The sequence below is a fragment of the Impatiens glandulifera genome, chromosome 9 (assembly GCF_907164915.1).
Source record: "Impatiens glandulifera chromosome 9, dImpGla2.1, whole genome shotgun sequence".
NCBI classification, from domain to species: domain Eukaryota; kingdom Viridiplantae; phylum Streptophyta; class Magnoliopsida; order Ericales; family Balsaminaceae; genus Impatiens; species Impatiens glandulifera.
In genome coordinates this window covers 23,270,031-23,413,426 of record NC_061870.1, presented here as the reverse complement: position 1 = coordinate 23,413,426, position 143,396 = coordinate 23,270,031, and the positions used below count along the sequence as shown (strand labels likewise).

Here is a 143,396-nt window from a genome sequence, read left to right as displayed (position 1 = left end):
ACGACGATGCACCGCCGGATAAATTAACCACCCTCTCCCCCTTCCTTGACGTTAAATGCATAACGGAAACGACAGATATGTACACGAAGTAGATGGAAACGAAACCAATCGCTCCCCAGATGTTGATTTTCCCAATAATAATGATGAACAATAGAGAAGAGAGAGTAAACAGGAAGAAGATGATATCCCTAATAAAGCTCGGCTTGTCAACTGTAATCTCGTGAGAATTGATCAGCAAACATATAATTCCAACGACTACACTCGATATGAAGAATGCACCGCCCAAGACAGAATTCAGCCCGACATCACCCTCGCCGGAACGCGTAAACGATACTATGCTGGCTAGCACGTCCGGTGCACCGTTTCCCAACGGAAGAAGAGTTGTTCCGGTAATGGCCGGCGAGAGCTTCAAGATTCTCGACAACCCTTCAATTGAAGTGCAGAAATATTCTGAGGCAGTATTTCCAAGTAGATAGAAGAGTACAACGAGCCACATGATTAAAATAGCGTAACCCATAAACGGTGCTCGCCCACAAAAGCAATAAAAGATCTGAAGATAATTGATGTAGCCTTTAGGCCTACAACTTGGTTCTGTTTTTATGTAATTGCATTTCGAAGTGTAATCAGAGAATTGATGGGTTTTGGTGCATGAACCAGTTGTGTTAGTATCTCTGCGAATTCCAGTGAGATCATTGAAGAAATGGGATGAAAGTGAGGAGGAGATTAGGAGGAAGAGAAAGGAAGTGTTGAGGAAGAGAGAGAGTTTCTTGGAAGCCATTCAAGAATGATGGAAGAAGGTATGGAGAAATGAAGGTTTTGAAATGGTGGCCATTGCTTGTGGGGTAAGCTTTTCTGGATGAGAAATAGGGGAATTGGTATTATCTCTTTCTCCTTGAGACTGTCTTCTTATGGGGAAAGAGGGAATTGATGTTAATTGTTTGGAAGCCAAACTGAAATTACTATTGTTGAAGAAAGTGATAAAAAAAAAAAGGTGTGTTTGATCAATTATTTATTAGAGAAATGAAATCAAAATCAATGGCACACATATCAATATGTCTTTTCTAAGACATGCTTGGTTGGATATAGGATTTTTCCTTTTGGTTGGTTGGAAATATTGAGAAGGAGATAATATCCATATCTCCATTAGGGTTTTGATTCAATCCCAATAGTTTTTATTAATGATAATGGAACATAATGACTTCACATCTAAGTTACTTAAAGAGTTAACATAATCTAAGTTTGAGATGTTGAGGTGCAAGTTTTATTATTAGTTAAAACACTTTTGAATTTGGGTTATTTAAATAACTTATTTGAAAATACTTTATAAAAGCATCACTTATCACTTATCCATAACTTGATCTTGTGACAAATGAATGGTATACATGGCTACATGCATGGCCAACAACTATTCAACTATATGCACCTACCAAGATGGAATTGATATTGGCACATGTCATTTTATATATTAAAAAAAGAATTTACTATTAGATAAGAAAAAATTAAAAAGAAGAAGCTTATCACAAAGCCACATTAGTACATAAATAAAAAATATCAAGGATTGTTTGTGATAATGTTTTCAAAATTTAAACTACTTTTTCTACTCTAATAATCAACAAATACAAATCAAAAATAAAGAAAAATCATTAATGAAAATCCAGCAAAATTATTAGTTTAGAAAGGAATAAAGCCATATTGCCATCTTCCTGAAATTTGTCCATACATGCTTGACAGTAAAGAACAAAATCATGGGAAATTTCCACCAAACAGTATATCCCTGGCAGATTAAGGATATTCTGGGACATTAGATGTCATTATAAGGACGAATAGAGTTTTTTTTTTTAAGATTTACAATAATCATGTTGCAATCCACATAAAAACTAGTATTGTCTCTGCAAAGGCAATTGCAGAAAGATTCATTCCCGTGAAAGTTAGCAAAATCTTTCCAAGGATATTGAAATTGTAAGTAATCTTACTATTGTTTGAATTGAATTGAATGGATTCTCAAAGTTAATGTTCTTGTAGTGGATTCAATCAGTCAATCAAGAATATCCGACCATATACTTCGTCTGTAAGCTCCAGTATTGTTTCGATTGCTTAACTATCTCTGCACGTTCAGCTGCTACTCTCTCTCGCCAACACTTCTTGTTCTTCAACCTACAATTTCAGTTTTGACATAGCAATCGATTATTCATCAACTAAAATACTCTTCCTTTACTAAACTATTAATCATTTAAGTCAAATAATACACTTTTTAATCTCACCTCTTCCTCAAGAGCATCTCCAACTCCACCATTTGTATTGACTTAGCAAATACTCCAGCCTCTCGACAAACAGGACACTTAGACTGGGGAGTTGCAGAGTCAAGACCTTCAAAAATCATAACTGATGCAGATGAACAAGCACATGATTTGCAGAAAAGATGTCCACAACTCAAAGCATATGGATTGAACAGAAGATCCTGATTATACCCATACCATGCAAACTATCAGTTATATAACAAAAAAAGGATAAAAAAATGATAAATTTTGTTTTATGTTCTTACCAAACAGATAGGACAAGTGAGAGTGTAATCCAACTTGACAGAAGAATCAGGAAGAATCATGGAAATTACAGGCTCATCAGAATCAAGATCAATCGATAAAGGACCACGGTAGTTTAAGCATGTTCCGTTAACTTCTTTGTTGCAGTTAATAAGGAATGCTCCTAATTCTATCAACCAAGGCGAGTGAAGAAGCTCAATGTGTTTGGTCTGCATCATTGACATGAATTTCCCGCTGTATACAGATCCATGTACCTGAAACAAAGTATAATCAAAGTGTTGGGCTTGTCTGAAGAGGAAACATGTAAGTAATTTGAAGAACTTATATATTATTTTTTTTACCTTGTCATACTTCTTAAGGATCTTGCGCATAGCAGTAGTGTTCATTGTGACATATTCAATCAATGACTGACCCATGTGAACTATGTTTTTCTGGTCACTTCTAAAGCAGACGTGATGCGATAAGTATCTGAATACCCCTTGACCCGTATGAAGAGCATGCAGGTGTTTAACGCTCAGGCTAAAGAAACTTGCTATATCCGAAGCTTCCTTCATCAGTTCAGAAACAAACTTCTGCTCGCACACTGCAAAAAAAAAACACAGAAACATTGTTGAGATTGCAATATTTACCTTAAAATAGAAGTGTCTAGGTCTAGGCTAAACCAGATACTGTGGTTTTGTTCAAATTGGGTTGCAGATGGATTGCTAGATAGTTAAGTAATTCAGTCCAAGTAATTTTGTTGCGACAATTCCTTGCCTAAATCGAGCCACATCAATTCCTAAAAACTATTAACACCTTCCTACATAAATCTTACAATCACGGCCCAAGAAAATCCAACTAATCCAAGAAAAACAATGCAGCAAACCTTTTCCTCAATTTGTTAAACCTAGTTTATTGTTCCAAATAGAAACACCAATGTAACTGGTAAATGATTATAGCTCTTAACCACGGAGAGCTAGAGAAAGGAACTTTGATCCTGCTATATGAACATAAATTCTATAACTATCCAAGAATACAAGAAAATTAACAACATACAACTCAAATAGTCAGTGAAATGTCAAGATTCCATCTTTTTTCAGATGAACCAGCAAAAAGAGGTAAAATATATGGAATGATATGATTACAGACCTGGGCAAGCTTCACATTTACAAATCTCAGATGAAATTTGTCCATCTTCAGCTTCATCTGCAGAATTAGAGCAACCATCCTTCAAAGCCCTACAACCTTTGAGAACCTTTTTAAGCCTTTTGTATTCAACGTGAGAGGAATTGTTAAGAAACCCTTCTTTCTCATCATTGAGATACTGCATAAACACCTCCCCAAACTTCATATTGCCTCAGCCCTCAATCTCAAGTAGTCGTGAATCAATCCCCAAGTAGATCCTGATCAAAAAAATCGAACCCAAATCAATAGGATCTTTAAGAAAGAGAATGAAAAAAGAAAAAAAGACGATCAATCTTCGATCCCTATTTCCTCCTGCATACATGCAGAGGAGGCGCGCGATCGGTCGAGTTGTAAACCTGGGAAGAACGAAAGAAGCTTCGTACCTCTCCTCCTCCTCCTCCTCGTAACTGAAGATGCGGCAGAACAATAACAACAACAAACAACGATTGATTCGTTCATGCACTTATATTTAAACCTGGAAGGAAAATGTAAGTTGCGTACAGCAAATGTATGTATTGTCAGATTTGCCTTCTTATTTTGTACATTCTTCTTATTTTCTTATTTTGTACCTTTTCTGATTAAAAGAATATAAGAAGATATAACATTCTCTTAACAAAATATATAATTAATTATTTTTTTTCTTCTTTTAAATTAGTATTTTATTATAATTAATTTTAAAAATGATTAAAATAATTTTTTAAACTATTAAATAAATAAAATGTGAATTTGGTTTCATTTGTATTTATATAAAAGTTGTAAATAAAAATAGGACTGAGTTTGTGAATACGTCATGGATTCAATACTTAATTCGTTCTCCTATTTTAATTCTAAAAAAAGTTGTGATTAAAACAAATAATTTGGAAATACATGGTAAAGGTAAATTATTTATTAAACTTATAAAAAAATTTAATAAAGTTTAAACTAATAATTAACTCAATAATAAAATATATATATTTTTAACTTTAACTCAAATGTAACCTCTTAAAATATACATATCATTTATTTTACAGGTCATAAATTAATTAAATATTTTTTAAAATTAATTATTATTAATGATTTTTTCCTTCATCTTTTATTTAATATTTAATAATAATATGAATATTATTTTTTATATAATAATATCATAAATTAAAATAATAAAAAATTATAAACTATTTATAATATATTATTTAAAAAAATTATTTTATATTATATTAAAGTTTTTCCTCAATAATAATTTAACTTTTTTATTATCATTAAAGTATTTTATGATAAAAATTTAATGTGTAAAATAAGATGTTAAACTAATTATTTAATAAATATTAAAATAAAAAACTAAAAACTAATATATTTATTATTATTTTTTTGTATTGACATTTTAAAACTATTGACCATTCTTATATATTTAGTGAATCTATAAAATAATATAAATACATAATAAATATATTATAATATTATAATAATTTTTTTTATTTATTTACTATATTTTAAATATTTCATAAATATTTCATAAATATTTATTATTTTAATTTGTAATATTAATGCATAATAAAAAAATGTTTATATTATTTAAAAATATATATTATTAATTAAATATTTAATAAAAAAATTGGAAAACAAAATATAAAATAATTAAATTAAACAATATATTAAAATATATTTAACATTTATTAATTTTTAAAGTTGGTAAAAAATATATTTTAGACTTATTTAATATATAATGAGCAATATCAATATATATTACAAAAATAAAAATAAAACAGTCAAAGTTTTATAAAATATATATCACTTTTATTAAAAAAAATTATTATATTATTTAAAAAATATATATTATTAATAAAATATGAAATAAAATAATAATAATTTTTAAAAGTTAAAAATAAAATAATAATAAATATTTAAATTATAATATATATATATATATTTAACTAAATACTTTAATTTTAAAAAAAAAATTAAATAATAATCTATTTAATATAATATTAAGCAAAATAAGAATTCAGAAAGAAAAATAACTATTGATAAAACTTTTCTAATAGATGAAAAATTCAAAAATTAAACTTGTATATAATTTTTGAATGAAATCAATTAAAGTTTCAATTTGTATCCTCTTAGTTTTTTGTTTAATCATCTCAAGCTTATGCCATTTTGGTTTGCACCCTTCTAACCCTAAATTTTATAATTAATTTATATTGGCCCATCTAATATTTATCAAAGTCCTCAAACCTCTCTAGAGGCCTTTAATATTTTTTTTTTACCAAGTACTATCAATAAAATTGACATAAGAAATGCATTTGATTCATTTTAATTATCAAACTTCCCTCCAAATTTTATTTACTGGATTCCTCAATGTGTCATCACTAATCATATTGTGAAAATTTATGGAAATCAAGTGCTGTCATTAAAGGTAAACAAGGATTTAGACAAGAACATCTCATATTCCTATATCCTTTTGTATGTATTAGGGAGATTTTTACTTATGATCTATTTATACTTGCAAAAGTGGATGCTCACTCCTTTAGAAGTATTAATCTTTTTGCAAATTTAAATGGTCTGATGAGTAAATAAGTCTAATTTCTCACCACCCTTTATCTAAAACATATGTGAAGAATTAACTAAAATCTTTCAGATTAAACATGTTATGGGCTTTATCTAAAAAAAAAAACAAGATTGTTTATTGGTTCACTCATTTTCTTTTATTAAGAGCAATTTCTGGCTTTCGAATTTTGAAAAAGAAATGCTGTTTGTTCTTTAGAAAAGATATTTACTTTAAGAAATATATGCTGGCATTTAGTAATGTTTAAATGTTGGAAATGATAAAGAGTACCTCTTTGTGAAAAGATCCTTGGAAGGAGAATGATCTTATTCTAAATCCAAATCTATTTTTGGAAAGTTTTGGTGATGATTTAAAAAATGCAAAGCATTGCAGATATTTGGTCCGAGAAATGGAAGTGTTATTTGAATTCTTCACAAGATGCTAAGGATATGTTATTAATATCCTTTTTGAAAGTGACCAAGTGATAATATTTGGAATTTCACTATTGAGAGTAATAGATAATTTTAACACTTTCTAATACAAAAATTAATTGGTTTAAAACCTATTAATTTACTAATGTGTGCCTAGGCATGCACTAGTTTTTCTTTTGACTTGTTGTTTTAGGTAAACTTTGGACAAAGAATATAATCGAACAATTTAAAATGTTGAATAATAATTTGTGTTTATGAAGAAAAATCATTAAACCACCTCTTTTTTTAGTGTTCATTTATTAACATTTTTAGACTAAATTAAAAAAAATTACAATGTAGTGGTGGGAAACTACATAAGAAATAATAAAGTTTCTTTCATAGTCACCAAAAGAGGCACTTATGAAGCAATGAGAGGAAAAGGGATTGGAGAAAATTTCAGTGAATGTACATGATTTATACTTTCTGAAATTTAAGAAGGGATCAAATCTAGATGAAATTCTAGAAAATTGGCATACATATATTGAATCAAACTGTATGAAGTTGGAAAGATGGTCTGAAGATTTGAACATATTAAGCAAGTCTAAAGAAACAGCTCAGATATGGTTCAAACTTTGGAATATCTTTGCATACATGTATAATGGAGAAGCTTTTTGTCATTTTGCAGGTTTATTGGGTATGCCATTATACATGGACCCAATTACTGAAAGAGGAGAGCATCTATCATTTGCTAGAATTAGCATTAAGGTGCATCCTAGAAGCACACTACCGAATAGTATGACAGTAATAGATAGAAAAGGAAAACCTACTGTCATGGAAATCACTTATGAGTTGAGACCATACAGATGCAATTTCTGCAATATTGTCCAACATGCAAACCCAAATTGTGATTTGGCTAAGGAAGAAGATCAAAAAATTCATAAAGGTCAAAAAGTAAAGATGCGGGAAAATGAAACAGATGTGCCTATTATCAAAGAGAAAAATGTGGTTAAAGATTAGAAAACATAAGATAAAGAAAATTATGTACAAGACGAAAGCAGTACAATGAAAGAGGTGGAACCTCAACCTAATCATATTGAATAGATAGTTGAGGATTCTCAATTCAATCAAGTTGAAGTGATTGTTGATTAAAACATAGAGGAAAATATTCAGGCTAATCAAGAGGAAGAAGAGAATTATAAGGTTGATATAGAGGAATCCAAAGTTGCTGAGGATTCTGAAGAAAATAAAGACAATGATTTTGAAATTAAAGTTGAGAACAACAAAGTGAAGAACTCAGAATTTCTGAAGAATAATTCATTTTATCAAATTAGATTGGGTTCATATAAAGGAAAAAATCAAAATGAGAATAGACAGTGTTCATCATCATCTTCAGTTTACCCTCTTTCATTACAAGAGGTAGGGGAGGGGAAGATGAAAGACAAGAGGAAGAGGAAGACAACCTGTTGAAACATCAGGTTGGTATAGAAATAAAAAAAAATACTGATTGTGATAATTATGATTTGATACAATTTGTAATTTTTTATTGTAATCTCTGTTTTTCGTATGTTTGATGGCTACTAATCAGTTTTTTTAGGGTTGTTTGATTATCATCTTTTAATCATAGTTTGGGTTTGTCTAACTTTGATTTTTGACCTTCCCACTTTTGAGATTTTAATAAAATGGTTTTAACCGTTTTTCCAAAATAATAAATTCTACGATGATAGATAATTCTCCACGTGGTTGGAATCTGATTAAGTATTGGATAGTGATTCATACGTGGAAGAAAAGTTTCGACACAACTTTGTTTATTAATTGTGTGTATTACATATGGAAACTCAGTAAACTTGTTGGAAAAATACAAGACATGTGCATGATATTTGGAGAGATCCTACAACAAAATATATTTTTTTAAATGATCAAAATATGAAAAATTAAACTTATGACAATCAAAGGTCTTACCTTTAATATGAGTTCCCACAAAACAAGTTATCACAAAGACAAGTTAGCACAAAAACAAGTTATCATTCAATGTGTTAAATGGAATAAAATGTCAACACTAATGAAAATTGGTTTCCTTGTAAGCAACTAGGGTTGGATTATGAATTCTTTTTTTAGCATTTCTTAGATTACATGGCTTGTTTGTTAGGTTTTTAGTCTATTTTGTTTTCATCTTATGATGATTCAACTTAAGTTGGGATTTTACCACAATTAAGTAGTTTCATATTTTTTGAATTGCTTAAGTATTGGCTCAACCATTTTCAGTAATTTGGGTTTTCTATTTTTAAAATAAAAGGATTCAACATTTTTCTCAAAAATAAAAACATAAGTGATATAACCTTAGCATTTGACATTATTGTTCTAATAAATTACACAACATTATGCATCATAATCATAAGTCATATCTAAAAATAATATTTGAAGATGAAAAAATTGTGATATTTTTGAGATTAAGGGATCATAATATATAAGATTAAATTCTTAAATTGAAAAATAATTCACTAGTGCAGAATAAGCTTTCCATTTAATACCATTTAATCTAGAATAATATTAGCCAATTTATTGTAGATTTTTCCATTCAATTGCACCTTTAATTTATTTTCATAACCTGCAAATTGGTTACAAAAAGCTAAATTAAGAGAAACCCATTACATGGTCAAATTCCAAAAACTGTAATGATTACTGATTTATAGTAAATTATGAAATCAAAACGGTAACAACAACAATACTGATTAATAATAACAACTGGTTACTTTTTGATGATTCATTGTAATACCCAACCAAGATCATAAACAGCAACAACACTAATAAAAGAAAAAAACAGAGTACTCTGTCTTGAACAACTAACAACCAGAAATTCTTTAAACATAACATTGTCTGAAAATATAAAAATACTCATAACATTTGGAACAAGATGGTGCTAACAAGGCCCACACACTTAACTTAGTCATCAATAGTAGATTTGTGGGGTGTGATCATTTATACTTGTACTAGTACTCGCACCTGGACCTATTCCTTTAAAAACATTCAGAGCAGCCAAGTTTACCGAATAAGGAAGTACCGTCGGAGAAAGAAAAACATCACAAGGCATCATGAACGTGCAACAATGGTTCTTCAATGCACCAGTTTTAAGATTAAAAGAGAACAAATCCCAATCTATTTCCATAAAAATAACATCTTCATCGAAAGCTAGTGGCAGAACCGTAGTATTAGCCTCTGTCTCTTCATTCTCCATTTGTTCTTGCAAAAGTGAAAATAATTGAGGGAATTGACTCAAATGTTGTCCACAAAATTGAATCAAGTTTATTCTGTTAGCCAAAACCCACTCTGGTATTTCATAACTTATAAGAACCCAAATTCTGATTTCTGAAGGATTAACAACTATATAGTTGAGATGTCCTTCAGAGCTTCCAAGGCACATCCCTTCGTGCCCTTCTCCATTCATTTCAGGTCCAGGGAGCTTAATGATTCCAGATTCTTCGTCTTTTATTTGAAATGTGATAAGATGGTGATTCAAGGTAAGCCAATGGAACCGACCGCTAACAAATACTTGCTTGTTCATGTGGACTGTAGTGTTCCAATTACAGATCTCTTCTGAGATTCTCCAGCTCCATGTGTCTGATGAAAAGATTGAGAAAGTAAAGTAACCAGACGAACACGAATCCTGATGACAATCGATGATTACAAGCTGAAAACTGTTATCAATGAGATCAAAAGTTAATCCAATGCTTACACCAAGGTCTTCTTCAGGAGGGTTTATTGTAATAAACTCTTTACTTGTTGGGTTACATACGTAAAGTTTTGGATCAATTTTACCCCATCGAAATCCTTCGGAAATTCCACCTGGTATGCTACTTATATTTGTATTAACAAAGCTCCGACAGCAAAGTAGTCCATTGTTTGAAGACATTATAGAAACTCTTTCAGGAAGAAAGTTTAGAAGATTCTCCTGAATTTGACCGCATTCCAATTCAACAGGAACATGAACGATCGATTTTCTCAAAAAATTAGAAAGTCCTTCGTGCTGCTGTAAAAACAGTCCAGAAATACCCGTCGACTTTGAAGCATAACGGCATACGAATGAAAAATCAGACATGATTATTTGCCATTTTTTGGAAACGCACTTGCTTAGTGCTATATCTTTCACTGACAACAAAGAGAAAATTTCCTCCAATGTATCATTGTTCAATCGATTTATATTCGTTCTTCTTTCCATGAAGTAGCTGATGTAACAACTTTGTAATACTTTTTCCTGTATAAGGCAGAAAATCATAACTATAAACCATTAGAATACAATTATATTTTGCTTCATATAGTAAAACTTTTGAGTGAGTAAGAACTCAAAATACAAAATCTATGACAATGTAACCTAAGTCATTAAGTTATTAGAGCAATAAAAAAGAATACAACATCTCAAATGAAAAAGACATAAGAAGGGACCAAATTCCCTAAAGCTGACTAAAATTCATCTAAATATATTCTTTCAATTGAGTAGCTTCAACAGTTGAATGATCTATCTAAAGAGAAGCTTACAAAACATGACATAAACAACAAACAATAAGAGGTTTTAATGGGGGAATGGCACAATAAAACTTCAAACAGCTAAAGAGAACTGAAACACTAGTACCTCACGGAATGACTATGGCTTGTGAACTCACCTTGCAAATTGAGAAATGGTACTTAATTCCTAATTTTGTTTCGACATCCCATCCTGCTGCTCTCCAAGGTTTATATAGAAAATTATTTAGTTTATGATCACGGGTCTCACGTTTCCATTAACTTTTTTTCCGTATATTGCGGACATAAAGTGTAATCTTTCTTTGGTTGTTGAGCAAGGATTACAACAATCCTTGCTTTCCAACAACACATTAAATGAATCCTTATCATTTCGTATTGACAAAGGGATATGTGCAGTTACAATCACAATGGTTACATATATTTATTATTAGATATATTTACACATCAATACTATAATTATTGTAATTGTTTTACCTAGCTTATTCTCTGCATGATAAACATGCTAATACTGAAGTTCTTCCGCCTTTGTGAGAGGTCTAATGCAATAGTAACCAACATAAAGATGGTTTTAAATGGCAACCTAAAATCCAACTACATTTCTTTTACTAAATGAAAATGTATTTGTTTCTTATAAATGGGATCACATGAATATATTTGTTATCACATTTTCTTATAAATAATTTGGATCATGATCCAAAAAATAATTTGTATACCCACATAAGCAAAATTACACTACAATCTTAGTCATATTTCAGAAAATAATTTGTGTACCATATAATCTCAATCATGTTCCAAAAAATAATTTGTATACCACACGAAACCAAAAATCTCAATAATTTGGATCATGATGTAAAAACAATATTGTACTAAACAAAAATAAAATTATTCCCAATTTAACTTTTGACAATTTTTCAATGTTATCGTGATTGTGAGTGAGATTTTGGAACGAAAATAACAATTTCTAAAAAGGTTCAATCTAGTTATCATTCATTTATTAGTAATATAACTAGGTCACATTTTGTTTAGGAAAAGATGTATTGATTGAAACTACAATTTTGGTTATTTTGATTGAGATAAGATCCAACCAATCTTTTTAAAAATCAATTTCCAAATGAGGCCAATGATATATTAGTAATAGTAATAATGGTAGAATTGTAATTAGTATTAGATTAAACTTATAAATAGAATAAAACTCTTGCAGTAGGTATGCAAAATTCAATAATTTAAATTGTAATTAATTATTGAATGAAAGCAATTAAAGTTTTGATTTTTATCATCTAGTTCTCTATGTTTTCTCGTCTTAGGCTTAGTCCTTTCGATTTTCACCCTCAATCCACATTTTAACCCTAATTTTTTAGTTAATTTGCAACGATGCATCTCATATTTTCCTAGGACCTCAAACCTCATCGTTTGATAAGAAAGCATAATTACCTAGGGCAGCCATTAAGATTGACATAAGTAAGGCATTTGATACAGTCTTTTGGGAGGAGTCTGTTTTTTCTTTTACTTATCAAACTTCACTTCAAATTTTATTACATAGATTTCTCAATATATTGTGAAAATTTATGGAATTCAATGAGGTTTCTTTAAAGGTAAATAAGGAATTAGAGAAGGTGATTCCATTTCCCCAAATTTTTTATGTAATATGGATATACTTATATTCTAATGATCTATTTATACTTGTAAGAGTTGATGCTCACTCCTTTAGAACTACTAAAGACTCTTGATCTTTTTGCAATTATAACTAGTGTGGAAATGAATGAAAAAAAAATGTTTTGTTTACTTTGTTGGGGTTTCAACAACTAATCTGAGTTTAATAATTAATATAAAAGAGGATAATGGTATAATTGTAAATAGCATTAGATTAAATATATAAATAGAATAAAACTTTTGCAGTAGATATGGAAAATTCAATAATTTAAATTATAATTGAATATTAAATGAAAGCAACTAAAGTTTTGATTTCTATCGTCTAGTTTTGATTCTCATCTTAAGCTTAGTCCTTTCAATTTTCACCCTCAATTCACATTTTAACACTAATTTTTGAATTAATTTGTATCGATGCATCTCATATTTTACTACGACCTAAACCTCCTCATCCTTTGATAAGAAAACATAATCACCTAGGGCAGCAATTAAGATTGACATGAGTAGGCATTTGATAGAGTCTTTGGGGAGGCGTCTGATTTTTTTTACTTATTAAACTTCATTCCAAAGTTTGTTACATGGATTTGTCAATATGGTCCTCATTATATCATGGAAATTTATGGAATTCAATGAGGTTTCTTTAAAGGTAAATAAGTAATTAGACAAGGTGATTCCATTTTCCCAAAATATTTATGTATTATGGATATTTTTTACTTCAAGCTAACTCCCTTAGAACTATTAAAGACTCTTGATCTTTTTGCAATTATAACTAGTGTGGAAATGAATGAAGAAAAATGTTTTTGTCTACTTTGTTGGGGTTTCAACAACTAATCTGAGTTTAATTATTAATATAAAAGAGGGTACTTTGCCAATCAATTATCTTGAAATCCCTCTCCTTTCTAGAAAACTCTTTAACTGAAATTTTTATCCATATTCAAGTAACTTAAATTGGCTACAACTATACTATGTGTTGTTCAAAACTTTTTGTTGATCATCTAGATTTTCATCCCTATGCAAGTAAAGCTTAAATTGGCTACAACAATAACCCATTTTTCTTCCAAAGAAAGTTAACAATCAAATTAATCAAATCATAAGAAACTTTATTTGAAAAAAAAAAGAGAAATATAGAAATAGTGTAAAATGAGAGCATACGTGTAGGACTAAGGATGAGGGTGGTTTGAAAATTAGATCTTGTGAAGTATGAAATAGACTCATTCAAAACATGTGTAGACTTTATCTACAAAACAAGATTCTTTATGGGTTAAATGAGTTCACTCAATTTTTAATAATTCCAGAATTTTCAAATTTTGAAAAGGAAATGTTGCTTGTTCTTTACGAAAATATATTTGCGTTAAAAGTTGGAATTTAGTGAAGCTTAATGTTAGAAATGGTTAATATACCCCCTTTTCTGGAAATATCCTTAAAAGGGGAATGGTTCGCTTATTCTTAATCTAAGCCTATTTCTGGAAAGCTTTGGTGATGATTTAAAAGAATGCAAATATTGTCCTATATGGTGCTAAGGATATCTTATTACCCATAATATCTATTTCCAAAGGTAACCCAGATGATGATAATTGGAATTGAACTCTTAGTGTAATGGAAGATTTAATACTTTTAAAGTTTGGGATATGCTTCGAAGTTGAAATACAAAAGTTAATTGTTTTAAAACATGTTAATCATAACATGTAATATAACTGAAGATATAAAAGTAAATAGTGAGATGAAACGCAAAGCTGCAACTTGGCTGTTTACATCATGAGTAAACACCAAAGAAAAATACCAATGTAACTCGTAAATGGTTATGATCATTAACCAAGGAGCTAGAAAATTGTTGTATCTTTGGACCAAATTAGTGGAATTTTGATCTTCTTCTATATGAGCATAAATTATTTTCTACTCAAACTTTATAATATAATTTATATATTGTGTCAGATAGAGATAAAGACCACTGTAGATTAAATCCAAGGATGTAAGAAAACCAGTTGCATATAAACTAGATATAATAGAACTAGCAAAAAAAATCAAATATATGGGCTGATACCAACCTGAGCAAGCTTCACATCTACAAATCTTAGATGAAAATTTTCCCTCTTCAGCTTTATCAACAAAACTAAAGTAACCCTTCATGGCCCTACACAACCTTTGAGAACTTTCTTAAGCTTGTTGTATTCAACATGAGAGGAATTCTAAGGAAAATCTCCCTTCTCATCATTGAGGCACTGCATAAACACCTCCCTCCCTGATCCTTCATTCTTCAACCTCAAGTACTCGTCGTCATTCAAACCCATGTAGATCCTAATAAAAAAATATCAAACCCTATCAATAGTCTTTTGAAAGAGAAGGGAATTCCTATAAAAAAGAATAACAGTCAATTTTAATTCCCTATTAATGTAAATATCATGTTTACGTTTGTAAGTAAGAGATTTCTATTATTGTACCTTTAGCATTAAACAAGTGTGCGTTTAAAAGATGATAAATAGCCATTTCCCTGTTTCCATTCGTAGGTGGTTGGTTATGTTTCAAAGTGGACAGGTAACTCCAGACTGTTCTTCCGATAACATAAACAGATTTCTGATTTTCTGAAAAAACGATTGTTCATCTTTCTATTGAATTGAATGCTTTCAAATGCAAACAACAAACTTCTTTCAAATGCAAGCAACAAACTACTTTCAAATGCTTTCTAAACTTCAATCCCGAAAAGGTTTCTATAGTGTCTTTAAACAATAGACTTTCTTTGTTGTTGGAACTTCGCCAATACACATGTAGCCATATTCGAAGGAATTCGAACTTGTAAGTTCCGAGCTTCCAAGGCACATCTGTTGATGACCTATTCCGCACATTACAGTTCCAGACAACATATAGTTTACTAGAGTTTCGATTTTTATTTGAAAGGCGATAAGATGGTAATTGAAAATAAGACAATGAAAATGATCACAAACAAATATCTGTATGGTATTATGGATCATACTCATACTGTCTAAATTGCAAACATATTTGAATTCTCCAATTCCATGTTTTTTGGTAAAATGTTTGAGAATGTAAATAAACAAGATAAGCCAATTTTATAGCAATTGAATACTCGTAAAACTACTGTCAACAGATAAAAGGCAATTCATTCATTGTTTATAACAAGACTTTTATCTGTCGGGTCTTGTAATAATTTAAACAAGACCCGACAGATGAAGGTCTTGTTATAAACAATGGATTGCATTTTGATCCGTTGACAGTAATTTTCAGCTGACGAGTATTCAATTGCCATAAAATTGGTTCCATCTTGTTTCTTTACATCCTCAATCTTTTTACCAAAAACATGGAGTTGGAGAATTCAAATATGTTTACAATTTGGACAGTATGAGTATGGTCCATAATAACAAACAGATATTTGTTTGTGATTATTTTCATTGTCTTACTTTCAATTATCATCTTATCACCTTTCAAATAAAAATCGAAGCTACAGTAAACTATTTGTTGTCTGGAACTGTAATGTGCGGAATAGGTCATCAACAGACGTGCCTTGGAAGCTCAGAAGGATATCTCATTTATATAGTTGTTAACCATTCCGAAATCTGAATTTTGAGATCTGAAAAATTACGAAAAAAACGGAGTGAGTTTTGGTGAACAAGATAAATCTGTTTTAGTGAATAAGATAGATTTGCTTCAGATTTATAGACAACATGTGAATCAATTCAGTCCTATAATAAATCTTCTTTTGATCTATAATGACTTGTAATTCAAGTGTGCTTTTCTTTTCAGATAAACCTACATCAAACAAGCTCAAAGTCTCTCACCTCTCCTTGAAGAGTATCTCCAACTCCACCATTTCAATTGACTTAGCAAATTCTCCAGCGTTTGGACAAACCGAACTCTTAGGCTGGGGAGTTGCAAAGTCAAAACCTTCAAAGATCATAACCGATGTTGACGAACAAACACATAATTTGCTGAAATGATGCCCAAAACTCAAAGCATATGGATTGAATAGAAGTTCCTGATTATATCCACATCATGCAACTATCAGTTATATAATAAAAAAGGAGATGAGAGAAAAATAATTGGTTGATATGCTTGCCTAACTGGATCGGACAAGTGAGATTGTAATCCAACTTGACAGAATCAGGTAGAATCATAGAAATTAGAGACTCATCAGAATCACACGAGAAAGGACCAAAGAAATTTAAGCACATTCCGTTAACTTCTTTGTTGCAATTAATAATGGATGCTCCTAATCTATCAATCAAATCGAGTGAGGAATCACAATATGTTAGGTCTGCGTACATTTCCTGCTGTAAACCGATCCAATTATCTGAACAACAGTTACAAAGTGTTAAGGAAATGGGTAAGTAATTGAAGAACTTTTATATTTTTTCTTACCTTATCATATTTCTTAAGGATTTTATGTATTGCAGTAGTGTTAATTGTGACATTCAATCAATGACTGACCCATGTAAACTGTCTTTCTAGCCATTTCTAAAACACACCTGATGCGATAATTATCTGAGTACCCCTTGACTTGTATGAAGATCGTGTAGGTGTCCAACGCTAACGCTAAAGCTAAAAAACCTTCCTATTCTGAAGCTTCCTTCAACAGTTCGTAAACCAACTTTTGCTCGCACACTGCAGAAGAATCACAGAAACTTGTTGAGTTATAGTTTACCTTAAAATAGATGTAGCTAAATCAGATATTGTGGTTTTGCTCAAATTGGGTTTGCAGCTGTACCTATTCTATTGTTCCCAAGAAAAGTACCAATGTAACTGGTTACAGATCTTAACCAAGGAACAAGAGAAAGGAAAATTGTTGGGCACAAATTCTATGAACCCAAGCTTCATAATATTATTTTAATATTGTGCCAGCTAAAGACAAAGGCCGCAAAAACTTATAATTGAAATCCAAGAATACAAGAAAATCAAATAGCCGGTCAGATGTTATGATGATTCCAGCTTTTCCAGATGAACTTAGAATACTACTAACCACATTTAAATGGTTCTTTTAAATCCAATTACTTAACCATAATAAGTCAAAAGAATCACTAACTAATGCTCCATTTGCTAAGTGTCCTTAGCTTCATAACTCACAGTGATGATTTACTGTTTATAAATTTGGAATGATAGAACTAACAAACAAATGGGATGATACCAACCTGGGAAAGCTTCATAATTTCATTAGAGCAGAAATAGATGAACGATCCTTCAGAGCCCTACAACCTTTAAGAACCTTCTTAAGCCTTCTGTATTTAGCATGAGAGAGGAATTGTAAATCAATCGCAAGTGGATCCTGATCATAAAAATCGAATCCAGTCCATAAGATCAGAGAAGGGAATTCCTGTGAAAAAATAATAACACGATCAATCTTCAATCCCTAACTGAAGATGAGGCCGCGACCAATCACAAGGGGAAATTTGAGGAAATGACCTAAAGAGGGTCAAATTATGTTTGTTGCGCGACCCATGTTTTTTTATAGCGCCGGTGACCCCTAAACTTTTTTCTGCCAAAAATGGCCCCATTGCGTCACGCATCCTCCAGTTGTGTGAAGCACCCGAGGACATTGTGAAAAGTCCACGATGCCCTTACTATATAATTAAAAAAAAATCTAGTTTTCCATTTTTTTCTTCTTCTCTTTCTTCACTTCCCTTTCTCCTCCTTCTCTCTAAAAAGGACAACCACCGACGAAGGAATCCCAACGAAGACGGCGGAATCCCAACGAAGGAGATGTCTCTTTCTGCTACTGGTATTCTTCCTCCTTCCTTCATTTCTCTCTTTTCACGCTTTGTTTGTTAAGGTTTAGTGATTAGGGAATGAGTAAGTGAATGTCACCGTTGCGGCGGAATTCGGGTGCGTCATCCAGTTGCGTAACGCAGTTGCGTCACGTAGTTGCGTCACGTAGTTGCGTTACACATCTGCGTAACGCACCCCAGACCATTTATAGCTATTACTTGCATTTCATTGTTACGGTGTCTCTCGATTGATACTATCATTTTTTTCAATTGCAGCTGAAGCATTTGCTGACGTATTTGTTGTGTACAATGGAGAGTGGCAAATTGCAGCCAATGGTACCAGGTCTTTCTCTGCACAATCATGCAAAACTATGGATATACCCCAATGTACTACATTTGCTGAATTAGTTGATATAATCTATGAGACGATTAACGTTCAAAAGTCTGCATATGATTTAGTGATTAAAGTCATGTATGATCCTTCTACAAAACTTCCCCCTGTTGTTATTGAGGGAGATAAAGATATGGGCATGTATTTATCACGGTTGATATCGGATCGAAGTTCGTCATCTTCGTCACCACTTTGCGTCTCATTAGTAGATAAGTACCCAAGTCAAGATAGTACACTACCAATCATTACTCAAAAAACTATACCCGGCGTTGTTTCTCGAGTTGTTTCTCAACAGATTTTATTTGAAAGTGAAAATGAAGGAGGAGGAGAAGGAGATGATCGGGCTCATCATGAACGGGTTATTGACTTTAATTATGAACGGCTTAGTGACTTCCAAGCTACTACTAGTCCTGCATCAGCAATTGCACGCACGCCGCACCGGTCAATACCTACACCAATGGGTACACCATCTAGTGCAAGAGCGTCAATGGGTACACCATCTAGTGCAAGAGCGTCAATGGGTACACCATCTAGTGCAAGACCATCAATGGGTACACCATCGACAGACCCTTCATTTGCATTGGCGTTAACTAGTGAAACCGTATTGGAAGTCGGTACGTTATTTGATACTAAAAAAGAACTTCAACTGACGCTATACAAATATGCGATGACTTATCATTTTGAATTCAAAGTGAAAAAGTCTCGAAAACATCTTTGGTATGTGAAATGTATGGATGAGACATGCAAGTGGAGCTTACGTGCTGTGAAAGGTAAGTTTTCCGAGATGTTTGAGATTCGGAAATTCAATCGACAACACTCATGCTCAGTTTTGTCGAGGCCGGAGAAAAAAATGCAAACACCGGCATGGGTTATTGGGCAGTGCATAAAGGGTAAGTACATGGACCATCACCATAACCACTTGCCTAAGAAAATAATTGAAGACATACAGTCAGCTTATGGGATGTTTTTAACTTATAATAAGGCTTGGAGGGCAATGGAAACGGCTTTAACGGCGGTGCGAGGAACGGTAGAGGATTCCTATGGAAAATTGTCTTCATACCTATACATGTTGGAGAAGAATAATCCGGGTACCATAACAGATATTCAGACAGACGAGCACGGCCACTTCAAGTATATGTTCATGTCTCTAGGCTTCTCAATAAGGGGTTTCAAAGCCTTCTATCGTCCTGTATTGTGTGTTGATGCAAGTTTTCTCAAGCACAAGGTGGGAGGTCAACTATTGGTGGTTGTTGCATTGGATGCCAATGAGCAACTGTATCCTGTTGCATTCGGCATTGTTGATTCAGAGAATAATAACTCGTGGACTTATTTTATGCAAAAACTTAAAGAAGCAATTGGATTAGTTGATGATCTCGTCTTCGTATCCGATAGACACCCCAAGCATCGCCAATGCCTTGTGTGCTGTTTTTACAGAAGCAGACCACGGTGCGTGCACATATCACATAAAGATGAATATTAATGTCAAATTCAAAACTGATAATTGTCATGTCGATTTTGATTTGGCTTCTCGTGCGTACACTATCCCCCAATTTAATCGTTTTTTTGACAAGATCAGGGTTAAAGATCATAGGATCGCTGCCTATTTGGAAGAAATTGGGTTTCAAAGATGGAGTAGAGCATATTTCCCCGGTAAACGATACAATCAACTCACAAGCAATTATGCAGAGAGTTTGAATAGTCAGTGTAGGGAAGCCAGAAAGTATCCAATTTCAGCAATGCTTGAGTCTTTAATAACAACATTACAAGGGTTGTTTAATGATAGAAGAGAAAAAGCGTCCAACCACCAATAATTTTTATCTACAACGTATGAAAAGTTATTATGTGATGGTTTTGAGAAAGCAAGATTCTATACCGTATCATCCCTTAACCGATTTGAGTTGTATGTGCATGATAATGAAGCACATTTTAAAGTCAATTTGAAGGACAAGGACTGCACTTGTAGGGTATTTGAAGTCTCCGGTCTTCCTTGTACACATGCACTGACTGCTGCCCGTCACAGGAATGTGGTTCCTTACGACTTATGCTCAAGGTATTTAATCGTTTTGAACCTATTTATTTAACCTATTTTTAATCGTTTTATTTTCCTTCTCATAGGTATTATACAACTGTATCTTGGTTGAATGCATATGCGGAGACATGTTATCCGGTTGGTGATGAAGAGAATTGAGATCTTCCCGATATTATCAAACAACGCGTGTGTCTAAAACCACCTGTGAAGGTTAAGAAAGGTCGGCCACAAACTAAACGTAGGACATCCCAAGGTGAGGTCCGTAAGGTCCCGAGACGATGCAGTTCATGTGCAAGTTTAGGACATAATAGAGCAACATGCAAAGCAGTGATGCCTGCACCGTCTACTGCAAGAGCAAGAGCATCATCTCAGCAGCATGAGCCCTCATCATCTCAGCAGCATGTGCCCCCTCATCATCTCAGCAGAATGAGCCATCATCATCTCAACTGTACGAGCCCTCATCATCTTAGCTCTACGAGCCATCATCTCAACTGTACGAGCCATCATCTCAATCTTACGAGCCATTAGCTTAGAATGAACTTGTTAGTGTTGTGTTGTGGTGTTAATGTTGTTTTTGTAGACTTATTACCAAGTCAAGTCTTGTGTTGAGGTGTTAATGTTGTTTTTTGTAGACTTATTACCAAGTAAAGTGTATTGTATCAAGGATTCAGTCAATGTTGTCTTTGCATTCAGTGAATGTTGTTTTCTGGTGTTTTTGTAGACTCATTTTCTGGTGTTAGCTGGCTGATGTAATACAGGGACAGGGTGCATTCAGATAACTGCTAAAGGTTTTCACTGCGTCACGCAACTGCGTGACGCAACTGCTTGACGAAACTGTGTAACTTAAGGCATTAAAATAATTGTGTAACATGGTTTACATTAGTGCAGAACCTATTACATTAGACATAGACATGGTTTGTATAACTGTGTACTTAAGGCATTAAAATAATTGGTGCACAACCTATTACAATAACATATATAACATCAACAACGTTTGATATCATTAAATCAACCATATTACAAAGGTTTGGGATTAACATTACAAAAATTTGATATCAGTACAAAAGTTTCATAAATAACCTATGGATCTACAAGTCCATGAAATAACCTCACTGCCCACTTTTCTCCCCAAGCTTTCATCTCATTTGAGGTCACTTCTGCTAGATTCGGGTTTGCAGTCAAGTACTCAATATACATTAGTACAAAGACACCACAATCTCCACTCTTAGTTGCTTTGGGGACTTCTGACTCTGGAAGTCTTGTGTATGGCAAAACGGAATCAGGGTTAAGCAGAGGAAATCTTTGTTTATCTTCAAGAGGCAATGCCTTGTCAAATATAACCGGAATCATTTCGCACATCGGTAGCACAAATTTATCAAGATTAGCATAACATCCAGGATCGCAGTCATATACGTCTACGCGTCATTGCTGTAGACGGACAACACAAAGTATCCAGTGGACGTCTTTGATGTTCAGAGGAATATATATATGATTGCATACTTTCCAACTATTCATAAAGTTGTTTTCATTGCCCAAGAAGTATTCGAAAAGTTTTCAATGTCATACTCAATACGACTTTTCTTAAATTCAGGGTAACCAGCAGTGAACCTAGTGTGGAGCCAACAATCTCCAATAAAGAAGTTCTTCTTATATGTCTTTGGATATAGTCAAGATCTTCTTCTCAAAATGAAGCAGCCTGCATCGATTTCCTACACGAGAGAAAAAACATTTAAAATAAAATCTGCAAATGTGAAATTATTCTAACATGAATATTACTTACATCATCTTGCAGCCAGGTGAACCTTTTTAGCAATCGGCGAAATAATGCCTTATCACCTAACGTAGTTTGGAGCTCAATTTTTGTGTCATCAGTTTTTGGATCTTTAAGCCATGTTTGCAATTGATGAAGAAGTTGATCGTCATATTTTAGAAGTGGATTGACGGTGATAGGATCTTTTAACTTGGGCTGTTTCAGATTAGGGTCGGTGAAATCTGGATCATTCTTCGGCCTCCTATTCCTTCTCGTGACCAATATGTCTTTCTTAGGAAGAGGAGGAGTAGTATTGCATATTTTCAGTTCATCTTCATCATTTTCCTCTTTCTTCTTCCCCACCTTCTTCTGAAAAGTCTTTTGTATAGGCTTCTCTTCACTGGCTTCTCCCCTTCTTCTTTCTTCTCCCCTTCTTCTTTGTTCTCCACTTCTTCTTTCTTCTCCCCTTCTTCTTTGTTCTCTACTTCTTCTTTCTTCTCCCCTTCTTCTTTGTTCTCCCCTTCAATAGGATCTTCAACAAGGTTGTCATTCGGATCCTCAACAACCTTTTCATTCTCAACAACTGCCTCTTGAAGAATGTTCTCTATCGGCGGATCCTCAACAACCTTCTCATTCTCGACAACTGCCTTATGAAGATTGTTCTCTATCGGAGGATCATTCTCATTCTCAATCTTCTTCTGCTCCAATTCAACATTGTCCTGCAAAATGGCTCCATTATTAACCTTCTCATTCTCCTTTTGCTCCTCTTCTTCATCGAGAATGTCATTCAGACCAATGGCATTCTCCTTTTCTTCCTCTTCTTCGTCACGAATTTCATTCTCCTTTTCTTCCTCTTCTTCGTCACGAATGTCATTCTCCTTTTCTTCCTCTTCTTCGTCACAAATGTCATTCAGACCGATGTCATTCTCCTTTTGCTCCTGCTACAAAATTGAAAAGAATTTATATTCAGGATGCGTCAAGCAACTGCGTCACGCAGGATGCGTCAAGCAGCAACAAAACAGAACCAAACAATAACCAAGATGCGTCAGACATAAAGTAGTAAAAAACAGAAAGCTCAAACAGAATTACCTGGTTGGTGACATGGCTGGCGAACTGGTTGCTTAGACTGAGAATCATCTTTTCAAACCGAATAAAGTGGTTTTGTTGATTCAATTTGATGTCTCTTATGTCTCTCTTCATCTCTTCGACATCTTTCTTTATCTCTTCGACATCCTTCTTTATCACTTCGGCATCCTTTATCTGAACAGGAGATGCCGATGCCGGTTCACGTGCAGGTGCCGGTGATGATGGAGGTGTTGAAGTTGCGGATGGGGGACTCATGTTACGCAGGCTACGACGCTTGGTGGCTGCTTTGCTGGGGGGATATATCATCATATTCAACCTTCCTCTTCCTCTTGGAAGGTTGGACAGTAGTAGGTTCTTCATCAACATCTTGATCTTGATCTTCATCAGCCTTTCTCTTTTTTCCCCAATCAATAACTCCCTCAAACAAATCATCGAATGAATTGTCAATTTGTTCAAAATCCTCCCCACTGTACAAACTCGTCTCCGTGGAGGACTCTTCCATCTTAGAAAACACAGCGCTATTAAAGGCAGATTGTACCTCCTGAAATGTATTATTCCTTTTGGATTGATACAACAGTATCCTTGGGCGAAAAGGGCCATCAACATCTTTCCTTGTGGTGAATTTAGGGACAAAGTTTTGAATGATCTCATAGCTCCACACTTGTAGTGCTAGTACAAACCCATAAACGTTATAAGCAAAAGAATTAGTAACTCCACTCCCTTTCCTGGACATATATACGGACCTGTGGTGTTTCATGTCCTGGTCAAGACCCCTCATGGTAAATCTAAAGGACACATTTCCCCATGGAAATCGGAGGAAATCTTCAACATCTTCAGCCATATGGATGATTTTGAGATTTAAAATCCATTTTGGGTCATATGAGAAGAGATATTGGTTAATCAAGCAGATCAGCCCGATCTTCCATGCGTCTTCCTTATCGGTGCATTTCATAAAAATAGATTCCAACTCCTGCATTCGAATTGACGTATTCCTTTTGAAATATTTAATCAGCAATGGTGGACAACCTCGGCATTCATCTTTGTATATAGGCAATCTGTCGAAGTTGAGGCCTGTAATCAATGCGTACTCTTTCATACCAAAAGTATATTCTTCCCCATTCAAGTTGAAGATCATCCTATTCAAATTGGCCTTAACCTTCCGAAGCAGCAACTGGTGTAAAATTGTCCCTGAGAACAACAAGTCTGAGACTCCTTTCAATAAATACTGAAATTGGGAATTTAGAGCCCTCTTCATAAGACCTAGCGCTTCAAACCTATCAGATACTTTTTTCAGAGCTAGGACAGATTTCAATGAAATCCTACCAGGAAAATCATAAACCGTGAAGTCTACCATCTACAAAAGGGAAAACAAAAACAACAATGTTTGTGAAAACCTTTCACAACAAATATAAACAAACGAGAAGAAAAACAACCGTCAAAATAGCTAGAAACAATTGTCAACTGCGTTACGCAGCCTGCGCGACGCAACTGCGTGACGAAACTGAGTGACGCAGCCCAACCCATAAACCATGCATGAACCATTTGAAAGCAAGAAGCATCCTACCCTAAACCCTAACATAAAACATGCATGAACCATTTGAAAGCAGGAAGCAACCTACCCTAAAACCCTAACATAAAATATGCATGAACCATTTAAAAGCAAGAAGCAACCCTAAAACCCTAACATAAAACATGCATGAACCATTTTCAAGCATGAAGCAACCCTGAACCCTAACATAAACCATGAATGAACCATTTGCAAACAAGAAGAAACCAACCATAAAACCTAACATGAACATAAATCAATGAATGAACGAACCATAACATAAGCCAACATAACTAAAACTAACCTGATGAAGTCAATGAATGAACGAGAATACGAAGACGAAGACGAGCAGGAAGAGACATCGAGGCAGGTGCGCCGTCGAGGCAGGTGCGTCGTCGGGTGCGAGAGAGAGAGAGAGCATGAATAGTGGTCGAGGCTTATTTGGGTTTTTATATAAAATAAAAATAAATGTGACGCATCGTATCCTACTTGACGCATCCGAGTTGACGCATCCGAGTTGACGCATCCATCTTGACGCATCCGAGTTGACGCATCCTACGTGACGCATCCTACCAAACAAACAACCTGCATTCAACGAATTAGCGAATCAATGAGGAACGTTCTGTAAAGGAAATCTACACGAACTGTATAGGAAATCGAAACAAACAATCACGAAATAAACACAAAATATAAACGAATATAGTGGAATGGTCGAATGAAATGTCAATTTGTTCAAAATCCTCTGCGCTGTGCAAACTCGTCTCCGTTGGAAGTTCTTCGCAGCTATAGGCCATTGAATATGGTGGAATGGTCGACGGTGCTTCTTCAATTGGTTCTTCGGCGATGAAAAAGAAGAGAAAGTCTTCTCCGCCACCATTAGAGTTCACGGCGGAGCGGAGAAGATGGGGAAGAAAGGGGGTGGATGAGAGAGAAAATGAATCGAAAATGAAAAAAAATTATGACTTTATAGGGTTTAGGGTGCGTCACGCATCTGGAGAGTGCGTGACGCAGGGATATAATGGTCATTAAAAAGTTTTGGGGTCACCAGCGCTATAAAAAACATGGGCCCGCACCATCGACTATTTGACCCCTCTTTAGAGTCATTTCCTCAAATTCATGTATTTTTATTTAAATCCTACAGGAAATAATGTATGTCAGATTTTCCTGGATTTTATAACATATTTAAAAAGGTTATTAGGGTTTAAACTATATTTATTTTATTTTAATTTAAAAATTTTAAATTTCTAAGTTATTACATATATTATATATTTTTTAAGTTATATAAAGTTTAAGTTTCAAAAATCAAATTATGCATCATTTAAGTTAACTATTATTACATTAAAAATATATTTTTACAACGTTTCACGTTCATCAAATTTGGTGTTAAATCTAAAATATAAATTATTATTAGCCTATTTGTTTAAAGAGTTGTATTTGTTTTGTTAGGTTGCGAGTTCGAAACATACCTATAGCATTTTTTGTTTTTTTTAACCGTTTTAAATTTATGGGCGGGTCAACCCAGAATCCGATCCAAGTATCCATTTACTCTCACGTATATATCCAAATTAACCAACTCTCAACTCGGCAATCCGGACACTTTCAAAATTAAGCATCATTATATATATTGATTAGTTATGTAAAAATATTTCACGTTCATCAAATTTGCTGTTGAATTTAAAATATAAAGTGTTATTAGTTTAGTTGTTTAAAGAGTTGTACTTGTTTCTTTAGGTTGTGAATTCGAAATATACCTATAGCATTTTTTATTTTATTTTTAACCGTTTTAAGTTTATGGGCGAGTCAACCCAGAATCCAACCAAAGTATTCATTTACTCTCACATATATATATATCCAAATTAATCATGGTTCTCGACCTAAAAATCCGAACACTTCCAAAATTAAGCATCATTTTATATTTATATATATATAGATATATATATATATATATATATATATATATATAACTAGTGAAAATAATATTCACATTAGTAGAGATCTTATAATAAATAATTAATTTTAATGAAAAAAAAACTAAAACTCGATATAATTTAATAATTCACTTGTGATCAAATTGATTATGCAATATTTCACTATTAAAACGGATGGTAATGATGATATAATGTCATAACGGATGGTAATGAATATAGAATGTCAGCTTCATTTTTCTTAATTATGCAATATTCAAATGATTGTTGATAGTATTTTTCATACACTAAAATAACAAATAATGAAAAACAAATATTATAAGTACTGTTTTTAATTCCATTACTCACATTATAACTAGTTAATTTATTTATCATTCATATAGTTTGCGTCTCATATCATAAATCATAAAATATATAAAGAAAAGATGAAAGTTCATATATATATATATATATATATATATATATATATATATAATATATATATCATATTAATTTTGTAAAATAACCTAATCAATATCTAAAAAAATGTTAATAATCAATATCTAAAAAATTAAATGTAACATTTTAAATTTTTGTAATGTTGCGAATAAGGAGGGTAATAGAACTGATCGGGTGAGGAATGCATTTACATTTTCTTCCCTATTCTATTTTCAAAGTTTTTTTTACTATTATCCTCGTTTTGTTCGGTTTCGGTGAATCTTCTCGAGGCACCGTTTTATACCATTTTGGTGAGATACCATTTTTTAAAAAAATTAACACGATTATGTATTGCAATGGTACATTACCCGCTAGGTAGTGAAGTATCCAACCTTGAATTCGATTTTCATTTTACGACCCCAACCCCAACAAATATCTTTATTTATATCTTTATCCCCGATTCCCAACCGATACCTCATTACCTGATTAATTACTTAGAAAACTGTAGAGGTTGAAGCAGAAGAAAGTCATCAAGTTGGAGACGGAGCTTAGTCATCTTTTTCTGCTTGTGCGCTTGCAAAGACGGACTCATGATTCGGAGGTGGGGTGGGCTTGAAAAAAGTTTATGGATAAATTACGATAAAATTTTGGATAAAACGAGTGAATAAATGTAAGTTTTACTATTTTTTAATAATTAGATTAAAAAAAAAACAGTGAATTATATTGAATTTTTATTTAAAAATAGAAGGTATTGTCACATTCTTATCGTTAAATTTTATTTTTTTTTATTTTCGGAATGGGTTGAGCCCCTACATAAATTTTCCAGTGCGCTTGATTATCGGGATCATAGACCACACCGACATAACTTTAATAAATAATTATAAAATTAGTAATATTAAAATGTTAAAAAAACAAATAAAAATATGATTTACATACCTAACCTAAGATGTTGAATAAAATAATAACTTTGTTATTATTAAAAATTAAAGAAAAATATTTTAAAAAATGTTGAAATGATAAGAAAAAAATAACTTGTTATTAAAAAAATTTGAAGATAAAAAAGTAATGAAGAAAACATCCATTTATTTACAAATTATTAAAAAATAAGTTTGAGTGAAGTGTAAATAAAAATAAATAAATAATTTATTTGTGATGATATTTGAATGAGGAGACATTTAAAAAGATTACATTAAATTTTAATAAAAATATGTAAATGAGATAATGAGTTTAAATAATCATGATAACTGTTTATAACATTTAATAAATTTAAATAATTATGATAAAGTATATTAGTAAGAGATAAGATAGAAAACTGAAAAAATATTTATAGGAAAAGTGTATGAAATGATTTTGGATGAATGGACTGATTTTTAAATTTTTAATCAACTTAATTATCAACTCATTTCCTACTCTTTTCTTATCAATATTTTTCTTATTTCCTATTATTTCTTTCTTATTTCTTTATTAGTAAATAGTATTAATCCTATAATTGTAATCAGTATTAGATTACTGTAATATTGGTTAATTAGTATTAGATTATTGTAATATTGGATAATTAGTATCAGATTATTGTAATATTGGTTATTGTGTTATTATTATTAAATAAAAATAATAATTAATATTATTGTATATAAAAATGTAATTATATTGTTTAAAAAAATATTATTAATAATAAATAAATTAATATAATAATAATACTTTTAAAAAGTTGAAAAATAAAATATTAAAAATATTTGAATATAAAATCTATATTTAACTAAAGATGTTAACTTTTAAAAGTACTAAATAATAATATATTTTTTTCCAAAAAATAATAATAATATATTTTAATTGACTATCTTATTTTATAGTATTCATTGTTAATATCGAAAAATAAAAAATAATAATAATTTTTTATTGTAGAAATTTGACATAATCTTTAAATTTCTTAATTTTTTAAATTTAATTAATTATTTAAATAAATAAAAAAAAGTGCAAAATTCAGTTTTATACATAACTTTTTCTTTACTTTTTTAAATCCACATAAAAAAAAATTCAAATTCACCCCTAATTTTAATTTGTGAATCATACTAAATTGAATTTTGCTAGGATGATAGATAATTATCCATGTGGTTGGAATTTAATTAAGTATTGAATTGTGATTCATATGTGGAAGAAAAGTTTCAAACATGATTGTTCACAACTTTATTTTTTTAATTGAAAACTCAATAAACTTGTAGGAAAGATAAGACATGTGGATGGTATTTTGAGATCCTGAAACAAAATATCGTACAAAAATTAAATGATGAAAATGTAAAGATTTAAGCTTATGATAATCTAAGTTCTTACCATCCAACACTCAGTTATTAAGTTCCCACAAAACAAGTTATTATTCAATGTGGTACATGGAATAAAATGTCACACATTAATGAAAATTGGTTTCTTTGTAAGCAATGGAGGTTAGATTATGAAAATTGTTTATCATTTCTTAGATTGTTTATATGTTTTAGTTGGAGGATAAGTGACCCATTAGTTGGCTTGTTTGTTAGTTTTTTAGTCTACTTTGTTTTCATCTTATAATGATTCAACTTAAGATGGGATTTTACCACAATTAAGTAGTTTTATATTTATTTATTTTTTTGCATGACTTAGGTCTTGTTCAACCATTTTCAGTAAAATTTTAAACAAAAGGACATATTCATATGGGATTCTAAGTGTAACAAATTAGACAACATTATGCATCATAAGTCATATCTAAATACAATACTTGAAGATGAAAAAATTGTGATATTTTTTAGGTTAAGAGATCATAATATATAAGATTAAACTCATAAATTGCCAAATAATTCACCAGTACAGAATAAGCTTTCCACTTACTGCCATTTAATCTAGAATAATATTAGCCAATTTATTGTATATTTTTCCATCAATTGCACCTTTAATTTATTTTCATAATCTTCCAAATGGTTACAAAAAACTAAATTAAGAGAAACACATTACATAGTCAATTCCAAAAACTGTAATGATTACTGATTTATAGTAAATTATGAAATCATTACTGTAACAGCAACAATAATGATTAACAATAGCAAATGGTTACTTTTGGTTGATTCATTGTAATACCCAACCAAGATCATAAACAACAACAACACTAATAAAAGAAAAAACAGAGTACTATGTCTTGAACAACTAACAATCAGAAATTCTTAAACATAACATTGTCTGAAAATATAAAAATACTCATAACAGATGGAACAAGATGGTGCTAACAAGGCCCTTACACTTAGCTCGGTCATCATTATAAATCAATAGAAGATTTGTGGGGTGGGATCTCTTATACTTGTACTAGTACTCGCACCTGGACCTATTCCTTCAAAAACATTCAGAGCAGCCAAGTTAACCGAATAAGGAAGTACCGTTGCAGAGAGAAAAACATCACATGGCATCATGAACGTGCTACGATGGTTCTTCAAGGCACCGGTTTTAAGGTTAAAAGAGAACAAATCCCAATCTATTTCCATAAAAATAACATCCTCATCCAAAGCTAGTGGCACAACCGAAGTATTAGCCTCTGTCTCGTCATTCTCCATTTGTTCTTGCAAATGTGGAAATAAGTGAGGGAATTGACTCAAATGTTGTCCACAAAACTGAATCAAGTTTATTCTGTTCGCCAAAACCCACTCTGGTATTTCACAACTTATAAGAACCCAAATTCTGATTTCTGAAGGATTAACAACTATATAGTTGAGATGTCCTTCAGAGCTTCCAAGGCACATCCCTTCGTGCCCTTCTCCATTCATTTCAGGTCCAGGGAGCTTAATGATTCCAGATTCTTCGTCTTTTATTTGAAATGTGATAAGATGGTGATTCAAGGTAAGCCAATGGAACCGACCGCTAACAAATACTTGCTTGTTCATGTGGACCGTAGTGTTCCAATTACAAACCTCTTTTGAGATTCTCCAGCTCCATGTGTCTGATGAAAAGATTGAGAAAGTAAAGAAACCAGACGAACACGAATTCTGATGACAATCAATGCTTACAAGCTGAAAACTGTTATCAATTATATCAAAAGTTAATCCAATGCTTACACCAAGGCCTTCTTCAGGAGGGTTTATTGTAATAAACTCTTTACTTGTTGGGTTACATACGTAAAGTTTTGGATCACTTTTACCCCAACGAAATCCTTCGGCAATTCCACGTGGTAGGCTACTTATATTCGTATTAACGAAGCTCCGACAGCAAAGCAGTCCATTGTTTGAAGACATCAAAGTAACTCTTTCAGGAAGGAAGTTTAGAAGATTCTCCTCCATTTCAAGGCATTCCAATTCAATTGGAATATAAATGATTGGTTTACTCAAAAAATCAGAAAGTGCTTCGTACTGCTGGAAGAACAGTCCAGAAGTACCTGTCGACTTTAAACCATGACGGCGTATGAATGAAAATTCAGACATGATTATTTTCCATTTTTTGGATACACACTTGGTAATTGCTATATCTTTCACTGACAACCGAGAGAAAATTTCCTCCAATGTATCATCGTTCAATCGATTTATATTCGTTCTTCTTTCCATGAAGTAGCTGATGTAACAACTTTGTAATACTTTTTCCTGTGTAAGGCAGAAAATCATAACATTAAAATACAATTAGATTTTGCTTCATATAGTAAAACATCTGAGTGAGTAAGAACTCAAAATACAAAATCTATGACAATGTAGCCTACTTCATTTAGTTATTAGAGCAATCGAAAAGAATACAACATCTCAAATGAAAAAGAGATAAGGGACCAAATTGCCTAAAGCTGACTAAAAATTCATCTAAATATACTTTCAATTGAGTAGCTTCAACAGCTGAATGATCCATCTAAAGAGAAGCTTGAAAAACATGACATAAACAACAAACAGTAAGAGGTTTTAATGGGGAATGGCACAATAAAATTTCAAACGGCTAAAGAGAACTGGAACACTAGTACCTCACGAGATGACTATGGCTTGTGAGCTGACCTTGCAAATTGAGAAAATGGTACTTAATTCCTAATTTTGTTTCGACATCCCATCCTGCTGCCCTCCAAGGTTTATATAGAAAATCATTTAGTTTACGATCACGGGTCTCACATTTCCATTAACTTTTTTTCCGTATATTGCAGGCATAAAGTGTAATCTTTTTTTGGTTGTTGAGCAAGGATTATAACAATCCTTGCTTTCCAACAATACATTAAATGAATCCTTATCATTTCGCATTGACAACTGGATATGTGCAGTTACAATCACAATAGTTACATATATTTATTATTAGATATATTTACACATCAATACTATATAATTGTTGTAATTGTTTTACCTATCTTATTCTCTGTATGGTAAACATGCTAATATTGAAGTTCCGCCTTCACGAGAGTTCTAATGCAATATTAACTAACATAAAGATGGGCTTAATGTCATATATTGGTAATGGCAACCTAAAATCCAACAACATTTCTTTTACTAAATGAACATGTATTTGTTTATTTAAATGGGATCATATGAACATATTTGTTATCACATTTTTTTATTTGAACGTTGATCCCGAAAAATTTACATTTGTTATCATTGTAAAAAATCTAAGTGATCTAAAAAAATAATCTGGATCATGATCCAAAAAACAATTTGTATACCACATTAAGCCAAAAATTCCACTGTAATCTCAGTCATATCTCAGAAAATAATATGTTAACCATATGAAGCCAAAATATAATCTCAATCATGTTCCAACAAACAATTTGTATACCACATGAAACCAAAAATCATACTAATTTGGATCATGATGTAAAAACAATAGTGTACTAAACAAAAATAAAATTATTTCCAATTTTAACTTTTTGACAATTTTTCAATGTTATCGTCATTGTGAGTGAGATTTTGGAACAAAAATAATAATTTATAAATAGGCTCAATCTAGTCATCATTCATTCAGTAGTAATGTAACTAGGTCACATTTTGTTTAGGAAAAGATGTATTGGTTGAAACTACAATTTTGGTTATTTTGATTGAGATAAAGATACAACCAATATTTTTTAATAAAACCAATTTCCAAATGAGGCCATTATATTAGTAATAGTAATGATGATAGAATTGTAATTAGTATTAGATTAAACATATAAAAAGAATAAAACTCTTGCAGTAGATATGGAAAATTCAATAATTTAAATTGCAATTGATTATTGAATGAAAGCAAATAAAGTTTCGATTTTTATCATCTAGTTCTCTGTGTTTTCTCGTCTTAGTCTTAGTCTTAGGCTTAGGCTGTTTGGTTTTCACCCTCAATCCACATTTTAACCTTAATTTTTGGAATTAATTTGTATCGATGCATCTCATTTTTCCCTAGGACTTCAAACCTCCTCATCCTTTGATAAAAAAAAACATAATCACCTAGGGCAACCATTAAGATTGACATAAGGAAGGCATTTGATAGTCTTTTGGGAAGCTGTCTGTTTTTTACTTATCAGACTTCACTCCAAAATTTATTAATTATATTTCTCAATGTGGTCCTCAATATATTGTGAAAAATTATGGAATTCAACGAGGTTCATCTTGTATCATTATTCAATATCATTCTCCAAAGGTTCATTTCAACTTTTTCTTATCACATCTTGTATCATTATAATTCTTTATTCAGCTATATGAACAAAAAGTTAGGCTAAACAACAAAAACTTTCAAAATCACATATATGCTTTACTGGCAACATATAATACAATTGAAGATATAAAAGAAAATATAGAGATGAAACGCACACACACAGCTGCAACTTGATTGTTTACACCATGAGTATACACCAAAGAAAAAATCAATGTAACTCGTAAATGGTTATAATCCTTAACCAAGGAGCTACAAAATTGTTATATCTTTTGACCAAATTAGTGGAACTTAGATTTCTTCTATATGAGCATAAAATATTTTCTACCTAAGCTTCATAATATTATTTACATGTTATGCCAACTAAAGATAAAGGCAGAAAAAACTTTAAGATTAAATCCAAAGAACTTACAGCATACAAGTCAAATGTTAAAATAATTACAGCTTTCCAGATGAACTTAGATGCTATTAACCACCTTTAAAATGGGTCTTTTAATTAATATCTAAACTAATGCCCAATTTTCTAAAGGTTTCTATCTTCATAACTCATTTATAAGGTTTACATAGTAATCAAAATAGACAAATCAGTTGCATATAATCAAGGTATAATAGGGCTAGCAAATAAATCAAATATATGGGATGATACTGATTACTGACCTGAGCAAGCTTCACATTTACAAATCTCAGATGAAAATTTTCCCTCTTCAGCTCTATCAACAAAAATAGAGCAACCTTTGAGAACTTTCATAAGCTTGTTGTATTCAACATGAGAGGAATTCTAAGGAAAATCTCCCTCCTTCTCATCATTGAGGTACTGTATAAACACCTCCTCAAACTTAATATTGCCTCCTCCCTCCCTGATGATTCTTCAACTTCAAGTAGTCATCAATCAATCCCATGTAAATCCTAATAAAAAAATATCAAACATGGTCAATAGGATCTTTTGAAAAGAAAGAGAAGGGAATTCATATAATTAAGAATAACACAATCAATTTTAATTCCCTATTCATGTTTATGTCTGTACATGTGAGATTTCTATTATTGTACCTTTAGCATTAAACAAGTGCTTGTTTAAAAGATGACAAATAGTCATTTCTCTGTTGTTATGTTTCAAAGTGGGCGGACATGTAACTCCAGACTGTTCTTCCAATAACAAGAACAGTTTTATGATTTTCTGAAAAAATCGATCGTTCATATTACTATTGAATTTGAATGCCTTCAAATGCAAGATAGGGTTCTAAACTTCAATCCCAAAAGAGTTTCTAGGGTATCTTTAAACAACAGACTTCTTTGTTGTCGGAGCTTCGTCAATACGCATGTAGTGCCTATCAGACAGAATATTCGAAGGAATTCGAACTTTTAAGGATCCAAAAATTTGCTTCTACAACCCTCCAATTAAGGGGATTATTACAAAACCTGACCGATGAATGTCTTGTTATAAACAATGGATTGCCTTTTGATCCCGTTGACAGTAGTTTCAGCTGGCGAGCACTCAATTACTATAAAATCGGCTCCATCTTGTTTCTTTATATTCTCAATCTTTTACCAAAAACATGGAATTGGAGAATTCGAACATGTTTGCAATTGGTACTGTATGGTCCATAAGAACAAGCAGATATTTGTGTGGTCATTTTCAATGTCTTACTTTCAATTACCATCTTATCACCTTCCAAATAAAATTCGAAGCCCCATGAATCTATATGTTGTATGGACTTTAATGAGCAGGGTCATCAACGGATGTGCCTTGGAAGCTTGGAAGGATATCTCATCTAGATAGTTGTTCATCCTTCAGAAATCCGAATTTGGGATCTGAAAAGTTACAGAAAAAACGGAGTGAGTTTTGATGAACAAGATAAAAAAATTGTTTTGGTGAATAAGATAAATCTGCTTCAGATTTATATAAGACATGTGAATCAATTCAGTTTTATAATAAATCTTCTTTTGATCTATAATGACTAAGTAATTTAAGTGTCTGCTTTTCTTTTCAAATAAACCTACATTAAACAAGTTCAAAGTCTCTCACCTCTTCTTGAGGAGTAACTCCAACTCCACCATTTCTATTGACTTAGCAAATACACCGGCCTTTGGACAAACCCGACTCTTAGACTGGGGAGTGGAAGAGTCAAGACCTTCAAAGATTATAACTGATGTTGACGAATAAACACATAATTTGCAGAAAAGATGCCCCAAACTCAAAGCATATGGATTGAATAGAAGTTCCTGATTATATCCACACCATGCAACTATCAGTTATATAATTAAAAAAGGAGATGAGAGAAAAAAAATATTGTTTGATATGCTTACCAAACAGATAGGAAAAGTGAGATTGTAATCCAACTTGATAGAATCTGGTAAAATCATGGAAATTAGAGGCTCAACAGAATCAAGATCACACGAGAAAGGACAGAAGAAGTTTTAGCACATTCTGTTAACTTTTTTGTTGCAGTTAATAATGAATACTCCTAACTCTATCAACCAAATATGTTTGGTCTGCATCAGTTGCGTAAATTTCCTGCTGTAATCCGATCCAATTACCTGGACAGCAGTTATCAAAGTGTTAAGGAAATGGGTAAATAATTTGAAAAAACTTTTATATTTTTGCTTACCTTATCATACTTCTTAAGGATTTTATGCATAGCAGTAGTGTTCATTGTGAAATATTCAATCAATGACTGACCCATGTGAACTATATCTTTCTGGCCATTTCTAAAGCACACCTGATGCAATAATTATCTGAATACATCTTGACTTGTATGAAGAACGTGTAGGTGTCCAACGCAAACGCTAAAAAACCTTGTTATTCTGAAGCTTCCTTCAACCATTTGTAAACCAACTTCTGCTCGCACACTGCAAAAGAATCGCAGAAACTTGTTGAGTTATAGTTTACCTTAAAATATATGTGGCTAAATCAGATATTGTGGCTTTACTCAAATTGGTTTTGCAGCTGGATTGCTAGATAGTTAAGTAATTCAGTAAAATTATTTTTGTAGCAGCAATCCCTTGCCTAAATTGAGCTACATCAATTCCTATAAAATATTGTAACCTTGCTACATAAATCTTAATAATCACGAGCCAAGAAAATCCAACTAATCCAAGAAAAACAATGCAACAAAACCTTTACTCAATTTGTTAAACCAATTTTACTGTACCAATGTAACTGGTAAATGGTTACAGATCTTAACCAAGAAACCAGAGAAAGGAAAATTGTTGGGCCAAATTAGTGGCACTTTGATCTGCTATATGAACACAAATTCTATGACTACCCAAGTTTCATAATATTATTTACATACTGTGTCAGCTAAAGACAAAGGCCACAAAAACTTGTAATTTAAATCCAAGAATACAAGAAAATCAACAACTCAAATAGCCAGTGAAATGTTATAATGATTCCAGCTTTTCCAGATGAACTAGGAATACTACTAACCACATTTAAATGTTTCTTTTAAATCCAATTACTTAACCATAATAAGTCAAAAGAATCACTAAACTATTATGCTCCATTTGTTTCATAACTCACAGAGATGATTTACTGTTTACAAATTATAAAAATAGGCAAACAAGTAACCAGTTTCATATAATTTAGGAATAATAGAACTAGAAAATACATGGGATGATACCCACCTGGGAAAGCTTCACAATTACAACTCTCAGATGAAATTTGTCCATTTCAGCTTCATCAGAGCAGAAGAAATAGATCAACGATCCTCCAAAGCCATACAACCTTTAAGAACCTTCTTAAGCCTTGATCATAAAAATCGAACCCAATCCATAGGATCTTTTGAAAGAGAATAACACGATGATGAATCTTCAATCCCTATTTCCTAACTGAACTGAAGATGCGGCGACCTATAGGCTATAACGAGTTCATTCATGTTTTATATTTAAACGTAAAATAAATAAACAATTTTTAAAAAATAATCACAATAATTTAGTTATTTAAATGTGGTTAAAAATGCTAGAATAGAATATGCAATATTGTTCATGTTTGATTTTTTTTTTTATATACTTGAAAAATATATACTTTGTATTTTTTAAATTAAAATAGAACTAATTAGCTTATAATTCATATATCTTGCCTTTATATCATAAATCATAAAATATATAAAGAAAAATGAAAATTATGATAAAACAAAGGAGTTCAAAGTGGAAAAATATATATATATATATATGCACTGTATTGCAATTATACAATATTAAGATAATATTTTGTGAAACAAAATTAAAATACTTAGGCCTTGTTCGGTTGTGGGTTTTTTAAAAAACTAAGAGAGAGAGAAATTGGATGATAGATGATGATTTTGAGAAAATAATGATTATTTTGGATAAAAAGACTTAAAGAGTATTGATATTTATAAATAATATAAAAAATAATAATTTAAAATAGAAGATATTTTTGTATTTTGGTTAATGATATGAGTGATGTGATTGGTGAGAAGTGATTGATTAGAAAATAGATTTTGTATGGGTTTTTTAAATAACCCAAAAAGAACAAGGCCTTAGGTAAAAATTGTTAAAAAAAAATAACTATATCATTCAACCTACAGTTGAAAATTCTCATGTAAAAAAATATCATGGAGAATGAATGTTTATCAATTGAAAACTATTATTAGCGATTATCCAATGTTTATACCGATACTATTATGAGTCGAATTTATGATAATAAACTCTTTACTAGTAAGGTTTCAAACATAAGGAAAATGATATTCTCAACGAATATATAGCGAAAGTAAGGCCACGAATCTACGTGGCCTTGTCAGCTAGGAGAGAGAAAAAGCAAAAAAAAAAAAGAAAAAAAAAAGAAAAAAAAAGAAAAACGTTTCAGTTTCCTCTTTCTTCTTTCCTCTTTTTCTTCTTTTCATTTACCACTTTCGGCGATTTTTCTCAGGCGATTTTTCTCTCCAGCGGCATCCCCGACTTCTTCAACTTTATTCATCTTCTTTCTTTCGATCGAAAATGGTAGGTCTTCTCCTTCGGCTATTTCCGTTCACTTCACTGTCTGCATTCGTGAATATCATTTCTCTTTTTCAGGCTGGTGGTCCAGGTACATCTCCATGCAAGACTCCAAAATCTCCAAGGACAAGGTAAATAACATCTTCTCCTTTAGAATCCTAGAACATTTTGATGATTTGAAGACCATTTAGGTTTTTGCGGTTAGGGTTAGGGTTATGGATTTTTATGATTCTGCTGATTCTAATGATTTTAACGATAGAAATTGTTGATTATTTTGTGTGTATTTGCTTCTATGTGATGATTTATGTGATTTTTGATGTGTTTGGCTGTTATGGGTCTCGAAAGTGTTGTTTCGGGGACACGAAAGTATGATTATATAGTCCAGAAATTTGATTTTGATATGTTTTTTGAATGAAGGGTCCCGAAAGTGTGGTTTTGGGACCCGAAATGTGTTGTTTCGGGACCCGAAAGTGTTGTTTCGGGACCCAAAAGTGTTGTTTCAGGACCTGAAATGGGGTGTTTCGGGACCCAAAAATTGAATTTTGATATGTTTGGCAGTTATGGGTCCCGAAAGTGTGGTTTCGGGACCCGAAATGGGTGGTTTCGGGACCCGAAAATTGGATTTTGTAATGTTTGGCTGTTATGGGTCCCGAAAGTGTGGTTTTGGGACCCGAAAATGAGATTTTAATTTGATTGGCTGTTATGGGTCCCGAAAGTGTGGTTTCGGGACCCAAAATAGGTGGTTTCGGGACCCGAAAATGGGATTTTGATTTAATTGGCTGTTATGGGTCCCAAAATGTGTGGTTTCGGGACCCGAAATTGGGTGTTTCAGGACCCGAAATGGTGTTTCGGGACCCGAAATAGGGTGTTTCAGGACCCGAAATAGGGTGTTTCGGGACCCGAAATGAGTAGATATTTGATTTTAAATGTTTATCTTTATCTGATTATCTGCTTCATGATTTTTAAATATTTATCTTTTGTTTTGTAGGGCAAATAAACGTAAAAGGAATGCCCAAGAAGCAGCAGCTCCCAAAGCAGTTCCCAAATCCCCCAAAACTCCCAAATTAGTTCCGAAATCCCCTAGAGCAGTAGCTCCCAAAGCAGCCCCCCACAACCTTTTTTTAACTAGGACATCTTCTTTTGGGCTTTTCAATCTTCTGCAACTACTGTCTAATGATCAAAAGGAGGCTGTGAAGTCAATAGACTTTGGCCATCTACTTTCATTATCGCTTTCAAAATGCCCCGGGGAGATCTCTCGTTATCTAGTCAGGCAGTTTGACTGTGATAAATGTTCTTTCACTCTAGAGAATGGCGAGGAAGTAAAAATCGAAGAAGAAGATGTTGAAATGATATTGGGTCTCCCCAGAGGGGAGTTGGACATTGTAGAATATCATAATAACGAGACTGATGACAAACTGAAGGCATTTAGGACTTGATGGGGTAACCCTCTTAATGACGCTCATTTAGTGACTGCTATGTCGACGAAAATGATTGAGAACAAAGCTGTTGACAACAATTTCAAGATAGACTTCGTATTATTTGTTGTCAGCTGCTTTCTCTGGTGTGATCACCTAGGTCAACTATCCAGGTATATCTCATTTCTGTTATTTCATTTGCATGACAACTTATATGACATGTTAATCAATCCTCAAATATGTTTTTTTCACTTGCAAGTATAGAATTCTGAAATCTATTTCAGATGTTCATAATATCAAGAAGTTCAATTTGTGCAAATTTGTACTTGAAGGATTAATTCAATCATGCGCAAAAGTGAAGGAGAATGAAAAACGACATTTCCAAGGACCACAGACGTTCCTTATTGTAAGTTATCACTAATTAATTTCTCTGTTTACAAAAATAATTGGTTTTAATTAACATATGTTTGTTTTCAGCTGTGCTACGTGTATAGGGTGAGCAACCCTCAACTGGGAGGAGTTAATGACCGTCGATTTCCAATACTGTCGTGTTGGAATGACACGACGTTGAAGTTTAGGCTGGATACGGAGTTGGAAAATGGAGGATTCGGACGCGGAAGCGTTGTGGGACGAATTCCACTACCGGGGATGTGGGGGGAGAACGATGAGGAGGATAATGATGTGGCGGAGAACGAGGAGGAGGATATGAATGAGGGGGTGTCTGAGACCCCAAAGGCGGCGGCGGCAGCAGCAGCAGAACCTAGGAATAGGTCACCACCTCGGAAGAGGTCACCATCTAGGAAGTCAGAACCAAGGAAATCAACACCTATGAATCAAGGCCTACCACTTATGAATGTAACACCTCTGAACATGGCAGCTCCGGACGTTGATAAACTGAGTTTTACAGAGAATTTGGCGTGAATTGCTAAATGTACGTTGTTTATTGAAAAAGCCACGAGAAGACTGGAATCTTTAACTTCAGGCTGGGATGCAATGCCATTGTATGACAACGCCATCCACATCATTTATAGATCAATGGACAGGAATAAACCTTTTAGGGATGTCGTGCACAGATACTTCAAAGATCGAACACCCACTGAAGATGATGGGGTAAACGATCAGGGGGCTCAGACTGAGGGGGGTCCCGAAAATGTACATTTCAATGTGTCAAAATGTCCCGAAATGGGTGGTTTCGGGACAAGGAATGGTCCTTTCTTGTCCCGAAATAGGGTGGTTTCAGGACAAGAAAGGGTCCTTCCTTGTCCCGAAATGGGTGGTTTCGGGACAAGAAATGGTCAAAGAATGACCCTTTCTTGTCCCGAAACCACCATTTCGGGACAAAGAAGGACCCTTTCTTGTCCCGAAACCACTCATTTCGGGACAAGAAAGGACCCTTCCTTGTCTCGAAACCACCCATTTCGGGACAAGAAAAGACCCTTCCTTGTCCCGAAACCACCCATTTCGGGACAAGGAAGGACCCTTTTTTATCCCGAAACTACCAATTTCGGGACAAGAAAGGGTCCTTTCTTGTCCCGAAACCACCCATTTCGGGACATTTTGACACATTGAAATGTACATTTTTTATACCAATCGGGTACCTTTCGGGTTCTACAAGGGTGAATCTGTTCAAGTTATGTTCTTCATCTACTGGGTTGTTCAAGTTCGGTGCTTCGGTTTCCTGAAAGTTCAAACAGTTCTGAAATAAATACATCTGTAAAATGTAAACCCTAAATCTGTAAAATCTAAACCCTAGATCTATAAAAAATATAATAAAGATCCTTAAAAAGGATACCATGGAGAAGTAAATGCAGCCGGAGAAAAGCAATAAATGCAGTCGGAGAAAGAAATAAATACAGCCGGAGAAGACAAATAAATGATGCGTTTCAGAGAGAGAAAGAAATGCAGAAATATGAAACCCTATTGGTGAAAGAGGATATGCAGAAATGTAGAATTTTTTTTTTTGCTTTTTCTCTCTCCTAGATGGCAAGGCCACGTAGGATTCGTGGCATTGCTTTCGCTAAAGAGTCGTTGGGTTTATCATTCCTCCAAACATAAATATTTGAATCTTTCTCATTGACTCAAACTCTTTCTAGTCATCTATTAATAAAGTTTGTTGTCGGGAGACACAATAGATACTTTATGGGAAGTAAAATTTAGACTTCTCTCTTGCTCTAGAAGACATTACATTTCAACAAAAACGTGAATGATTGTTTTTTTTAGAAAATCATATAGTTGTTTGTCAAGTTGAAAGAACAATATAGAGATATTCATTCATCTTGAAACATAATGATTTTACAAATGAGAACAATACATTACCATTTTGTCATCTTTTGGACAAGCACTTAACTTGTTTAATGTTAGTGAAAAAAATTTAATCTAAATAAAAATTTAATTTAAATAAAAATTTAATCCAAATCAAATTCACACTAATTCAAATGTGAATTAATAGTGATCATTTCTTCTAGTCTAGCGGCAACAAGAACTGGATATCCCTAACCTCGTTGAGGTCCTGAGTTCGAGTCTGTCAGACGATAAGTTCTGTATGAGATTAAATTATTAAGTATGTTTGCGGATTATACTTAATCCGTGGGGATAATCACACTCCAAAGTAGAAGCGGAACCTAGAGTTCTAAAACCATATTGATGAATGATTTTAAGGTTTAATTTTTAGCTATATATCTATTCCCTCTAATTTCTTTCACCACATCATCTTATAATTTCTCACTCAATACTCCTAAAAGTTTTTGTTTTCTTTTTCTTTGTAAGTGTTTTTCGAGTTTTTGACTCGACTATTTCTGTTGAAACTCGGTGACTAGATTCATGTATTTTTGTCATCTTCGATGCGTAGTGATTGCAGTGTAGTATCACTACTAGATTCGTCGTACTCTAGGAGACAGTCATTTATGATAAGCTCCAACACATACGGGAGACGATGAAATTGTATTAAGGGAAATGAAAAATGTGTCTAACACATGAATTAAATCAACATCTCAAATCGGTGATTTCGTTTTTTTGTATATATTTTATTTTATTTCATTTTTGTAACATTGTATTTTTTATATATTTCTGTAATTTAAAGACATGAATACTAAAAATCTTTAAAATGTTCTCTATGCTAAGTTATTTAAGAGTTTATGCCATCGCGAATTTTTAATCATTCAAAAAGAGTGGTCAATGGTTATTGGGTTCATTTTCTCTTTCGGGTGCAACTAATTTCATCTCAGTGAGTCACATAGTCTGCAAACACAATTAACCAATTAATAATACGATTAAAACTTAACATTTGACGAACTTGAATCTAAGACTTTGAACGAGGTTGAGGATATCAACCTCTTATTTCCCTTAGGATAGAAGATGGGAGGTATACTTTACATTTACAAGGTATTAAACATTTTAAAAAAAAAGACAGTATATAATGAGTCATATAATTGTAAAATGATTGGTCAATTTATAAAAAAAAAATTAAGAGAAATAAGATGAAACGAAATAAACAATATTTTTTAGGATAATTAATATTTTCCCTTCACTTTTTTCCCCTTAAAATATATTATATTTAATTTTGCTACATTTACTATTAATAAATTTAAAATATATCTCTTAATAATTTTAAAAATTAACATTGTTATTTAAAATTATTTTTTGTTTTATTTTTTAGCTTTTAATTATTATTTAATAAATTATATTAATTCAATATTTTTTTAAAATATATACATAATATTTTTTATTAAACAAAACAATTATAAATTAAAAAAATAAATAGTGGTTAACTATATAAAATATGCTATGATATCATGAATTCATTTTTAAAATTACTTTATATCGTACTTTATTTAACAAATTTTTTATTATTTTTGTGTGCATGTAACATTAATATTATTTTTTTATAAAATTGTAAGGGTAAAATTTAATATATCTCAATTATAATAATATTTTGAATTTTTTAATTCAAAATAATCAAAGTAAAAGTTAAAAGTAAATTATGATGAATTATTGTGATAATTAAACTCTAATTAGAAGAAAAAAAATCAAAATCAACAAATAATTTTGAATCAAAATAATATAGTTATTTTACCCAAATTAAAACCAAAAGGAGGTGGAAATAATTTAATTATGATTTCAAACATAAATTATGTATAATTTATGGTTTAAAACAATTAAATTAATACCCAAAAATATTCAAAAATACAATAAATGGACATCATTTTTATTATGTTGTCAAAATATTTTTGTGTATTAATTTGATGAAGAAAAACAAAGGGTTAAAAATTCGATTTCAAATAACTCTTATATTAAAAATAAAAATTGTTGATCTAGTGTGGCCAAAAATAAAGGATTTCATTACAGTTGGAATTATATTCATCAACGCCATGCATTCCAGTTGTAGCCAAGCACGCGCGCCCCCGGATCCATACCAGATTAGTGAACGAGACGTTACCCTATTAGCCCAGACCTCTAGCGACCAACGGAATGCCAACGAAGCGTTCATTTAAACAAAATGACGTTATTTTGTTCGTCTTCTTCGCGAGGTCGGAGAAACGCGCTGGACGCCGGCGACCTTCCAGATGCTCTATCTTCTCCATTTCTCAACTTTATTCCTCCATGTTTTTTTACCAATTTGCACGTCTCTCCCTCGCCTTCAATTCCCTTAGGATCAGAAGTCAAAACCTACCCTAGAACTAGGTTGTCGAGGACAAATTAAAAATCAAATGATAAGATTTCAAAAGCCAAATTTGATATGAATTTGACTTCAATAACCGACCTAGATCGAGTATAAATACTCCCTAGGTGTTCTTATTCCAATCCATCGAATATAATCCACTAATTACAATCTGATTGAAGATCTGCAAAGAAACTCTGACAACTGGTTTTTGAAGAAATTGCTTCAGCTATTTAAGCTTCGATCTAGGGTTTGGAAAAGCTTCCTACATATCATTGGAGTGTTCTTCAATCACTAGTAAGATTCCAGACCTACTGTAATTCAAATTGTGATTCAAAATTGGATTTTCCAAGTTCGATCAGGTTTATCTTATTTAGGGCTCAATTTTGTTTTTTCTATAGTCGAAATAAATCCTTAGATGATTTCTAAGCTTTCTGATGAAAAATATTTAATCAATTCAACCACAATCAAAAAAACCTAAATTTGATTTGAAGATCTAGAAAATTTAAATTCATGTTCTTGAGCTTTTGAGTTTGAATTTTGATTCAAATAGTTGCATAACATTTTTGTGAACGTGTTATAGGATGATTTTCAAATCATAAAACAAACATTCCGATCATGTTTGATTGAACTGAAATTAAAAAAAAAAATGAGTTTGAATTTCAGTTTGTAAAGTTGTTACAAAGCTCACTTAATGTTCTTGTTTAGATCGTGTTTGATTGTAAACATCATTTTGAAACTATTAGAACAAGAATCAGTTCATAAGATGGAATAAATTAAAAAAGTTCCCAAATTTTTCCCTATAAACCATTTTGAAAAATCAATCATTGTAGAGCTCGATTGATTGGGTTTAGGGTTAATGGTTATGATCCATACATCCATATGAGTTGTTAGAAACTTACATATCATGTTTTCATGATCTGTATCAAAAGTTACAAACCTTAAACTTTTGAACCAAATGAAGAAAACTCAATCCCCTTGGACCGAGAGTTCTCGGTTCTGACCAAGACCAAGGACCGTGAAAATTGACCTAGGACCGAGACTTATGACCGGTATTCTTGAGTTAGTACTGAACCCTAAGATCGGTATTCTTGATCAAGGATCAAGAAATCCGACTAAGGATTCTCACATAGGACCGAAAATCCCAAGACCCATGACCGAGAACTCTAAATCTAGGACCGAGACTCCTAGACTTAAGGACCGAACAATCCGAGTTCAGGACCGAGCCTCCCGAATCTTAGGATCAAACTCTCTAGTCCTTCAATCGAGTGTCCCGACTCCCGAGCCCTGATCGAAAGCACCATCGGTCTAGACCGAGCCCATCCGGTCCCAAACCGGTAAAACGGACTAAAGCCCTAGGACTTCAGTCCTAAGGCTTGTTTGGTTCCATTTTCCAAAATCCAAAATTATTTTTGTAATTTTGGAACCCCAATCCATTTTCAAATAATCGAGAGGTCACAAAATGATTTTAAAATATTTTCGGGATATTTCCTAAACAAATATTTTGACTAAGGTCCCATTTGAAATTTATTTTAAATTCTAATACTTTTTTAATATTTTTAGGTCTTGTAGTTAATCTTAAATAACCGCAATAGTAGGTAAGCACTTTTAAATAATTTTGTACAATTATCTATATAATCTAAACTTCTCCTTATTTAGAACCCTGGAGGGTCCGAACTAATAATTAAAGGAAATAAATGTTACAAATAATTTTTTTGATAGTCAGACATTTATATAAAATAAAACTATTTTCAACTGGCACAGAGGACATAGCGCAGAATCGTTTTTCCGAGCGTAATTAAATAATGAACTCCTTATAGAAACTCTAGTATAAAGTACGTTTATATACCTACATTTTACTGATTTTCTAAAATTATTTGGCAATTCTGTTTTTAAATAAATAATCTTTTCTTAAAAGTAATTATATTTAATTAATTTAAAAATTGGATTTCTAAGTCAAATTATCATTTGATTACCACAAATCAATAAATTATTAAAATTTAAATAAAATTAATTATTTTTACATAGTTAATTTTAAAGTCTTAAAATTTTTAAAAAACAAAAATATTTATCTAAAAAAAGATGTCTGATACACAAATAAATGTTGAAACGCATCTAATCACGAACCACCCCAGACTTCATGTATTGTCACGCGTCATCCGACACGTGCTAAGTGCTAAGCTACGGGATCAAAATAATTTTTTATGTATTACAAAAAAAATTAAAAAATATTTTATAATAAAATTTTAATATATACAATGACATTTTAAATTAATAGTTATATATATGTGATTTATATAAAATTAATTAATAAAAATAGTAAAGAGAAATTATTTATTCTTTTGGCTTCATATAGTTAGTGAAGAGAATATTTTTATATATATAAATAAATAAGGTTAAAGATTTTTTAAATAAGGGTAATAGATATAAATTTTTTATTTTATATATATATATATATAAATTAATAATAAAAAATAATATATATATATTATATTTTACCATTGATTATATATATATATATATATATATATATATATATATATATATATATATATATATATAATCAATGGTAAAATATAATATATATATATATTATCTTTTATTATTAATTTATATATATATAAATTAATAATAAAAAATAATATATAATTATTTTATGAAAAATATATATTATACATAAATAATATTTATGAAAGAAAAAATATAAAAGTTTATTTATAAATGAATGAAGATTGAAAATTACTTTATCTTAGCTTCTTGTAGAGGGGAGGGTGCATCAATCTATAAATATAGATATAAAATTAGATTATTAGTTTATTCATAATTAAATTATATTATAAGTTTATTTTTTTTTTTATTTATATATTAACATGTGTAAACGAAAATATTCTAATATTTATACTAATATTTAATTATTTTCATACAACATTTAATCTTAAAGAATATTTTTTTCATTCCAGAATATATATCACTACAATTTCAGGTTCCGATGACCAATAATTCGATATTTTGGGAACTTACCTAAAATATGCATAAATTTGTATCAGTAGCAATATAATATATCAATTTATAAAAAAACAATGATGAGAAATAAAATGAGATGAAAAAAAACAATATTTTTAGGATAATTAATATTTGCCCTTAAAATTTTATTGATTATTATATTTTTCTTCAAAGTATATTATATTTGATTTTGCTACATTTATTATTAATAAATTTAAAATATTTTTTAATATTTTTAAAAATTAACATTGTTATTTAAAAATGTTTTTATTGTTTTATTTTTTAGCTTTTGATTTTAATTATTATTTAAAAAAAAGTTAATTCAATATTTTTTATCAAAAGAAAACATTATATATTAAAAAATATATATTTTTATTCACTATATAAAATATGTTAAAATATCATGAATTCATTTTTTAATTTACTTTATATCATACTTTATTTTAAAAAAAAAATTATGTAACCATTATTAAATATTATTTTTATAAAACTATAAGATATTTTACAATAAAATTTAATATATAAAATGAGATTTTAAATTAATTATTTAATAAATATTTAGAATATTTAAATATATAAAAATAATAATATATTTAATACAATATATTTTTTATATAATTATTAATATTTTAAAATGATTAATAATATAATATATACATTAATATCTAATAAATAAGTAATATATATATATATATATATATAAAGTAAAAAAAATATTTAAACTAAATAAAATAATTAAAAATAAAAATAAGATTTAATATTATTGTTTTAAATAGTTGATAAATATTTATTATTTTAATTTATAATATTATTATAGATAAATATTTGTTATATAAAATATTATATTATTATTAAATAAAAATAAGATTTAATGTTATTGTTTAAAAAAGTAAATATTATATTCTTTGTAAAAGAATATTATTGATTAAAAAGACTAAAATAAAATAAAATAAAAAAGTTTAACAAAATTAATTTAAAAAGTAAAAAGTAACAAAATAAAATTTTAAAAAATATTTAAACTAAATAAAATAATTAAAAATACATTTAACTAAACTTTTATAAATTTTAAAGTTATTAAGTAATATATATATATATTACTCAATAACTTTAAAATTTATAAAAGTTTAGTTAAATATATATATTACTCAATAACTTTAAAATTTATAAAAGTTTAGTTAAATGTATTTTTAATTATTTTATTTAGTTTAAATATTTTAAAATTAATATATATATATATATATTAATTTTAAAATTAAAGGAAAATATCAATTACAACAATTTTTTTATTTTTTATTTTTTTATTTATATATATTATTTTAAATATTTTTTAACATTTGTCCAACTTTTATTTTAATAGGATTAATTTTATTGACTTATTTTTCACTTATAAGATGACACATCATTTTATAATTTATTTTCTAATTTTTAATGTGTATTATTAGTCATTAAATTTTCATCTTAGGATTCAATTTAAGTTGGAATTTTATCACAATTAAGTAATTTAATCATTTAATAATTTGGATTTTTATTTTTAAAATAAAAGAATTCAACATTTTTCTCAAAAATAAAACATAATCACTTATGTGAGTCTAAGTCGTATAACCTTCTCATTTGACATTATTGTTCAAATAAATAACACAACATTATAAATCACAAGTCATATCTTAAAACCAATATTGGAAGATAAAAAATTTGTAAAATTTTTTAGAACGAGGAATCATAACGTATCAAGCGGTTACAAAAATAAATTAAGGTCATCTCCAACTCAAATAACTATTTTCAAACCTAAAATGAAGTAAACATCTCATCAAAACAGTAATTCATCTCCAACCCAAAACCTTCAAACTCAAAAGAATATTCTCAGAATATTCCTTTTTATAATAATTTTTATTTTTTTCAATATTATCTATATATTTATCTAAAATTACAAATTGAACCCATAACTTTACAACAACTTATTAATTACTTTTAAATTCTCATTCAATTAAAGAAAATTTTGATAAAATTAATTATAAATCAATTATTTATACAACTGCATAAAATAAATTAATCATTATTAAATAAACACAAATTACATTTCACAAACAAAAAAAATACAACAAAACAAACTTTATTAAAACATACTTTCCAAAAATAAAATAGACATTTATCAATTCTCGAAATTGGTGTATTCCTCCCACAAATGATCAATTAATATAAATATAAACAAATTTAAAAATAAGTTAATCATATAAACAAATTAAAATTATCATGAATTAAATATATAAATAAATTATATAAATAAAATATGTAAACAAATTAAAATATAAATTAATTAAAAACAAACTAAAATGATTGAAATGAAAGTTTTGAAAACTTTTTGAGTATGTAAACAGTGTCCCTGTATATTTGAGTTTGGATGAGAGATATTTTGCAGAAAAACTCAAAATGCAGTTGAATTTATAGATGGGTTGAAAAGTTAAAACCTATAATGGAGTTGAGTTTGCAAGTGGGTTGAAGATGATCTAAGAGAAAACCATTAGATAATCAAATTCAAAAAACTTTAAATGATTACTGATTTATAGTAAATTATGAAATCATTACCATAACAACAACAATGATTAATAATAACAACTGGTTACTTATTGCTGATTCATTGTAAAATCCAACCACATAGAACAACAATAACAAAAGAAAAAGGAGTACCCTGTCTTGAACTACTAACAATCGGAAATTCTGTAAACTTAACAATGTCTCAAAACAATAAAAATATTCATAACATACGGAACAAGATGGTGCTAACAACTCAACTTAGTCATCCTTATATATCAAAAGAAGATTTGACGGGTGCGATCTCTTATACTTGTACTAGTACTCGCACCTGCACCCATTCCTTTAAAAGCATTCAGAGCAGCCAAGTTTACCGAGTAAGGAAGTACCGTCGGAGAAAGAAAAACATCACACGGCATCATGTACGTGCAACAATGTTTCTTCAAGGCACTGGTCTTAAGGTTAAAAGAGAACAAAGACCAATGTATATCCATAAAAATAACATCCTCATTGAAAGCTAGTGGTACAACCGAAGTATTAGCCTCTGTCTCGTCATTCTCCAATTGTTCTTGCAAAAATGGTAATAATTGAGGACTGAATTGACTCAAATAAAGTCCACAAAATTCAATCAAATTTATTCTCTTCGCCAAACCCCACTCTGGTTTTTCATAACTTCTAAGAGCCCAAATTCTGATTTCTGAAGGATGAACAACCATATAGTTGAGAAATCCTTTTGAGCTTCCAAGGCACATCCCTCGATAACCTTCTCCATTCATTTCAGGTCCAGGGAGCTTAATGATTCCAGATTCTTCGTTTTTTATTTGAAAGGTGATAAGATGGTGATTCAAGGTAAGCCAATGGAACCGACCGCTAACAAATACTTGCTTGTTCCTATGGACTGTACTGTTCCAATTACAAACCTTTTTTGAGATTGTTCTCCAGCTCCATGTGTCTGATGAAAAGATTGAGAAAGTAAACAAACCAGACGAACTCGAATTCTGATGACAATTGATGTTTACAAGCTGAAAACTGCGATCATTGGTATCAAAACTTAATCCAATGCTTACACCAAAGTCTTCTTCAGGGGGGTTTATCGTAATAAATTCTTTACTTGTTGGGTTACATACGTAAAGTTTTGGATCACTTTTACCCCATCGAAATCCTTCGGCAACTCCACCTGGTATGCTACTTATATGTGTATTAAGGAAGCTCCGACAACAAAGTAGTCCATTGTTTGAAGACACCACTGAAACTCTTTCGGGAAGAAAGTTCAGAACATTCTCCTGCACTTGAAGGCATTCCATTTCAACGGGAATATGAACGATCGATTTTCTCAAGAAATCAGAAAGTTCTTCGTGGTGCTGGAAAAACAGTCCAGAAATACCCGTCGACTTTGAAGCATAACGACTTATGAAAGAAAATTCAGACATGATTATTTGCCATTTTTTAGACACGCACTTGCTGAAGCAAATATCTTTCACTGACAACCGAGAGAAAATTTCCTCCAATGTATCATCACTCAGTCGATTTATATTCATTTTTCTTTCCATTGAGTAACTGATATAATAACTTTGTAAGACTTTTTCCTGTAAGACAGAAAATCATAACTATAGACCATGAGAATACAATTAGATTTTGCTTCATATAATTAAACTTTTGAGTGAGTAAGAACTCAAAATACAAAAGCTATGACAATGTAACAACGTCATTAAGGTTATTAGAGCAATCAAAAAGAATACAGCATCTCAAATGAAAAAAGACATAAGAAATGACAAATTCCCTAAAGGGACAAAAAATTCATCACAGTAGCTTCAGCAGCAGAAGGATCTATCTAAAGAGAAGCTTAAAACAATGTCATAAAAAACAATAAAGAGGTTTTAATAGGAAATGGCACAATAAAATTCCAAATGGCTAAAGAGAATTGGAACACTAGTACCTCGCGGGATGACTATGGCTTGTGAGCTCACCTTGCAATCAAAAAGAATACAACATCTCAAATGAAAAAGACATAAGAATTGACCAAATTCCCTAAAGGGGCTAAAAATTCATCATAGTAGCTTCAGCAGCAGAAGGATCTATCTAAAGAGAAGCTTAAAAAAATGTCATAAAAAAACAATAAGAGGTTTTAATGGGAAATGGCACAATAAAACTCCAAATGACTAAAGAGAATTAGAACACTAGTACCTCGCGGGATGACTATGGCTTGTGAGCTCACCTTGCAAATTGAGAAAATGGTACTTAATTCCTAATTTGGTTTCGACAACCTGCTGCGCTCCAAGGTTTATATAGAAAATCATTTGGTATACGATCACACGGGTCTCACGTTTCTATTAACTTTTTTCCGTATATTGCGGGGCATAAAGAGAATATTTTTGGTGGTTGAACCAGGATTGCAACAATCCTCGCTTTCCAACAACACACATTAAATGAATCTTTATCATTTAGAATTGACAAATGGATACATATATTTATTATTAGATATAATTACACATTATACTGTAATTGCTGTAGTTGTTTTACCTAGCTTATTATTTATGATAAACATGTTAATACTGAAGTTCTTCCACCTTCACGAGAGTTCAAAATGCAATAGTAACCAACATAAATATGGTTTTAATGAAATGTTTTGGTAATGGCAACCTAAAATCCAACTACATTTCTGTTAACAAAATGAATAAGTATTTTTTTTTTAAATGGGATCATATGAACATATTTGTTATCACATTTTTTTATTTGAACGTTGATTCGGAAAAAATACATTTGCTATGATTGTAAAAAATCTAAGTGATCTAAAAAGTAATCTAGATTATGATCTAAAAAATAATTTGTATACCACATAAACCAAAAATTACACTCTAATATCAGTCATATTTCAGAAAATAATATGTATAACATAAGAAGCCAAAATATAGTCTCAATCATGTTCCAAAAAATAATTTGTATACCACATAAAACCAAAAATCACACTAATTTGGATCATGATGTAAAAACAATCTTATACTAAACAAAATGAAAATTATTTCCAATTTTAACTTTTGACAATTTTTCAATGTTATCGTGATTGCGAGTGAGATTTGGGAACAAAAATACCAATTTCTATATAAACTCAATCAAGTCATCATTCATCTAGTAGTAATATAACTAGGTCACATTTTGTTTAGGAAAAGATGTATTGATTGAAACTACAATTGTGGTTAATTTTGAGAGAGATAGATCAACCAATATTTTTTTTTAATAAAAATCAATTTCCAAATGAGGCCAATGATATAATACTAAAAGTAATAATGGTATAATCGTAATTAGCATTAGATCAAACATATAAATAGAATAAAACTCTTGCAGTAGGTATGCAAAATTCAATAATTTAAATTGAAATTGATTATTTTGAATGAAAGCAATTAAAGTTTTGATTTTTATCGTCTAGTTCTCTATGTTTTCTCATCTTAGGCTTAGTCCTTTCGATTTTCACTCTCAATCCACATTTTAATCCTAATTTTTTAGTTAATTTGAAACGATGCATCTCATATTTTCCTAGGACCTCAAACCTCCTCATCGTTTGATAAGAAAACATAATCACCTAGGGCAGCCATTAAGATTGGCATAAGTAAGGCATCACCTTCTTTTGGGAGGCCTCTGTTTTTTCTTTACTTATCAAACTTCACTTCAAAGTTTATTACATAGATTTCTCAATATATTGTCAAAATTTATGGAATTCAATGAGGTTTCTTTAAAGGTAAATAAGGAATTAGAGAAGGTGATTCCATTTCCCCAAATATTTTATGTATTATGGATATATTTACTTATATTCTAATGATCTATTTATACTTGTAAGAGTTGATGCTCACTCCTTTAGAACTATTAAAGACTCTTGATCTTTTTGCAACTATAACTACTGTGGAAAAGAATGAAGAAAAATGTGTTTACTTTGTTGGGGTTTCAACAGCTAATCTGAGTTTAATTATTAATATAAAAGATGATAATCTGCCAATCAATTATCTTGAAATCTCTCTCCCTTCTAGAAAACTCTAAAATTCTAGTTGTCACACTTTAACTGAAAAAGTTAAAAACTACACTATGCTGTATTCAAAATATTTTGCTGGTCATCTAGAATTTTATCCCTATCCAAGTAACTTAAATTGGCTACAACTATACTATGTATTATTCATAACTTTTTGTTGATCATCAAGATTTTTAACTCAATGCAAGTAAAGCTTAAATTGGCTACAAGAATAACACCTTTTTCTTCCAAAGAAAGTTAACCATCAAATCATAAGAAACTTTATTGGGGGGAAAATGAGAAATGTAGAAATAATGTTAAATGAGAGCATATATGTAGGCCTAAGGATGAGGGTGGTTTGGAAATTAGATCTTGTGAAATATGAAATAGAATCATTCAAAATATGTGTGGACTTTATCTACAAAAACAAGATTCTTCATCGTTTAAATGAGTTCACTCAATTTTTGTTAATTCCAAAATTTCAAATTTTGAAAAAGAAATGTTGCTTGGTCTCTACGAAAAGATACTTACGTTGAACAAAATAAAAAGTTGAAATTTGGTGAAGTTTAATGTTAGAAATGGTTAATATACCCTCTTTCTGGAAAGATCCTTAGAAGGAGAATGGTTCTCTTATTCTTAATCTAAGCCTATTTCTAGAAAGCTTGGATGATAGATTTAAAAAATGCAAATATTGTCTATATTTGAACTCTTCTCAAGGTGCTAAGGATATTTTATTACCCATAATATCCCTTTCCAAAGGTGACCCAAGTAATGTTAATTGGAATTGGACTGTTGAGTGTAATGGAAGATTTAACACTTTTAAAGTTTGGGATATGCTTCGAAGTTGAAATACAAAAGTTAATGTTTTAGAACCTGATAGTCACAGCATATAATACAACTGAAGATATAAAAGTAAAAAGAGAGATGAAACGCACAGTTGCGACTTGGTTGTTTACACCATGAGTATACACCAAAGAAAAATACCAATGTAACTCGAAAAAGGTTATAATCCTTAACCAAGGAGCTAGAAAATTGTTGTATCATTAGACCAAATTAGTGGAACTTTGATCTTTTTCTACATGAGCATAAATTATTTTCTACTCAAGCTTTATAATATTGTTTATATATTGTGTCAGCTAGAGATAAAGACCCCTGTAGATTAAATCCAAGGATGTAAGAAAATCAACAACATACAAGTCAAATGTCACAATGATTTCAGCTTTTCCAGATAAACTTAGATGCTACAAACCACCTTTAAAATGGATCATTTAATTAATATCTAAACTAATGCTCCATTTTCTAAAGGTTTTTTATCTTCATAACTCGTAGATAAGGTTTACATTGTAATCAAAATAGACAAACCAGTTGCATATAATCTTGGTACAATAGAGCTAGCAAATAAATCAAATATATGGGATGATACCGACCTGAGCAAGCATCACATCTACAAACTTGAGATGAAAATTTTCCCTCTTCAGCTTTATCAATAAAATTAGAGCAACGACTCTTCATGGCTCTACACAACCATTGAGAACTTTCTTAAGCTTGTTGTATTCAACTTGAGAGGAATTCTAAGGAAAATCTCCCTCCTTCTCATCATTGAGGTGCATAAACACCTCCCAAAACTTAATATTGCGTCCTCCTCCCTGATCCTTGATTCTTCAACCTTAAGTAGTCATCAATCAATCCCATGTAGATCCTAATATTAAAAATATCAAACCCGGTCAATAGGATATCTTGAAAGAGAAGGGAAATCATATAAAAAAGAATAACACGAACAATTTCAATTCCCTCTTCATGTATATATCATGTTTAAGTTTGTAAATGTGAGATTTCTATTATTATACCTTTAGCATTAAACAAGTGCGTGCTTAAAAGATGATAAATAGCCATTTCTCTGTTTCCATTCGTAGGTGGTTGGTTATGTTTCAAAGTGGACAGGTAACTCCAGACTGTTCTTCCAATAACACAAACAGATTTCTGATTTTCTGAAAAAACGATCGTTCATATTCCTATTGAATTGAATGCCTTCAAATGCAAGCAACAGACCGTTTTCAAATGCTTTCTAAACCTCAATCCCGAAAATGTTTCTATAGTGTCTTTAAACAATTGACTTCTTTGTTGTCGAAGCTTCATCAATACGCATGTAGTAGCCATATTCGAAGGAATTCGAACTTGTAAGAAGGATCCAAAATTTTGCATCTACAACCCTACAAGTAAGGGGATTATTACAAAACCCAACAGATGAAGGTCTTGTTATAAACAATGGATTGTCTTTTGATCCCGTTGACAGTAGTTTTCAGCTGACGAGTACTCAATTACCATAAAATCGGTTCCATCTTGTTTCTTTATATTCTCAATCTTTTTACCAAAATCATGGAGTTGGAGAATTCAAACATGTTTGCAATTGGGACAGTATGATCCATAAGAACAAGCAGATATTTGTTTATGATCATTTTCATTGTCTTACTTTCAATTACCATCTTATCACCTTTCAAATAAAAATCAAAGCTTCAATAAACTATATGTTGTCTGGAACTGTAATGTGCGGAATAGGTCATCAACGGATGTGCCTTGGAAGCTCGGAAGGATATCTCATTTATATAGTTGTTAATCCTTCCGAAATCTGAAAAGTTACGAAAAAACAGAGTGAGTTTTGGTGAACAAGATAAATCTGTTTTGGTGAACATATAAATCAATTAGTCCTATAATAAATCATCTTTTGATCTATAATGACTTGTAATTTAAGTGTCTGCTTTTCTATTCAGATAAACCTACATCAAACAAGCTCAAAGTCTCTCACCTCTTCTTGAAGAGTATCTCCAACTCCACCATTTCTATTGACTTAGCAAATACTCTGGCTTTTGGACAAACCGAACTCTTAGACTGAGGAGTTGCAAAGTCAAGACCTTCAAAGATCATAACTGATGTTGACGAACAAACACATAATTTGCAGAAAAGATGCCCAAAACTCAAAGCATGTGGATTGAATAGAAATTCCTGATTATATCCACATCATGCAACTATCAGTTATATAGTTAAAAAAGGAGATGAGAGAAAAATAATTGGTTGATATGCTTACCTAACGGATGGGACAAGAGAGATTGTAATCCAACTTGACAGAATCAGGTAGAATCATAGAAATTAGAGACTCATCATTATCACACGAGAAAGGACCAAAGAAATTTAAGCACATTCTGTTAACTTCTTTGTTTCAATTAATAATGAATGCTCCTAATCTATCAACCAAATCATGTGAGGAAGCACAATATGTTTGGTCTGCATCATCTGCGTACATTTCCTGCTGTAAACCGATCCAATTACCTGAACAACAGTTATCAAAGTGTTAAAGAAACGGGTAAGTAATTTGAAAACTTTTATATATTTGTTTACCTTATCATACTTCTTAAGGATTTTATGCATTGCAGTAGTGTTCATTGTGACATATTCAATCAATGACTAACGCATGTGAATTATGTCTTTCTGGCCATTTCTAAAGCACAGCTGATGCGATAATTATCTTAATACCCCTTAACTTGTATGAAGATCGTGTATGTGTCCAACGCTAACGCTAAAAAAACCTTCCTTTTCTGAAGCTTCCTTCAACAATTCGTAAACTAACTTATGCTCGCACACTGCAAAAGAATCACAGAAACTTGTTGAGTTATAGTTTACTCTAAAATAGATGTAGCTAAATCAGATATTGTGGTTTTGCTCAAATTGGGTTTGCAGCTGGATTGCTAGATAGTTAAGTAATTCAGTAAAATTATTTTTGTAGCAACAATCCCTTTCCTAAATCGAGCTACGTTAATTCCTAGAAAATTCATGAGCAAAGAAAATCCAACTAATCCAAGAAAAACAATGCAACAAAACCTTTACTCAATTCGTTAAACCAATTTTATTGTACCAATGTAACCGGTAAATGGTTACAGATCTTAACCAAGAAACTAGAGAAAGGAAAATTGTTGGGCCAAATTAGTGGCACTTTGATCCTGCTATATGAACACAAATTCTATGAACCCAAGCTTCATAATATGATTTAAATATTGTTTCAGCTGAAGATAAAGGCCGCAAAAACTTGCAATTTAAACCATAGAATACAAGAAAATCAACATCTCAAATAGCCAGTCAAATGTTATGATGATTCCAGCTTTTCCAGATGAACATAGAATACTAGTATCCAAATTTAAATGGTTCTTTTAAATCCAATTACTTAACCATAATAAGTCAAAAGAATCACTAACTAATGCGCCATTTGCTAAGTGTCCTTAGCTTCATAACTCACAGTGATGATTTACTGTTTATAATTTTGGAATGATAGAACTAACAAACAAATGGGATGATACCAACCTGGGAAAGCTTCATAATTTCATTAGAGCAGAAATAGATGAACGATCCTTCAGAGCCCTACAACCTTTAAGAACCTTCTTAAGCCTTGTGTATTTAGCATGTGAGAGGAATTATAAATCAATCAAGTGGACCCTAATCATAAAAATAGAATCTTCAATCCATAGGTCGAGTATTCCTAACTGAAGATGCGGCGGTGATCAATAACGAGTTCATTCATGTATTTTTAAATAAACCCGACAGGAAATAATGTTGTCAAATTTGTCTAGAACATAATTATAAAAAGGTTATTAGGGTTTAAACTATATTTATTTTATTTTAAATTAATAATTGAAATTTTCTAAGTTATTACCCTCTTTGGTTGTGTTTAAACTTTTAAATATCAAATTATGCATCATTAAACTCAACTCCCGCCACATTAATAACTAATTAAAATATATTCTAAATATATTAGAATATAGTCGTAAGTCGTCACATTAATAACTAATCAAAATATATTAGAATATAGTCGTAAGTGAAAATAAGGGTTAATTCGATGCTACATGTAAATGCACTCATGAAGTGACACCTATACACAAAAGTAAAACGTCAACTCTCTCCTTTGTTAATTTTTTTCTCTTTATACATGTGTCATTATCTTAAGTATCGAACTAAGAAAAAAATAAGAGTAAATAATCTTGAAGTTAATAAAAAGGCTTATAATAAATAACTAATTAAAAAAAAAACTAAAACTTTATATAATTTAATAATTTACATGTTACAATTACAATTGCTAAAATAAAATATGCAATATTCAAATGATATTGTTCATTATTTTTTGATATACACTATACATAAACAAATAAATAATTTTAAAGAAAAAAAAAATTGAAACTCTATATAATTTAATAATTTACAATTGGTTACAATTACTTAAATAGAATATGCAATATTCAAATGATAACTTATATCCCAAATCATATAATATATAAAAACGAGAATGAGTTAGATTCAATAGACTTGTTTCTTCAGAAAAAAAATAACTAAAATAAAAAATTGAATATAAAGACAAATAAAAAAAATTAAAAATATTTCATGAATTTTGTTCTAGATATCTTCATAATTAATTTAACGATTACTCCTATATATTAGTTAATTATGAAGTTAAACTTGGTTAAAAATGTCTTGTATTTATCAAATTTGGTGTTAAATTTAAAATGTAAAGTTTTATTTGTTTAGTTGATTAAAGTGTTGCACTTGTTTTTGTTAGATTAAGTTCAAAACATACTTATATCATTTTTTATTTTAATTTTAACCGTTTTAAGTTTACGAGCGAGTCAATCCACAATCCACAATCCGAATCCGACTCAAATATCAATTTACAATCACATATATATCAAAATTAACCACATTTCGACTCGACAATTCGACACATTAAAATTAAGCATCATTATATATAACAAATTAACTATAAACATACCTAATTATAAGAACCACGAGTCAAAATAAACAAGATATAACATAATGCATATCAATAATACATCCACTGTAAAAATAAGTTTATAATATTTTTCTATTTTTTAATAATAAAAAATCTCAAAATTATTTAAAGTTAAATAAAATTTTATTTTAAATATTATCTTATTCTGTATTATAAAAATATTTTAAAGATTAAATTAGTTTACTTATTATTTAAAAACTAAACCATTATAACTCACTAAGACAGTTGTTCTTAATAAATAAAAAAACATGTCATCACAGTAAGAGTTGTGCTTCCATATTCCAAATAAAAAATTAATACGACTCTAGCATATTCCAATTAAAAAATTAATAATTATATATAATTATATATATATATATATATATATATATATATATATATATATATATATATATATATATATTGGATCAACAATTAAATATAAAAATAGAGATGGGTAAGTCTATATATGTATATATTTAAAATTTATAAAATGATAAATATATATTTTTAAATTATATAATTTCACATTATAATATTTTTTTAACTAATTATTAAAAACTAAACAATTACTTATATAATTAAAAAACTGAATAATAAGAAAATAGAAAAAAGTTAGTTAATAAAAAAAAATTAAAAACTACCAAATAAGAAAACATAAAATAAATTTAAAATTTAATATATTTATTTTTTTGATTTAATTTAAATTATGATGAATTGTTATTTAAATAAAAAAATAATGTTCATAATTTAATAAAATATTTTATAATATTAAATTAAATAATATTTTAAATTTAAATATTTTATAAATATATAATTAAATATTTTTTATATTAAAAATTATAAAAAGAACAGAGAAGCTTGAAAAGATGAAAGAGGAGAGATAGGCATTCTAATTAAGTTTTAAAAAAACCTTAACCATAAGGTTAAAAATGTCTAATTTTTCATGATCATATGGAGCCATCATTGAATATAGCCTCAACAAAAAAACATTAAAAAAATGCATAGTTTTAAACATTCCTTCAAAGAATATCAAACTGATTTTCAATGAAAAACTCAATCTGTTTATTTCTTAAAAAATAATTTTCAGTTGCAACATGCAAACAAAACTCCACGTTCATATATTGTTCACAATCCTCAATCAAAAATATTTGCCAATTCAGCAAAGGGCATCAATAGGTGAAAAATGAAACTGCAATTCTTATGATTGTTTTTCGGCTTCAGATGAACTTACAATAATTCACACTGGCCTTGAATGACACTGATCGGTTTTGATAATTAATCTTCTTCACATGAAATCGTCCTCCAACTCCTGCAAGGACTTGTTTGCTTGTGCTATATCCTTGTTTGATGTCATCTTCTCCGCCACCATCAAATTTTTGTAGCTCCTCAAATCAGCTTGTTTATCTTTTTCCAGTCTATCAAGATCCTCTCGTCGTTTCTGTTGTATTATATATCCATCAAGACAAACATACATCAATAATGCTTGATACAAATCATATGTTCCATGAAATCTACTCCAAAACTTTTTTAACATGGTGCAGAAGAACTCACTTTTTCTCTCAAAAACTGCTTCCTTACTGCTCTTTCTTCTGCAATAATTGCTTCACGTTCGCCTGAATAGCCAAAAAAAACAAAATTGAAATAAATGAAAAACATGATAACATCCTTTCTTAAATGTATATATTGTATTAAAGTGAAATAAATGATAAGTCTCTTTGTCCTTCAAAATTCTGAATTAGTTTCTTCGGCGGGAAAGACAATCTTAATAGATTAACCTTTTTATTCATTCATTCACATCAAGGTGTTTAAAGTGAAAATCAAACATGAAACCATAGCCTCTGAGTTCAAGACTTTAACCATTTAAGCTACACGAAAGTTGGTACCACAAGACTTTTAACCATTTAACCTTTAGTATAACTGTACATGTGAGGTAAATCAGATTAGAAGTTAAATGAATGGTGACTCTAAATAAGGTGATTTTATATGCCACTTCATTTCATTTGCAAGACCTTTATTGAAAAGGTAATTCTTCTTTCACCACTTAATCTATAAAGTTGTGGTTAACTTATAATCACGGTTGCTATTTGTACTGAAAAGTCATGACCATTTGATGTGAGAAACATCAGAAAAGTAATTATATATATAGGAGTAAACAAGGACAAGAATAAAATGGTTCAATCAACAAGATCATATGTGGTGGAGAGTTTGAACAGAAAAAAAAAATAATGTTAAAAGCTACCTCTCAAAATTTGACAAATATTTTGAGAGCTTATTTATGGGTTTAATCTACATATATCATGTAAAGTAAGTCCATTTAAACTAATTAACATAAGATTTTTAAAATTTAAGCTGCAATATCTTATTCAATATTCAGTCCATCTAAATCACATGTTGAATCAGAATACTAATACCTTTCAGGTCAGGCTTCCGCTCCACTTTTGTTCTGTTCAATCTATTAACAATCTCATTAATTCGCTTCTCCACTCGAACAGTGCGAACCTAAATTTAGCAACAAGATCAGCAATCTACAACTAAAAACAGCAAGTTATATGCATAAATTTGTATCAAAAGCAACAAGTTAGACTGACCATCTTTGGGTTATGAAAGCCAACTTGTCCTACATCCATGGACGCTGTCTTTTTCAGATTTTGCCAGGGTGTATAAACAATGTCAACATTATTCACCTTGTTCCCTGTCAATTAAGATAGTGTACAAAACAATACTGGTCTGTGCTAAACTGAAAATATATTATATAAAATGAATAATAGTCTATGTACTAAAAGTAAGAACAATTGATCAAATTTTGGCTCAAAAAATAATGTAACATCTGGATTGTAGATCAATTTCCACCTCAGATCAAGATCACTTGGCAGTTCGAAGATAGTAAGCATTGTAAGTAAAGAAAACAAAACAAAAGGTAGCTAAGCATGCCAAGAAAAATTCTAACTATTTATCCTTCTGCACCATTCCTCCACCTCTATGTAAATGGAATACCATAAGAAATTCACTATACAATCTATGTGCATACTGACCAAAGAAAACAAGGAAAAGAGAAGTTGATAGAGCAAGATGTTGCATTCCCTCTTTAAAAATATCTCATTTTCTTTTAAAGAAGGTCAACTTTACATTAATAAATATATGAGTAACAAAAAAAAATATGTATTGAATATTCTTGACTTATGATTAAAGGAAAACCAGTTCAAGAATATTCTTAAGGAGTAAAGAGCAAGTTAAGAAGCATTTGCCTTGAATCGAATTAGCTTTAACAAGTTGTGCACAATCTTCCAGCAGTGTTTCGGATATGTTATCCATTGTCTGACCCTTTTGCATTCTGAGATAAACATGGGCTGAAGACATTTTATCAACATGAAACCTGCAGATAACAAATCATAAAACTCAAGAAATTGCAACATCAAGGAAAAGTCTAAATATACACTGTCCTTGTAAACACCTAATGAATATATGATTATTGAGCATATTGCAACACAACCATAACTTGGACTCACATTCAGGATGCTATAGATCTGAGTCAAGTGTTTCATATATGTATGTATGTCCAGGCACATCATAAACTAACTGACAAATGTTAAATACATGAGCAACCTAAAATTATGAGACAGAAAGAAACTAAGACGGAAAAAGGAAGGATATGACAAAAAAACTTCTAATGAGAACAGAAATATTGTAAGCTTAGATCAAAAATTCAAATGAGAGTGACCCGCCTCTTTATTGCAAATGAAAGCAAAATATCCCAATGACAATCTTGACTTTGCTTGAGATGACATTTGTAAGACATTATTTTTATTACATTTGCTCAAACTGCAATATTAATAGTTCCTCTTTTAAGATTCTTCCATATGTTCCCCATATGACACTAGTAATCGATGATGGAAGTGCCCCCTTACAATCTATTATACTGATACTAAACTTAGATAGTAAATGCTACAGAAAAGCAAATCCTCAATCAAACCATGGGATCCATTCAATAGAATGGGGAAAAATATAAATTTACTATCAGAGGTTACAATTCATGGAAATGCACCAAAGGTTTAATACTCAAATATAACACCCCCATCTTTCCAATGTGTTGCAGAGAAGCAATAAACCAATTTAGGGAACTTCTGATACGAGTAGACAAAGTGTTCGAAAAAAGTAGGACACATATCATTTGGAAAGAGACTAGAGTCCAAAAAAATACCAATATATACCTAAATAAATAAACTGTAGAATAACTACAAATCCCTAGCAAAAGGAGCAGTGGGGGTCGGGAGAGGAAGAGGTAACCGGCTATGTTTGATAGCTATATCCATGACTAAATCTGAACAGGTTCAACACCCATGAAACAGGCACATGTACAAACACCAAGACTTAAGAACCAATGTAAAGGGAACTACTGAGAATAATGCAGGATATAGCATTTCATGAATGCTCTTGTATGCTACGTGAATTATTATCTGCAACTAAAAGAGCAATGAGCACAAAATTATTCTGAAAATGTGTTTATTTTGGATAGAAATGATCTTGACTGCATATAGACCACCTCTTCTAGTGTATCTAAGTAACACAATGCATTGATATACTTAGCATATCCATGGTTATTCAGCTAAGTTCTAGATTTTACTACGTATTGAACTTGAAGCCATGTGAATTTCGTATCACTTTTATCATCCATTCTAAGCCTCTCATATCTAAACCTAAACTTTACCATGCCCTCCATCATGCTACAAAATACTGTATATTCTATAAGATGCAGGCAATAAGAATTGAGAAGCAAACCCCAATAAGTTAGATTTCTTATGAGATGTCACCTTTAATTGATAATCATCAGATAAATAACACGAAATCAATCAATAAATCAAATCACAAGTATATAAGCATACTGGAAAACTAGAAAAAATGAAATCCAAATGAACCCAAGTGCAAAAGGCAGAAATTTGAAAGCGGGGTAATCAATGATTATGTTTGTAAATAACACAATTTGATAAAGAAGAAAGAAAGAGTTACCAAATGTCTTCGACGAAGCCATATTTGATAAGCTCTTCGTTCTCATGTTTGTCAATTCCCATGAAGATCGTGTAATCTCCAACCTCAGGTCGAGCTTTGAAGTAGAAAACCATCTTTTCTCTTATGCCTCCCTTCGCCCTAGGGTGGTCAACCTCAGGTCTCTTTTGGAAAAACTAGGGTTGGCTGATAATGGATTTTCTTCTCAATGTCTCAAATAGAACTGGATTTTCGTATTCCGGTAATCCGGTTACATTTCTTTTTTCAATTTCACCATTCACAATTTTTTATTTTTTTATATTAATAAATTATTTTTAATAAAAATTAAAAAAAATATATATATTTAATAATAAATAAAAACAAATTGTAGCAGGTGTAGCTAATCCCCTTTCTAGATGATTGATCACAAATTTGTATTTTTATTTTTATTTTTATGTTTGTGACTTTTTCTTTTCTTTTTTATATGTTTTAAATTAACTTTCATCCATTTTCATTACTATTTTTTAAATGATAAAAATATATATTATTTTAAAGATTTTAAAATAAAGTGACTTTGGTAAAAGAGAGTAAAGACATTTTTTTATTATATTTTTAATATATATATACCAAATCTAACCAATTTAATTAATTATAAAAATTATTTTAATATTTTAATATAAATATTTATAATAAATCTAATCAACTTACTTTTTATTTATTATTAAGTTATAAAATATAAGTATATATAAATAAAAATATAATTAAATAAATAATAATTGATAGTAATTATTTTTTAATTTTAACTAATATTATTTAAAAAAATATGTATTTATTTTTAAAAAATTAATTTTTATATATAATAAAATAACTGAGGTGTCATGCTATTTTTTAGCTTTAAAAAAATTATAATAAATTAAAAACATGTATTGAATGAGTCTCAATTGGGTGCTAGTGAGGTTTTGATTTAATAATTGAACATTTCACCGACAATTAACAAATTGGAATAGAGAACAAATTAGAAAAGTCACTCAAATCAAATTATTTTTCTAAAACATAACTGATTTACCAGCGTTAATTAAACCTGAATTGTTTTTTATACGTGTGATACTCTCTAATTTATAATTTACTCTAAACTTTATATTATAAATATATATTATAACAATTAATAGGATATGAAATATAGCATATATGTTTTTAATTAATTTGAATAAAAAAAATCTTTATAAATAGAGGTTAAAAACTTTTTTTTTCTTCATAAATTTATTATTTTTCTTACATAGAAGTTTGTTTATAAACACTAAATTATGATTAATTAATGTGTTAATTAATCAAATTAATTATAAGTTAAGGTTCAAAATAATTTTAAAAAAATTAAATGACAAAAATAAATAATTTTAATGAATTGATGTATCATCTCATCTAAAGAGAATTATTTATTTAAATCCTAAAAATAAAAATAAAAAATTAAAAAAATATTTGTCATACTTATTTTAATATTTTGTGTGTTTAAAAAGATCAAAATTAAAGCTAAAAGGTGAAAGAAAATTCAATTTTAATAAAACCTTTAAGGTTTTAATAAAAAATAAATTTATAATCGGGTGTAACGAAAACAGATTAATATGTTGCAGTAGGAGTCGCGTCCATCCGATGAACGTTGGGTCCTCATCCGACGCTTCAGGCGTTTCCACACAATCGGTTAGCCAAGCAAGAGCGCGCACGCGAAGCAGCAAACGTCTGTCTCCCCGAGCACTGATGAAACGCTAGGAACTGAAGGAACACCAACAGAACGCTGGAAAGCGCTCAAAACAACGTCGTTTTGAGCGTCACCTTCGTTTCCAATGCGACCGCCGTCTAGATAAGCTTGAAAAGTCGTGGATGATTTTTCCTTTTTGGAACTTTCTCCACAGTCCACCATTTCGGCTCATTTAAAGCCTAAAATGATCACCCTACGATGGTAATCATTTCTCCATATCAAAATAGTGATGAATCACCCTATTCCGGCGAGGACTTGTCAAGAACAGACAAAAGCCATTAATGATTTTGGGTTGATTCAAGACACTATGAGCTTCAATCGACCTTGGGATAGTATAAATACCTCCTCTAAGGTCATTCCGAAGACAACCTACCAACACAGAAGTCTCAAATAAAAAAAATCAAAATCTACCATTAAAGTTTTGGATTTTTCGAGATTTTTCTGTAAGGCTCTCAAACTTGGATCTGTGCATCCAGAAAGCTTCCATAAGGATTAATGAGTGTTCTCTAATCATTGGTAAGGTTATAATTATCCTCAAAACTTGTATGTTTGTTGTTTATGTGATTTTTATGATTGAATATTGATTCTATGATCATTTAGAAAATATCTAGCCAGGATAGAATCGATGAATCGATCTAACAAACAAAAACTCAAATTTGAATTTTCAAAATAAAAAACGACTTTGTTATTCTTGGGTTAATTTGATCGAATCACAGCCCAGAAAGCTTTCCAACATGATTGTAATGTTGTTGGCCAACCATTTGGATTATGTTTGATCCATCCTGATAATGTTTGATCAAAATCAAAATTTTCAAAATAAAATGAAAATTTTGATTTCTTGAATTGGTCAAAACAAATATCCAGTGCTCTTATTTTAGTACCAATCAAGTGTAAGGAAGCTATTGGACAACTTCTTTCACTTCAAAACAACATTAAAATCAAAAATCCATTTTTTTTATTAAAAACTGTTTTGAACAAATTGATCATCATCCAGGTCGATCCATACCTTGAGATGATGATCATTGTGAAGCCACCCAAGCTCTTGGATCAAAGAATTAGAGTTAAAAAAAACTAATTTAAAAAAATAAATTATTGTGTTCTTGAGGACCAAGACCTGTGAGTTTAGGACTGAGAGATTCGATCGAGGATCTTCGATCCAAACTGAGACCAAGGACCAAGAAAATCGATCTATGACCGAGATCAATGACCAATGTTCTTGAGTTAAGATCAAGACATATAACCGATGTTCTTGAGTTAGGACCAATATTTTTGAGCTAGGACCGAGACCTATGACCGGTGTTCTTGAGCTAGGACCGAGGATTCTCACATAGGAGCGAGAGGTCTGACTTGGGATCGAGAGCTCCTAGGTCCATGACCGAGAAACTTTGCCCTAGGCTAGTCCTTATAGGTTTTTACACCTAGATCGGTAACATCAGCTAAGGACCAAACATCCTTAGCACCTCGACCGAGAGACTCCGGTACTCAAACCGAGAGCTCTTGAGCCCAGGCCGAGGGTCTTCGGACCCCGTTCAATAAATCAGACCCGAACCTTAGGACTTTGGTCCTAAGGCTTGTTTGGTTCCACTTTTCAAAATCTAAAATTATTTTTGTAATTTCGGGACTCCAAATTATTTTCTAAAAATCTTGAAAAATTAGAAAATGCATTTTAAATATTTACAAAAATATTTCAACAATGACTTGTTTGGTGTTTATTTCTAAATCCTAATGTCTTTAAAAATAACTAATATTCTTCGGGTATTTCCACCTTAGTTGTCATCCGCATCAGGTACCAACATTTAAATATTGATGTTTCAATACTTTAAATAACGCTAAGTCTAGAATCATGACTAGGACAAGAAGAATAATTGGTTAAAACTCAAACGTTATACAACCAATTTTTAAAAGCCAACTTTATAAGTAAAGACCGTTTTCGGACGGGTACAGAGAATGAAGCGCGAAAGCCTTTTCTCGAATAACACCAAACTTCAAACCAAAAAACGAAACCCTGGTGCAAAATACATTTATATACGTACACATTTTTATTGATTTTTCTAAAATCAATTTACAACTTTGTCTTCAAATAAATAATCTTTATTAAATTAATGATGTTTAATTAATTTAAACTATATTTCAAATCAAATCGTCATTTGATTGTAACAAATCCCCAAATTATTAAAATTTGAATAAAATTAATTATTTTTACATAATTAATTTTAAAAAGCTGTCACATACTATCAAAATCTTTTTAAAAAAATGTTTTATTTTAAAAGATGTCCAGCACGCAAACTAAAGTTGAAACCATCAAACCTCGAGCCACCTTGGGTCTCCCCGTATTGTCACATGTCCTCCAAATACGTGCTAAGCTATGAAAGGGATTTCCCGGGAGTTACAAAGTTGAAACATTGTATCTTGTTCAATGTCACATCTTATTTTGTCGGATCATATTTTTTATCCTGAATTTGTATAGTCCAGATAATATTTTCAGCGGTTGGTGGGCGTTTGTGTTTTATACTATCTGATTGTCTTGGTGATCATTTCTCGAGTTAGTATTCGTCACATTCTTAGCAGTAAAGAGATGAAGTTACCAGATCTGAAGTTGTTTTTAATTTTTCCAATAAAGAGTCACTAAAACAGATTTTACAGTTGAAAACATTTTATAGGTATCATCTCATTATTTATATGGATTCAGTTATCACTTGACATAATTTTTTTAGCGTTGTTTATCAACATTTAGTTAAGGACAATTTTATTGTCGATTAGAATATTTGATAGAGATTCTTCCGATACCGTTTGATGGGTCTTTTCGACTTACTATACTCCATTACTTATCGTTATGAATATTTGAAGTCACCCTCAAGAATTACAAGATTGTTATATCTTCTTTTTAGAATTTTAATTATTACAAATATGTCGTGTTATTTAACATATAGATTTTTATTTAATTATTTTAATTTTGTTGACATTATTTTACCATTTAATTTTATATGTGTAACTCGTTATTTGAATTAATGGTAATTAATTTTTTTCAAAAAGAAATATTGTATATATCTTTATCTTACATGAAAAAAAAAAATTTAGTATAATGAACAATACTCTAAGTTTAAATTTGTAATTGTTTTTCTAGTATATGTTGTTCAAATTTTGAAGAGAATATCATACCAAAAAGATTTTTTAACCAACTATTTTACATCCATCATATATATATATATATATAGGTACAAATTTTAAATGTTATTATATATTAAAAAGATTGATTGAAACCTAAGATAAATATAAAGATTCCAAAAGTATGATTAGTAATAGCTAAAGCATAATAGCAAAGGACAGAAAGCAATAATTGAAGTGTTGGGAAAATATAGTATACAATTTCTAAACCACCCAACACAATATGATCAAGCCACCACAATCTATTCAAAGACCAAATCTGAACATGACTAGCAAAAAAAAAACATCATTTTATTACAAACCCAAAAGGAAAAAACAACATTTGAGTTATAGGAAAACATCAATTTGCTCTAATGAATTCATAAGCAGCAAAATGAAATGAAATAAAGAATCCAAACAAGCATTCAACACAAATGAAATGAAACAAAACCACTCTCTCGGTTTAATGGAAATAGATTTGGTTTGTATCACACTAAGGCATCATCATTCCAAACACACAAGAAGGTTGTAATCATCTCCAACAAAATTCATCTAACTCACTTTTTAAAATCTTTTGAAGTTGTCTCAATTATATATATATAAAGTCCAAAACATGAAAATAAGAAAAGAATACAAATATGTTACACAACAGATTTATCGAGCTCGTAGATTTTAAAAGAACGAATTAACTCCCCGATCAGCTCTATCAACTTTTTAGAACGAATATCAGAAAACGTCATTATGAATCATTCAATCATTGAATGTTCGATGATTTTTTTTTAACTAGATAGTTCACCAGAAAATAATCGAGATGATAACACAAATATGTATTCTTGTCATATCAGTCACCTCAATCTAAATTTCACATTAAGATGCAAAAATGAGTGAATTTCCAATTTCATATTTTTATGACCACGGCTTATCAAAATGAAACTTTTTTTCATAAAAGTACAAGAATCCAATTAGACACTCATATAAAATCAAGAGTCTTTCAACCACACAACCGTCCATTACGTAGATCTCATACAATATACTAATCAATCTTTCAAATTTTATTTTCACTAAAGCAATATATGACACAACCAAGGTTCTCAACAGTGACTTAATGACTTCTATCTAAACACCATCATTAATTACATAAAATATTTTAAGCTAATTATTTTTTCAATTATGGATGAAATCTAATCAAAATAATCATTTCTCTGTTTCGAGACACGTTTTCGAAGTTGTATACCTATTGAGATATTTAATAATATTTTTCATTGTAAACCTAATTCACTCAAAGATATGTGTTTTAAAAAAATAAGCCAATATATTAACAATTATGTTTAGATGACTTAATTATTTAGTGAAATTCAATTACAAGTCAAAACCACTCACCAAAAAGAAAAACTTATTGCTTCCACATTAACATAACTTATCCTTTTGTTTTATTAAAAGTTATATAGCTAAATTCATTTAATACAGACATTAACATAGAAATGGTTGGTAGTTAAGTGATAATGATAATCTATTTTCCCTATAGTTTATATCCTTCTAGTATTGACAAATGGAATAAGAATGTCAACTAAATGATACGACTTTAATGCAATTAATTAAGATTGAGATCTGAGACTAAATAATTCTAAATGCTAATGAACGCCGGTGATTGATATCTCATTTATTTATCTATTTAAAAAATCATTATAACATAAATAAATCACTTAAACAAAATCAAATAGCAAGCACCAATACCATCTGATTTTTCTCCAAGTGGAATTAATTTGTATGAGAATATAAAATAATCAAACTCATTCGGATATGGCTTAAGTCCCAAACTTGAGCCTGAAATCCAAAAGAAATTGTGAAAATCATAACGATAAACAACACGAAAAGCAAAGACAAATGAACTCGAGACTTTCCGTTTAATCAGTTCAAGCCCCCGACAATTGTTATTTGAGCCACCCTAATAGATTTCTCAAAAAATCTCTTTGATGGTTAGTTAAAAAAAATTAATGAAAACATTTCACGTTTTGTTATCGAGAGAAAATTTGATATTAAAGTTGATGAGATTAAAAAAATTACTTTAGAGAGATTAACACTACAATCACTTCATTTTAATTGTAAATCAAATCAAATTTAATCTCTAAGTTTGATAAACCCTTAATACAAGTTTTGTTATAGCTTAACCAATTGTGTTGTGATTAATTATTAAAATTGATTATCACATATTTTAATATACACCTCTTATAACTCCATAAGCAATTATATATTATATTATTTTGGTTACAAATTTAATTTTGTTATATAACTAATAATCTATTAAGTCATTTATTAAGCATTTTATATTCAAAATCAACTTCTCAATCCCTACCAAACAAACCAAACTAATTAAATTCTTCCAAATTTAACAAATAGTAAAAATACGTGTAAATCTATCATATCACAAACTTATAAAGAAAAAAAAATAATTATTTTTATATTAATTAAAAACCCAAGATTTTTTTTACTAGTAACTGTCCCATATTTCTTCACGGATTCTTATGATTTTTGTTCGGATTCTAAAGTTTATACTTGATTGGTCTTCAAGTACTTATTTATGTGATTGTAAAATTTTAAAGAGAAAAGAAAAAAGAAAAAAGAAAATTCCTCATAGTTTTACAGCTGTAATATGTACGATTGCATTATATCTTATAAAGTAATAAAAAAACAATAAATAAATTTCCCTTTATAATATTATATTTGTTAATTAAATTATTATATATAGTAAAATATTTATGACTTTTTATTAGGACACTATTTATTATTATTATTTTTCAAATATAGTAAAATAGATAGCGGTAAAAAAAAAAAATTACTTTGTGAAGATGAAATCTTGACCGTCCTTTTTAACGCGCTTTTATTTAATTAACGCGTAAACACGTCTGTAGGTCTTCTTTCATTATATAATCTCTTCCCGGTTGCCCTTTCTTCTCCGGCAGGTGCAGACGAAACAATCCCCTTTTTCCCTGCAATCTGCATTTGTCTTCTCTCTCTACAATAATTTTCCGATCACCGGCCGGCGATCTCTATTCTCTACCGAATACATCCATCCATCAATTCAATCTGTCGATTCAAAGGAAGGAGAGCGTTTCAGGAAGAATGCCGTCATTAGAGGACGAATTGTTTCCATCGACGCCAGGAAAGTTCAAAATCGACCGGCCATCGCAAAGTATATGCCGTCAATTTCACCGATGTTTCGCCTCAACAGGTACGATGTTCCTATGGGCGTTATTTCTCATAGCCCTAACCGCATCATATTTAAGTTTCCAAAGCTTTATCGATTCCGGTAGTCGGTATTTCACCGCTTCATGGGGTGGAATTCAATGGGAGAAACAAGTTCGAACTTCCGCCCAAATCCATCGATCTGGTGGCTTATCCGTACTCGTAACCGGCGCTGCCGGTTTTGTCGGGTCTCACGTTTCAATCGCGTTAAAGAAACGGGGAGATGGAGTCGTGGGGATCGATAATTTCAACAACTATTACGACCCGTCTTTGAAAAGAGCCCGTAAATCTCTCATGAATTCCCGTAATATCTTCATCGTAGAGGGTGATATTAACGATGCGCGCATGTTAGCAAAGCTATTCGAGATCGTCTCCTTTACTCACGTAATGCATTTGGCTGCGCAGGCGGGTGTACGTTACGCAATGGAAAACCCCGGTTCGTATGTTCATAGCAACATCGCCGGTTTAGTAACGCTTCTAGAAGCTTGTAAAACTGCCGATCCACAACCTAGTATAGTTTGGGCATCATCAAGTTCAGTTTACGGGTTAAACGATAAAGTACCATTTTCCGAATCGGATCTAACAGATCGACCCGCTTCTCTATACGCCGCCACAAAGAAAGCCGGCGAGGAAATAACACATACATATAACCACATCTATGGGTTATCTATAACGGGTCTTCGTTTCTTCACGGTTTACGGTCCATGGGGAAGACCCGACATGGCTTATTTCTCATTCACTAGAAACATACTTCAAGGGAAACCGATTACGGTTTACCGGGGTAAGAATCAGGTGGATCTAGCTCGGGATTTCACTTACATAGATGATATTGTGAAGGGTTGTATCGGGTCGTTGGATACATCAGGGAAGAGTACTGGTTCGGGTGGGAAGAAGAATGGGCCGGCGCCTTATCGGATCTATAATCTGGGTAATACGTCGCCGGTGAGTGTGCCGACGATGGTGAATATATTAGAGAAGTATTTGAAAGTGAAGGCGAGGAAGAATATGGTGGATATGCCTGGAAATGGAGATGTTGCGTTTACACATGCGAATATAAGTTTGGCTAGAAGGGAACTTGGGTATAAACCGACTACGGATTTGCAAACTGGGTTGAAGAAATTTGTTCGATGGTATCTTTCTTATTATGGGTATAATCACGGGAAGCCTGTTGTAAATTGATTGATGATGATGATAGTTTACTTTTATTATTATGATTATGATTATCTGCTGGAGATTTTTTAATTCCTTTTTATGGGACGACCCGACCCGGTGGATATGTGAAAGGAAAATCCATTGATGATTCTTTTCTTGGGAGGAAGAGGATGAGGAGGAATCACTACGAAGAAGAAGATGCTTTTGACCTTTTTCTTTCTCTTTCTCTTTGATTGAACAGTCTGTTTTTTGTTTTTACTATGGGTTTGTCACTCTGTAAAATGAAGGAGTTGCTGACTTTGTTACTTTTTTTTTTTTTAATTATATATAAATAATTTCATATTTCTTATTCTTATTGGTTTTCATTATATATTATATGTTAATGTAATTATATTTCAAAATTTAAATGACAAATCAATCATTTAATCCACTTACAGTCATTTTTATTTATTAATGACAATGCCATTTTGTTTTTAATTTTTTTTTTATTTATTAGCAACCTTGTTGTCCTCTATTATTGAGTTATCGAGTATTATTATAACTCTAAATTGTGACAAGATAGAAATATAATGTTCTATTTGAATCACCTATCTCCGCCGTATAATCGAAATGAATGAGCTGATCAAGGAAAGTATCATATTTACTGGTTGTCACAGCGTCATCGGATTGAGTGTCTTCATTTTTATTCTTAATTTTTATCCGATTAATGTTAGAGAGTTTTGGCAGAAAATTCACCATTGCCTCTCCGAAAATAAATAATTTTATTTTTTTATTCATTGATATTAAGATATTATAGTTTTATGTTTTTGAAGTAAAAATTACCCCTAAATTGAAAGTAAAATTATATTATGCTAAAGTAATAGTTAATATTTAAATTGCTGATTTAATTTGAACAAAAAATATATTAGTTATATAGTCTGCAATGTCTTGATTGAGTGAGTATAATTAACGTAAACTGTTCAATTGAGAGTTTATTCAAATAACTTATAGTCAATTCGACATAAATTCGTAATATATTAGTTAACTTATAATTTTTAAAAATATATATCAACTTAATTTTATAGTGTTTTTGTTTAATAAGAGGAATTGTTTGAATTTGTTACTGTATTGATATTTTTATATTTAATTTTGTTTAATTAATTGTTTTAAATTAATTTAAAATAATAGGTTGAATATGAATTATTATATATATACTATATAGGATTGTATATTTAAACAATTGATAAAATTATTAAAAATAAATCTATATTTAATAAACATTTCAACTCAAAACGACGTCGCATAGATCCGGATCCATTATAGAAAGAAGCATCGAGGCTCCAATATCGAATAATGAAATCATTCGTCGTGGAGCGAAGAGGTTTCTGGAAGACTCGAAATTCGACTTTCTAGCTATAGCATCTGATTTCTTTCTCCTTCTCGACTTCCAAAATCTTTAATCTGATTCAGCTAGTTTAGTTAAGAAAGAGATGGTCCTGATCGAGCCAGTACCGATTGAAGAACAACAAGATGCCGTCAATGTTGTATCCAAACCGAAATCGAAGCCGCCAACATCATCTTCGTCGGAAGTTACAGACTCTAACGTAGCAGAAACCGCCGCCGGAGACGTATCGGATGGATTCGAAACGGCAAGCGAGAAGGACTTGAGCGATGAAGACGATGAAGTAGTTAAAGAAATGGAGCAGCAGCAGCAGGAGGATCAACAAGAACACGAAGCTTCTCTTACAGTAACCAATGATTCAGATAAACCTTCTATTAATGAGAATGAATCTAAAGAGGTTAGGGTAAACTGTCGTTAGTTTTTCATTACAAAGGCTTCAGTAATTTTAAGGTCATTAGCATATTTATATGTTCTGATTGATTACTCATGTGATGATTGAAAGGAACTCAATTTGGCTTCTGATTAACTAGTTTTTATGGATTGTGGAATGAATTTTTACAATTGTTAATACTTTCCATTGGAAAACAGTTTCCTGTTAAGATGTAAGAGTTGAGATCAATCAAGCTTTCTCCTCTGATTTGATCTTCTTTTTGCAGAAAGCGTTGGCTGATACAAATGATGCAAAATTGGAAGGCAACAGATTGTTTAAGAGCGGATTATATGAAGAGGCATTAGTACAATATGATCTTGCTCTGCAAATTGCACCAGATATGCCTTCATCTGTCGAAATACGATCAAACTGCCATGCTAATCGTGCATTATGCTTCTCGAAACTAGTAAGTCTATAATTAGTATTCTTGTTAATGCTTTGCTGATATAGCTGTTGCTAAGTTCTTTGCCTCGTAATAACCCATCCAGGGGAAAAATGAGGAAACTGTTAAAGAATGCACAAAAGCATTAGAGCTCAATCCTAGTTATGTAAAGGTGCTGATTAGACGAGCAGAGGCTCATGAGAAGCTTGAACACTTTGAAGAAGCCATTGCTGGTATTTTATCTAACGATAATACTAAGTTCATTCTATTCTTATTTTAATTATAATTCTAATTCTCGTTCTTTACCCTCTTGCTTTTATGGTGTTTTCTCCACAGATTTGAAGAAAGTTTTGGAATTAGATGAATCAGATGGGATAGACAAGATGCAAGCTAGTAGAACAATTCAAAGATTGGAGCCATTGGCTGCTGTAAAGCGTGAAAAAATGAAAGAAGAAATGATTGGTGGGTAAAATCTATCATTGCCGTCTTATATAACACTAGTACTGTTCTATTGATGATTAAATATGTGTTTTCTTGACTTGTTGGATAAACAGGAAAACTTAAGGAAATGGGGAATTCAGTTCTAGGGCGATTTGGTATGAGTGTTGACAACTTCAAAGCCATCAAGGACCCGAATACTGGTTCATACTCCATTTCATTCCAACGCTAGTAAATTATTATTAAGATTGTTTTACGTTTGATTGGTAATGTTTGAACATATATTATATGAAGCAGAAGGATGAAACATTACTTATTTTTTTTCTTTCAGATGGTTTTGGATGAGTTGTCTGTAATGTACTTTTTCTGTACTGGAATTGGGAAATAAACTCTATATAATTGATTATTCACTTGTTAAGTTGGTGTTTTTAATGTTCTTGCTGGAATTGAAGTTCTTTTCAGTAGATTATTGAAATAGGAAAGTGATGAATATGTGAAAGTTTGATGATATTTGTATTTATAAAATAGTAAATAAAGTGATAAAATAAAATATTTAGATAATCAATGTTACTTGATTATTGATATTCAATGTCAGATTCTATAGATCATGAAAGAATTCTGACCAAACAATTAGACTTTTTTTTATTTAGAAGGGTTGAAAAGAGTGATTTTTTAATAAATGTTTAGATCATAAAAAAAACTTTTTTAGGTAAAAGTGGATGAAAAATATCAATTTTTTATTAGATTATCTAAACTAAAATTGTTATTATTTATTAAGAAAAGCTTACATTTGATATATTTATATATATTTTTGGTGTGGGAGTTAAATGATTAATGAATTTTGCTGTTAAGAAAAGTAATTATAGTATGAAATTTGGGTTGTAAGTGCAGATTGATTTCTCCTCTTTCTCTATTGATTCTCTGCTGCCTGCTTCTCGAGCTTCTTCAGAAGGTTGAAGATGGCGAATCAAGGTGCGAAGAAGAGAAAAGAGGAGAACACTCGGCACATGAGGAATCTTCTTCGTTTCATCATCCTCTGCAATGTACAGCGTTTTCAGTTTCTATTTTCTTTGTGATTTATCAATCAATTGCCTTTATCTCTTTCTCTGATTGATTATCCAGTTGGATTTTGTGTTGTTTCTGATTTGATAGATTGATTCTGACTTTATTAGAACAGTCAACATATTACCTTTGTTATCAATTTTTCTTGAGCTATGCTGAATGCTCTTCTGTTTGAGGAAATGTTGCTAGGTGAATTGGAATCATTGGATTTATAGCAGTTAGTATTATGCCTTTGTTGCTTGCTTAATGTTTGAACAACTCTTCTGTGAGTCATGGTCAATTGGTCATGGTCATGGTGATTTGAACTATTGGTCTTACTGTTCTTGTCTAGGTTATTTATCTCTTGTTAAGAGCAGGCGTATTCCATGCAACATTCACTTGGAAGCACTGGATAGGCCTTATTTTGACGTCATTTGCCTATTTCATTCCTTATCGACAACTTGCCTCAATGTCAAAGCCTTCTTATGGTGATGATGGTGAACTCTTCGATGGTGGTTATGATATGAGTACTACTGGTGTTTGTGGGTATGTATGCCTTGTCTTTTTCTTCAAATTGAGATGTATTATGCATCCTTTCTTCTTTTATGTTTTAAAACTTTTTTGTTTGCGATGGTCTTCTAAATCAATATGAGATATAAAAACCTAGGTTGTGTTTTTCGGAAATAGTCTGTAGATGGGTCACTTGTGGTTCAACCTATAAATCCAGGTACAGTTTTTTACCAAACAAAATTGTACCTGATTCTTGAAAAAATGGGATCATAATGGAACTTTTCATTTGTCCAACAAAGCTTTGATTTCACCCAACCATTTCTTTTATCAAATGAAAGAATATTAAGGACTACTACCAAGTCTCACCACCAGGAAAAGAAGTCAATTCTTACAGTCTCAATGTTGCAAGTTGCAACCTGTGTCTTGTTTGATCTGGGGTTATTGAATAACCATGTAATTATTTTCAATGTAAGAAGTGAGTTATTTGGATAAAATTATCAAAACGTGTCCTCTTATTGTTTAATAGTTTACTATTTTGTAAAAAAGTAATTTGATTGTTGGTAGATTGGATAGTGGGTCTCCAAATAACCCACATCCAACAGGTCCCTTCATTTGGAAGCTTCTTTATATCTACTTTCGAGTTCTACATATAGTTCAAGGTGTAGAAAACTGTTTTCAGTTACACAATGAGCCAGCATTTTCTCTAATAATTTTGTTGTCCTGACTCGATTCTAATGAGATAGAAACAAATCATTTTCGTTTGGTGAAACAAAGTGTGCCTCTCATAATAGTTTCATTAATGAATTGGTGGCCACAGTTGTGGCTGGATCGCAAGGAGAAACCAAACATATACATTTTAGGCTGGATGAACTGTTACTCTATTTTCATTCAAGTGGTTTTTATTCGAAACAATGACTACTGTGCCTTTTAGATTTGCTTGAATAGTTGTTGCCTTTTCAGGTCTCATGTCATCTGGTTAACACCCATTACAGGTACTTACATGATGTGATTTACATTACTGGATTTGTGCAGCTTGGATCTATAATTTCAGACAAGTTTTGGTACATTTATCTAGTGGTAAGTAAAATCTATTTTTGCCATGAAAAAGAGTTTTATTGGCCTCGTCTGTAATCATTTGAATTTCCAACCCCTTTTCAGATACCTGGATTTGCAATCTACAAATTAATTGATTTTGCCAAAGGGTTCCTACCGAATGGTTCAGAGGTATTGTTTTTAATTTTGGAAGCTAGCACGACCCCACAATTATGCCCCACTTACCCGACAAATATTTTGGCTAAAATCCTGAGATAATAATGTGTAGGGAGGTGAAGAAGATGAATTGACGAAGAAGAAAAGAGAAAAAATGGAGAGGAAAGCTTCTAGAGGAAAATTTGTTAAGACAAGAACCAGATAATAGCCTCTCCCATAACCATTTAACTTGGGCTTTTTTCTTTCAAAATACACTGAATTCATGATTTTGATAGTAAATTACTAATTAAGTCTCAATTTATTTTCTTTAATAAATAATACATTTGCATATTGAGAGCATTATTTTAAATCCACATTATGCAGAGTCTTGTACATGTATCTTAATTATTATTTTTGCCATCTTAACACTCTTTATAAAACTTTTTTCACTTTGAGTATTCTCAAAGAGAGTGTATTTCTCAAGATGTGTGAGGTTGCTTGTTTTTATATTAATACAGATTAATCTAAGCATATATTGACCAAAAGGATCATATTTATAAAATTCCTAGTAGGTATGAGATTGTGAGGAGGATGAGCTACGATGGTAAACCATTTTATTTTGAGAATTTTTTATTACCATTCCGTCTGGTTCTGTTTCGGGATTTTCCGCGATGAGTCAATTATACAATTTTTTTTAAAAAGTTTAAGTTTTTTACATAATAAAATTATATAAAAGGTTTTTCTAATATAATATATTGAAAACTTATAATATTATAAAAAAATAAATTTAAATCTTTTATAAAATGTTGTTTTTACCATGTTTGAGGTAAGATGGAAGTCCCCGATTCCAATTTAAAATATCTGAACCAATCATCGGGTAAGATCGGGAGTCTTTAACTCCGATTTAAAATACCTGAATCTGACCATCGATACCTATAAAATGTTGTGTCTCTAATGTTTGAGGTAAGATCGGGAGTCTTCTCCCCAATTCCGATTTAAAATACCCGAATCCGACTATCGGATACTCACACCTACAGATATCAGACATATGAGTACCCATTGTCATCCTATTCGAAAGTGTGAACACAAATATCATTTTCGCATGATTACCATCCTATATTTGAGACTATGGACACAAATACCATTTTCGCTCCATTACAAAAGAAAAAAATAGGTTTATAAACTAAAAAAGAATAAAAAAAAATAGAAGTATTTAGTGAATTGAAGAAGACGGAAAGGGTTTAGTTTTGTTTGAAGAAGACGGCAGTAGGGAACTATAAAGATGGAATACTATTGACGATAACCAGTAGTATCATCAATCTCTCTCTTTCTCTCATTTCCCGCGTTGAAGATGGGTGATTCTAGCAATGGTGATTTCTTTCATTACTGTATCTTTGTTCGATTTCCTTTTATCTGTTCATTGAATAGTATTTGAGTTCTTAACTAGTTTTGCTTTGTCTACAGGAGATTCTTTTACAGTAGACAAATCCGCGAAGATCTTCGTCGCTGGCCACCGCGGTCTGGTAGGATCCGCAATTGTGAGTAAACTCCGTGAAATCGGCTTCACAAATCTCATCCTCCGTTCTCATTCCGATCTCGATCTCACTCGTCAATCTGACGTCGAATCCTTTTTCGCCACCGAAAAGCCTAATTTCGTCATCCTCGCCGCCGCAAAAGTCGGTGGTATCCACGCCAACAACACCTATCCAGCTGAATTCATTGCAATTAATCTCCAGATTCAAACAAATGTAATCGATTCATCTTATCGTCACGGCGTGAAGAAACTCCTATTCCTCGGATCTTCCTGCATTTACCCTAAATTCGCCCCTCAACCAATCCCCGAAGACGCTCTCCTCACCGGTCCTCTTGAACCTACGAATGAATGGTACGCAGTCGCTAAGATCGCCGGAATCAAGATGTGCCAAGGCTATCGTATTCAATACAAATGGGACGCAATTTCCGCAATGCCGACAAATCTGTACGGTCCAAACGATAACTTTCATCCTGAAAACTCACACGTTCTCCCCGCACTGATGCGTCGTTTTCACCAGGCGAAAGTGACCAATGCGAAGGAAGTTGTTGTTTGGGGGTCAGGTTCACCATTGAGAGAGTTCCTTCATGTTGACGATCTGGCTGATGCGGTGGTGTTCTTGATGAAGAATTACAGTGGAGTAAGCCATGTGAATGTTGGGAGTGGTAGTGAGGTAACCATTAAGGAATTGGCTGAGCTGGTGAAGGAGGTGGTTGGATTTGAAGGAGAACTGGTTTGGGATTCTTCGAAACCTGATGGAACACCAAGGAAGCTTATGGATAACTCCATGATTGCTGGTTTGGGATGGAAGCCAAAAGTTTCTCTTAGAGATGGGCTGGTTGATACCTATAATTGGTATTTGGAGAACTTGAAGCAGTGAAAATTGCAGGTGCAAGATCAATACTTTATATATTGCTGCTTTCTTCTTCAATGATTACTGTCTTCTTGTTGTATCATCTGATATTTATATATTTTAATACTACTATGAAACTCTTTCTTAATTAAATCGAATAATATTTGATGTTTTGGAACAATGAGTTGATGATTAGTCATGGAAAATAGGTATCTTGTATGAGGTTTTATGACAAGGTCGCCTGTTCTTGATGTAATTCATACCCAAGAAATCAGATGTACCAAAATTGAAATAGCACAATAATATAAATAATATAATATACGTGATTTGGTCAAAATCGACCTACCTTTCAATGGAAGGGATAAGTTTTACTAAATTAAAGAAATGTCAATAGTAAAAATTTACGTACCCTATCTCTCAAATGAAAGAGTGATTATCCTAAGAATAATTGAGATACTACGCTCTTAATCAGCTAAAGAACAAGAAGGCACAAAAATGTATTTATACCCGGACATATTTTCATAATAGAAAATTTTGACCCGTTTACTTACCTACAAGTCCCGACCGCAATAGCAAAGAATATCTCAGCGATAACATTATAGAATTTCGATCATATTACATAGGTCTTTAGGCCGTTTTCAAGATGGACAGACGATTAAACAGAAAAGGAAGAGGACATCGTCGATGTCTCCGAACTTCCTAACATTGACGACAGCCGCCAGCCATGTCTTGGTTCGGTTTTGAAAATTTAATCTGATACTCTTTTCGAAAAACGCCCGTTTCACTTTTAAGGATGTGAATTTTTTTTTTGAATTTTTTTTTTTATAGTTTTAGGGCTCCTAGCCTAGTTCGCCTAATTCCTAGCTGGTTGGCTCATCCACAATTAGCTAAGCTTGTTTGAAAAATCTTCAATAATTAGATAGCTTGTTTGAAAAATCTTCAATAATTAGCAAGATAGCTTGTATGAAAAATCTTCAAAAGTTGTTTGCTAAAATGCTGTAGAGTGTTAGTAATAATTAAATATTATATTATTGAAGAAGAATTCCATTATTGCAATTATCATTATATAAATAACAAAAATATATTATTACAAAGATAGTGACTTAGAAATAGTCATAACATAAAAAAGAGGACACTGAACTAAAATTGTAAGTCCAACTCCAACATGACAAAAATGTTAACAAAATATGTAGAAAGCTTAAAAAGAAATCAAGGTTAAAAAAAATGTTACATAAGATTTAGACTTACCTAAAATAAATGTTATCATTTATTGATTCTTAAGATACAACATGCTTTTTTTTCTTTGAAACTTGTTTTGTGTTGGAAATATATATATATATTTTAAATAGTCCATTTATTTTGAAAATGATAGAAATCATTTAATCACACAACATCAAAGTATGACACATTGAATAAAACATTTTTTATTAATGTAAAATTTAAATTTATTTTAAAAAATGTTTTTATGATCGCTCAAAAACATTATTAATGTAAAATTAAAATTTATTTAACAATGATAGTATCCACTTATAATTTATGTTCACCTTTTTTTTTATAAGGATTCTATATATATTATATATATATTTTTAAAATGTCTGGATTGCCAAGTCGAAAGTTGTGGTTAATTTGGATATATGTGAGTAAATCGATACTTGGGTCGGATTGTGGGTTGACCCGCCCATAAACTTAAAACGGTTAAAAATACTATAGGTATGGTTCGAACTTGCAACCTAACAAAATAAATACAATCTTTTAACCAACTAGGCTAATAACACTTTATATTTTAAATTCAACCCAAAATTTGATAAACGCGTGACATTTTAACAATATAAGTTCAACTTTTTAACTAACTAATCTATATATATATATAATGTTGCTTAATTTTTAAAGTGTCCGGATTGCCGGGTCGAGAGCTGTGGTTAATTTGGATATATATGAGAGTAAATTGATACTTGAGTCGGATTGTGGGTTGACCCGCCCATAAACTTAAAACGGTTAAAAATAAAATAAAAAATGCTATAGGTATGGTTCAAACTTGCAACCTAACAAAATAAGTACAACCTTTTAACCAACTAAGCTAATAACACTTTATATTTTAAATTCAACCCAAAATTTGATAAACGCGTGACATTTTATCAATATAAGTTCAACTTTTGACTAACTAATATATATATATATATATAATGATGCTTAATTTTTAAAATGTCCGGATTGCCGGGTCGAAAACTGTGGTTAATTTAGATATATATGAGAGTAAATGGATAATTGGGTCGGATTGTAGGTTGACCCGCCCATAAAAATTTGACCGTAATATTTTTCACGGTTTTTTATATTATTATTCGTGCAAATGTACGAGATACATGCTAGTTTAATAAATGATTCATTCTACGGTAGGGATGACAACGGCTAGTTTGTCATCTAGTTAAATATTTATCCTTGAATCCGATTTTCATTTCACCACCAGATCTCGACCCCAAACTTGACGGGTATCTCTACTTCTATTTCCATCCCCGATTCGTCGGGTACCCAATCCCCGACGGATACCCATTACCCGATTAAAGATTATAAATATTAAAAAAAAAACACAACTTTAATAAATAATTATAAAATGAGTAATATAGAAATGTTAAAAATATTACTTACTACCTACTAATTTTTGTAAATCTTGAAAAGGATAAACTAGAATCGAGAAAAATAAAATAAAAATAAAAAAAAAATTAAAAATTGAGCCGAAAAATTATGAGAGAAATAATATTTTGTTATTAAAATAAAATTGAAGTTGAATATAAAAAAATATTATTTTTAGAACATAAGAAATTTTAAATTAGAGTATATTGTATTTATGACAATGTGGATAAAATCAAATTAGATGATATATTTATGATATAATCGTAATGATGAAGTATTTGAAAAATACACATTAAACTTTAATAAAAAAATAATTTTAATATTAATATAATTGAGTATCGGGTTTTGGTTTCGCACATTCCTCATCCCTGACCCGTATCCGACCGGGTATATTCTCACCCTCCCCATGCTCGACTCCAAACCCTATTTAAAATATCTGAACCTGACTATGGGTACCCAGTATCGAGGCACACGGTTCCTATTACCATCCTTATGTCCGTATTCATGTATCGGTTATTCGGACCCGAGACGCTCATGTAATGACGTTGAACCGGGTTCACTGTTAAGTTCTCTTTTCTTCTTCTTTCTTCGTCCTCTTAAAAAAAACTTAAAACCCTTTCCCGACTACAACTCTGCAAAACCCTAACAATGGCTCCAAATGGCGCAGCACAGAGTCTCCAAATCCACAGGCTTCCACAACCAAAATACATCGATGCAGTACGTTGGGTACCTCCTCTCTCCGCCTTCGATCGCTTCATCGTACTCGCCGTCTTCGACTCCGATACCGATGAACCCGCCGTCGAAATCCACGCCCTCAATCATTCAGATTCACCTTCTCTCTCCCTCCAATCTTCCTTCTCACCTCCCTCTCGGATTTCCGCTCTCAGAACCAGTCAATTCCTTCACAAACCTTTTATCGCCGCTTCTACCTTAGCCGGCTCGCTACACATTCTCCTTGCCGATCCCATAAACGCGTCATTCGAATCGGAGGTCTCCATTTCTGGTAAATCGCTACACGATGGACCTATTTCAGACATTGATGTTCAAGAAAATGCATCGGATTGTGTCACTGTAGGGGAAGATGGGAGGGTGAATTTAGTTACTTTTTCCAATTCCCGGCTGAATCATCGCCGGATATTTGACAGCAATGGGTTGGTTTCTTATACTGCTGCGAAATGGGCGTCCCCATTTGAGTTTGCAACTGGTGGACTTGGTCATAGTGTTCAATGGTGGGATCATCGTAAACCAGGAGCACCTGCAACTCAATTCAAGGGCAGCTGGTAAAAAGATAACCCTTCTCTTCTCTATAGACACTTTCTCATTTATGATTGGTTTCTAATTGTAACAACAGGGATCGTGGAACAACCTCTGGAATTGTGCATTCCATTGATATTCATCCTTCAAGAAAATACACTTGTCTTGTAAGAACCCCCTCTTGCCTCATTATGTACATGAAGTTTGAATGCCAAGAACCAACATTTCATATTTCCATCTTCAAATTATCTTAGTTAAATGAGTTTTCCCATTTGCACCAGATTTTACTTTCATTTTCATAGATGAAAGAAAGTAACACTTATGTGAATTTCATATAAAATGTGAAGGTAGGAGGTTCATCGGGTAGCGTATTTGCTTGGGACATTCGATGGTCCCAACAACCGGTAATGTTGTCTGGATATGCAGCAGGCGGTGAATCGTCATTTTCAGCAGCGTCTGAAAGTGAAGTATGGCAGGTCCAGTATGACAATTATAGTCGTTCTTCTTCAAACATTAGCAATGTATCATCATCGTCGCAGATCTTACCTGCTATGATATGCTCAGAGGATGGAATACTGGCTGTAGTTCAACAAGGTAAGACTTTTAGAATGAACAAAGAAATGTCTATTAGAAACAACGAAACATCTCTTAGTTGAATGTTACGTGTTTTGTTGTTTCAGGGGAGCAACCTATTGAACTGTTGGCTGAACCATGTGCTATTAACAGCTTTGATATTGATAGACAGAATCCATCTGTGAGTCTCAAACAAATTATTCGTCTTGGTTGATTAGAACACAATAATGTTTCCATTTTCTTCATTCTTTTCTTTCTGTTTTTACCATGAATGCAGAGTGTAATATGTAGCTTGGAGTGGGAATCTGTAGCAGTTCTGGAAAGGCCATAAAATCTTGCTCACTTATTGGAAGCTTTTGTAAGAATATTAATACTGTTGGTTTACGATTGATCGTTTAACCACTTTGTAGGTCAGAAGATCAATTGTCTTCTTCGTGTTCTTTTAGACGCAATTGCATATTAATATGAGATGGAGATGGACTAAGTTTATATGTAATCTGTTATCAATCAAATTCTCATTTAGATTCACACTCATGTGGAAAAGCCTTGATAAAAATATGTTTTCAAATGATAGTTTAAACAATCTATCATTTTTTTTATGTTGCTTGGCCTGTGGTAGCAGAAGGGCTCCCTTCTGCAATATTTGATGTGAATTTAATTCAAATAAGTTACCATTCCATCATTATTTATTAAACCGTTATTCAAATAATGGATTAAATGTCATTATTTTGGTTTTTCTTTAATGAAGTTTATTTTATTTAAAATTGACAAAAAAGAGTTATACCTGTAAAAACATTCAGGGAATTAATCACTTTGAACAAGGCTGAATTATTCTTGATAATTATTTTGGTATTTATCCATGTTAATTATTATAACTTTACTTAAGTAAACAAAAAAATTTACTTCATCAAACAATGTTTCTCTTGAAAGAAATTTGTTTGTTCAGAAAAAACACTATATCAAACAAGGCGCAAGGCCTTTTTAAAGTTTTTTTTTTAATTTTTTTATTTTTTAAAGTAAAAGTTGTATTGTTTTATTTTTGTGTATAGATAAATATTTATAAAAGTATGATTTGATGGATAATTATGACTTGTTTTAAATAAGTTATTCTGAAATAATATTTTTTCATCCTTTATAAAATATATATAAAAAAAAAACATTTATCTAAATAATTTACATTTATATTCAATAATTATTTTTCTAAGTAATCTAAATATTATTCAAATAAGCAAATGAAATTTGGGCAAATAGAAAAAAGACCAAAATTTTGATAGGAAGAGAGAGAATTCTAAAATCAAACAAATAATTTTTTTTTTTATAAAGAATTAATTTTATTAAATCAAATTAGAAGTTATAAGTAGAAAATAAAAAGTAACATCTAAAAATTCAAATCTAAACGTAACGTTACATAAAATAAATTTGTAAAGATAAAATTCTAATGAACTAATATATCAATCATGCGATTTCTTCGGGTAACTCTAAGTACAAACTTATTTGAATTCAATAACAATAAGTGATGAAATAGAGCAAACCGAACAAACCTATTAAGCGACGTTGGAAGAATCTTTACCCAGAATTCTGAGCGGTAATAAAATTTATCTTTGTCCGAAAGTTGATAACCAACCAAAAAAAGTTATGCCAAATAATAAATGACCATATACAAATATGATTAAAATAACGAGAAATCCATCAAAATTATTAGAAGATACGTATGAAATAGCCTTAGATGAAATATTAATTCCAAAAACTCCTTAAAAATAAATAAAGAGAACTCTAGATTCGATAGAATCATCTCATTTACTGCAAAGAAGAAAATAAATACGGACTTGAGAAATGGTCACCAACACGATTGAAAGGTATTAGCAGCAGACGACTTACATCAATTTAGATTTGAGTGATAAAAAGAGAAAAAAAAAAATATTCACTGTTACTAAGGAGAAACAAATTGGAATTCTTACTTTTTTTTTTTAAATCTCAATATAATTTAAATATCAACAAACAATTTAAATAATACTTAAAAATAGATAGTTGGGTAACTTTAATTAAATATTATTTTATTATTCACTGTTTATTTATATTATTAAAAAAAAAAATAAGATTAGATCCACTCTAATTTAAAAACGTTTTAAATGAAAATTAAATTTATTAAATTTACTATAAAAAAATAAAAAAATTTAGTGTCACGTTTATTGAACTTAATAAATATAATAGAAGAAAACAAAAATTTTATTTTTGTCCACCGTCCAACGATATATCACCTCATAATTTTCTACATAATTCATTACATCAAATTCTTATCTTACAAAAATATTTTAACAGTTTTGTCAAAGAGTTGTGATTTTCTTTCACTCCACGCCAAACAAAAATGAAAGTTTTCTGCCATCAAAAGACAACCATGAACCTTCCCAGCGAAAGGGTGTGCTCAGCACTTACCATCATCATCTTATCTCCTGTAAAAAAGGATGTTCATTTAACCGTCCACCCACTCACTTCTCTTTTATATAAACATTTCATCAATCCTAAACTTTATCCCGATTCACAATTTAGGAAAAAAGATGTCAAATCCGAGGTGGGGGATTGTGTTTTTCCTCTTTTGCACAATCAATTTCAGCACAATTTCTTCATTCTCGGACACACTTCAAGAACAGCAAAAGTTAGACAGGATAACCTATCTTCCAGGTCAAAACTTCGACGTTGAATTCGCACAGTATTCTGGTTATATTACAGTCAACGAAGAATCAGGTAGGGCTCTGTTCTATTGGCTAACTGAAGCTGTTGAAGATCCTTCTTCCAAGCCTTTGGTGCTTTGGCTCAATGGAGGTCAGAAATCAGAATCTCACTTTCAACCCTTTTCAAATATCACCCATGTTTGTTTTTATGCCTCCGATCTGAATTCATTATTACTAGTTGTGCTGTTTTTGATGTTTCAAAATTGACATAATTTAGGGCCGGGATGTTCTTCAATTGCTTATGGGATGGCTGAAGAGATTGGACCTTTTCATGTTGAGAAAGATGGAAAGACACTTTACTTGAATCCATATTCTTGGAATCAAGGTAAGAATTGTGGGATTTCCAAAAGCTGGATATGTATAGTTCTTTTTTGATTGATTTCATGTCCAAAACATTAAACACATTTGCAGTTGCCAATTTGTTGTTTCTTGATTCCCCTGCTGGAGTTGGCTTTTCGTATTCAAACACTTCATCTGATTTGCTTACAAGTGGAGACAAAAGGACTGGTATTATACATTCTTATCTATTTCTTTCTTGTCAACAATATTTGCAACCTATTTTTACGTGTTTAAGTTATTTGTTTCATCAGCTCAAGACTCCCTTGAGTTTTTTGTGAAATGGATGGAACGGTTTCCTCAGTATAAGGGACGCGAATTCTACATTATGGGAGAGAGTTATGCAGGTAAATCTTGATTCAGATATAGAATCATTATGTCGGTTTTATGAACATTTTCCCCATTTTTTTTCTTTTGTCGAACAGGACATTATGTTCCTCAACTTAGTCAAGCTATTGTAAACCACAATTCAGCTACTGGAGAAAATATAATCAACTTAAAGGGTTACATGGTTGGTTGAGCTAATTACTAGTTAATTTGTGCTCAATCACTTTTCTTTTCTTTTGTTAGGATGATCTGAAATGTGGGATATGTACATAACACAGGTGGGAAATGCTTTAACCGATGATCATCATGACTATTTGGGAGTTTTTCAGTTCATGTGGGCATCTGGTTTGATTTCGGATCAAACATACAAACTATTGAATCTTCATTGTGATGGCCAGCCTTTCATACACGCACCAGAAGATTGTAATAATGCAATGGAAGTTGCTTATCAAGAAATGGGAAACATTGATCCATATAGCATCTTCACTCCTGCATGCACTGCCAATTATACTTTCTCCAACCGCATGTTAAAAAAATGGAATGTAAGTTGAAGATGTTTTATGTTATTTTATTCTAAAATCAGCTGATTTTCTTATAATCTTGTAGATTCTTGGTCATGTTAGTAGGACATATGATCCTTGTACAGAGAAACATTCAGTTGTATACTTTAACCAACCTGAAGTTCAAAATGCGCTTCATGTTGCCCGTCAACACGTCTCGACATGGGATACCTGCAGGTAAAATTTCCTCGTAAATTTGTGTCTAATGATACTTGGTTTACCTAATTCTGATAATGATGATGATGTTTCAGTGATGTAATAAATACTAATTGGAATGATTCACCCATATCAGTTCTTGATATATATCGCGAACTTATACCTTCTGGACTTCGTATTTGGATATTCAGGTGTGTGTTTTTTTTGTTTATAAATATAAATTATTCGAATGAATGTAGATAATTAACATGTGTTTATGTACTTTGACAGTGGCGATACAGATGCTGTAATTCCTATCACATCGACTCGTTATTCGATTGATTCTTTGAATCTTACGACTACGAGTTCTTGGCATGCTTGGTACGACGATGGACAGGTGGCAGGATGGGTTCAAGAGTATGAAGGACTGACTTTTGTTTCAGTAAGAGGAGCTGGCCATGAAGTGCCACTTCATAAACCTAAACAAGCTCTCACTCTCTTTAAGTCTTTCTTGGAAGGAAAAACTTTGCCAACTTTAGGGCAGGTGATTGTCAAGCCAGAATCAAACCAAGCAGTCGATTCTTGATTGTTTTATATGACAAATTAAGAGGCAAATCATAACTGTTTCTTTGTTTGGTCACTGACATGTTGGTTGTTCTTGATGGAATCGAATAATAGAGACATCTTTATTGACTATTTGAATAATGTTGTTTTTCTAATAAAGAGATCTATGTTTTTATTCAATTCAATCACATTATTTACCAAATTAAAATAAAATTATTTTTATTTTAATAATTATTAAAAAAATGATTGTGATTGTCAAAAAAAATAATAATTTAAAAAGGATAAACTAATAATTATTTTGGGTGAATTTAGACTAATTTAAATTGTAGGTATATCTTCTCCATTTACAAATTTAAAATATAAAGTTATACATACTTACTGATAATTAAATTTAATAATTCTAACAAATAACATGAAAATATTATATAATAAATAATTATTAACTAGTGAGAATTTATCATTCTATCATCTATAATTATTTATATATTAAGAAATCTGATCAAGATTGGAAATAGAACAAAAGCTTGTATTTTATTTTAATCAATTTCATGGTAGAACAAAGCCTGCCTCATAAAACAGAGGTGAATTTAGGGTTAAAAAAAAAACTCAACTATCACCCTATCTCATATTGGGTTATATTGCACCAAATTACATAAAATTGTTCACTTAGAAACCAAACCTTAAAACTAACTTTATCCAGCTCCCGACCCGACTACCCGATATCATGTCGTGACTTGAACTTGGGGTGTTATCGACTCGGGGTTTGTTCAGCAATTGATGCCGCATTGCTTTACAGTGGGACCTTTAGTCTTCATAACAAAAGGATCAATTCTAACCCATAATAGTGAAAAAACAGATGCCAAAAGAACTGACCAAATAATCACAATAGTAGGAGTCCTGTTTTGCCTTCCCATTAAACCTTTCAAGAAAGGATAAAGATGAACAATCACCCAAAACGCAAAGAACAGCTTCCCAAACAACGGCCCCCATGACTCGTACCCGTTATTAATCGCATCCGACACTCCCGCCACCACTCCAACCATATTTATAATCAAGATTGTCGTCGGAGGAATCAAAAGCGTCGTCCATCTGAACTCATACAGCTCGCCAAACTCCTCATCTTCCCCCGAAGATTTAGAAGTAACAGTGAAATTTGTATCTATCCCCGCCAATATCTTAAGTAAACCTTGAATAACCGCGAACAAATGAGCAGAAACCCCGCCAATAACCCAAAACTGCTCGTTCCTCCACCATTCCTCGATGCTCACTCCGCTCCATCTCAGCTCCAGAATCCCAGTCGTGAAGATAGAGATGAACAGAGCGATGAAGAAGAGACTAGCCAAAGTGCTTATCTCCGGCATGATGAATTTGTCTGTCAGCAAACAGATTGCGGGTAGAGTACAATAAGCTAGCAACGGAATTGAGGTGAATGGATAAACCGTCGTGTTAATATACGCTAACCGTTCGAGCCACTTAAGATTCCCGCCCTTGTGCCCATACCAAACCGGGCTATGACGACTGAAGAAGATCTCCACTGACCCAAGAGCCCACCGAAGGACCTGGTTTAAACGATCGGACAGATTTATAGGAGCCGACCCTTTAAACGCTGCTAACTTCGGCATGCAGTATATTGATCTCCAGCCTCGGCAATGCATTTTGAAACCCGTAAGGATATCCTCTGTAATCGATCCGTAGATCCATCCTAATTCAATCCCCCATTCTGTTTTATCTTCATAACCGCAGCTTATTACATGAATCGCTTCTTTAAGCAAGGCAGCTGGGCTCGACGAAGGAGGAACGCCGCCATCGGTCATTAAAGTCGAGGTCACGAAGATTGAAGACTGTCCGAACTTCTTCTCGAAAGTCATATGTGACATCAGTGTGTCATCCTCGGTTGCGCCGTTTTCCGAATAATTGGGAAGCTTTCTTCGTCCGAAACACGGACAGCATCCGCAACTTGCCATTTTCGGACGTTTTTTACCCTTTGGAGGATCGTACCCGTACAAAGCCTGTCGTCGAAAAACACATCCAGTTCCTACATATACAGGCCCTTGAATCCCATCCAGACCTTTCATGTTTATCTGTTCAAAACATAAAAATTCTTTATATATTTTATCATATAAATCACTGCCACGGTTCTGTCTGTTTTTTCTTAACTTACATCGAAGAAGACTGTGTTCCTGTTGGCGTAACGATCGTGTCTGTCAATGCCGTCAAACCTCTGAGGAAACTGAACGTAACAAACCTTCCTTCCGGTTTGTGCATCCATCAAGAAACACATGGATTCGCGGACGGCTTTACTATTGTTAATGTAATGATCGCAATCCAAGTTCAGCATGAAGGGAGCGTTGGTAAGAACTCCCGATACTCTGATCTGCAATATTTTAGAATTGGTAGACAGTTAAATTAGTTAAAAGAAAAAAAATGGAAGACTAATGTCTTTACCAAAGAATTCATGGCGCCAGCTTTCTTGTGGTGTTGAAAACCGGGCCTCTTCTCACGAGAAACGTATACGAGTCTTGGAAGCTCGTTTCCTACTGCATCAAGGCCACCACTTTGACCTAAAAAGACTTGAATCATGCCTGGATGATCCTTAGTGTTGTTTCCTGGCCATGGTGTTCCATCTTGCATGATCCATCCTTCTGCAGGGACCTTTGAGGTTTTCGCTACAATTGCATTAACCCGAACCTTAAACTCTTCGTACTCTCTCTGTTTTGCATACACATTGAAAACCATATAACCATTACAATAGAAAAATGAAACAAAAAGGTCAAATCAAGACAGATCATAAGAGCTGAAATCAATGTTGATGATTCATCTTTGATGCATCTTTGCTTTATTAATGTAAAGTTTTTGTGTTACTTTGGAGTTTAGATTTAATTTCCTTCTCCCTTTTCTACCACTCATCTCTTCTGCTTAAAAATTGAAGCATTAACGACTGAAAACTGTCGCTAAGCCTCATTTTCTTCGTTATAGCTAAACAAGGACATATAACAAGAACTGACCTTCATTGCTCGACGTTCCTGGACGAACGTAGGCTGGACTTTGTCCTTGAGATAATCTATCTTTAAGGAAAAGTACATCTCGGGAGCGCGTGGCTCAATCTGAAATTTCTTGCAGAAGGGAACCCATTTTCTGGAAAATTCTGCAGTTTCAGATAATGCTTCAAAAGTGATCATTGAAGCACCATCATCAGAGATGTAACATGAGATCTTTTCGACGGGATAATCCATTGCTAGAATTGATAAGACAGTATTGGCTGTAACGAGAGGAGGTTCCTTCAATGGATCAACCGTGCTGACAAATATATCAACCGGAATTAGCATGTTCGGTTCACCTTCCCTCTCGAACCTGCAACATGAATAACATCATTATTATTATTATATCATGTTATATCTGCAGCAATATGTAGAATGATTGATGGTGTACCTGAAAGAAAGGCGATCAAGATAAGTCTCGCGATCAATGGGGAACCATTTTGGGAACTGATCGAGTATCCACGAGAAGGCAAACCAGATCTCACAGATGATGGAAGTTAGCCATAGACCGATAGCATCATGAACCGGATTCAAGATTCTATAGCGAAGAAAGAATGCCAAAATGACTAGCCGGGCTACAATCACCATTCGATAAGGATTTATCTTGCTCGATGCAATTGGTACTTTTCTCGACAGAGGCTGTCTTGCTTCATCTAGCCTGCAATTAGTTAAAACCAATACAAACCAAGTGATGACAACATTAAAACATCATCACAGCATGCCAACATCAAATCAAAGCTGGAAACTCACAATTAGTTTTCAAAACATATTCATAAAAAGAAAGTGTAATTTGATCATACATGTCAATATCAGGGTCAGCCGATTCGTCGCCTTGTTTCCTTTTCCAGTCGTCGTCATCCATCCTGTCTTTCCAGCCACCCTCTTTCATTTCATCCCATCTGGCACTTCCTGTAAGACAAAACAGGAACAAGAAGATCGTGAGAACTTCAATATCTCATACAGAAGATCATCATCATCATCATCATCATCATATGAATGATATTTAAAGAGATACCAGGTTCAGAAGTTTGATATGGGTAGACTCGTTTGTGTATGGAAGAAGAAGAAGATAAGATGTGATCTCCATGATTATAACAACTAGTTGATATTGGAAATTCACAACTGACCTGAAAAAGATGATTTTGCTAAATCAGACTAATATTATTTCTCTACTTAAACTAGAAAAAATTGCATATGATATGATTAATAATAATAATAAGGAGAATTGCTTACAGGACCAGTGATATCATTTTGATTATCATGGCCTCTTCCATAGCTCATTTTGCCATGAAGCATTGACTCTGCAATATCTTGATTATTCTTATGCTTCTGGGAAGCATCAGTGTTGAATTCGTGTTCAATATCGTCCAGGTCTTCTTCATCGTCATCTCCCTCAACCCTAGGGCTCCCTTTTACATACAGTAAAGTGTCAGCATGAGTGTGTTATGTGTAGTGTGTATTTATCTAGAGAAGCAAGAAAGATGAATATGTAGGATACCTTTGAGGCGCTTGAATCGGGTTTTGCATTGGGGGCAAAGTTGGCTTCCTTCTCGGCGTTCGTACTCATAGCAAGGACGGCAGACCGGAAAACCACACTCATTGCACGCTACAAACAGATCTCCGTCGATCGTAAGCCCTATTTCATCACTACATATTTCGCACACTTTTCCATTCAAGTCTTTCAATGGCTTTGCCTGCTCCCCAAATTCAGAAGAAGAAGAACATTCAAATTGGGATTAAGCGGTTTCATTTGGTGAGTTTTTTCATTCAGGTGTGAGAAAAGACGGTTAGATTATCACTTTCTTCATTTATCAAAAGAATTATACATCTAATTTATTTAAAAAATTAAAAAATTATATATAAATCACTTTAATATAATCTTTTTATATATATAAAAAATATATTATAAATTTTTTAAATATATATATATATATTATATTTTAACAATTAAACTTAATTAGTAATATATATATATTTTTTCAAAAATTCATCTTAAACAAATATTATTCTAATTATAATTTAGATAATTCATTAATTAAAATATTTTTTATTTAAAAAATATATATTTATTTTATCATATATTACTATCTTTTAATAATTTTATCAAAAAAAAATCCCATTTTCTCAAAATTAGCACTAACAATTTCCTTTAAATAAATAAAAAAGAACTAACAGAATAATGTTAAACTTTTAATTCAACTACATTCCAAAAATTAAATTATTTAAATAATCAAAATTATATATATATATATATATATCATAATAAAATAAAATTTTAAAATAGAATTATTTTATGATTTTGATTAAAGAATTTTGGTACAACTTAAGTAAATTCGTTAATCAAAATTATAAAATATTTTTTATTTTAAAATTTTATTTTATTATGATATATTAATATTTTAAAATATTTTAATTAAAATAAAATTTATTTCTTCAAAATTATTATCAATTATTATTATTATATTTTTTTATTTATTTAATCTTAAATTATTTTAAAAAATAATTTAAATTATTATATATTTTTTATTTAAATTTAATATAAAAAATTAATAAAAATAATAGTGTAATAAAAAAAAATTAAAATAAAAATTAAGATTTCTAATTAAATAATTTGGTTAGAATTAAGCCTTGTTTTAGTTTGAGTTATTTAAATAATTCAAATAACATTTTTATTCTCAATCTCCTTTATCACGTTACTTAATTTATTAAAAAAATTAAAATATTATATTTTAAATTATTATACTTTATTTTATTCTTATATATTAATACCCTTTTAAATATTTTTATTAAAAATATTCTATATTTTCTCAAAATTATCATGACTAAATTATAATTTTAACCCAAATACATAACATAAAAAAATTATAAGTAGTCTTATTATTTATTATTAATTATTATTATTATTATTATTATTATTATTATTATTATTTTGTTTGAGAGTAAGTAGATTATTTGAAAACGATTGAATGCATAAAACCGAAATATTTGATAATTAGAAAATATTGTTATATTCCAATTTTATAATTTTGTTTTTATTTAAATTTATCGTTGATTATGTGTATCATGTTTTTGACTTATGAACCAGTTTATTTAAATTAAAAGGATATTTTGTGATTAAAAATATTAAAAAGATGGAGAGATTATGACGATTATGTATGTATGTATGAAATACCTCTTCGTGGCCATGTATGACGACGAGCTCATTCCGATTGTGAGAACCGGCGACAAGTCCGGCGCCGGCTTCCATGGTGGATTCGGAGAGAGATTAATTTGTATGCAGTTGAAATTGGAGACTTCTTATTATATAGAATGAGCCTCTCTCTATCCCTCTCATACCTAATTCTGTCAGCGTTATGGATGGTAAAGTCTGTTGCAGCGTCCATTGCCTCTAAGCTAAGCTAAGCTTTCCAACGAACCAATCTAGAACAATCTAAACTCATTCTAAGTCTATTTATTTATCTCCAATTCCAGTCAATTAAGATATATAGTTGCCAGTTCTCAATGATCAGTACCAAAGGAAATGGTACAAATTCGGATTTAATTTAAAGGCGCTATTTCATTGTTAAAGATCAACATCTCTATTATACAGAAACAATAAATTACCCAATTGTTAAATGTTCTACCTTCAAAACCGCAACCTTAGATTCAAACGCCAGTCGACACTGGGCTTGTTGTTGTTGTTGTTGTTGCAGAATCCTCTTTTTTCTTTGGTGGCTGCTGTTCTTGACTTTTCTGGGCAACTATTTTGTTTGGGACCAAAATTATGAACATGTTTCTGTCCCTGAAACCCTTTGCTTCCTCCGCCCCTTGCTGCAAAGTGTAAAAGAATTCAATGAGAATTAATCACCTGCACATTCTACAACAATCAATCAATCAATACCTCGCCCACATCATTCTGGAACCGCCTCAGGAGCTCAATCGCGTTATTTCTGAACTCATTTTCACGACCTTTTAAGTTTACAACCACCTTAACCTGCATGCAAGATCAATTTACTTTCTTTATTTTCTTTTAGCGAAAGATTGTCTTGAAGATTTTGAAACATACCTTGTCCCCGTCTTTCAGAAACTTCTGTGCAGCTTTTAGACGCACAGTATAATCATGATCGTCAATGTTATAACTGTCGAGATGAAATCTAAGTGTTTTAGTATCTAAAATAAGTAGTAATTTTTACAACAGTTTTTCTATACTCACCCCATTTTTAGCTCCTTCAGATCCATGCGCCCAGCTGCCAATACAAAATTTATCTTCATTTTTTTGCTTGAACTTAAGAAAATAGAAAGAAAAAAGAAGAAGATGGAATATAACTTCACCAGCACTTTTCTTCTGCTGTGCTTTTTTCTTCCTTTGCTGTTCATATTTATATTTGCTGTAATGAAAAACAATGTATTAAACTGCATTCAACAATCACAATATATAAGTATTCTATTTAACACGAAATCAAAGTTTGAATATGTTCTTCCAATACAGTATTAGCTTGTGTCCATAAGGACCATGAGGTGCATATCAAACCCTTTACTTCTATGATGGAATCTCCATAATTTGTTCGATTCAGAGTATCACACACTATATGAATAGCTAACCACTGAAGCAACTTATGCAGCCAGCAATGGCACAATGATATCATTATTCAATCTACTCAAAGAAGAAAACAGGAAAAGGAAATACGCACTTGTAATCCATTATTCTAACAACAGGCGGATCAGCTTCTGGTGACAGTATTACCTGCAGAAATGGAAGAAGATACAAATGAAAATGGAATCAAAATGCTAAATTGAACTCAATTAATGAATCCTCTTTTCCAGTGATGACCTAACAAGCATACCAGGTCAAGTTCAGCATCTTCAGCCATTTTAATAGCTTCTCTTTTTGTTAACAATCCAACCTATAAGAACGAGTATTCAGATCGCATGATGATGATGATGCAATTGCTTATACAAGAACACAAAACATTACCATATTCTGTTGCTCATCAATCAGTCTCACAGTATCCGACCTAATTCGTTAGATAATAGAACTAATTACTAATTTCAAATACAACGTCAAACAGAATTGATGATAAATATATGAGAATCGCGAAGGAAAACCTGATTGATGATATATCAAGAGCTTCGTCGTAGTCGCTGGCACGAGAAGGAGCACGTGACTGAGAAGGGGCGCCTCTTCCGCCATAGCGCGCGGAGATGGAAAAGGTAGAGGAGGAGCGAACTGAGATGTTAGAGTTGGAGAGCGAAGAGGAGAGAAGGTGACATTGGTTGGATTGAAGTGAGGAGAGAGTAGATTGCGGCGTAGGAAAGTGATTGGATCTGGATAGAAGAGGTCTGCAAGTGAAGGTGCTGGTGATCCCAGCCATGGCGTCGACTGATGAAATTGAAGGTCTTGGCGTTCAGTTGAACTCGTAGAACTTATCCATTTCTTAGACAGTTTTCTGCAATTCGATGGCTCTCCCTCTCTTCACTCAAACCTTAGACGGGAAATTGGATGAAATGACCCTACAAATAAGGCTATTTGCATCCGTGGTCACCAGATAATTGAAATTGATCTGGTGACCACTTAATTTTTTTTGGACGAAATTACCCTTTTCGCGTAACGCGAAGGGACTTCGCGTTTCGCGAAGTGAGACTCTGTGAAAAGTCCAGAATACCCTTACTATATAATAAAATCCGGCCATCTTTTTTCATTTCTTTTCTTCTTCTTCTCTCTCTTCCCTTCCTCTTTTCTCCTCCTTCTCTCTAATCTCGCCGGCGACGGAGTTCAACGGCGGCACTCAATGAGCTCCACGACGAGCACAAGCACTGTAACAATTGGTAAGTTTATGTATTTCAAGTTTATTGTTGTTCATTTATGCATTTTCGAATCACTGCGTTGTTTAGGGTTTCATCTGATGATACTTCCCGTTTCGCTAAGTACTTCCCGTTTCGCTAAGTACTTCCCGTTTCGCTAAGTACTTCCCGTTTCGCTAAGTACTTCCCGTTTCGCGAAGGGTTTCCATTTCACAGTATTAATTATCCCGTTTCCAATTTATCTTGCAGCCGAAGTTTTCGTTTTCTATAATGGAGAGTGGAAAGTTGATGCTAATGGAATATGGTTTTTTGATGCCTCTTCAATCAAAACATTGGATTTACCCCAAAGTACTCGTTATGCTGAATTAATTGATAAACTCCATGAAAGACTTCAAGTGCAGAAATCTACCTATGATTTAGTGCTGCAAGTGAAGTATGATATTCCGAATATCACAAATCCTAAACCCGTTTTTATTGAAGATGATGAGGATCTGAACATATATTTATCACGCTTGATTTTGGGTAGAACTGTGTCACCATTGTTTGTGTCTGTAGTAGAGAAGTCACAATTTACTAAAGAAAAGATACCACTACTTACCTACCCAACTCAAGAAAGTATTCTCCCACAATTTACTCAGAAAATTGTACCAGAAGCTTTACCCTCGGAGGTCTTTGTTGAAAGTAATGAAGCCGGAGATAACTCTTTGCCTCACATCCCACTTACTCAGGACTTGCATGCATCGTTACCTACACCGCATAGTGCGAGAAGAGCATCAACGGGTACACCTACTAGTGCAAGAAGATCATCATTTGGTACACCAAGTAGTGCAAGAAGGTCATCATTTGGTACACCATCGACAGACATATCACCCACAGACATATCACCGACAGACATATCACCGACAGACATATCACCGACAGACCCCTCATTTGCGTTGGCGTTAACTACTGAAACTGTATTGGAAGTCGGTGCCTTCTTTGAAAATAAAAAAGAACTACAACTGATGCTATATAAATATGCGATGGCTAATCATTTTGAATTCAAGGTGGAGAAGTCAAGAAAACATCTTTGGTATGTGAAATGTTTGGATGAGAAATGCAAATGGAGATTGCGTGCCGTGAAAGGTAAATTATCTGAGATGTTTGAGATCCGGAAATTCGACCAACAACACTCATGCTCAGTTCTATCTAGGCCAGAGAAAAAAATGCAAACACCAGCATGGGTTATTGGGCAGTGCGTGAAGAGTAAGTATATGGACCATCACCATAATCACTTGCCTAAGAAAATAATTGAAGACATGCAGGCAACTTATGGGGTAAATTTGACTTATAATAAGGCTTGGAGGGCTAGGGAAATGGCATTAGTGGCGGTGCGAGGAACGGTTGAGGATTCATATGAAAAATTACCCTCATACTTATACATGTTGGAGAAGCATAATCCTGGTACCATAACAGACATCCAAACAGACGAGTTCGGGCACTTCAAGTATATGTTCATGTCCCTAGGCCTCTCTATTAGGGGTTTCAAAGCATTTTGTCGTCCCGTATTGTGTGTTGATGCCAGTTTTCTTAAGCACAAGGTGGGAGGTCAACTATTGGTGGCTATTGCATTAGATGCTAATGAACAATTATATCCTGTCGCATTCGGAGTTGTTGATTCAGAGAATAATAACTCTTGGACTTATTTTATGCAAAAATTGAGAGAAGCAATTGGATTAGTTGATGATCTCGTCTTCGTATCCGATAGACACCCAAGCATCGCCAATGCCTTATGTGCTGTTTTTCCAGAAGCATACCACGGTGCGTGCACATATCACATAAAGATGAATATCAACGCGAAATTCAAAACTGATAATTGTCATATGGAGTTTGATATGGCTTCTCGTGCGTACACCGTCCACGAATTCAATCGTTTTTTTGACAAGATAAGGGTTAAAGATAATAGGATTGCTGCCTATTTGGAAGAAATTGGATTTCAAAGATGGAGTAGAGCATTTTTCCCCGGTAAGCGATACAATCAACTAACAAGCAATTATGCTGAGAGTTTTAATAGTCAGAGCAGGGAAGCCAGAAAGTACCCCATTTCCTCAATGGCGGAGTATTTAAGAGTGACAATACAAGGTTGGTTTAATGAGAGAAGAGAAAGAGCGTCCAACCACCGAGAAGTGTTATCTCCAACATATGAAAAGTGGTTACGTGAGGGATTCGAGAAGGCTAGATTCTATACAGTATCATCGCTTAACCGATTCGAGTTTTATGTGCATGACAATCAGTCTCATTTTAAAGTCAATTTGAAAGACATGAACTGCACTTGTAGGGTATTTGAAGTTTCTGGTCTTCCTTGTACTCATGCAATGGCTGCTGCCCGTCACCGCAATTTGGTTTGTTATGACTTTTGTTCAAGGTATTATTCAGCTCACATGTTCAATCTATTTAACCAATTGTTTAATCGTTTTATTTTCCATTCTTACAGATATTACACAACTGAATCTTGGATGAATGCATATGCGGAGACATGTTACCCTGCTGGTGATGAAGACGATTGGGATATTCCCGAAATGATCAAGGAACGAGTATGTCTAAAACCACCCGTGAAGGTTAAGAAAGGGCGTCCACAAACAAAGCGTAGGTCATCTCAAGGTGAGGTACGTAAGGCTCCGAGACGATGCACCTCATGTGGTGGACTAGGACATAATAGGGCCACATGCAAAGCAGTCATGCCTGCTCCATCTACTGCAAAAGCATCATCATCTAAGCATCATGACTCATCTTCTCAACAGCACGAGCCATCATCTCAACAATATGAGCCTTTAGATTGATTGGGATTGGGATAAGTTGTATAAGTGTTTTGGATAAGTTGTATTATGTTTTGGATAATTTGTATTATGTTTTGGATATGTTGTATTATGTTTTGGATAAGTTGTACTCGGATAAGTTGAACTCGGATATGTTGTAATCTGTATGTTGTATCTAGTTTATCTGCTTACTGTAGGAGCACTTAACGCTTCGCTAAGTACTTAACGCTTCGTTAAGTACTTAACGCTTTGTTAAGTACTTAACGCTTCGCTAAGTACTTAACGCTTCGCTAAGTACTTAACGCTTCGTTAAGCGCTTCGTTAAGTAAAACTGGGTTTAAGTGAGTTTAAGTTAGTTACTTGGTACATTGATTTATATGTTCAATTCTTTGGTTTTTAAAATATCAGACTACCAACAAACCAGACTACATTAAAACTAAAAATATTTTAACATGAAATGTAACTTAAGTTGAAGTTCTACCCAAAAAGTAATACAAGTTCAGAATACATAAGCACAATTCAAGTTCTATCCAAAAATCAATAAACCATTACAATACAAACTAAGGTTCTGTAATTTGATGAAATAACCGGACCGCCATCTTTTGTCGAAAAAACTCCATTTCATTGGAAGTCACCTTCTCTACACCTAAACCAGCAGTCAAGTATTCCATGTGCATAAGCATAAATACACCACAATCCCCACTTTCATCTGCTCTAGGGACTTCCCCATATTTGGCGACTGCATTTTTGGCTGGGTGTGGCAACCTTTTATATGTCAGTTTCTGGAAATTGAAATTAGGATACCGTTTTAGCTCAGCATCACTGGCTCCCATTGCATATATTCGTGGAAACATCTCACACAAAGGTCTCATGTATGGATCGAGATTCCTATAAATACTCGAGTCGCAGTCATAAACGTCAATGTGATTATCTTGTACACGAACGACGCACAGTACCCAATGCTTGTTGCCAATGTTCAAAGGCACGTAAATATCGTCTACGTGTGGCCATTCTGGCATATGTCTATGAGGCGCTCCCCAGAAGTACTGAGAAAAGACGTCTGATATTGGAAAATTTTCAGGATCTTGTTTATAGTTCGGGTACTCTCGCCTCATCATATCTGCTAATAAGCAATCCCCTATTGATACTTTACAATGTTTATATGTCTTGGGATATTGCTCAATCCTTTTGCGCAACAAGTGGCACACTGCGTCGATTTCCTACAAAAGGCAGCATATATCAAAAACCTTATTCATAAGTTAAAGAATTAATATGAAATGCAAGACTTACAGGATCTTTAAGCCATGTGGACTTTGTTAGAACTCTAACAAACAACTTCTTTCGTGCTTCGCAAGTAAACACAGTCTTTGTCTCATCATTGGTAGCTTCATCTTTCAACCAATTCTGTAATTGAACCAACAACTCATCATCAAATTTTTGAAGGGGATTGATAGTTAATGGATCATTCGTCTTTGGCTGTTTTGACAAAGAAGGGTTGGTGTAGTCTTCATCTTTCTTCTGCTTCCTCACTCTTTTTTTGGGAACTACTCCTTTAGGTGGAGTGTTGTATAATTGGAAGTCATCATCATCGTTCTCATCATCTCCTCCACCTTCCCATCCTGCAAAAATAGAATAACAGTGTGGTCAGCGTTTACTTCCCGAAACATATGACTTCGCTAAGTAAAACTTACTTCAGTTATATCCTCCACCTTCTCACTCTCCTCCTCCACCTTCCCATCCTTCATCTCCATCTCATTCGTCTTCATCTCCTCCACATTCCCTTCCTGCAAAAATAAAACAACAGTGTGGTTAGTTAAGAACAACAAAAGATAATTACTTAACGAAGCGTTAAGTACTTAACGAAGCGTTAAGTACTTAACGAAGCGATAAGTACTTAACGAAGCGATAAGTACTTAACGAAGCGTTAAGTACTTAACGAAGCGTTAAGTACTTAACGAAGCGTTAAGTACTTATCGCTTCGTTAAGTACTTAACGAAGCGATAAGTATCTTCATCTTACCTCAGTCTTGCCCTTCTTTTCCAATTTGCTCTTCTTCTTCTTCTTCTTCCTCTCCTCCTCCATACTATCTAATTTGACAATTAACGTGGCCATCCTTTGGTTGGATTTGGCTAATAACTGTTCGCACATACTAACAACCAACTTTTTCATATAAGCCTTGTGATTTGTTTGAGTTTCTTCGTAAGCTGTTTTCATCTCTTTGAGCTCCTCCTTCACCTCTTTGATGAGTTCCTCCTTCAGCGCTTTTACCTCCTCTTTCAGCTCTTCACATTTACATCCAACAGAAGATGTTGGAGGTAATCCAGGACTAGTAGCGGATGGAGGGCTAGGAATGTGGGCAGGACTAGATTCATAAGCAAGCTTCCTCTTCAGATTTACGGCTTCTTTGAGATTAAGCGCAGCCTTTCTCTTCCGGGTGTTTGGTTTGGAAGTAGGTTCTTCATGTTCATCCTCAGGTTCACTTCCCTCCTCTTCATCATCATAATCCTCCTTCACTAACTTCCCTTCTGTAAATCCCTCAAAAAATTCATCAGTTGACTCATCTATTTGTTCAAAGTCCTCACCACTGTATAACCTCTTCTCCATGGAGGACTCTTCCATCTCAGTCAGATCCGTTGTCTCCAGGGCAGTCTTTATCTCGATCAAGGTGTTCTTCCTGTTGGAATGATAGACTAACAACCTTGGGCGTAGAGGATCATTAAGCTCATTCTTTCTAGCAAATTTAGGAACAAAACCTTTGATGGCCTCATATGTCCACACTTGAAATGCCAGTGCAAACCCATAAATGTTATAAGCAAAAGGAGCATAAGGATCAGTAGTACTCTTCTTCTTCTTCTTATAATATGTGTGACTGAGATGTCTCATGTTCTTGTTCAAACCCTTGAGGGTGGCTCTAAAGGTCACTTTCCCCCAAGGAAATCGGAGGAAACTTTCCTCGTCTTCGACCATGTGGAGGATTTTGGCAAATACCACCCTCCTTGGGTCAAATGAAAATAGGTACAGGCAAATCAAGCATACCAGCCCCATCTTCCAGGCATCTTCCTTATCTCTACATCTCAAAAAAGCAGTCTCCAAGTCTTGCATTACTACACTCGACTTCCCTTTAAAATATTTTACCAACAGAGGTGGACAACCTCGGCATTCTTCTTCGTTCACCTCAGGAAACCTTCCGAAGTTTAGGCCCGTCACCAAGGCGTACTCTTTCATACCAAACACAAGTTCTTGCCCATTGATATTGAAAGTAATCTCCTTGGAGGTTGAGGTTACCCTCCTAAGCAACATGTGATGTACAATAGTTCCTGAGAACTGCAACACTGGGGCAGAGACTATATATCGGAATTGGGTATTGTACACCTTCTCCACAAGATCCATTTCCTCAAACTTCGTTACAATCTTTTTAAGGCAGAGGGCGCTTTTCCAAGAAATCCGTCCAGGGAAATCAGGAACGGTGGTTTCTGCCATCTACAAAAGGAACAACAACAAAAATGTAAGATCATATACATAGACCACATCAAACGTTAAGTACTTAACGAAGCGTTAAGTACTTAACGAAGCGTTAAGTACTTAACGAAGCGTTAAGTACTTAGCGAAGCGTTAAGTACTTAACGAAGCGTTAAGTACTTAGCGAAGCGTTAAGTACTTCGCGAATCCCTAAACCAGAAACAATAACCAACAACCAGAAACAAACATGCAAATATAATGCAATAATCAATAACCAGAAACAAACATTAAACGCTAAACCTAACCAAATAAACTGAAACAGCCAAAACCCTAAAACTAAACATGCAAATATGAAAACCCATAACCAAAAAAAGACATGCAACAACCAAAATAAAACTAACCTGAGATTTATGGGGAATAAATGATAGAGAGGGAGGACACGAGGGGGACGGGAAGATCGGCCTTGTCAATGTGTTCTTCAGTGAGACGGTTGTAGAGAGAGAGGAATCGAGAGGATAGAAGAGGGAAACAAATGAATGTCCAAATGTTTTATTTTTTAAAATATATGGTATGGCGCGTGCATATACGCGCGCCTCTTCGTCTTCCTACGCGCGCGTGCCGAAGCGTTAAGTACTTAACGAAGCGTTAAGTATTTAACGAAGCGTTAAGTACTTAACGCTTCGTTAAGTACTTAACGCTTCGCTAAGTACTTAACGCTTCGTTAAGTAACTAGCAGAAACGATATCATCTGCAAATATCATCACAGCCAAAAGAACAATCAATAAGATGAACCAATATGAACTAATAAACCAATATATGAACAAATATGAACATATATGAACAAATATAACCCAATATGAACAAATATGATTCAATATGAACAAATATCACCAAAAAGAACATATTTAGGGTTAGGGTTTCATTAAGAAATACAAATAAGAACATAAATCTGTTATACAAACATAGATTCGGGGATTAGGTTTCTTATCTTGTAGATTTCATTCATAATAGTCGAAGTCGCCGGAGTTTACGCCGCCGGCGACAAAATCCGGAGGAAAGAAAGGAGGAGAGAGAAAGAAAATGAGAGAAATGAAAAAATTTGAGTATATATATCAAGACTGTTTCACTTCGCGAAACGCGAACTCCCTTCGCGTTACGCGAAAAGGGTAAAATCGTCAAAAAAAAAATAAGTGGTCATCAGATCAAAAATTATTAAACATTACCACGGATGCAAATAGCCTTATTTGGGGGGTCATTTCATCCAATTTCCCACCTTAGACTCTATTTTAAACATGATAAACTTTTATTATGAAAATCAAATATATTTAAAATAGGGTAAATTCTAAAACTAAGTTACTTTTTTTTATACATCTCATAATCCATCTTTGTAAATTAATTATTCAAATACAATCAAATACAAAATAATATATAGTAAAAAATTCAACAAAGATAATTGTACCTTAATATTTTTTTTTATCTATACCTTATACTGTTGTATAGGCAATTTCGATAAATTAGTAGTATTATATCATTTATACCAAATAATATTAAAATTTAATTACCCATTAGAGGGATACAGTGAAAAGACTTAAAAAAATGTGACGGATTTGATTTTCACCTGAAACCAATCCCTTTTTTTGATTGTACAAGAGTATGTGGAGTTCACGGAGCTTGTTTAGCTGGCGCCATAGTTTTGTTTCATTAGTCGGCACGCGTTACCTAGTGCTATAGGCATGCTATATCTCGTGAAATTCTATCCCGAAATTCTTGTTTATTCATAAGTAAGCTTACCCCTAATCCATACAATGGATAGAATGAAGTTCTAGTAGGCATTTCTCACGTTCTACGATTTTGAACTCTGAAACCGGAGTTATAAAAGAAGCGCACAAACCAATTAATCGTATCGGGGCACCGATATTCTTTCAATCTCTATCTCATGTGAAAGTCAGACTACTTGTTTTATTAAAGACTCTCGAAAGCAAACCCTTCTCAAAAGGTGAGGTGTTATTCTAATTCTCCATAATTAAAAATTATTAAAATTTAATTATATTTTAAAAAATTAAATTTTGTTAATTAAACTAACAAAATTTTTTTAAAGAATATAATAAATATATTATTGTTAAAATAAAAATATATAATCTTCTAGAGTTGAGACTAGTCTCAAATTATTTCGAAAAACTAAAATAAATTTACTAAAATTTATTTATTGATTTAAAACAATTTCATAATGGATATTTTAAATTAAATTTTGAAATAAAAATTGGAATTTAATTATTTAAAAATATTATATTATATATATTTTTTATTTATAAATATATTTCAATATATACCATAACTTACAAAATAACACGTATAAATCTGTTTTTTTTAACCAAATCACAGGTCATTCACCCCTTTAAAATTTAAAATATTTTATTCAAACACTTAGTTTTTCAATTTTTTTAATACAATTTATAAGCCACAAAAACATTTAGCTCAAATGGTCACATACTTCTCAAAAACCAATAATTTATATATCAAATTGCTTTAAACAAACCCCAATTATATATACAACCAAACAAGACTTAATTTGTTCTTCTGTAATCTACATTTCATAATCGCAGCAAATGGAGACTGATCAGACCTAAGAAGCCATGAATCAGACCTTCAAAACAACTGGATCTTGCCATGAATCAGCTTTCATCTTCCCAGCTCGATTTCCATTCCCCATATTCCTACATGACTGCTGAAACTTCAGTTGATCTTCCATTCTGCTCAAGGGATTTTTCCTTGATTCATCAATTGTCACAGGGCAGAAATAATCAGCCTCATCATTATCTTCTCTCTGCAAAGATCAAGGCTCAACTCATTTGAGAATAAAGCAAACAAGGCATTTCCAGTTCGACTTAAAAAGATTTACATCATTACCGCTATCTGGTTCAGGTCAAAAACAGGAGCTTCACCCTTCTGATTCAAATCAAGAATGGGTTTTTTTAAGCCTAATGAACTATTCATAGCTTTCTTCCCACCAATTCTCCTCTGTTTGTTCTTCTTAGGAGGAGTCAAGGGAGGAGGAAGTTGTTGTTGAGGAGAACCTTTCCCATCCAAGATCTTCATCTCCTTCTTAAATGCTACAACATTTTGGATAGCTCTCCTATGTAGTGAAGCTTCGTTTCTGATATGAATCCTCTCGTTTTGGGTTTTTTTCTGCTGCTGCTGTTGAACCCCGAGATTATTATCATGCTTCGTTCTTAGAAGCTGTTTGTATCGTCTCTGCAGGAACCTGTTTGTATGTATTTCACAAACAATTGAGCAAAAAAGGCATGTGTAGACTAAGAAATTGATAATAATTAAGTGCATGAAAACGCTAGTATTACCTTACTTCAGCCAACAAAACCAATTTTCGCTCTTTCGTATTATCCAATCTGTTCTTGATGGATTTTGTTTCCTGCTTCAAATAATGTATCTAAGTTCAACAACAATCAAATCTTTAAAGAATTCTTTTAAATCACTGAAGACAGGCAGATCATCTAGAACATAATGAAAAGATACAAGATTTTGTTTCTTGCTTAAAATGATGTATGTAAGTTCTAACTATATATAACTGATCCAATTCTAGAACAACAATCAAATCTTTGAAGAATTCTTCTAAATCACTGAACACAGATCACAGGTTAAAAAAATTGTTAATCAGCTCATCAGATACTTCAAAAAGACAATCATTTTCCTCATCAAACACATCCAAAGTATGTACACATAATGAAAAGATAGAAGATTAAACCATATGAATCGATGAATGAATCTTGCATCATAAAGATTACCTTTTGGAGCTCTTGATAGTCTTGTATAAGAACTTGATGATTGAGTCTTGGATTTGGGTCTTCAAATACTCGATATGGAGATGGAGAAGGATAGTATGAAACCCCTTTCATCTTCTTAGACATGGTCAATCTCAGATACTAAATAAATCACCCACCGGGAGAAGACAAAGAGGATGATGAAGAGACAGTACAGAGACGGCTAGGCTAGACTCTAGAGTAATAAAGAAGGAAGAAATAATAATAATAAAGAAAGGGAAATAACGCAGAACAAACAGAGAGGGAGAGGGGAAAGAGCTTTCCTCTATTTCTCTGTGAAAGCTCAGAACCAAGCAAAGCCCACGTGAACGAGGGAGAAAACCCATTATTCTTGTGGGTCTTGGAGAGATGGAGATGGGATATTTTGGGATGTTGCAGAAGGGCAATTGTGGCAACTGGGTTTTCTCTTTTATGGCTGCCCATCGTAAGGTAATTGAGTTGAAGGACACTTAATCGTCTTCCCTGCTTCTTTCTTTCTCCTTTTCCTCTTTTGGTTTGGTCCAACTGGGCAATGGAATGGAGTTTCTAGGCGCTTTCTTACATGGATCGACATTGAAAGGAAGACGCAGAAAAAGCGAAAGAAATTGACAAATCAATAGTGACGACGTTCACATTTACACTACACTTTCTTCTTCTCATTTTGACCTAGCTTTCTTCTTCACTCACAACCAACGAAGAAGAGTCTCCCATGCCTAATTAAAATAAATAAATAAATAAATAATAGTATATTTTTATTATCTTCTTTTATAAAAATATACATAATTTTGAGATTTAATTTAGTTAAATATGTGATATTTTTAAATAAATTTGATCTCTTCTATCTCCTTAACTATTTAGATAATCTTTTATTTTTAAATTTAAATTTATTTGATAATCCTTTGAATATACAAAATTTTGATTTGGATAAATATGTGATCTATTATTTCATGCTTCTTCTATATTATTTTTTTAAAAATCTTTTATTTAAAGTTATGACTTTTTATATTATATTTTACATAATTTATCTTTTTCTGATATATATATATATTTTAATTTATCTTTTTTTTGTTATATTTTTATGGTTGTAAATTCGAAATCAAATAAAAAAAGAAAATTGATTTTTTTGTATTTTAAAATATTAATAAATTTTGTTTTATTTGATAATATTTAAAAAATTAAAAGAATATTTATCTTTAGTTAAAAAATAAGGAAGATATATTTATTTTGAATTATTTTTTAAAATTATATTAGAACAGAAACAACTTTTTATAACCATTTAAATATTAATCTAATTAAAAGTAAAATAATAATATATTAATAATTTAATCTATATATAATAATACTTAAATTTAGAATGATAGAAACATTTATGTGTACTAATGATTAATGATTGACTAAAAGTAAAAGAATTTAACAAATATAGAAGGATGAACTTGAATTGAATTGTTTAAGAAAATTAACAAAGGATGAACTTGAATGGATTAAAAAAATTAAAAAATAATGAACTTGAATGGTTTACAAAAAAAATTGACTTTTTTATTAATTAAGTCTAAATTAACTAATATTTATTATTATTAATATTATCTAACCACTTTAATCTAATTTGAAGATTATAATTTTATAAATGTTTATTTTTGTTAACTCTATTTTTTTTTAATTAACTTTAGTTTTTAAAATTTATTAGTTTTACAAATGTTGAATTTTAAAAAGATTATTTCATTTTATGATAAATATTTTTATTTTTTAGTTTTGTGTAATATTTATGTAGTAATTATATTATTTTTTTTTTTAATTTAATATGTCTTATAGGTATAAAGGTTATACAGATACCGTACAAAAATTAAGTTATACAAAAAAAAACATAACGTATGTATTTTTGTATACGGAAAATTTAGGTAAGGTATAAAATATAAGGTATAGATAAAAAATTAAGATATATCAAAATTAAGGTTATCTAAATATATGAATTTTTATATATTGAAAATTTAGGTAAAATATAAAGTATAAGGTATAGATAAAAAAAATTAAGATATATACTCTAAAACATTTTGTATCCCTCTCATCTATTTTCAAACTAATAAATAAAATGTATAATAACTTTAACCATGTGAAAATTAATAAATTTTAATTTAATTATATTATATTAAAATAATAAATATTTATTATATATTTAAAATATAAATATATATATTTATATATATATATTTAAATAATTAATAATATAAAAAATTGAATATCTATGACTTAAATTAAATATATAATCACATTAAAATTAATAAATTTTAATAATAAAATAATAATTGTTTTTATTTATATATTTTAAAAATTCACATATATATATATATATATATATATATATATATATATATATATATATATATATATATATATATATATATATATATATATATATAAATAATTAATAATACAAGAAGATGAATATATATATATATATATAATATTTATTAAAAGATAGTTTAATTAATTATAAAAATAATTGAATTTCTTTTTATATTAATTTATTTTTTTTATTTTAATAATAAATATAAAAAAATTAATAAAATATTTCATATTTATTTCTCTCTAACTAATAAATCAAATAATTAAAAAATAAACTTAATTATATTAAAATAATAGATATTTATTATATATTTTAAAAATATAAATATATATTAAAATAATTAATAATATAGAAGTTGAATAAATCTTATATTTATTTGTTACAGGGAAAATTCAATTAATTAAAATAATGAATTTTTTTTTATATTAACTTATTTATTTATTTTATTTTAATAATAAATATAAATAAATAAAATTAATATTTCAAAATTTATTTAAAATAAATATTAAAAAATCAGTATTAATATATATATATATATATATATATATATATATATATATATATATATATATATATATATATATATATATATATAATCTACCTCAAAAATTAATAAATTTTGAAAATAAAATTTTAATTAAAATATATTAAAATAATAAGTTTATATCATATATTATAAAATATATATATATATTAATGCTTAATAATATAAAAAATTAAAATTATATTTTTTTTTGAATAAAAGTATTAAAAAAATAAGTAGTTTATTAATTTCACTTGGTTTGGTTATTGAAAAAATCGTATTAATAGTTCAATAATAATAATAATATTCTCAAGAATTAATAAAATTTACAAATAAAAACTAAATTTGAACCAAATAACTTTTTATAATAATTTAAATATTAATATAATTTATTTAGAAAATGAACAAAATAGTTGAAGAAGTTATTAACGAAAAAGTGCATGGATTCAACAAAGACCCAATTGCTGCTCAAAAACTTTTGGAAAATAATGTAGGGATCAAAGACAAGAAAGAAGAAGTTTGGATAATAGAGTATAATCAAAGTCCAAATTTATTTGGACTAAAAAACCAAATCACCAAACTCCTGATGCATGCTAAGAAAGGAGAGATTATACTCAACAAGGAGAAAATACAAAACACAACCGTCCAGCTTAACATCCACTATCCCCAATACTGGAATTTACTCAAGAAAGATGAATATGAAGTGATAGTAAAATGATCCGTTGCAACGATGAGAGAGTTAATGAATACTCCTAAATCAAAGACCTATACTATTAGAAGTAATTCTACATAGAAAATCAATGAAATCTGGAAAAACAACATTGGAAAAAATGCTAAAGATCGATCATGCATACAAAGAAAAATCTACTTGGAAATGTACAAACAAAAATGGAGGTACTGAATTCTCCTTTTGAATTTAAATTTTCTGCAATAGTAGAAGAAAATTGTGTTAATGAATGTGAAAATATAGTGGTGGGAAACTACATAGAAAAAGATAGAGTTTCCTCCATAGTCACCAAAGAGGCACTTATGAAGCAATGGGAGGAAAAGGGATTGGAAAAAATTTCAGCGAATGTACATGATCTTTATTTTCTGAAATTTAAGAAGGGATCAAATCTGGATGAAATTCTGGAAAATGGGCATTCATATATTGGATCCATTTGCATGAAGTTGGAAAGATGGTCTGAAAATTTGAACCTATTAAGCAAGCCTAAAGAAACAGCTCAGATATGGTTCAAACTTTGGAATATCCCTGCACACATGTATAATGTAGAAGCCCTTAGTCATTTTGTAGGTTTATTGGGTACGCCATTATACATGAACTCAATTACTGAAGGAGGAAAACACCTATCATTTGCTAGAATTAGCATTGAGGTGCATCCTAGAAGCACATTACTGAATAGTATGACAGTAGTAGACAGAAAAGGAAAACTTACTGTCATGGAAATCACTTATGAGTGGAGGCCATACAGATGTACTTTTTGCAATACCTTCTAACATGCAAGCCCAAATTGTGATTTGGCTAAAGAAGAAGATCAAAAAATTCATAAAAGCCAGAAAATAAAGATGCAGAAAAATGAAACAGAGGTGCCTATTATCACAGAACAAAATGTGGTTAAAGATCAGGAAACAGAAGATAAAGAAAATTATGTACAAGACGAAAGTAGTACGATGAAGGAGGTGGAACCTCAACCTAATCATATTGAAGAGATAGTTGAGAATTCTCAATTCAATCAAGTTGAAGTGGTTGCTGATGAAAACAGAGAGTAATATACTCAGGCTAATCAAGAGGAAAAATAGAATTCTAAGGTTGATATAGAGGAATCCAAAATTGCTAAGAATTCCAAAGCTGAAACTGAGACAATGATTTTGAAATTCAAGTTGAGAACAACAATGTGAAGAACTTAGAATTTCTAAAGAATAATTTTTTTATCAAATTAGAACGGATTCATATAAAGAAAAAAAATCAAAATGAGAATAGACAGTACTAATCATCATATTCAGTTCACCCATTTTTCATTACAAGAGGAAGGGGAAGGGGAAGGGGAAGGGGAAGGAGAAGAGGAAGAGGAAAGACAAGGGAAAGAGGAAGAAAACCTGTTGAAACATTAGGTTTGTATGGAAATAAAAATCATGATTGAGATAATTAGAATTTGATACAATTTGTAATTTTTGTTTGTAATCTCTGTTTTTTGTATGTTTGATGGCTACTAATCAGTTTCTTTAAGGTATTTTGATTGTCATCTTTTAATCATAGCTAGGGTTTGTCTAACTTTGATTTTTGACCCTCCCACTTTTAAAGTTTTAATGAAATGATTTTAACCGTTTTTCCGTAAAAGAAATTAATATTAAAATAATAATAAATTAATGTGGAAGTATTTGGTTAATTTGAATCTTATCCTCAGTGAAAAAGGATACCGAGCTGTAGTATATAGATTAAACTATGGGTCGATTTAAATATAAAAACGGATAAAACTTTTTTTTATTATTTTTTATATTCTTAATTATTTTTCTAGTTAATAAATGAAATATATAATAACTTTTAACCAGACAAGAATTAATATATTTTTAAATTAAAATTTAATTTAGTTATATTAAAATAATAAATATTTATTATATATTTTAAAAATATAAATATATAAAATGTAACATGTACATATTTCAGTCTTATATTTTCTAACCAATTAAACAGTTTTTTTTATAAACATACATCAATAAATGTGAGAGAACCAAATGTATTTAAAAACATAAACCTATTATATTTTTTTTTATTTATTAATGATAAATTTTATTTAAGATAATTTTTTTGGTATGAGTTGAGTAAATTATTTTAAATGGTTATTCATATCAATTATATATTTATGTATAAAATTGTAATTATAAATATAAATAAACAATATTAAGTGGTTTAATAATTAAATTATTAATTTGTACAAAATAAATATTCATGTTCAAATCACAATACAAATTCAAAATAATTATAAAAATTTATAAGAAAGAAAAAGAATAATAATGGTTAAATATATGAAAGAAAATTGTTAAATTGAGTATAAAATAAAGTCTCTCTTTAATAGAAAAAGACAACAATACTAAGATAAATATGTATATATAAGGTAACAATTTTAAATAATTATTATTATACAAAATACACATTAATTATAATATATATTTTTTATAATATGTATATATATTTATTTATTAAATATTTTAAGACAATATATTTATTTTATTATAATATATATTTCTAATTAATTTATTACTTTTTATTATAATATTTTTATCATATTATTAAATATTTTAAGACAATAAATTTATTTTATGATATATATATATATATCTTTAATCATTTTATTATTATATAATTTATTATTTTGATTTATTTATAATAATATTTAAGATTTGTAAGAATTTTATATTTATCTTATATTTTGTTAAAATTTATTTGAACTCATTTTCTTTAAAATTAATATTATATTTGTAAAATAATTATAATGAAGAAAGATAAATTTTAAGAATAAATTAGATTTAAATATTTATTAAAATTTTATATCATTAATAATTTTATTTATACCTATATAGTCATCCAAAATATGAATTTCTAGGTAGTTATAAATAGAAATAATAAGAAAATTATGTAACAAAGAGAAAAGCAACTTCTCAAATTTATTTATGAGGCATACAAACAAGTTCAAATTTATTTATAATACATGCAAATAATCTCACACATCTCTCAACCACACAATCAGCAACCCTCAAGTTTTCATCATCAAATTTATCTTCATGGAAAATATAAGCCTGTCACATAATATAGCAAAATATTAGATTCAAATAAATATTAACTTAAGTACAAGAGATTATGTTAATACTTAATTATTAATCTTACTTCCACACTTCAATCCGCGTGGGACAGCCCGATGACAGTCTCTTAGGACCTTCGATGCCTTTTTGACATCGAGAAGAGCAGCCAGCTTAGCATCGAAGACGGGACAAGCACATTCAAAGTGAAAAGTTCTAACAAGCTTACAACAGTAGGCAGAAGGAAATTGTCCGAAAATCACTCCCTTACATGCTTTTATGCCATTTTTTCTCTCTATAGCGCAGTCACTTAGGCTCGGGCTCTGAGCTGAGACCGGGATCGATACAATTATCATCAAAACTATGCATATGGCTAGAGCTGATCCAAACTGGCCACACCCCATTTCTTGGTTGGATTGATAATAATGTGTTAGGTTTATTTGGCTTGATTGATGTGAATGAAATATGGATCTAGTTATTTTTGGTTTGAACAATTTGGTCTTTATTTATAGGGAATGGCCTATAGTGTAAATAAGGACTTTGGCATGTGATTGAAAACAAAAAACTTGACAAATGGGTTGAAGACTTGGGACTTTGACAAATGGGTCGAGACTTGGGTTGTTGCTTACGTGCTTCCTTATATATATATATATATATATAAGTATGAACTCTATTAATTTAAAGTTAGTTTATGAGAATACAATCAATTAATTGGTTTATAAATACATTTGAATTATAGTTTATTGAAAAACTCATATTTAAAAATCACATATAAAATCATTATTTCTCATATAATGTTTTTAATAGAGAATTAAATCAGTTTTTACTATATACATTAAGATTATTAATTTATATTTTTATATATAAATACATTAAATAATTAAATAATATGAATATTCAAATGAATATTCAACTAATGATATATATATATATATATATATATATATATATATAATGCTTTGAGTTTTTCGGGTCGATAACGGTGGTTAATTTATATATACGTGAGAGTAAATGAATATTTGAGTCAAATCGTGGGTTGACCCGCCCATAAACTTGAACCGTTTAAAAATAAAATAAAAAATATAATATGTATGTTTCGAATTTGCAACTTATAACAAAATAAGTAAATCTCTTTAACCAACTAAGTTAATAAAATTTTATATTTTAAATTCTACACAAAATTTGGTGAACGCACGACATTCATAATAATGTTTAATTTAAATTTGTCGGGTCGATAATTATGGTTAATTTGGATATATATGTGAGAGTAAATGAATATTCGTGTCGGATTGTGGGTTGACCCGTCCATAAACTTGTAACGGTTAAAAATAAAATTAAAAATGTTATACGTATGTTTTGAGCTTTCAACATAACAAAACGAGTAAAATTAAACCTTTTAACAGACTAAGCTAATAAGACTTTATATTTTAATTTTTACACAAAATTTGATGAACGCGCAACATTTATAACAATATAATATAATATATATATATATATATTATAATATTTATTGTTATTCGAAATGTAACTAACAAAAAAAAGATATATATATATAATTATAAAATTCTTTCAACAATCATAGGTGGTGTAAAATTTCATACTTAAATAATGATTTTAATCCCTCTAAAAGTAATTACTATATGTGGGGGTGCGCGAACATTGATAGATGAAGTGAAATCGAGAATGTATGCCAGAAGGTGTAATCGAAGTTTGGGAATGTCGGTTTGAGTAATGCAAACATTGGTGAGAAAACCTAAGGGTTCATCCACTAAGGTAATTTAGGGCCTAACATCATGCCGAAAGGTGAAATCGAATGTTAGAAATGTCTGTTTATGTTAAACATTATAATAAATACTGGTAATTCACGTGGGATGCACGCGTAAAAGATAAAAAAAATACAATAATAATTTTAAAATATGTATTTAATGTGTCTTATACTTAATAAATAAAATTAGGATAAGAAATTTAATTATTTTTATTATATATAACGCTATATATATATATATAATTATTAACTTAAATATTTTTATTTAATATTATGATAAGAGAAATAATTATTTTTATTATATTTTTGGTATGTTTAACCGCGGAAAAAAACCCCATTTAGAACGGGTTCCGGTGAAAAGTTCGAGGTTCGAAAAGTTCAACTTCAGTTTGCTTATTAATTTTTTTTTTTAAATAAAATATGTAATTGATTTCTGACAATTTTTTAAAATTAATTAAAATAATTAATTTCAGGGGTTCAATTTTAAATAATTTGGAGATTTATGGTAATAAAATCAAATTTAATTTTTAGAATTTTTTTTAATTAAATTAATTAAATATAATTAATTTAAAATTTTATTTATTTTTAAACATATTCTCACATTTCATTTTCTAAAATCAATAAAAGTTGATATACATGTATAAACGTATGGATTATTTTATTTAAAATATTCATATATAAATCATTTTTTTTTATATGTTTCCACTTAACAAAAATTAAAGATTCAATATATACTGCGTTTATCAAGTTTTCTCTCTCCTATAATTTATATTAATTTATTTTTCTAATTAATTTATATAAATATAATATTGAATTTTTTTTTAAAAAAATTTCTCCTTATTAATTTATATTCACGTTAATATATTTTTATTTATTTTTATTATATAAATATTATATATATAATTATTTTTTATTTACTTCTATTGTATATATATATAATATAGAAAAAAAATTAATTAAAAAAAGAAATTATATTTTAATTATATAAATATATATAATAAAAGGATAAATTTAAATGAGAGAGAAATTTAAAATGATGATTTGTGATTAAAAATTTAAAAAAATTCTAACACATTAAAGTTATCTATCATGTCAATTTTTTTTTTGTCATATAATTTGTGTTTTCGATAAATTAATAAATTATAAATGAATCAATCACTCAAAATAATTAAATTGAAGAAATAAATAAGATCTGAAGGATGTGGCATGGTCTTGGGTGGGTGCGCAACTTCATATTAACTTTGTGGTGAGGGACAAGGCAAAGAATAATTTTGTTTTTTATTCATGTATATTTTAGTTTAATATATTGTATATAAATATCTTAATTTTAAAAAGATTTAGGAAGATCATTTTACAAGTATTTCTTTATATTCACTACTTGTAAAGTGAAGTAAAAAAAAATGCTATTTCTTAAAAAAAAAGATTGTGTTTTTGAAAAATAATTTGGGATTAAAGATATTAAGAAATATTTTAGAAAACTAATTTTATAGAAAATTAAAATCGGAATGATAAAACTAATTTGTTTAAAATATAATTTTTTTTTATATGTTAAACAATGTAAAAAATAAAATAATATTAACTTCACAGGTATATACTCATCTTTTCGGCCATAATTATAACAAATAAAGAATTAAAAAAATAAAATAAAATTCCTTGTACGGAATTCAAATAAAAACCTAATTTAAAACCGATGTTTCTAAAACGATTAAATTCCGAACATAGTCTTCCATGCGTAAAATTTGGTCCATTGACAAATCAACAGTGAAGACAGACCTAGACTACACTTTATTCTTCTCATTTTGACCTAACTTTCATTCTTCTTCAATTAATTTTTTTTTTATTTTAAATTATTTGAATATATATATATATATATATATATATATATGCACAAATTTTTTATTTTCTTTTATAAAATATAAATATTTTGAATTCTCCTTTAAATATAAATAATTTTGATATTTAATTTGGTTAAATATGTGTTCTTTTATTTCATGCTTCTTCTATATATATATTTTTTTCATTTACCAAAAATTCTTTTAATTACAACTACGACTTTTTATATTATATTTTACGTAATTTCTCTTTTTCTGATATTTTTTTAATTTATCCTATTTGGTTTTATTTTTATTGTGTAATTTAAAATATTAATGAATTTTGTTTTATTTGATATTATTTAAAAAATTAAAAAGAATGTTTATCTTTAGTTAAAAGATAAGGAAGATATATTTATTTTGAATTATTTTTTAAAATTATATTAGAACAAAATAACTTTTTATAACCATCTAAATATTAATATAATCGTAAGCACTAAAATTTTACACAAATTTATAAAATTAAAATAATTATTTTAATTTAATTTTAAATAAATAAAATCAAAAAAATAACTACATGCCAAAAACCCAATTATAACAATGAATTAAACTAATTAATGTAATAATTAAAAGCCTAATTAATTAGAGAAAATAGTCAAAATAATAAAAATAAAATTATTTAGGATAAATGTTATACTCATTTATTTTAAAATAATTTAAAAAAAAATCAGAGATTAAAATAAATAATTTAGGATGAAATTAGTACCCAATTCATCTCCCAAAATTATTTATTTAACCTTAATAATATAAAAAAAAAATATTTGGCATATTTATTTTTATATTTTGTGCATTTAAAAAAAAAATAAAGGCAAAAAGATAAAAGAAATATCAATTTCAAACAAAGTGCCATGAGATGAGTGTTGGGATCTCATCCAATGACCCAGATGTCACAAGATGGAGGTTGGGTGGTGTGTGGATTGTCGTGTGTGAGGTCAGAATTAGTTATTGGTATGACGATCATTTGAAAGTGTGAGGTCACGAGATGAAGGTCGGGTGGTGGGTGGTTTGTCGAGTGTGAAGTCATAATTAGTAGTTGGTTTGACGAGCATTTGAAAGTGTGAGGTCACGAGATGAATGTCGAGTTTTGGGTGGTTTGTCGAGTGTGATGTTGGAATTAATGATTGGTTTGACGATTTGAAAGTGTGAGGTCATGAAATGAATGTCGGGTGGTGGTTAGTGGTTTGTTTGATGTTGGATAAGAGGTCTGTGATCAATTGTTATTGGTTGTTGATTTGTTGAAATGAGAGTAAAAGAGAGGTTGACTAAAATTGGTGAGTGGTTTTTTGAGGGATAGAGACATATGAAAAAATGTGAGTCACAAGATTCGAGTCAGTGGGTGGTTTGTCGAGGGATGAAAGACATATGAAAAAGTGTGAGTCACAATATGATGGTCAATTAATGGAGGGTTAGTGATTGAGTTTGACGAGATATAATATGTGTGTCATCAATTGATGTCGACTAAAATTGGTGGGTAGTTTGTCTAGGGCATAAAAAATGCATATAAAAAAGTGTGAGTTACAATATGATGGTCAATTGAAGGATTAAATGAGTACCGAAAGAATAAAATATATGTTAATATTAAGTTTAAGATTAAACTTAATTTTAACCAACTAAAACTAATTTTAAATTAATTTAATTTAAATAATACTAGTTTTATCTAAAATATTTATAAATAAATAATATTTTATATATATTTTTATTCATGTGTACGAAATTCAGTATTTATAATAATGTTTATATATTAAAACACAACTTTTTCATAAAAGTAAAATTTTGGGGATTAAGTTGACATGTTTTCATAAATTAAAGTATTTAATTACAAATATATATATATATATATATATATAAAATTAATGATTATGTAACATGCACATATTTAACTCTTATGATTTTCCAAGCAATTATAAACTGTTTTTTATAAACATACAACAATAAATTTGAGAGAACCAAATATTTTTAAAAACATAAACCTATTATATTTTTATTTAGAGAAGTTATAGGGGAAAAAGAATTTGGGAGAGAGAATGAGGAAGAAAATAATGTGTGACCATAATAATAAGTGAGGAAAAATAGAAGAGAGAAAATTTGTTATTTTTTCAAAACTGTCGTTCTCTTTTCTAAATTCTCTCTCAATTATTTCTCTTTTATTTATTAATGATAAATTTTAAAATATTTTTTTTATTTAATGGTTAGTCATATGAATTCTATATTTATATACAACATTATAATTATAAATATAAATTAACAATACTATCGTGATTTAATAATTAAATTATTTATAGGACAAAATAAATATCAATATTCAAAACACAATACAAATCCAAAATAATTATAATAATTTATAAGAAAGAAAAAGAATAATAATTAAATATATGAAACAAAATTGTTAAATTAAGTATAAAATAAAATATCTCTTGAATAGAAAAATAAAACAATATCAATATAAATATGTATATGTATATATAATTATATATATTGTAACAAATTTAAATATATTATTATTATTATTATACAAAATACACATTAATTATATTTTATATTTTTATAATACGTTTTTATATATATTTATTAATTATTTTAAGACAATATATTTATTTTATTATAATATGTATTTCTAATTAATTGATTAGTTTTTATTATAATATTTTTTTTATTCATATTATTAAATATTTTATGACAATATATTTATTTTGTTATGATATATATATATATATATATATATATCTTTAATTTATTTATTTATATAATTTATTATTTTGATTAATTTTAAAATTGGTAAGAATTTAAGAATTTTATATTTATCTTATATTTTGTTAAAATTTATTTGAACTCACTTTCTGTAAAATTAATATTATATTTGTAAAATAATTATAACGAAAGAAAGATAAATTTTAAGAATAAATTAGATTTTAATATTTATTTAATTTTTATATCACTTATTATTTTATTTATACCTATATATTCATCCCATACATGAATTTCTAGTTAGTATTAAATAGGAATAATAAGAAAATTATGCAACCAACAAAGAGAAAACAAGTTCTCAAATTTATTTATGAGGCATACAAACAAGTTCAAATTTATTGATAAGACATACAAATAACCTCACACATCTCTCAACCACACAAGTTTTCTTCATCAAATTTATCTTCATGGAAAATATAAACCTGTCACATATAAAAAAAATATTAGGTTCAAATAAATATCAACTTAACAAGAGATTGTGTTAATAATTAATTATTAATCTTACTTCCACACTGGAATTTGTGAGGGACATCCCGACCACAGTCTCTTAGGCCCTTCGTCGCGATTTTGACAGTTAGAAGAGTAGCCAGCTTAGCATCGATGACGGGACAAGCACACTCATAGTGAAAGGTTCTAACAAGCTTACAACATGCGGCGGAAGGATTCAGTCCGAAAATCACTCCCTTACACGATGCTACGCCGTTCTTTATCTCTAGAGAGCACTCACTTGGGCTCGGTCTTTGAGCTGAGACCGGGATCGATACGATTATCATCAAAACTATGCATATGGCTAGAGCTGATCCGAACCGGCCACACTCCATTTTTTGTTGGATTGGTAAAAATGTGTTATGTTTATTTTTGGCTTAATTGAAATATGGATCTAGTTATTTTTGGTTTGAACAAATTGGTCTTTATTTATAGGGAATGACCTATAGTGTAAATATAAGTAACAAATGGGTTGGAGACTTGGGTTGTTTCTTACGTGCTTCCTATAAGTATGAACTCTATTAATTTAAAGTCAAATTTATGAGAATACAATTAATTAATTAGTTTATACACATTTGAATTGTTTATTGAAAAAATCATATATTTAAAAATCACAATATAAAATCATTATTTATCCTATAATGTTTTTTAATAGAGAATTAAACTTCAGTTTTTACTATATACATTAAGATTATTAATTTATATTTATAATTTTATATATAAATACATTAATTAATATGCACTCAAATGAATATTTAGTTAATGATATAATAGATAGTCAAATTTTCAATTAAAAAGATTTGTGTGTTTTTTTTTTTTTTTTTGCATTATATTACTTGTTTATGTCAATTGAACAACATTAATTTTTTTTCAATGTACACAATGATCAACTCTATTGTTACTTTTGAGACAAATTGACCAAATATGAATATTCATTTATATTAATTTGGAGCAAGAGCCAATGTTTCAACTTATATTTGACTATAGACAAACAATATTAATAATTATATTGCTAAAAATGCATGCAAGGGTGTAGTTATTTAATTTTCAATTGTATTAAGTTGAATTAACTCTGCATTATTAATTACTTAATTCATCTCCATGTTGATGCATTATTAATTATGTATAGCTATGTCATTCAAATGTTTGAAACAAAAAATAAAAATAAAATTATATGATAGAGAGTCCAAATTACATGACAAGAAAGTTGAAATGAATTATTTGTGATTCAAAATTTGAAATTTATATCTCTATTAAATTTTCAATTCAATAATGGTAGTTACATATCAATATTGTCATTTTTCTTGCATTATAATTCTTGTTCCTTGTCATTTCTCAATAAATTAATAAGTTACAAATGAATCAATGATTCAAAATAATTAAATTGAAGAAATAAATAAGATCTGAAGTATCTGTTATGGTCTCATATTAACTTTGTGGGTGGGGGACAAGGCAAAGAATAATTTTGTTTTTTATTCATTTATATTTTAGTTAAATATATTGTATATACATTTCTTAATTTTAATTTGAAAACAATTTTGTAACATCTTTAGATTTAGGAAGATTATTTTACAAGTATTTCTTTATTCACTACTTGGAAAGTGAAGTAAAAAAATGAATGTTGTTTTTTTAAGGAAAAATTGTGTTTTTGAAAAATAATTTTGGATTAAAGATATTTAGAAAACTAATTTTATAATTAAATAAAGTCAGAATGATAAAACTAATTTGTTTAAAATATATTATTTTTTTTATATGTTAAACTATGTAAAAAAATAAAATAAAATTAATTATGTGTATATACTCATCTCTCCGGCCATAATTATAATTTTAAAATAATCTCGAACTATTCAATAATTAAAAAAAATATTTTTATTGCACGAAATTAAAATAAATAACTTATTTAAAACCGGTTTACTAAAACAATTAAATTCTGAACATTAGGAGACCTACTCGTCTTCCATTCCATGCGTAAAATTTGGTCCATTAACAAATCAATAAAGACTGACATACACTACACTTTCTTCTTCTCATACCTAATTAAAATAATATATTTTTAATTTTAGTCAAATTTTTTTAAAGTCTTCGCTCAATTAAAATTTATGTTTTTAAATTATTTGAATATATATATATATATGCAAACATTATGTGCTCTTTTATAAAATATGAATTCTCCTTTATACACAATTTTGAGATTTAATTTGGTTAAATATGTGCTCTTTTATTTCATGCTTTTTCTATTTTTTTTGTTTTTTATTTTTCAAAAATATTTTAAACGTATCACTCCCCTAGTTATTTCTCTTATATTTTACATAATTTCTCCTTTTCTGATATTTTTCTATTAATCCTATTTGGTTATATTTTTATTTTTGTAAATTTGAAGTCAAATAAAAAAAAAATGAATTTTTATTTTTAAAAAATAATGAATTTTGTTTCATTTGATCATATTTAAAAAATAAAAAAGAATGTTTATCTTTAACTAAGAGATAAAGAAGATATATTTATTTTGAATTATTTTGTAAATTTATATCAGGACAAAAGAACTTTTATAGTAATCTAAATATTAATCAAATCAAAAACTACTTTATAAACAAAAAAAATTAAAAGATTTCGTAACTTTGGAGATTTCCAGTGATTTTTCGACAAAATTTTTCGACTACGAATTCTTAAAATTTTTCTTCAAGAATGTGCACATCGTATCAAAAACTCAGTAATAATAACAAATTAGAAACTCAATCGCATCACCAGAAAAACAAGAAACGTCGTTCGTCGATTAAAACACGATCGACACGGTTGTCACAACACAATTGACGACACGATCAACACGATTAACACAACACAATCGACGACACGATCGGTACGAACGAAACGATCAACACGATCGGCACGAACGACACGATTCGTGAAGTAAATGCCGATACCCTAAATCTCTTAGAATTTTGTTGATAGCTTTTCTGAATGCTTATTTTCTGATTGCGAGCGCCAGTATGTTCTCTAATCTTTGGTGTTCTTAGAAGATTGTCTTTCGAAACGATTTTGTCACTAAATCGTTAGGGTTTCGAATTTGCCCTATTTCTGCATGTACTCTGCTTTATTAATTTGTTATGCTCTTCAACTATGGGGAAAAAGAAAAATAATAAAACAAAAGAAGTCAAAGAGTTTGTTATGGAAGGTCCCAAGGAGATTGCTGAAAAAATCATTCAAGAAAAACATGATAAAAGAAAAGGAAAATCAAATATTGTGAAAAATTCTAAAGACAATAATGCAGGAAAGCAGGGGAAGAAGGTTTTTGAAGAAAATAATGTAGGAAAATAAGGAAGGAAGGAAGAAGTCTGGAAGGTTGGCTACAATGAGAGAGCCAATCTACTTGGACTCAAAAACCAGATCACCAAGCTTCTGATGCATTCTAAAAAGGGAGAGTGATTGTTCTTAATAAGGAGAAAGTTCAGCATATAACAATTCAACTCAATATTCATTATCTTCGGGACTGGAATTTACTGAAGAATGAATAATATGAAGAGATAGTAAATTGGTCAGTATCTATAATGAGGGAGTTGATGAAGGTCCCTAAATCGAAGACCTATACTATCAGGAGAAACTCTACCTGGAAAGTAAATAAGGTATAGAATAAAAATGCAGGAAAGAAAGCTGAAGACCATGCCTACAAAGGGAAAATCTTCTTAGGGGATGTTACAACAAAAGTGGAGGTACTTAATTCTCCTTTTGAATTTAAACTTCCTAATGAAGTAGAATAAAAGTGCATAAAGGAATGGGAAAATGTGGTGGTAGGGAATTATATTGGAAAAACAAAGTATCATTCTCAATCACTAAAGAAGCTTTAATGAAACAGTGGAAGGAAAATGGGTTAGAGAAAATCTCTGTAAATATTCATGATCTCTATTTTCTTCAATTCAAGAATGAGTCAAATTTGGATGAAATTCTGGAACATGGGCATACATATATTGGATCCAACTATATTAAGTTGGAAAGATGGTCTGAAGATTTGAACCTATTAAGTAAACCTATAGAGACAACACAAATATGGTTCAAGCTTTGAAATATCCCTGCACACATGTACAAAGCAGAAGCCATTAGTCGTTTTGCAGGGTTATTGAGAAAACTATTATACATGGACCTAATAACAGAATGAAGGGAGCATCTATCATTTGCTAGAATTAGCATAAATGTGAATCCTCGTAGCACATTGCTGAATAATATGATAATGGTCGATAGGAAAGAAAAATCTAATGTCATGGGAATCACTTATGAGTGGAGACCGGATAGGTGTACATTCTGCAATACTTTTCAACATGCCAGAACGAAATGTGCTCAAGCTATGGAAGATGAACAGAAGATACTGAAAGGCCAAGAAACAAAAAATCAGGAAAAAGAAACAAGGGAGTCTAAAAGCAAAGAGAAAAATGTGGAGGAAGAGAAAGGAGTAGAAAGCAATGAGGTCTCTGAAAATGAAGAAAACAATGAAATTGAAGAAAATATATTAAGGGAGTTTCTATTGAAAAAGAGAATAAAGGTAGCAATGAAACAGAGAATAAAGAAAAATGAAGGGAGTTGATTCTCAAACAAGTCAAACTGTAATACAGGAAACCAAAAAGGAGGATACTCAGAATAATCAAGTTGAAGTAGATGTTACCAAGACTGTTGCAGAGGGAAACAAAGACAAAAATTCTAAGACTGATCTTAAAATTCAAGTTTAGAACAACAAGGTGAAGAGCCCAAAAATCTTGAAAAATAATTATTTCTATCAAACTAGAACGGGTTCATATAAAGAAAGAAATTAAAATGAGAATATGCAGTATTCATCAACCTCTTCACCCTTTTATTGCAAAAGGAAAGGGAAAAGGAATGATAAGTATAATTAGGAAGATCATTTTACAAGTATTTCTTTATTCACTACTTGTAAAGTGAAGTAAAAAAACGGATGTTGTTTCTTTAAGGAAAAATTGTGTTTTTGAAAAATAATTTGGGATTAAAGATATTTAGAAATATTTTAGAAAACTAATTTTATAATAAATTAAAGTTGGAATGATAAAACTAATTTGTTTAAAATAAGTGTATATACTCCTGTTAGGATCTAGGTCGCCGCTGGTGGACCGGGGGTTGGACCGGTTAGCGGTTCTCACTCGTAGGGTGGTGATTAATCCGGTTAGAGATTAACACCGGGGTTTCAATACTACACAACCTGTCACAAACCCTTGAACTAGGTTCAAGCGCGGAAGAGGTTTGCTTTCAAGTTGAAGCGGTACACGTGTATGATAGGCGGAGTCGGTTTCGGATGATGATGATTTGAAGGATGGTGGGTCGGTTTCGGCAATCTGGATACTTGGTATGGTCAGTATGGAGTTGGTTTGGAGCGGTATGGTTTAAGTTAGTTGGTTATGTAAGGAAGCCAACAGAAAGTAAATAACACAACAGAGTTTTATGGATGTTCGGAGATAAAACTCCTACGTCACCCCTTCCTCTCGAAACCGCGAGAAGGATATTCACTAAGGAATACAAATACAATTCGATCGAGACTTATTTCCTGCTCGATAACACTCTTACAATTCACACTGAAATTGTAGCACACACACTTAGAATTTAGCACTTAGGCTTTCTTAGAATACCACACTGTTATCACTTGTAGTAAATGCACTTAGCTTTTGTTATCTCAATGTTTGTCTCACTTAGTAACTGCCCTGATGTCCCGCATTTACTCTTCTGCAACTGCCTCCTTTTATAGGTGAAATATGCCAACAGTCATATTTCGAAGCCTTGAATCTGATTGGCTGATCAGAGATGCAGTGATTCAGTGTTTCAGACCTGCGGTCTTCTCCTCAGACCTGACGGTCAATCTCAGACCTGGCATCCTGTTTCAGACCTGCCGGTCTGTAAAGCAAACCTGCCGGGTTTGTCTTTTACTCAATGTAGGCACTGTCTGCTTGGACAGTTGTCTGTACTTTGAAGATTTCCTTTCTGGCTTATCCCGAAGTAGAAAGATCCGGTAGTACTTTTTTCTGCAGCCTACAGTCTTTCCTCAGACTTGCATGGATATGGAAGTATTCAGTCTGTTCCTTTGGTATCATTCTCAACAGATACCCAAAGTGTCTTCTTGTGCAGGTCGGCCTCTTGACTTGGCCTAGGTTGGCCGCTTGACTTGGCCGAATATCTTTTGATAGTGAAGTGACCGGGCTTATTCCGGTTATGTTTGTCTTGAGGATTGATCGGCTATTTGATGGATCTGGCTTTTAGGCTTTGGCCGATCCTTCCTCTGTGCGGTCACGTACCGAATACTCTTGATCGGTTTGGTAGCTTGACCGGTTCGGTTTCTTCAGTTGGTTTTCTTTTGTTCATCCGGTCCGGTTCCTTGTTCCTGCGTAGGAAGTTTGTTTAAGTTAGGTTTATTTGAACCGGTATGAATTTATCTAACAATTTCTCCCTTTTTGATTATTTTATTTAAAATTATCAAAATTATGTAAGTTTGCAACCGTAGGCCGGTTGTTTTGTTTGGCCGATTTTGAAAAAGATTTAGAGAATTTTAGAATTTTTCGAAAAATTTTGGGGGAGGGGTTTTGGAGGAGTCTCTATCTTTTATCTAACAATTTCTCCCTTTTTGATTATTTTATTTAAAATTATCAAAATCATGTAGAAATGCAAAATAAGGCCGGTATTCAAAAATAACTTTATATATTCATAGATAACCGGAAAGTACGAAGCAAAAATACTAAGGTAAGTAAGAAAAAGAAGGATAGTCCCTATTCTGAGTCCGTGAATTCGTAGGCACTCTTCTTTCTCTTTGGTTGCGGTGGCGGTTGCGGTTGCGGTTGCGTGGAGTGTCGTGGTCTTTTAGATCGGTACCGCAGCTGTTCTTCGAGCACATCCTCGACTTGGTCGTCTTGCTGCGAAGTACCCGTCTCGACCGGGTCAGAAATTATATTGAGCGTCTCCACAATCCGAACTTTCTTACTAGCCGGCTTCTTTCTCTTCTTCGGTTCTGAGGCAGAGGCGGCCGGTGCTGAAGCGGAGGGGGCCACTTTCTTTTTCTTCTTGTTCGCTTCGGAGAACTCTTCCAGCCCACGTTTTTGTCTCTCCAGTCGTTCGGCATCATCCGCAGCTTGTCTTGCTATTTGCTCAGCAAACCCTGGATACATGATCTCAGCCCTTCTTACTCTCTCGGCCTCTATTTCTTCTTCGGTCAGCTGAGTCGCTCGCGGCGCCTCTTTGTCTCTGCTAACCTCGGCGTCCAGCCTTTCCTGGACTCTCTTAGCAACCAGAGCATCGACCTCTATAGCAGCGGCATCCGCGGCTTCCTTAGCTTTCAGGATTTCGGCCATTTGTGCAGTAAGTGCCTTTACTTCGGCCACGAGATCTTCGTTCTTCTTTTCCAGTGCCGAGACTCGTTCAATTGCTGGGTCGACCCGTTCGAAATCCTTCTTTAATTCCGACGTGAGACCCTCCAGAGCTACAATATGCTGAGCACATTTTTCTCGCTCACCGGCCTCTTCCCATAGTCCGGTGCTGAGTTGCTCCAGGCGTGTTTGAGTGTGATCCACAACCAGCTTCGTCGCATTGGCGAACTTCATAGCCGTATCGAAAATGTTTTCGCATCTATCCTTGAGCGGTTGAAGCTTGGAGACGTTGTGGTCAAGTATGCGGTCATCAATCTTCTCTGATATTGAAGTGTCAAACTGCCGGAGTCGGTCCTCAATCCGCTTCGAAACAACTACTTCAAATTTTTGAAATAGGTCATCAATCCATTCCTGAGGGGGCGCTGGAGCGGTGACTACCGGAGGTGGTGGAGGCGTTGATTGCTCGGTAGGATCTGGATCGGCTCTTTCGTCAAGATTTATCGGTGTCTCCTCTTCATTTGGAGGTTCTAATTGAGCCGAATCCTCTAAGTTTATTACCTCAATTTCTGAGTTTGGAGCTTCAACTCCCAATGTCGGTATCTCAGCTTCCAGGTCTTGAACCGCATCGTCTGGGTTTGGAACCGCATCCTCCAAAGTTTGGACCTCAACAGACTTCGAAGTCGGTACCTCATCATTTTCTGGCAGTGGTGTCTCAATGTCCCTTGGTGTCACAGTGTCCTCTGTTGTCCAGTCTATTTGAAAATCTTTGATGACCGGAGCGGTATACACCGGAACTTGTTTCTGATTGCATATAGCTTCTAACCGCTCTATCTCTTGGCGTATTTCCAATTTGCCCTTTTCAAGCTTTTCTAATACTAGCGGTGCTACTGTAGACACCGATCCCCCTTTGACATATTCTTCCTTAATCTTTCTGATACGCCTTCTTATCTGTCGAAGATGACTTCTCGGTATCAGTAGGCAAGTTCGGCATTGTATTTCCTGAATGGTATTGGATTTGGTGAGACGTAGGATATTGTCCTCCACTTCCTCCAATCTGGCGATGCAGTGTTCTTGCGAGTGGTCCGATAGGATGTCTTTATACTTTGTATTGAACCGGTACTCATGCCACTCCATATATAGGTCAATGACATCCTCGTCTCTTCTGATAATGCCCTGAAAGATATTCTGGGCTAGTCTTTCGGCCTCTGCTTCGTCGGCCTCCTCTCTGTTGAAGTTTCCATCATCGGCTCTTTCATCATTGTCTCCTTCATCAACCCCGTCCTCACCCTCGGTGATCTCAGGATTGAAGCTTTGTTCGGCATCGGTCGGACTCCGAGCCGAAGGATCATCGTCATGTTCCGTTCTGTTTTCGGTTCCCTCTGAATCGGCTTCCTCATCGTCCCATTCTTCATCCTCTGTTTGTTGAGGTGGATCTTCGAAAATTACTTTTTCTTTTCTCTTTCCTCCGGTGCTTGCTTTTGCCGGGGTATTTTTCTTTGCGGCTTTCTTCTTTCGGCCACCTGTGGAACTGGAGGCCGACTGCTTTCTTGGAAGAAAGTGCCTTGATCGAATGATGCTGCGTTTTAGTATTCCAACACCGGGACCGACTTTGATCTTTAGATGTAAGAAGATCTTGCCGAGTTGAACTGCATACCCCCAAGACCTATCTGAGTCCGGTCTCACCATTTCCATAAGATTGCTGAAAACCGATCTTGCCCAGTTGATCTCTGTGCCTTCCATTAGACGAAAAATCATTCTGATTTTGTCTTTGGTCAGATTGCTGAAATTTCCTCCCCTTGCCAGTATCGCCCTGGCAAAGACGTCACACGCCGGGATGAGCTCCGGTTTCAGCAGTTGTTTCTTTCCGGATGTGGGAACCGGCTTGTTTGTTGCTGATACACGGTGGCAAGCCATCTTAAAAACGTCATCGTCCATCTCCGCTGTTGCGTCCATACCGGTAGTTGGGAGATGCAGACTTTCGGCCACTACGGCTTCAGTGATTTCTATTTGGGAGCCGCAAACCGTTGCGAGGATCCTGTCGTAGGAAACGGTTGCGGTTTTGAAGAACTCTTCAACCGCGGTCTTGTAGATTACGTGAGGTCCCTCCAGAAAATATCCCAGACCGGTTTTTATGAGTCGGTCAATTACGTCTTTTGCCTCGGTTGTTCCATGTTGCCGAATCTCATCAAAGTCCACTTGAGAGTATAGTTTGAACAATACCGCATCACGACCCATGTTTGAATAGTTTGAGAAGGAGAGAAATCGGTTTCGAAGGATTTAGTAGCTTAGAGAGAGAAAGTGAATTTCTGTGAAAATGACAAATGTGATGAAGGCTTTCCTTTTATAGGCACGGTTTGGAAGCCAAACCGTCCCATCATGAATGGGCGGGAGTTTTCCCTCCAAAATGAAAGGACATGGTTTCGTGCGAAACGGTGTGCGGTGTCTTTGAGCGGGAGTTTTTCCCTCCAAAACTTTGCCTATGTCATCGGTGACGTATTTTTCTACGAGACCGAATAGTAGATTATGTTCAAGCTTATTCAGATATTTTGATTGATCGGCGTTTAACAGTTTTAAGCAGATTTTATGAAACCGGATACGAAGGATATCAAGCCGGTTATGTTAGATAGATACATAGAGTAAAGAGAAGCGATCAAAACTGAAACGATATTTCATTAGAAAGGAAGCCGATAGGACGAAAGAAAGACATTTAAATAAGGTTGTTTAAGCAGTAAACACCATTCTGGAATACTTTTCCACCACGGCATCTCTATCGAGAATATTTGAGGGGGATGCCGGTGTACCCGGTCCAAAATCTGGCCGGTACTTGAGAATCAGCCTGCTGATGTGGGGTGCAAAGCCGAGACCCTTCTTGGTCCACACCATTTTCCTTAAAGTTTGAAAGAGGACCGCTGCCCAATTGATGGGCGTGTGGTTGTAGATGTGGGTCATCATATTATAGGTATTCTTTGAAAACCGCTGATTTACAGATTGGCACAGAATGGACCGAGTGACAATCTCAAGAAGTAGCTGAGTGCTACGACCGAGACGGGTCTTTAACCCATGGGTTTCCACGGTATCGAAGGTTCCAAGACAGCGGAACACATAGTAGTATTCATCAGTTCCCTCCATGGCCGGAAAGTCAGAGAACCCTTCTTTAGGCAGATTGAAGAGGGAGGCAAATTCGGCTTCATCAAGCCGGAAGGTATGATTCCTTACCGTGGTTACAATGCGATCTCCCCAGTTAACGGCATTTCTGAAAAATTCCTTGACATCCTCAGTCAGTATGGGACCGGATTCGTCAAGGAAGGCTTGAAGACCGGTAACAATGAGACTTTCAAACATGTGTTTCTTTGGGTGGTCATAGTCCCATTCGGCCAAGCATGAGCCGAAGTCAACACTTAGAAAATTTCCCAAAGTTCGGCTTGGCATGATTATGATGTAGAGAGAGAGAGATTCAAGAGAAGTGCAAGTGATTGTGGATGTGAGAAAGTGAAGGGAGGATGGCTCCTTATATAGAATCGTTTTTGGAGGGAAAATCAGAGCATTGATGGTTGGTTTTGTCTTATTAAGGGAAAGAATCTTTTCCTTTTCAAAGTGCATTGGGAAGTGGCGGTTTGCAGATCTCGAGGTAAATATTTGTTGGAAAGTAACCAGATTAGTTGGGAATTAAATGTGCGGGTGGTTGGGAGTTATCTCATTAAATTGGATTATCTCATTAAATGCATTTAACACATAATGATATATATTAGATGGAGACCGAAGACGGTAGAGACAACACCGAAAATGACATACATAAATGATGAAGTTAAGGAAAGCACAAATAAAACCGAAGTGGACATGGATGAGGCCGATATGGTTAATGATGCATCCGGTACATGCAGCAAAACGACCGGATGCCAGATGGAGTGACTTAACGAGGAGGGTTGAAGTTTCTCCTCCTCCATTCCCTCTCAAACCGACTGTAGAAAGAGTCGGTCATTTCCCTAGTTAGCACTTGAGCCTGGTTCAGGCTTTCGCCAGGGCAAGTTGGAACGCCGAGTTCCACCAGAAGGGTGCTCATTTGGGGAATGAGACCGACTGACTGGACGTTAATCATCCAAACTAAGGTGTCGAACAGCACCCGGGACCAGTTTACCGGTGTGCCAGTAATGATGGCGGCCATCATGTTGAAGCTTGCCACGCAGTAGGTGTTAGTGACATCTCTTCCAAAGATGCCCCTTCCTAACACATCATTGAGGAGCTGGTACTCAGCCCTCAAGAGAGATTTAGAACCATGATCATTGACAGGTTCATCCGACCGGGCAAAGGCTAGGGATACCTCAGCCTTAATGTCTGCAGGGGGATTGAGATCTGTGATCCCTTGCTTGGGCAGACTAAAACACCGACCAAAGTCCTGCTCGGTGAAGTCGAAAATTACCCCCCCAACTTTGGATTGGATGTGGGTCTCAAAATGGGGTGTTCCCCGGAATACTCTGGCATTGTAGTAGAATTCCATAACGGATGCAGGGTAGATGATTTGCTTATCATCCAAAAAATACTGGAGACCAGTATCTTCTAACTTCTTAATCATCCGATACACTTCATAGTGTTCGGTACCGGTACAGGATTCAAAATCTACTTGGAGGATGTTTGGGAATTGAGACATGGTTAGTTTGCCTTAGTGAGAGAGTATTCTTGTGACTTGTGAGTTTTGTGGTGAGTGTTGCCCTCTCTTAAATACTAGTTTAGGGGCTAACCTATTGTCCAGGCATTAAATGGAATGACATGTATTAACTGCAGGATAAAAGGTTTTTTTTTTTTTTTCACCAAAATGGGTATGTTTGCAGTCTAGGTGTCGGTCATAGGCCTGAACCATGAAAGATATCAAAAGATCTTCACGTCTTTTTAGGCGCGACCAGTTTTCTTTGAAAAGGCAACATTTCAGAACAGACATCTACAAACATTGGTAGTTGTTCCACATCTGTGAAATTCAAATAATCTAGGATGACCTGCTTCCGAACCGGTCAGTCATCAGTTGTTCATCCCGATGCGGTTAGCTGGTGTTTCCACCAAGTAGCCGGTCGGTTTACTCTGTCTGATGGGCTGGGCGGTTCTTCCATAGGCATCTTGAGAATTCAAAGATCAGCAGCTTAAGAAGAACTACCTGTTTTATCTGTCGAAGCCGGTTTTCCTTTTAAGTATCCTTAGGAAGGATCTGACTGATGTCGGTTAAACCGAGAGTAAGTCTAAATTGAGAGAACTTAGCTTCCTGTAGAGGCTTTGTGAAGATATCGGCTACTTGTTGATCGGTGGGTACGTATTCCAACCGGATATGCTTCAGCGTGACATGCTCTCGAATGAAATGATGCCTTATATCGATGTGCTTGGTTCTAGAATGGAGAACCGGGTTGTATGTAATCGCAATGGCACTTGTGTTGTCACAGAAAATTGGAGACTCTTCGGCCGTGATGCCGAAATCCTTCAGTTGCTGTTGGATCCAGAGAAGTTGAGAACAGCAACTTCCGGCCGCCAAGTATTCAGCTTCTGCGGTTGATGTAGCCACGGATGTCTGCTTCTTGCTATGCCATGATACTAGTCGGTCACCAAGGAACTGACATGTTCCGCTGGTGCTCTTTCTGTCAATCTTGCAGCCTGCATAGTCTGCGTCGAATTTCTTTAGAAGCTCCTTGGTATATTTCGGTTGACTGATGAATGTTCCTTCCTTGAGTTGCTTAACCTGAAGACCTAGGAAGAAACTTAATTCTCCCATCATACTCATTTCAAATTTGTCAGTCATCATTTTTGAAAATTTATCACAGAGCTTTGGATCGGTGGAACCAAAGATAATATCATCTACATAGATTTGAACAAGTAGGATATGTTCCTTCTTTTCAAATTTGAACAGGGTCTTATCCACCGAACCGATGGTGAAATCATGCTCTACTAGGAATGCGGTTAGTGTATCATACCAGGCTCTTGGTGCTTGCTTTAGACCGTATAAAGCTTTGTTTAGCCGGTATACATGGTTTGGAAGTGCAGCGTTCTTGAAGCCGGGTGGCTGTTCAACGTACACTTCTTCACGTATATCACCGTTCAAAAATGCACTTTTAACATCCATTTGAAAAACTTTGAAATTTTTGAAAGCAGCAAATGCAAGAAAAATCCTAATGGCTTCAATCCTGGCTACAGGAGCAAATGACTCTTCAAAGTCAATGCCTTCTTCCTGTTTGTAGCCTTGAGCCACTAATCTGGCTTTGTTCCTCGTGACCAAACCGTCCTCATTGAGTTTGTTTCTGAATACCCATCTTGTTCCTATGACCGATTTATCTTTCGATCTGGGAACTAAGTACCAGACTTTACTACTCTCGAACTGGTTTAGTTCTTCTTGCATTCCCAAGATCCAGTCCGGATCTGACAATGCTTCATCTATTCTTTTCGGTTCAATCTGGGATATAAAAGCAGAGTTAAAATATCCTTCCAGAAGTTGACTCCTAGTTCGAACAGGTTCTGAAGGGTCACCTATAATTTGCTCAGGAGGATGTTTACTATTTCTTCTGAGATTCAGTTCAAGGGTGTCTACCAAGTTACCGTTTAATTGATCAAGGCTAGACATGTCGGTAGGCTGACCAAGATTGTCAGACCGACCGGCTTCCTCGGGTTGGACCGAAGTGTCAGCTTCCTGCTGTAAAACAGCTTGATCCGGCTGGGTATCAATATTACCCATTAGGTCATGGACAAATCCCCTGAAGACCGGGGTCTCATCTTCGCTATCAGAATGAATATCGTTATTTTCCAGTCTATTATGTAGATCAAAGCATGAAGCAGTGTTGCTTTCAACCGATTCATTGAAAACAACGTGAATTATTTCCTCCATGGTTGCAGTTCTATTTTTATATACTCTATATGCTTTACTTACCGACGAGTATCCTAGCATAATGCCGGTGTCGGTCTTTGCATCAAAAGCAGTGAGTTGGGTTTTACCATTATTATGAATATAACATTTACAACCGAAAATCCTGAGGTATTTAAGTTTGGGAACTCTGTTAAAATAAACCTCATATGGTGTTTTGTTGTGAAATCTGTTTATCAAAGACCGATTTTGTGTATGGCATGCAGTGTTGATAGCTTCAGCCCAATATTTCTGAGCAATGCCGGAGTCGGCTATCATGGACCGTGCGGCTTCCTTGAGAGTCCGGTTTCTTCTCTCGGCCAGGCCATTTTGTTGAGGAGTCCTAGCACTAGACAACTCGTGTCTAATGCCGGATTCATCAAGATATGCAGTTAATGTGCTATTAGTAAATTCGGTACCTCTATCGCTTCTAATGCAATTTATACGAGTTGATTTTTCATTTTGCAAACGCTTAAGGAGGTTGATTAGGTTTGATACCGTTTCACGTTTAGATGGTAGAAATATGACCCATGTATATCTAGAATAATCATCAATAACTACCATGGTGTAGAGCATACCGCCTAGACTAATGACCTGAATCGGTCCAAATAAATCCATGTGAAGAAGATCTAGGCATCGGCTAGATTGGAGATTTCCTTTGCTCTTAAACGATGACCTAGTTTGTTTACCCATCTGGCACGCTGAACAAACCTTATCCTGGTTAAATACTATATCTGGGATGCCTTCAACTAATTTCTTACCACGAATGTAGTTTAAGGTTTTCATGTTTAGGTGGTTTAGTCTTTTGTGCCATAGCCAGGTTTGATCAGTTTTAGCTATCATGCATATAGGGTGTTCTACTCTAGTTTTCCAGTCTACCTTGTAGATGTTACCTATCCTATTTCTGGTTAGTAGTACTATTCCTTGAGAGTTCTTAACTAAGCATGCATGTTTAAGGAATTCTACTGTGTATCCGGCATCACACATCTGACTAATGCTAAGTAGATTAAAACGTAGGTTTTCAACTAGAAGTACGTTGTCAATAGTTAGGTTACCATGGACAATCTTACCCTTGCCCACGGTTTTACCTTTAGAGTTGTCACCGAAAGTGATAGGAGCACCGGTTACTGATCTGATGTCGATTATCAAATTGCTATTTCCGGTCATGTGTCTGGAGCAACCACTGTCCAAGAACCATTCAGAGTTTCCTAGCCGTTTCTTTGGATCCTGCAAAAATTACATATTTACAACTATTTGGTACCCACATTTACTTGGGTCCACATGCGATTAGTCCCTTAGGTACCCAAACCTTGATAAATCGAACGGTCTTCTTTGCTAAAGTTTCAACTGTTCTCCTCACACTTGGTCTGGTGTATTTCGGTTTCCCTACAGATGACCTAAATGATGATGGTCTTTGGTTTGATGATCTATAGTTTGATCTACGTGGTTCAGGGAAGTCTTTCTTATATTTGAGGACTTCTGCTTTCCTTTTCTCAAGGTCAAGCCATGAATCGGTTGGGCCAACATAGTCATACTTTGTCTTTTCTTCCCTATAATACGCGGTCTCCTCTTCTTCAGCTGTACAGGTGCTCTTAAGGAATTTTATAAAGGGAAGGTTTCCTTTTGTAAGCTTTGCTTTCCATATGGATTTTCGGTTTTTAGATCTGTTTTCTGTGTATCCTAGGCCATTCTTACAACGTGGATGCCTGTATTCTTTATTCAGGTTCTTTACTATATCGCTAGATCTCCTATAGGCGGCCATCGTATACTGAAATCTGGCATTCTCTTTCTCGGTTAGTTCTCTAGTTGACTCACTAGGTTGTTCGATCTTAGGGTCTAATTCGGTTTCTAGGGTATGGGTGTCATCAGGTTGTATGGCTTCCGGTTCGGTTATGATGGGTACCTCTGGTTCTACTGGGATAAGTACTATGGGATCGGTTTTGATGTTGAGGTGCTTAGGTAACATGGTCAATAGGTTCTTATATTCTTCTACCATGTCATTCAATGCTTCATATAACTCATCTTTAGTAAATTCATCACAAGGAGAGTCAAATACCTGTTCCTCATTTGCCATGAGACATGTGAGGTCATCGTCACTGTCACTGTGAGCCCATAGGCTTCCTCCATCATCGGCTATCAGTGCTTTCGGTACTTCACTTCCTTCACCGGTTTGTTGATAGTTGTTCCGGTTATTTTGATAGTCTGGTTTCTGTGTATCTCTCCTTGGTTTCCTGCATTCCCACTTAAAATGTCCCATACAGTTACAGTTATAGCATCTTATATTGGATTTGTCACCATAGTAGTTGTTTGTCGGTTGGCTCCTTTTCATGAACCTCCCAAACTTTTGTGCAAGCATTGCCATGGCGTCCTCAGTAAACTGTTCGGCGGTTCTGATCGGTGCAGGTGCAGGAGTCGGTACCGGTGCAGATGTAGATATAGGAACAGGAACAGGTGCAGCCGGTTCCGTAGATGTGAACAGTGCTCTGGTTGACGTTGAGGCCGAGACTTCCTCTTCAGTTCTAGAATTCATCTCGAATTCATATGCCTTAAGATCTTCGAATACATCGTATAATTTCATCTTACGTAGACTCTTTGATTCTCTCATGACCATCGTCTTTATATCCCAAGCACTCGGAAGAGATCTCAAGACCTTCATAATGACCTCTTTGTTGTCGTATTTCTTGCCCAGATTTGCTAACTCATCTAATACACCAGTGAACCGGTCACTGTATTCCTTCATAGTTTCCCCTGGTTTCATTTTGATGCTTTCAAACCTCTGTGTGGCCACCATTATTTTGTTCTCCTTTGTTCTTTCATTTCCCTCAAAGATCTGGATGACCGTATTCCAAGTCTTCTTCGCGGTTTTGCAATCTCTGATCTTGCAGTATGTATTTCTGTCCACGCTGTTGGAGATCCGGTTTCTTGCATGGTTGTCCAGATTGTTCCTTCTCCTATCATCAACTGTCCATTCTTTTCTGTCTTTATCAATGACTATCGGTCCTTCGGTTAGAACGGATTCCATTTCATCATCCAAGGTGACTAGATGTAGGTGCATGCGTGCCTTCCAGTTGGCAAAATCATCACCTTCTAGCATTGGAGGCCTATCCTGATACATGTTTGCTTGAGTATTGAAACTAACTGCTCTGATACCAATTGTTAGGATCTAGGTCGCCGCTGGTGGACCGGGGGTTGGACTGGTTAGCGGTTCTCACTCGTAGGGTGGTGATTAATCCGGTTAGAGATTAACACCGGGGTTTCAATACTACACAATCTGTCACAAACCCTTGAACTAGGTTCAAGCGCGGAAGAGGTTTGCTTTCAAGTTGAAGCGGTACACGTGTATGATAGGCGGAGTCGGTTTCGGATGATGATGATTTGAAGGATGGTGGGTCGGTTTCGGCAATCTGGATACTTGGTATGGTCAGTATGGAGTTGGTTTGGAGCGGTATGGTTTAAGTTAGTTGGTTATGTAAGGAAGCCAACAGAAAGTAAATAACACAACAGAGTTTTATGGATGTTCGGAGATAAAACTCCTACGTCACCCCTTCCTCTCGAAACCGCGAGAAGGATATTCACTAAGGAATACAAATACAATTCGATCGAGACTTATTTCCTGCTCGATGACACTCTTACAATTCACACTGAAATTGTAGCACACACACTTAGAATTTAGCACTTAGGCTTTCTTAGAATACCACACTGTTATCACTTGTAGTAAATGCACTTAGCTTTTGTTATCTCAATGTTTGTCTCACTTAGTAACTGCCCTGATGTCCCGCATTTACTCTTCTGCAACTGCCTCCTTTTATAGGTGAAATATGCCAACGGTCATATTTCGAAGCCTTGAATCTGATTGGCTGATCAGAGATGCAGTGATTCAGTGTTTCAGACCTGCGGTCTTCTCCTCAGACCTGACGGTCAATCTCAGACCTGGCATCCTGTTTCAGACCTGCCGGTCTGTAAAGCAAACCTGCCGGGTTTGTCTTTTACTCAATGTAGGCACTGTCTGCTTGGACAGTTGTCTGTACTTTGAAGATTTCCTTTCTGGCTTATCCCGAAGTAGAAAGATCCGGTAGTACTTTTTTCTGCAGCCTACAGTCTTTCCTCAGACTTGCATGGATATGGAAGTATTCAGTCTGTTCCTTTGGTATCATTCTCAACAGATACCCAAAGTGTCTTCTTGTGCAGGTCGGCCTCTTGACTTGGCCTAGGTTGGCCGCTTGACTTGGCCGAATATCTTTTGATAGTGAAGTGACCGGGCTTATTCCGGTTATGTTTGTCTTGAGGATTGATCGGCTATTTGATGGATCTGGCTTTTAGGCTTTGGCCGATCCTTCCTCTGTGCGGTCACGTACCGAATACTCTTGATCGGTTTGGTAGCTTGACCGGTTCGGTTTCTTCAGTTGGTTTTCTTTTGTTCATCCGGTCCGGTTCCTTGTTCCTGCGTAGGAAGTTTGTTTAAGTTAGGTTTATTTGAACCGGTATGAATTTATCTAACAACTCCATTTTTTGGGCCATAATTATAATTTTTAAATAATATCGAACTAATAAATAATTTTAAAAAATGTCTTATACGGTGTAAATTGCATATAATTAAAATAAATAATTAATTTGAAACCCATATTTTTATAACAATTAAATTCTTAAATTCCTAATGTTTTGAAATAAATCCAAGTATTACAAATATATTATTAAATAAATAAATAGACTAGAAATGAAATTTAATAACATAATTAATGAATTACTCATATTTTCAAAACACAAATATATATATATATATATATATATATATATATATATATATATATATATATATATATATATATATATATATATATATATATATATATATGTTAAAATAGTCTACAATTTTGTGCCTACTACTAATAAAAATTAATATTTTTTAAATATTTAAGTTATTGATATTTTTATTTCTATTATTATTAGTTTAAATGTGTGTTATAAACTAATAGTTATAACACATTACTATCATGGTTGGTTTAATGTTCAATTTTGGTTATTATCTTATTTAAATATTTAGTCTGTTT

General features: G+C 32.0%; 18 protein-coding genes and 2 long non-coding RNA genes across 22 annotated transcripts in view; 7 read left to right on the top strand and 13 right to left on the bottom strand.

Moving 5' to 3' along the window:
• Positions 1-964, bottom strand: part of LOC124914459 (cation/calcium exchanger 1-like) — a 1,932-nt gene extending 968 nt beyond the window's left edge. The window contains exon 1 of the mRNA XM_047455015.1: positions 1-964. This exon is cut by the window's left edge and continues 968 nt beyond it. Coding sequence (XP_047310971.1) covers positions 1-778 — 778 coding nt within the window. The 5' untranslated portion in view covers positions 779-964.
• Positions 965-1,642: 678 nt separating this feature from the next.
• Positions 1,643-3,870, bottom strand: LOC124916718 (probable E3 ubiquitin-protein ligase BAH1-like). The gene is made up of 5 exons (XM_047457472.1): positions 3,669-3,870; positions 2,882-3,123; positions 2,543-2,794; positions 2,262-2,458; positions 1,643-2,154 (listed from the first exon to the last, which is right to left on the bottom strand). The coding sequence occupies exons 1-5, from the start codon at positions 3,868-3,870 to the stop codon at positions 2,040-2,042; spliced, it is 1,008 nt and encodes a 335-aa protein (XP_047313428.1). The 3' UTR covers positions 1,643-2,039.
• LOC124916719 lies at positions 2,702-3,812 on the top strand. Its single transcript, XR_007096905.1, has 2 exons — positions 2,702-2,843; positions 2,991-3,812. It is a non-coding gene; the product is annotated as an uncharacterized LOC124916719 (long non-coding RNA).
• A 5,591-nt stretch (positions 3,871-9,461) lies between the features above and the next one.
• LOC124913863 (F-box protein At5g49610-like) lies at positions 9,462-16,776 on the bottom strand. 2 transcript variants are annotated; one of them, XM_047454297.1, is made up of 3 exons: positions 16,580-16,776; positions 14,837-15,086; positions 9,462-10,878 (listed from the first exon to the last, which is right to left on the bottom strand). In XM_047454297.1, the coding sequence occupies exon 3, from the start codon at positions 10,840-10,842 to the stop codon at positions 9,577-9,579; it is 1,266 nt and encodes a 421-aa protein (XP_047310253.1). In that variant the 5' UTR covers positions 10,843-10,878; positions 14,837-15,086; positions 16,580-16,776; the 3' UTR covers positions 9,462-9,576. The 2 variants fall into 2 exon arrangements, with proteins under 2 accessions (XP_047310253.1, XP_047310254.1); XM_047454298.1 differs by lacking the exon at positions 16,580-16,776 and adding an exon at positions 15,230-15,833.
• Positions 16,777-16,862: 86 nt separating this feature from the next.
• On the bottom strand, positions 16,863-18,171 carry LOC124913864. Its single transcript, XR_007096785.1, has 3 exons — positions 17,927-18,171; positions 17,160-17,402; positions 16,863-17,091 (listed from the first exon to the last, which is right to left on the bottom strand). It is a non-coding gene; the product is annotated as an uncharacterized LOC124913864 (long non-coding RNA).
• A 12,592-nt stretch (positions 18,172-30,763) lies between these two features.
• On the bottom strand, positions 30,764-37,045 carry LOC124916041 (probable E3 ubiquitin-protein ligase BAH1-like 1; the record flags this gene model as incomplete). The annotated part of the gene is made up of 8 exons (XM_047456775.1): positions 30,764-32,229; positions 34,889-35,137; positions 35,279-36,040; positions 36,255-36,451; positions 36,536-36,638; positions 36,708-36,766; positions 36,838-36,948; positions 37,025-37,045. Coding segments are annotated over 6 exons (519 nt in total), but the record flags the coding sequence as incomplete, so codon positions are not given.
• Positions 37,046-50,853: 13,808 nt separating this feature from the next.
• On the bottom strand, positions 50,854-59,270 carry LOC124915432 (F-box protein At5g49610-like). Its single transcript, XM_047456145.1, has 6 exons — positions 59,133-59,270; positions 57,865-58,417; positions 57,586-57,782; positions 56,630-57,408; positions 56,210-56,481; positions 50,854-52,371 (listed from the first exon to the last, which is right to left on the bottom strand). Exons 5-6 carry the CDS (start codon positions 56,219-56,221, stop codon positions 51,064-51,066), a joined length of 1,320 nt encoding a protein of 439 aa, XP_047312101.1. The 5' UTR covers positions 56,222-56,481; positions 56,630-57,408; positions 57,586-57,782; positions 57,865-58,417; positions 59,133-59,270; the 3' UTR covers positions 50,854-51,063.
• A 2,418-nt stretch (positions 59,271-61,688) lies between these two features.
• Positions 61,689-65,788, bottom strand: LOC124915557 (coiled-coil domain-containing protein 25-like). The gene is made up of 6 exons (XM_047456302.1): positions 65,596-65,788; positions 63,837-63,964; positions 63,180-63,283; positions 63,003-63,090; positions 62,143-62,204; positions 61,689-62,029 (listed from the first exon to the last, which is right to left on the bottom strand). Exons 1-6 carry the CDS (start codon positions 65,706-65,708, stop codon positions 61,877-61,879), a joined length of 648 nt encoding a protein of 215 aa, XP_047312258.1. The 5' UTR covers positions 65,709-65,788; the 3' UTR covers positions 61,689-61,876.
• Positions 65,789-73,416: 7,628 nt separating this feature from the next.
• LOC124914324 (UDP-glucuronate 4-epimerase 1) lies at positions 73,417-75,218 on the top strand. Its single transcript, XM_047454843.1, has one exon. It carries the CDS (start codon positions 73,589-73,591, stop codon positions 74,888-74,890), a length of 1,302 nt encoding a protein of 433 aa, XP_047310799.1. The 5' UTR covers positions 73,417-73,588; the 3' UTR covers positions 74,891-75,218.
• A 977-nt stretch (positions 75,219-76,195) lies between these two features.
• On the top strand, positions 76,196-77,912 carry LOC124914460 (tetratricopeptide repeat protein 1-like). Its single transcript, XM_047455016.1, has 5 exons — positions 76,196-76,641; positions 76,901-77,080; positions 77,163-77,289; positions 77,393-77,518; positions 77,611-77,912. Exons 1-5 carry the CDS (start codon positions 76,333-76,335, stop codon positions 77,724-77,726), a joined length of 858 nt encoding a protein of 285 aa, XP_047310972.1. The 5' UTR covers positions 76,196-76,332; the 3' UTR covers positions 77,727-77,912.
• A 384-nt stretch (positions 77,913-78,296) lies between these two features.
• On the top strand, positions 78,297-80,582 carry LOC124915478 (transmembrane protein 208 homolog). The gene is made up of 5 exons (XM_047456198.1): positions 78,297-78,537; positions 78,888-79,081; positions 80,038-80,122; positions 80,204-80,269; positions 80,367-80,582. The coding sequence occupies exons 1-5, from the start codon at positions 78,454-78,456 to the stop codon at positions 80,457-80,459; spliced, it is 522 nt and encodes a 173-aa protein (XP_047312154.1). The 5' UTR covers positions 78,297-78,453; the 3' UTR covers positions 80,460-80,582.
• Positions 80,583-81,452: 870 nt separating this feature from the next.
• Positions 81,453-82,798, top strand: LOC124914812 (putative GDP-L-fucose synthase 2). Of its 2 annotated transcripts, none has more exons than XM_047455421.1 (2): positions 81,453-81,603; positions 81,698-82,798. In XM_047455421.1, exons 1-2 carry the CDS (start codon positions 81,585-81,587, stop codon positions 82,642-82,644), a joined length of 966 nt encoding a protein of 321 aa, XP_047311377.1. In that variant the 5' UTR covers positions 81,453-81,584; the 3' UTR covers positions 82,645-82,798. The 2 variants fall into 2 exon arrangements, with proteins under 2 accessions (XP_047311377.1, XP_047311378.1); XM_047455422.1 differs by having other exon boundaries at positions 81,458-81,603; positions 81,701-82,798.
• Positions 82,799-85,832: 3,034 nt separating this feature from the next.
• Positions 85,833-87,676, top strand: LOC124914811 (nuclear pore complex protein NUP43). Its single transcript, XM_047455419.1, has 4 exons — positions 85,833-86,525; positions 86,597-86,666; positions 86,847-87,093; positions 87,180-87,676. The coding sequence occupies exons 1-4, from the start codon at positions 85,894-85,896 to the stop codon at positions 87,284-87,286; spliced, it is 1,056 nt and encodes a 351-aa protein (XP_047311375.1). The 5' UTR covers positions 85,833-85,893; the 3' UTR covers positions 87,287-87,676.
• Positions 87,677-89,519: 1,843 nt separating this feature from the next.
• LOC124914810 (serine carboxypeptidase II-2) lies at positions 89,520-91,861 on the top strand. The gene is made up of 9 exons (XM_047455418.1): positions 89,520-89,892; positions 90,019-90,126; positions 90,213-90,308; positions 90,392-90,484; positions 90,563-90,648; positions 90,743-91,006; positions 91,071-91,201; positions 91,276-91,371; positions 91,451-91,861. Exons 1-9 carry the CDS (start codon positions 89,628-89,630, stop codon positions 91,743-91,745), a joined length of 1,434 nt encoding a protein of 477 aa, XP_047311374.1. The 5' UTR covers positions 89,520-89,627; the 3' UTR covers positions 91,746-91,861.
• A 374-nt stretch (positions 91,862-92,235) lies between these two features.
• LOC124913945 (cellulose synthase A catalytic subunit 7 [UDP-forming]-like) lies at positions 92,236-98,127 on the bottom strand. Its single transcript, XM_047454390.1, has 10 exons — positions 97,934-98,127; positions 96,260-96,455; positions 95,995-96,170; positions 95,777-95,888; positions 95,562-95,670; positions 95,153-95,419; positions 94,729-95,074; positions 94,169-94,432; positions 93,885-94,097; positions 92,236-93,804 (listed from the first exon to the last, which is right to left on the bottom strand). The coding sequence occupies exons 1-10, from the start codon at positions 98,006-98,008 to the stop codon at positions 92,491-92,493; spliced, it is 3,072 nt and encodes a 1,023-aa protein (XP_047310346.1). The 5' UTR covers positions 98,009-98,127; the 3' UTR covers positions 92,236-92,490.
• Positions 98,128-98,231: 104 nt separating this feature from the next.
• LOC124913947 (translation initiation factor IF3-4, chloroplastic-like) lies at positions 98,232-100,224 on the bottom strand. Its single transcript, XM_047454391.1, has 9 exons — positions 99,847-100,224; positions 99,716-99,755; positions 99,585-99,644; positions 99,432-99,484; positions 99,073-99,128; positions 98,954-98,987; positions 98,807-98,879; positions 98,642-98,734; positions 98,232-98,571 (listed from the first exon to the last, which is right to left on the bottom strand). The coding sequence occupies exons 1-9, from the start codon at positions 100,110-100,112 to the stop codon at positions 98,407-98,409; spliced, it is 840 nt and encodes a 279-aa protein (XP_047310347.1). The 5' UTR covers positions 100,113-100,224; the 3' UTR covers positions 98,232-98,406.
• Positions 100,225-103,836: 3,612 nt separating this feature from the next.
• LOC124916040 lies at positions 103,837-108,629 on the bottom strand. Its single transcript, XM_047456774.1, has 6 exons — positions 108,588-108,629; positions 106,647-106,817; positions 105,357-105,845; positions 104,628-104,741; positions 103,973-104,557; positions 103,837-103,863 (listed from the first exon to the last, which is right to left on the bottom strand). Exons 1-6 carry the CDS (start codon positions 108,627-108,629, stop codon positions 103,837-103,839), a joined length of 1,428 nt encoding a protein of 475 aa, XP_047312730.1.
• Positions 108,630-109,287: 658 nt separating this feature from the next.
• On the bottom strand, positions 109,288-111,264 carry LOC124915211. Its single transcript, XM_047455888.1, has 4 exons — positions 110,597-111,264; positions 110,153-110,223; positions 109,704-110,058; positions 109,288-109,620 (listed from the first exon to the last, which is right to left on the bottom strand). The coding sequence occupies exons 1-4, from the start codon at positions 110,717-110,719 to the stop codon at positions 109,435-109,437; spliced, it is 735 nt and encodes a 244-aa protein (XP_047311844.1). The 5' UTR covers positions 110,720-111,264; the 3' UTR covers positions 109,288-109,434.
• Positions 111,265-117,108: 5,844 nt separating this feature from the next.
• Positions 117,109-117,732, bottom strand: LOC124913714. The gene is made up of 2 exons (XM_047454129.1): positions 117,359-117,732; positions 117,109-117,270 (listed from the first exon to the last, which is right to left on the bottom strand). Exons 1-2 carry the CDS (start codon positions 117,672-117,674, stop codon positions 117,254-117,256), a joined length of 333 nt encoding a protein of 110 aa, XP_047310085.1. The 5' UTR covers positions 117,675-117,732; the 3' UTR covers positions 117,109-117,253.
• Positions 117,733-123,808: 6,076 nt separating this feature from the next.
• Positions 123,809-124,549, bottom strand: LOC124913667. The gene is made up of 2 exons (XM_047454079.1): positions 124,157-124,549; positions 123,809-124,073 (listed from the first exon to the last, which is right to left on the bottom strand). Exons 1-2 carry the CDS (start codon positions 124,470-124,472, stop codon positions 124,057-124,059), a joined length of 333 nt encoding a protein of 110 aa, XP_047310035.1. The 5' UTR covers positions 124,473-124,549; the 3' UTR covers positions 123,809-124,056.
• Positions 124,550-143,396: the final 18,847 nt, after the last annotated feature.

Excerpts from the sequence above, each read along its gene's own strand:
- LOC124916718 (XM_047457472.1), bottom strand. The coding sequence starts at position 3,870 with ATGAAGTTTGGGGAGGTGTTTATGCAGTATCTCAATGATGAGAAAGAA. Across the intron at positions 2,795-2,881 it reads TCCTTAAGAAGTATGACAAG|GTACATGGATCTGTATACAG; the intron begins GTAAAAAAAATA and ends ACTTTGTTTCAG. Across the intron at positions 2,459-2,542 it reads TCACTTGTCCTATCTGTTTG|GATCTTCTGTTCAATCCATA; the intron begins GTAAGAACATAA and ends GGGTATAATCAG.
- LOC124913863 (XM_047454297.1), bottom strand. The coding sequence starts at position 10,842 with ATGGAAAGAAGAACGAATATAAATCGATTGAACAATGATACATTGGAG.
- LOC124915557 (XM_047456302.1), bottom strand. The coding sequence starts at position 65,708 with ATGGTTTTCTACTTCAAAGCTCGACCTGAGGTTGGAGATTACACGATC. Across the intron at positions 63,965-65,595 it reads GGCTTCGTCGAAGACATTTG|GTTTCATGTTGATAAAATGT; the intron begins GTAACTCTTTCT and ends TGTTATCTGCAG. Across the intron at positions 63,091-63,179 it reads GCTTTCATAACCCAAAGATG|GTTCGCACTGTTCGAGTGGA; the intron begins GTCAGTCTAACT and ends TGCTAAATTTAG.
- LOC124914324 (XM_047454843.1), top strand. The coding sequence starts at position 73,589 with ATGCCGTCATTAGAGGACGAATTGTTTCCATCGACGCCAGGAAAGTTC.
- LOC124914460 (XM_047455016.1), top strand. The coding sequence starts at position 76,333 with ATGGTCCTGATCGAGCCAGTACCGATTGAAGAACAACAAGATGCCGTC. Across the intron at positions 77,081-77,162 it reads CATTATGCTTCTCGAAACTA|GGGAAAAATGAGGAAACTGT; the intron begins GTAAGTCTATAA and ends TAACCCATCCAG. Across the intron at positions 77,519-77,610 it reads AATGAAAGAAGAAATGATTG|GAAAACTTAAGGAAATGGGG; the intron begins GTGGGTAAAATC and ends TTGGATAAACAG.
- LOC124915478 (XM_047456198.1), top strand. The coding sequence starts at position 78,454 with ATGGCGAATCAAGGTGCGAAGAAGAGAAAAGAGGAGAACACTCGGCAC. Across the intron at positions 79,082-80,037 it reads AGTACTACTGGTGTTTGTGG|GTACTTACATGATGTGATTT; the intron begins GTATGTATGCCT and ends CACCCATTACAG. Across the intron at positions 80,270-80,366 it reads TCCTACCGAATGGTTCAGAG|GGAGGTGAAGAAGATGAATT; the intron begins GTATTGTTTTTA and ends AATAATGTGTAG.
- LOC124914811 (XM_047455419.1), top strand. The coding sequence starts at position 85,894 with ATGGCTCCAAATGGCGCAGCACAGAGTCTCCAAATCCACAGGCTTCCA. Across the intron at positions 86,667-86,846 it reads CAAGAAAATACACTTGTCTT|GTAGGAGGTTCATCGGGTAG; the intron begins GTAAGAACCCCC and ends TAAAATGTGAAG. Across the intron at positions 87,094-87,179 it reads ACTGGCTGTAGTTCAACAAG|GGGAGCAACCTATTGAACTG; the intron begins GTAAGACTTTTA and ends TTGTTGTTTCAG.
- LOC124914810 (XM_047455418.1), top strand. The coding sequence starts at position 89,628 with ATGTCAAATCCGAGGTGGGGGATTGTGTTTTTCCTCTTTTGCACAATC. Across the intron at positions 90,127-90,212 it reads TCCATATTCTTGGAATCAAG|TTGCCAATTTGTTGTTTCTT; the intron begins GTAAGAATTGTG and ends ACACATTTGCAG. Across the intron at positions 90,649-90,742 it reads TCAACTTAAAGGGTTACATG|GTGGGAAATGCTTTAACCGA; the intron begins GTTGGTTGAGCT and ends TACATAACACAG.
- LOC124913945 (XM_047454390.1), bottom strand. The coding sequence starts at position 98,008 with ATGGAAGCCGGCGCCGGACTTGTCGCCGGTTCTCACAATCGGAATGAG. Across the intron at positions 95,420-95,561 it reads GCTGACCCTGATATTGACAT|GCTAGATGAAGCAAGACAGC; the intron begins GTATGATCAAAT and ends AACTAATTGCAG. Across the intron at positions 94,098-94,168 it reads CTGGCGCCATGAATTCTTTG|ATCAGAGTATCGGGAGTTCT; the intron begins GTAAAGACATTA and ends AAAATATTGCAG.
- LOC124913947 (XM_047454391.1), bottom strand. The coding sequence starts at position 100,112 with ATGGCTGGGATCACCAGCACCTTCACTTGCAGACCTCTTCTATCCAGA. Across the intron at positions 99,756-99,846 it reads CTTGATATATCATCAATCAG|GTCGGATACTGTGAGACTGA; the intron begins GTTTTCCTTCGC and ends CTAACGAATTAG. Across the intron at positions 98,988-99,072 it reads ACAGCAGAAGAAAAGTGCTG|CTGGGCGCATGGATCTGAAG; the intron begins GTGAAGTTATAT and ends TTGTATTGGCAG.
- LOC124916040 (XM_047456774.1), bottom strand. The coding sequence starts at position 108,629 with ATGCCTACTAGAACTTCATTCTATCCATTGTATGGATTAGGG. Across the intron at positions 105,846-106,646 it reads TGCAGTTCTCAGGAACTATT|GAGGATTATGATGATGAAGA; the intron begins GTACATCACATG and ends AAGTTAGTGAAG. Across the intron at positions 104,742-105,356 it reads AAAAGAAGGGCAAGACTGAG|AATTGGTTGAAAGATGAAGC; the intron begins GTAAGATGAAGA and ends GTTCAATTACAG.
- LOC124915211 (XM_047455888.1), bottom strand. The coding sequence starts at position 110,719 with ATGTCTAAGAAGATGAAAGGGGTTTCATACTATCCTTCTCCATCTCCA. Across the intron at positions 110,224-110,596 it reads ACTATCAAGAGCTCCAAAAG|GAAACAAAATCCATCAAGAA; the intron begins GTAATCTTTATG and ends TATTTGAAGCAG. Across the intron at positions 109,621-109,703 it reads TTGACCTGAACCAGATAGCG|AGAGAAGATAATGATGAGGC; the intron begins GTAATGATGTAA and ends TGATCTTTGCAG.
- LOC124913714 (XM_047454129.1), bottom strand. The coding sequence starts at position 117,674 with ATGGGGTGTGGCCAGTTTGGATCAGCTCTAGCCATATGCATAGTTTTG.
- LOC124913667 (XM_047454079.1), bottom strand. The coding sequence starts at position 124,472 with ATGGAGTGTGGCCGGTTCGGATCAGCTCTAGCCATATGCATAGTTTTG.